We start from the raw sequence: 126,541 nt of genomic DNA on the forward strand, positions 1-126,541 counted from the left end.
AAAATGTAATTTATTTCTGGCCGGTTCATTCCACCTATTCAGTAATGACCCCTGATATATCAGGGATTAAGCCGAAGAAATGTGAGTGAATTTATTTCACTATTTGTAGTCAAAGCTGCATTTTCTGGATCTTAACTGCATTTCTCAGGGTCACTTTGTGTTGCAGAAATCATTAATATAGTCAAGAATCTAAAATCTTGGAAGGCATTTATTTAAAAGTTTAGTATTACATATCAAATACATTTACGTTTGGTTATTTTAATGCATGATTGCAAATAAATGTTTCTTTTTTATCTTACTCGAAGCTTTAGAATGGTAATGTGTTTGTTTTGTTCTATCACTATAGTTCAGACAGTGTGGTACACAAATAGATAATAATAGTTACTACTTTGTAAATCGTGTCATATTTTTGCTTAATTGCTTAGTGCAGTGTTTCTCAACCATGTTCCTGGAGGACCACCAAAACTACATGTTTTAGAGGTCTCATTTGTCTATCACACCTATTACAGGTCTTTCAGTCTCTGCTAATGAGCTGATGATCTGAATCAGGAGTGTAAGATTCTGACAGTATGATAACCTTGGGTAAAAATATCACTGTTTCATGGTATTTCATGGTATACTCTCTTTTTTTCTTTTTTTTATGTCTGGGTTGAAAAACACTTTTTCCCCGTTGAACACAATGAATTTAGTTTTGAGAAACATTTAAAATATTTTGGAATAGTAAACATCCCAGCAGACACAGTACATCAACATGACGTCAGATTGATCTTGTACCCCAATTTTACACCAATTTTGTTTTTGGAATTGAAAATCAGGTTCATGTCAGAACCCAACGTCAGGCTGACATCAGTGTCCAATGTCCAACCTAAAATCAACCAAATATCAATGTCTAATGATGTTACAGCTTTACATTGTGTGGATGTTACCACTATGACATCTGTCTATGTATAAAATACATTGGATTTTGGTTGCCATACCTGAATGTCAGTATTTAACGTTAATATGACGTTGGTTAAAGATGTTGTTTTGACGTTGGATTTTGGTCACTTTCCAAAGAAATCAACCAAATATTGTTATTTGATGTCAAATTAGCGTTGTTCTTAGATTCTGGCTAGACATTGAATTTTGGTCACCTGACGTCACAACCTACATCTAACTTAATATAAACGTCTTTTGTGCCTGCTGGCTAAATAATTCAAATAAATCAAATCATTGAATTGATCATTCTGCTTTCTTCATTTGTTTTACACTTCATTTGTCTTACTGTACAATTTAAAATAGAATCTTTGGCTATCTTTTCTGCTGGAGATACAAAAATATAAACAATAAATCTTACATATATCGTAGGAATGGTATAGCAGAAAATTTTGGCGGTTTTAAAACCTTGACTTTTCCAAACAACCCTATACCCTGAAAATAGTTATTGTCTCATGTCTAAAGGAGACATGTGCTGCATCTCAATTCGCATACTATCCAGCCTAAATAGTATTCGAAAATAGAATTTAGTATGTCCCAAACCATAGTGTTGAAAAGAGCATGCCAAAGGTTACTATTTCCGGTAGTGTAGAACCAACAATACTCTAACCACTAGTATTGCCCACAATACTTTGCGCCTTGAAAGTGAATTTGATTAGAACTACAAACTCATGTAAATAAACTACAAACATGGTTGACCCGCGATACCAAGTGTCAAGTAGAGAGGCTTTGGTAAAGTAGTTTTAATGACTATTAATTAATATCTAACCAGCTAGAAAATATAAGTGTTATATTTCATCATATCAAGATATGTTTGAACATTAACTTCTGAGTGCATAATTACCCAAAAGACCTGGACGATTTTTCTGCATGAAAGACTCTTGAATGGCAGATTATCCTGCTGCTGCTTCTCCAATAAGGTAGCTAATTAAACATGAAAGAAATGTGAATGATGTGTGAATGATTGACAGGGCTCATAACTAAGAAACATAACGACCTGTTAACGAGGAAGTTGTATGTACCAAAGCTTGCATACTCTTCTGTTACACTGTCAAATGTATATACTTTTCCTTCACAAAAAAGTACTTTTAGGGCGCATTATAAGGATGCGAATTGGGACGCAGCAAAGGAAATGTGCAGAGATGGTGGTCCTCCAGGAACGTGGTTGAGAAACACTGGCTTTAGTGCATGTACCAATTTTATTTCTGTGTTTTTCCAGTACATCTTGTCTGGATCCGATGATTTTAACCTTTACATGTGGAGAATTCCCACTGAGCCTGAAGCAGGTGAACACACTCACACACTTATGCAAATGTTTACCGTGGTTAATATGTTGTTATTATTTATGGTCGCATCTTGTCTGTGTGTCGGCAGGAGCCGCGGGTCGAGTGGTGAATGGGGCCTTTATGGTTTTAAAAGGTCATCGGTCCATTGTGAATCAGGTCCGCTTTAACCCTCACACGTACATGATCTGCTCCTCCGGGGTGGAGAAGGTCATCAAGGTCAGCTGATTCTTTCATTTAAGCATAACACAAAAACTGTGAAGAATGAACATAGACTTTTGCATACTGTAAAGTGAATGGATTTACAGTAAATGATCATAAAAGCTCTCCATATATGTTGTGTATTATATCTGAAGTGATATGATGGCTTTCTGTGGGGATCAGATCTCAACAGAAAGCCATCATATATATATATATATATATATATATATATATATATATATATATATATATATATATATATATATATATATATATATATATATATATATATATATATATATATATATATATATATATAAGCGTTATTTCAAATTGTAGTAAATGTTACTGTTTCTTGTTTTAAATTCAGCCAAGGTGAATTCTCTCAAATAGGGATGCAACGATGTAACTCACGATTCGATTCACGATACTAATCGCACTATTCACGGTTTTGTCACGATTTTTTAACAAAATTATTTGAGACAAATTTAAGGTGAACAGGAATCTTTTCATTTTTTTCTTAAATGCTGCACAATTGTTTACAAAATAATCTTTTCTGCAGTTACTTAATTGGAATTATAAAACAAATACAATTAAAGTTAATAATGCAAACTAAAGACTAAACTGACAAAAATGAACAATACAAATAACGAAGGTTCTTTAATACAAACAACCTAAAACTGTGATTATGCTGGGATTTTTCCTTTTTTTTTTTTAAAGAAATATCAGCATATCTATGTTTTCTGGCATAAACTGAGATCTTTGCACATTTACAATGTCCTCTGCTGATGAGCAAACTCTTTTACTGGGGACTGAGATAGCAGGTGTGGAGAGGAAAGCCTTTCCTAAACTAGAGAGCAGTATGTACAGAGGTGCTCAAAAGACCTTTGTTTCAGGCGACTGGCCACTGGCATAAAATACTGATTATTATAATATATGACAGAATAAGCAAATTATTAAAAAAAGATGCATAAACTAAATTGAAAAGAAGAGGGTAAAAAAAGGAACAATCTAATACCTGGTTCTCTAACAGCACAGCTTTCTCTTGTCTAAAAAACATCTTCACACTTTCGCTATGAAAACACTGATGCACCATGTGATCTCTGTAGCACTCGTCAGAGCAAGCACAGCTGCCAATCCTCCGATCAGTGTGGTTTGGCCTATTAATAGCTTTATGCATATAGACATCTGTGACGATAGTTTTTCACTGTGCTGCATCATATTCGTTGTTCTGTTAGTGTAATGCCGAGTTCAGACTGCATGATTTTCAAAGTAGCCATGTCATGACTGTTTTCACACTGCATGACTATCTGGGGTAGCATTTGGTTGGTGCTGTGTTTCCCTTGCAAGATGGATCGGTGACAAGGGGTTTCATACTGCATGACTTTAAAATAGGAAGAATCACCAACAACTTTGTCCAAACTACCTGTCACAACTAAACACAGGCGAGAAGTGACATGGAGACAATGCAAGGTCACGTAGTATATCTTTTGTTATTAACTACATAATGAGAAAGAACCCTCTAGTGGGGTAGAAAACCTGGGTTTGAAGGGCATTAGCAATATCTCTTCAACTTTTTTTTCAACCCAGTCGTGATATTACTCATATGAAACATGTCAAACAGTTACGGGTGCCCCTGCCAAATTTCCACCAGTTCTTTTTTTTTTTTTTTTCAATTTCTTGGGTCTAAATAAACCGAGCGCTTTTAACATCTCTCCCATCCTTCCGCTGGCCTGCAGATACCCATATTAGTGGATGCTGCTCTCTCATTGGCTGTAGGTGATCTCCGATGTTATTTTCAATCAGAACACATTTCATACAGCATGATTTGAATCTCCGACAGCTCCAGATATGTAGCACGCCAAATATCTCACGGGTATCAGCAACTCATTTGCAATTCTCTCAGATTGCGTCTTTAATAGTGCACACTCTGTGATTGTTACTTGCTTTAACAAGCACCAATTTGCTTGGGATTTCAGGCATTTGTCAGCGATTTCAAAAAAACCTGTCGACGAGTCAAAGTCGGGGGCTAAAATCTGAACTCGCCATAAGTAAATGTGTTTTTGCAGTATTTGCACTCACTGTTTTGTTTAGTGCACCTCATCACTGTCATTTTAGTCTGCCAACAACCCCCCCCCACATACACACACACACACCTCTTGCTTACCGCTGATGTGCAGGTAAAGCAAGTTTGCAGCTTTAAACACAGCGCCCCCTCTGTTCAAAACATGCACAGTGATTTGTTCAACATTTCTACCGATTTGAAAAATCGCATTTTTGTCAAATAAGTTTTATTGAAGGCACAGTTTCAAGAAGAAAAGAATGATGTTTACATATTTTGTCTACATATAGCATAGACAAAGCAAATAAGAAAAATTTAAAGCAAAAACAACACGAAAATTATAAAATAAAAATCAGAATCATCACATTTAAATTGAATTTCAACCGGCTCATGGTGAATCGTTACATCCCTTCTCTCAAAATGTTTGCTGTGACTAAAGTTTCAATATGCAAAATATACAAATTAGGATTGAAAGCTACCCTGAGGGCAACTCAAATTTCAATATTTATCTCTAACAAAACAGCATCAGCAGCATCCATCCTTATTTGGTTTCCTTGTCTGGAAGAGAGGCGTGTTTTAACATGCAACTCCTTTTATGTTTCAAGAAAAAAGTCCTATGGGTCTGAAACAACATGAGGGGGAATAAATGGATAAAATGGGTAAACCATTCCTGTCAGACACGAGCAGACCTGCCACACACACATAGCAAAACATTCAGCATGTGTTGGAAAAATCATCATGTCCGAACTTGTACGTGTCCTCCGTTTAGTCTTAAATGAATTTCTGCTGTCGCTTGTTCGGCCGCACCTAAAAGCCTGAAGGCACAGAATCTAGGCATGATTTTACCCGTTAGATTCACTGTCCTTTCTTGTCATCACTGTAAAGCAAGCAACCGTTACAGCTTCACAACACAGCTTCCTGACAAATATATAATGCACTAACAAGCGGTTTCTTTCTGGTTAGCGATGTGATGGGTGTCGCTGTGGTTTTTCCAGCTGTCATGTTTGTTTCTTCAGTGTTTGTCATGAGTGTAACAGTGAGGCTGTAGTTTATGCTTTGCTGGTGGTTCTTGTGAAATCGTTTTTTGGCAGGCTGTTGATGTTGAGTAACACTTGCGCACTGAGGGCCTGTTCTCACTCACTAAACTCGAATTTGTCAGAGACCATCATTGCATGTTTTTTTATGTACATCTGCTGTTTGCGCAGACATTGACGTGGCTGCAGTGATTTATATGGTCAATTCGGTAATAATTCTGTTATTGTCTGGGGTGTTGGGGCTCTTTTATGAACCCATAGTACTGAAAAAGATGGTTGACGTTGTGCTTTCACACTGACAGCATGTTCACTGTGTTTTTTTTATATAATTTTGAAAGAAGACTCTTAGGCTTACCAAAGCTGCCATTTAATTTTTTTCGCCTTAGTCCTTTTATTTATCAGGGGTTGCCACAGCGGAATGAACCGACAACTTATCCAGCATATGTTTTATGCAGTGCATGCCCTTCCAACCACAACCCAGTACTGGGAAACACCCATACACAATCATATTCACAGTAGGCATGCACTGGTATAAGATTCTGACAGTATGATAAACTTAGATAAAAATATCACGGTTTCACGGTATTACTGCTCTAAAATATATTCTTTTAAAATGTCTGGGGAAAAAACAACAACTTTTTTTCCCTTTGAACACAATATATTTTATTTTGAGGAACATTTATAATATGTTGGAACAGTAAACATGTCTGGCTAAATAAATCATGTCTTCATTAGGTTCAAAAACACAGATTTCTTTACAATTTAAAATGCCATCTTTGGATATCTTTTCTGCTGGAGATACTGCAGTCCTAAAAAACATAAAACAAAACCTGAATAAAAAAATATACTTTAGGAACAGTATAGCAGAAAGTTTTGGCGGTTTTAAAACCTTGACTTTTCCAAACCCCGGTATACCTTGAAAACGGTTATCATCCCATGCCTAATTCACACACACTCATACACTACAGCCAATTTAGCTTTTTAAAATTATTAAAATTACCTATATCACATATCTTTGAGCTTGTGGGGGAAACCCGAGCACCCGGAGGAAACCCACGTGAACACTGGGAGAACATGCAAACTCCACAGAGAAATGTCAGCTGGGACTCGAAACAGCGACCTTCTTACTTTGAGGCCACAGTGCTAACCACAATGCAGCCGACCAAGGCTGCATTTATTCGATCAAAAATATACTTCTATATATTACATGTATTTCTGTGATGTCAAAATTTCTTCACGGATCATGTCTAGATCCTTCACATCTTGCTGATTTGGTGCTCAATAAACTTTTCTGATTATTATAATTGTTTACTTTTTTTTAGGATTCTATGATGAGAAAAACATGTATTTAAAATGATATATTTTGTCATTTATTATAAAGGTTTTAACTTACTAATGATATAATAAAATAATACTAACAATGTTAATAAAAGTTTTTGCAGATATAACAAAATGTACTGATCCTAATCTTTAGAATGGTATTCTAAAATCTCATTTTACCAGCAATATTTTGTGGGAAACTGCTTTGGAACGTATATTTATTAACTTTTTTTATATATATATTTATTCCGGGTGCTCCGGTTTCCCCCACAGTGTGAATGCGAAAATGTATGGGGGTTTCCCAGTACTGAGTTGCAGCTGGAAAGGGCGTCCGCTGTGTAAAACATATGCCAGAATAGTTGGCGGTTCATTCCGCAGTGGCGACCCCTAATAAATAAGGGACTAAGGTGAAGGGAAATGATTGAATGAATATATAGTGAGACATTTGAATGGAATGTATACAGGATAATACTATAATGAAAGATTAATATATAGCAATAATGAAATGAAAATTTCAAATGAAGGTTTATAAAATATTTTTTTCAAAGTATCAAGTTGATAACGCAAATTTAATTTAATGGTTAATTTAATTTAAAGGGTTAATTTAATCCCCTATAAAATATGTATATGTTGTTTATAAATTCTACTATTAAAGGGCTATGAAAACCCCCTCTTTCGGTTCAAGTCTACCTCCGAATTTTTTTTTCAAAAAATGCTCCGAGATGGGCGTGGAGTGCTGCGAGCAGTGAAGAGACGCATAATTTTATAGTGTAAAAAGTTAAAATGCAAAGAAATAAACAGTAATTTAATGCCCTGCTACATTTGTTATTTCATATAAACATGACCACAATTTATATCATTATAAAAAGAATCATGTTTATATAAACACTATAAATGAGGAGGACTTCTCTCCTTCTGAATCCCGAGTCTGAATGCAGACACAGTGGATAGCAGTGCAGCAGGTCTCTTGCCCTGTCTATTCCAACCATTAACCCTGCCGCTAATCTGGAGGATTTTAAACAGGGGTGAACACTAAAGCACGGATAGGTGATTTATCTAAATGGAAACGAATTCAACTGATAAGAGACAAAGTCTACCATTCTCCAATTCTTGTACAGCTCTCCCGACAAAAATATTTGCTGCACACAAACAGCTTTGCTGTACCGACCCTGACAGGATCGCAGGGAAAAACATGCAACAAACACCGTGGATCATGGAAACAAACACATACGACCCTTTACGAACGGCTAAATACTGTGTGCTGTGCGCAGAGTCCGCAGACACGGTCTCACCTAGTTATTGGTCTCACAGCTTGGCAGGTATACCTTGCCTTTGGAGAGCACGTGCTCTCGTGAATAATTAAGAAGCAGGGTCTTCTCATTGGATAAGAAAACTCAGCTATGAATAAAAATGAGAAACCGTCGCGTCATCACTCCACTAGTAGATTCGCGCTACGTCCCTGATTTTGATCCTGCCTCAAAAATGATTTTAAACCCGGAAGATAAAATTAGCTGACAAAAGCTCAGAGTTATCCAGTTTTCTCCACAATTAAAGCTGACAAGTGCTAACGTTGTCTTAACTGATGCTCAACACACACAATTCTGTTAAAATCTCAAAAGTACTCAAGGGTTTCTTGTACCTTTAAGGTCCCTTGTAAACTTGCAACATAAACGGCATGTGAAAGGAGCCTAATTCGGCCTCTCTGCTTTTCTCTGTGTGCAGGTTTGGAGTCCGTATAAGCAGCCAGACAGTTTAGGAGATCTGGAAGGCCTTGTGGAAGACAAGTCTCGCTCTCTGTACACTCATGAGGAATACATAAGCCTTGTGCTCAACAGCGGGACCGGCCTGTCACATGATTACGTCAGCCAGTCAGTGCAGGAAGACCCTCGAATGATGGCTTTCTTTGACTCGCTGGTTCGACGTGAGATCGAGGGCTGGAGCTCTGACTCGGACAGCGATTTGAGCGAGGGTGCAATTTTGCAGCTGCACGCCAGAGCCCGGCGGTCGACCCGCTCCACACGATCCACACCACGATCTCCTGCTACCGTGTCTGCAGCTCATCACAGCGACTCCGAACACTCGTCTTCGTCTTCCCTAGCGGGACCGGATGTGTCTGGGAGTGAGCGGACGGATCAGGATAGAAGCGGGTCACAGAGGAGTCGGGCCAGACCACGTGCGTCTGCGTTTCTGCTTGACCTTGTGAACGAGGATTCCGATTCCAGTGGGTTTTGGTTGGACCCAATGCCCCGCCCCAGATCCCCTAGCCCGCGTGAAAACTCAAGTCTTTCTAGCCACGCCTCCTCAGCAGGCGTAGCCTCCAGTTCAAGCTCCTCCCCCAGCTCGTCTTCTAGCTCCTCCTCCAGCACTGATGGAGTTGACGAGGAGCTGCGCAGGAGCAGGATGCGACAGCGCAATGCAGCCAGATGGAGGCGCCATATTGGCTTTTCTACAAGAGACTCTGCCCAAACACTTCACAGCGCCACAGACTCCTCCAACTATCCCAACATTTCCATCCACGATCAGTCGTCCCACTCTTCGTCCTCAGGTGATGAAGATCGGCCTTTCAGAAATCGTGGAAAACAAAAGCCAAGTTCGTCAGACTTATCTGACAGACAATCGCAGTCCAGATGTAGGCGCCGCATCACTTCCTCCTTCTCAGGGGCTGGGGACGCCCCTTTGGAGAGGGCGAAATCACGAGCAGGCTTTCTGGCGGAGTCTGGGGAGGAACTGGAGCGAGGGAGAACCAGCGGAGAAGAGTTGAGTACTGTGGAGGATTTAAACCTGACACTCAGCAGTCGCACCACAGCTGCTGGTGTTAACGGACGTCCACATATTGATGAGAACTGTGGAGACTCTATACACCCAGAATGCTCTGGGGCAGAACTCGGTAAGAGCTCTGGTGACTCCAGGACCCAAGGGGAGCCCTCTGAGCGGGAGATCACCAGTGTTGCTGGGAAACGGACTTGTTCAGACTCGGGAGACGAGGAGGATTCTCCATCGGAGAAGAGGGCGAAGACGTGGTGATGTCACAGCACAACTCACTGGCTCAGAGTCAAACTTGTTTTGAGTTGTTCATCTTCAGACTCTTTTTGGTTTATCATTTCTGAACCAAGTTCTCTTTTTCTCTTTATATGATGTCATGCGTTCTGGGGTCACACCGCAGTGATGACACTAAAAAAAAAGAAGATATTAGTGATATTATGTTATTTGAGGAAAAAAAATAACTGCAGTGCTTTTGTTTTCATGGTATTTTAGTTCCATTGATCCTGTAACTTTTATGTTGGGGTGGTTCTGGATTGTTTTTGTTTTTGGAGAAGAAAAGGGATTTGAGAGCATTTCTGCAAGAATGCTGCTTGTGCGTTTATGTCAGTGGAACTGGGATGGAAAAGGGAGGGGCGGGATGAAAACAGTGTTTCCATGGTAGCCTCATTGAGCAGCAGCTGTTTGAGTTGTGCATTAAAGTTCTGTTCCAGTGTTTCCACAGAAAGCCTTATGTCATGATTCTTCTTCCTCATCGGATGCCATTGTGATCTTCAATGAACAGGAAGTTGCTGTAATTTCTAAACAAGCGTTCTCTAGGATTTTGCAATGTGAGGATCGTCACCATGGTGATACATCAGTATCTGCTCTCCATCTGTCTAATGGAGTGTATTGCAGGGCCAAATGCAAGATGTATTAGAGCATGCAGTCGCAGGCCCCTTTATTAAGAGCACTTTAGTTGAACGTCTTTTTGTAATGTAATGTGTATTTATATAGTGCATTTATTGTGTACGGCCATACAACTAAAGTGCTTCACAATCATGACGGGGTCTCTCCACACCACCACCAGTGTGCAGCATCCACTTGGATGATGTGACGGCAGCCACAGGACAACGGCGCCAGTGCGATCACCACACACCAGCTATTGGTGGAGTGGAGAGACTGTGATGCAGCCAATTCGGTGGATGGGGATGATTGGGAGGCCATGATGGGTAAGGACTGAGAGGGCATTTGGCCTTTTTACAAGGGAATTTTTATGAGTAGTGCCATGGGATTTTTTAATGACCACAGAGAGTCAGGATCTCGGTTTAACGTCTCATCCAAAAGATGGCGCCCACTGACAGTATAGTGTCCCCTTCCCTTTACTGGGGCATTAGCACTCACTCAGACTGTAGGTTGAGTGTCCCCTGCTGGCCTCTTTTACACCACTTCCATCAGCAACCTAGTTTTCCCATGTGGTCTCCCATCCAGGTACTGACCAGGCTCAAGCCCTGCTTAGCTTCAGTGAGTAACTGTAGCAGTCTTGGGCTGCAGGGTGATATGGCTGTGGCAACTGCCTTAAAGTCTTTACAACTGCCTTAATACTTTATTCCACATTGATCTGATTGCGTTGGCTGTCACTGCAGATTTCTCGGCTGCAAATCTCCCATTCTAGCACATCCCAAATGTGCTTTATTAAGCTGCTTTTCCACAGAACGGTATAGTCTGCTATGGCTCAGTTAAAATTGGTTGGGATTGTTTCAGTAGTTGCATCACCTCTACTACTGAAAACTTTTTCATTTCAGGTCATCCCTTCTGCTACTCGGCTACCAGTGAGAGAAACGCATAGACCTCTTCTGCTGACAATGATAGTACCATTTCAGGTGACTTTTTTTTTTTTTTTCTTGCAATGGTATAAAAAACTGTTTAGTCATGTGAACTTCTTGTTTATTTCAAGAACCAGTTTGCGACGATTTGGACATTTATCTCATCATTTACAGGGCATCGGGAAAGTATTCATAGCGTTTCACTTTATCCACTTTTTTATGTTACAGCCTTATTCCAAAATGGATTAAATTCATTTATTTCCCCAACATTCTACACACAATACCCCATAATGACAATGTGAAAAAAGATTTTATTAAATTGTTGCAAATTTATTAAAAGTGAAAAACCAGAAAATTCACATGTACATCAGTATTTACAGCCTTTGCCGTGAAGCTCTAAATTGAGCTCAGGTACATTCTGTTTCCACTGATCATTCTTGAGATGTTTCAGCAGCTTAATTAGAGTTCACCTGTGGTAAATTCAGTTGATTGGACATGAGTTGCAAAGGCATACATCATTCTATATAAGGTCCCATGGTTGACAGTGCATGTCAAAGCACAAACCAAGCATGAAGACAAAGGAATTGTCTGTAGAGCACCAAGACAGAATTGTCCCGAGACACAAGGCTGGGGAAGGTTACAGAAAAATATGCTGCTGCTCTGAAAGTTCCAATGAGCACAGTGGCCTCCATCATCCGTAAGTAGAAGATGTTTGGAACCACCAGGACTCTTCTTAGAGCCGGCCGGCCATCTAAGCTGAGTGATCAGGGGAGAAGGGCCTTAGTCAGGGAGGTGATCAATAACCCGTTGACCTTTTTGTCTGAGCTGCAGCTTTCTTCTATGGAGAGAGGATAACCTTACAGAAGGACAACCATCTGTGCAGCAATGAAGCCACTCCTTAGTAAAGGGCACATAGCAGCCTACCTGAAAAAGCTTGTGGCATCATATTCAAAAAGACTTGAGGCTGTATTTGCTGCCAAAGGTGCATCAACAAAGTGTTGAGCAAAGGATGTGAATACTTATGTACATGTGATTTTACAGGTTTTTCATTTTTAATAAATTTGCAACAATTTCAAAAAATATTTAGTTCACATTGTCATTATGATGTATTGTGTGTAGAATTTTGAGGAAATTAATAATTTAATCAATTTTGGAAATAGGCTGTAGCATTAAAAAATGTGGAAAAAGTGAAGCGCTATGATTACTTTCCAGATGCGCTGTATGTGCATTAATATCTCTGAAAGTAGCCATCACACGATGAGTAGACTGTAATGGGTTGGACATGGTCAGGAACAATACTCAGGTTGGCTGTAGCATTTGAATAATGCTTAGTTTGTACTAAAAGGCCCAAAGTGTGCCAAGAACATCCCCCTCCCTCACACCATTACACCACCAGCAGCTTACATTGTTGATACAAATCAGAACTGATCCATGCTTTTATATAGCTTGCGTTCAATTCTGATCCTACCATCTGCATGTTGCAGCAGAAATTCAGACTTATCAGACCAGGGGCCTGTTCCATGAACCAAGTTTGGAGAAAAAGCCAGGCTAATTTTGGTAAGTCAGGTTTATTAATGGTGGATTTCTGTTTCATAAATCAAATTTATAATGGTTCAAACTCAGTTACTTTGGCAAATTATGCTAAGAAACTAGCCTGGCTTGGGGCAGGTTAACTCTCAGGATAAGTCTTAAGTTTATGCTTAGTCAAAGTAATGTTAACATTCGCCTGCCGTAATTTGATGCCATTTTAATTCACTTAACCTCTTAATAATGATTTAAACTTTATAGTGACTTAATACTAAATAATACACCAAACTTCTTTAAGAATAGAACGATATATACATTTAAATTTGAAAAAGTTATTGCAAAGTAAACAAATACAAACTAAATTTTATATATTTTTTAATGTTTCTGTAGATGTTTTTACTGTTTATTTTATATTTCTTGGGATTTTTTTGTATTATTATTTTGTTTTTAGATTAGTTTTAAATTTTGTTTTGGTACTGAATAATTAAATGCATATGCACAACATATTCTTGTAAAGCATCCTGTGGAAATATTCATTTAAAAAAATCTGTGAGAGGTGTACTTAGCAATATATATCTATGAATTTCAAAAACTTAATAGAGAAAATAAAAGCTACAAACCCTGAGTGGAATAATTTTCAACTTTCTGTTATTGAACCAGTTTAAGCGTGGACGTTTAGTTCGACTCATTGAAGTCAGGTTTTGGCTTTAATCCCTGCTTTTCTAAACGACTTTTATGAAACAGCCGCCAGGAAATGTTCAGACAATATTATATTGTAATTGTGGTGAGTCTCTGTGACGTGTAGTTTCCTGTTTTCTTCTTCCGCTGCTGTAGCTCATCTGCTTCATGGTTTATGCTGTGTGTGTAACACTTTATTTAGAGCATTGTTCGTAAGATTGTCATGACACCATCATAACTATGACGTGACACATTTTATGTATATGAATGAGAGTTTATGCATGCTTATGACAACTGTCATTGTGTGTCATTGCTCAGTTATGTCGTTTTACATCATAACCTGACATAAACATGATTGTCATGAGGTCATTATAAGCGTCATGAATATTTTTTAGAATTACTTTTTCAATGGAACAAAATTAATTTGTAATTACTCAATTAAAGTGTAAATACTCTGTCAAAAAAGTTCATAGCAGTGTCATTAATATTTAATAACAAATCTATTTTTTACCACTGTAGAGGTCCAGAAAAATATTAATGATTCATTCATTCATTTTCTTTTCAGCTTAGTCCCTTTATTAATCATGCGTCGCCACAGTGGAATGAACCACCAACTTATCCAGATAAGTTTCACACAGCGGATGCCCTTCCAGCTGCAACCCAGTACTGGGAAACACCCATACACACTAATTCATACTCGTACACTACGGCCAATTTAGCTTATAATTCACCTATAGCACCCGGAGAAAACCCACGCGAACACAGGGAGAACATGCAAACCCCAAACAGAAGTGCCAACTGACCCAGCCGGGGCTCGAGCCAGCGACCCTCTTGCTATGAGGTGACAGTGCTACCCGCTGAGCCACCGTGTCACCCAAATATTAATAATGCTGTTATAAAATTTATAATGTCCACATGACAAACATGTTAATGACAGATTTATGACAACTTATGCTGTCTTGTTAATATCAAGTTGTCATGGCAAAGACGTCTTAATGTCACGTTTGCATTTAAAATGAGATAACTGAGCGAATGACGCTTAATGACAGGGGTCATAAGTGTTCATTAGTTTCAAGTGTCAGGTCATGATAATAAAGGTTTTATGACAGTCTTATGAACACCCCATTCAAGTGAAGTCTGATGGTTGTGTGTTGTCTGCTGTTCTTTCAGTCCTCTTGAACAGTCTTTTCTCATATCTCTTCCAGATATCCCCTGATTGTTTGGCAAAGATCACGCTTCGTTGGATTTCTTTGAATCAAAATCCGGTTACTGAGTCAGTCACAAAACCGTTTTCTGTACAGTCCTGTGGCTGAACTGAACAGGTTTGAATCACGACATTTCGAGAATTCACAGAATCACTGTAGCGTTTGTTTAATAAAAGCCTGTGGATGTAAAACAGGTCAGCCTTTAGGAAATGAACTAAAGCTTTTCCACACACACACTCGCAGACACAGAGGCGGATGTGAGAGCGAGCGATGAGCTGTTCCAGCAGCCATAAATGGCATGGTCTCTGTGTTGTTGAACATGATAAGGAAACTCCACCCAGCGGTGAGAGCTGTGCCGGAGCGGCTGATTGACAGTTATTTGCTGATGTCATCCATGAGTTGAGCTGCTCGAACACATCCACTGACTCCTGTAAAAGTCTCCATATTCTCTCATGACCCTTGTTTTACAGTAAATCATCTCTAGAGTTGTTCTGGTTCTGCAAATCCATAACAGCAGGTTCTGCTCACCTCTGGAATCAAGGGTTCGTTTATGTAAGGCTTTTGCTTGAGATTTCTCATGACCAGAGCTGGAAATCATATTTACATCTATAAAAGGTTGAGCCAAACATATAGAGTTGAAGTCAAAATGATTAACCCTGCTATAAAGTATAAATTCTTTTAAAAACATTTCTAGAGTGCTGTTTATTAGAGACAAGATTTTTTCCACACGTTTTTAAACATAATAGTTTTTTAATAGCTAGATTATTTTGTCTTTGTCATGATGACGGTACATAATATTTATTTATTTATTTTGCAAGATACTAGTATTGAGTTTAAGTGCAACTTAAAGACTTAATAGGTTAATTAGGCAAGGTGAGTGAGTTGGGAAAGTCATTGAACAGTGATTTGGTCTGTAGCCATCGTAAAAAAAAGGGGGGCTCTTAAGGGGGCTAATAATATTGATTTTAAATGTTTTTTGTTCAAAACTGCTTTTTTTCCAGCCAGACTAAAGTAAATTAAAACCTTAAATATTAAAGAAAAAATATTTTAGGCAATATTGTGGAAATTGTAGTGTGTTTCGCTAAACATGGCTTGGAAAATACAAATTTCACAGATTGGCTAATATTTTTTCCTTTAACTGTATATGAACCTTGTTATACTCTAGTTTCTGTTCTGTTTTTGTTAGATTTAGTACTTCTGCCCCAAATTCTTGTTGTTTGGATTGTTTAAAAAAATTATTAAAAGGGCACCTATGGTGAAAATCATCTATTGTAAGCTTTTTGATCAGAACTGTGTGTAGGTATAGTGTCCACCATAAGTCTCTCTTTTTTTGTTCCCTGATGTTAAAATGGGATCTAAATCCCTCCCATTTTGAGGCTAACCGCAACTTGACATAAAAACAATTGTGATCATTGATATTAATTAATTGTTAATAATTCTTATTCATATTAATAACAATTCTTATTTTTCAATAAAATTTGTATTATTTTTTCTACTTTTCCTTGTCTTTATCCTATTATTAGTATCATTAATATTCAGAATAATTTATGTATAATATAACACACATTTATATTATTGTAATTTAATTCATATATTTTTCTAAAGAGCTAAAGTTAAAAAAATCTCTTTTTTTCTGTGTGGGAGGGCTGACTTGACAATGAAGGAAAAAAAACCTGTAGTGTTGTTCATCTGTCTGAATCAGTTGTAACACATTCTCTTATCAACAGAAAATGAACAATATTTACAATTACTCCTCTTTAAAGTCCTTGTGGGTCATGAGGAGGTTGGTTATTCTTAAAGTTCAAAATCAAGCCTATTCAGAAAACCAAGATAATATTTAGCAGGGTTTGCCTTCTCTCGGGCAGCAGCAGCATCTTATCAGGAACATTGTGAAAAACAGCTCTAGAAACTGTTGAGTTTCACACTGGGGGTGAAAGTGCCGGCTTGATTGCAGCCGGAGAGCTTTCCAAAAACTGCTTCAGAATTCAGCCATATGAAAACAATCACCCTCCAATGTTACCAATGTCTGTACGTTCATAAATCAAGATGTATTCGATGAGGAAAAATCATTCAAATGCTAATTCTCATTTTAATACAATTGGATGTGAAAAACATAAATTAGGATTAGTTTTCTGGCACATATACAGTTAAAGTTAAAATTTATATTATTTAAATATTTTTCAAATGATTTTCACAGTATTTCTGATCATTTTTTTCTTCTGGAGAAAGTTTTATTTGTGTTATTTCGGCTAGAATCAAAGCGGTTTTTAATGTTTATAAAACCATTTTAAGGCCAAAAGTATTAGCCTCCTTAAGAAACATTCATTTATTATCTAAAGAACAAATCATCGCTATACAGTGATTAGCATGATTGCCCTTACTTGCCTAATTAAGTTAAGCCTTTAAATTGTACTTTAAGCTGAATACTAGTATCTCGAAAAATATTATTTACTGTCATCAGAATTTTATTTCAGTAAAGAACACTAAAGGCATTATTTTCAATAAATATATCTTAATTTTAAGAATGTTAGTAAACCAAGTCTTCTCTGACAAATTGGTCAAAACGAAATGAAAAATGGGCATGATAACATGGACAATAAAAATATCACTTTTTGATGCATCTCTCAGAAAACAAGACTTGTTATTAGAGACGCACCCATATACCCGCCCGTAATTGGTTTCAGCCAATAAAAGCCATTTTCCACATGGCATTGACCATTCATTGGCTAATTGATTAAATGAGCATGGTCAACTATGTCCTGTCAATCTAAAGAGGGTAAGGAACTCATCAAATATTTTGCTGTGAGTGAAAAAATATCATGTTTCTTACATGGAATAACACTGAATTTGATAACAATGCTCACTGATTTTCCTGCTAAAACTTACTATTGCTAATCTGATTATACTATTATAGTATTATCTTAGTGGCATGGTGGCTCAGTGGTTAGCACTGCCGCCTCACATCAAGAAGGTCGCTGGTTCGAGTCCCGACTGGGCCAGTTGGCACTTGTGTGTGATGTTTGCATGTTCTCCCTGTGTTGGTGTGGGTTTCCTCCGGGTGCTCCAGTTTCCGGACCTCATGACAGCCCAAAGACATGCTGTGCAGCTGAATTGGATGGACTAAATTGGCCGATGTGTGTGTGTGTGAACGCGAGAGTATATCTGTGTTTCCCAGTACTGGGTTGCAGCTGGAAGGGCATGTGCTGCGTGAAATATGCTGGAATAGTTGGCGGTTCATTCCGCTGTGCCGGCCTCTGATAAATGACAGACTAAGCCGAAGGAAAATGAATGCATATTACTTTAAAGGGAGGGTTTACCAATGAATCAGTATTTCCTCATGATTTATTCACACTCAAACTTTCATGAATTTATTTCCTCTTTGGAACACAAAACACGATATTCTGAAGAATGCTGGAAAAAGCAGCCATTTCTTCAAAGCCAGACTTCAATGACCAGTAATGGTCCAGTAATCTTCAGTATATCCTCCTGTTTAACAAAGGAAAGAAACTCAAACACATTTGTGGAAGGTGAGTAAAGGATAAAATTATTTTTCATTTTTGGGTAAACTATCCCTTTAAAGGCCAGCACGGCAGGAAAAAAGGTCTTGAAGTTAAAGGGAAGATTATCCTAAATTAATCTTTACACTTCGATCAAGAATGTTTATTTTAGTAATGTTATTTGTTTATGGCTGTGATTTACTCTTAAAACAACTTATTTGAAATTCTTTCAAAAGTGTAAAATGAATTGTAACTGATAAATTATTGCAGTTTAAATTATGAATTCAACAAAGTATAACATGCAGAACCACCAACCTATCAGTACTTGTATCAGCAATTTTAACATTGGAAAATAAGCTGTGGGCTGAGAAATGGGAAAGTTGTTCAAAAATGGTCAAGCAACTGTATCTTGATTTAGAAACATTGAGATATTTGCACTGGAAAACAAAATAAGTGTCTGTAATCTGTTCTTGTATGTTAGAAATTGTGTGTGTGGCTGAGTGAGAAAGCGAGAGAGACTTTTGACTTTTAAAAAGCTATTTTACCATGAAAAACATTCATATAAAATTAATAATTACATCGTATTTACAATTTACTTATACAATATAAAACCATTTGTTAATGCCCTAATTTCTTTTCATCAAAACTCAATTCATCACTGTTCATCTGAGGGTATTCGCGTTCTAGAAAAAGCCTTAAACAGCTTAACCTCATTCAGTTTCTTGACTTAAAATTCAGCTCTGTAGGCCTGGTGCCTAATTTTGCCTCCCCAATTAAAAAAAGAGAAATATATATATATAATACACGTGAGAATTCTTACACCCATAAATGATTTTTTTTCCCCTTAATTTCATACCATATTAAAGGTCCCATAAAATGGAAAAAAAGAGATGTTTTTAGATTTTTTTAATCAGTATTGTTAGTTTTTAAGATATCTATAAGCTCGTGTGCTCCAAAACATTGACACAATTTGTTTTTAAAAGATTTAAAACGGCTATAAACGTGTAAAAACACAACCACAGCCATATCACCCTGCAGCCCAAAACCAGTGAAGCTAAGCATGGCTGAGCTTGGTCAGTACCTGGATGGGTGACCACATGGGAAAACTAGGTTGCTGTCGGAAGTGATGTTAGTGAGGCCAGCAGGGGACACTCAATCTGCAGTCTGTGTGAGTCTTAATGCCCCAGTAGAGTAAAGGGAACACTATACTGTCAGTGTGCACTGTCTTTCCGCTGAGGCGTTAAACCGAGGTCCTGACTCTCTGTGGTCATTATAAATCCCATGGCACTTCATTTCATGGACTTAAGCTCAATGACTCTCACTGGCTGAGCTGTGATAAAAAACAACGGTATTGGCTGTTTTAAAAAAGGGGGAAGGGCTACACTATGTTCCACCTTCTCTTTGTGTTTCGGTTACGATTACGTCAAACATTGAATAAAAATGCATATTTTAAAGCACTTTACAGGACCTTTGAGTATACCACAATTATAAAGGTACATTTAACTCAAGCCATTTTGTAAATATTAGTCCTCTATTTTTTACAAGAGCACAAGATACTGTATCTTTATGAATCCACACATTTTTTAATTATCTAATATTCTTAGAAAAAACTAAATCAAAATAGATTCTCTTCACCCTCTCTCTTTAGAGCATAGGTCTCAAACTCAATTCCTGGAGGGCCGCAGCTCTGCACAGTTTTTCTCCAACCCTAATCAAACACAGCTGATCAAAATAATTGAGGTGTTCAAAAGAGTCATGAACACCTTCACTAGTTCAATCAGCTGTGTTTGATCAGGGTTGAGAAAAACTGTGCAGAGCTGCGGCCCTCCAGGAATTGAGCTTGAGACCTATGCTATAGAGAGAGAGAGAGATGGACCACCAGGAATGCTGATGATGAGGCTCATCCATTAAAATGTAGTCTCGAACCCTTTGATTTTAAGTGGTCTAAGAGTGTAGTGGATTAAACAAGGTTTGTTTTGGTAATTCCCCAGCTGTCTTTCCTTTCTCTGGTTGTGAGGAGTGTGACTGGTTTTAGTAAAAATGACTAAATAACTTGTGGTTCCTGTTTATCTTTGACTGCACTGCTGTTTTCTCGTAGCTGGTGCTGATAATGTCAGCGGTTATGTAGATGTTTAGATTACATATGAATCATTTGAATAATTTCTGAGCAGATAAATATGTGAATGTTGAGCTTGGCACAAATGCAAAAAGGTCCTGGTGTAAACATTGCTCTGACTAATCTTTATAGGAAGGCAGATTCACTAGATCTAATGCATGACTATATATATGTTGAATATGGCATTTAATGAGACTTCTTAAGTTATTTTAAAGTTGCAGGGTTGTTTTTAAATGCTCCCTTATTAAAATGAAGTATGGTTTAGCTACAGATTTACAAAAAAAATTTAAGTTAAACCACAAATTAACCAGATTTTTAACCATGAAGTTTGTTGTAAAACTGTGGCATGAATTAGAAGCAGACTTGAATTGTTGGCTAATGTAATAACTTGTGCTTTTGCAATGTAGATTGTGTCAAAGCAGCTTAACATAGGAGTTCTAGTAAATTGAAACTGTCAGTCCAGTTTTCAGAGATGAAGTTCAGTTCAGTGTGGTTTAATTTTCACTGCTGAAAGACCATACACTGAAAAGCAAATCAATGCGCAGCTCTACAAGGCCCAAACCAAGCAAGCCAGTGGTGAGGAACAAAACTTCACCAATTGACGAATGTGAAGGAAAAAAAAAACCTTGAGAGAAACCAGGCTCAGTTGGGCACAGTCATTTCTCCTCTGGCCAAACTTCTAAATAAAACAAAACCTAATAAAACATGGTCACTACACTTTTACTGTAATAAAACCATGTTTGTTTTTGTGTAGAAGTTTTAACCTATGCTACATTTATTAAAATTAACCATTATTTGATTATAAAGTACAGCAAACAATTAAGGGATTAAGCTGAATGAAAGTGAGTTAGAATTATTGTAACCATGTGTGTTTTTTTTAGTTTGAGATTGCTTACTATTTGTATACTTCTATTAATTTTATTGCTTTACAATATTGAGTTACTTTCCAAAAAAATAACTAGTTGCGTTACTTTTTTTTGTAAAGTAATGCGTTACTTTTGAGTTACTCTTTCCAACCTTTGCTGAGGCTTTGCATTTTGAATAATGTTATCAAAATTTTGAATAATGTTATCTTCTGAGAACTATACATGCCGTACATACAGTTAATGAAAATTGAAAGCAATGTGCCTGCTACTTTTGTATTTTTGTCTTTATTAGTTTAGTAAAATACCTGTCCATTGAAACTATCCCCTTTTCTTCCATGTGTTCAGAATAATGAGAAATCTTCCATCACAGAAATGTAGGCTTTGCCATCTTGGTTTCTGTCTGTTCCCGCAAGGAGCTCATTCTCTCATTGAGCATGATTCAATGTGATTACACACATTTTATTTCAGCAAACTATTTTAAAAAGCAATTAATTAATCTAAAAATAAATAAAAGAAGTAACTCAAATATTAGACATTTTATTAAAGTAATTACTCCTTACTTACGTTACTTGTAATGCGTTACCCTCATCATTACCAACTCTGCTATAGTTCGGGTAGTAAAAAACATGCTTGATTTGAACCGTTTTTATTTCTTTCTTTTCTTTTCTAATAAAAACCATTAATTTTGAAAAGTGAAGGGTAAGTAGCCTAAATTATGACACTGTACCGTTTTAGGTGAACTTTCTCTTTATTTTTGCTTATTGCAACTGCAACGTTATCGAAAAACATTTAAAATTACAGCTTTGGTGGACAAAAGCCCAAATGCAGACAGTAAATAACATAAAAACATGAGGTACAGCAAAACGCAACTTGAAAGAAACCAAATTAGCCCGTTTTCCCTCAATGACCTGCTCCTTTAAATTGCTTCAGGAGAAAGTGTTTCCTGTTTACATAATGCCAGGTCAAAAGTTCTCCAGTTTGGTGAATCAGCTGCTACACCGGTGCTTTTTAAAACCGTCTGGCGAAGTTTAACATCTAATTCAGACCTACAGAATAACTTTTCCTTATTCGAAAGTCAATTTTCATTGTACGGCAAACAACAAAACGTCACGTCTGAGCGAAAATGAGCTCCAACGGTGGGGGACTCATAAATAAATTTGTCACAAGCCGAACGAGTGTTATTAACACGGGCGAAAAGTATTTTACTGTGTTGATTAAGCAGCGTTGAGAATAAGATCTCACTGTCTGTGCTCTTATCCCGTGACGTCACTTTCCCAAACATTCGCCGCTTGGAAGTTTGTCCATATATGGAAGAGCGATACAGACTACAGAGAGTGCAGAGCGACTGTGCGCTTCTAACCTATACTCATACTTGCAGGGATAACACTGCTGAAGAATCCTGCTAAATCACATCAAACTTGCTTGTTCTAGGTCTTCAAATTGAGTAAAAGAATGACTGATGGACAGGCAGACTGGTAGATAGATAGCTCTGGTGGAAAAAAAGGAATATAGATACAATTTGTAAGGGTTTTAATGGCTGTAATTATTTTTTTTATAAAAAGAAACTATAATAGTACTTTTGGTCTTTCTCTCTATCTTTATATATATATATATATATATATATATATATATATATATATATATATATATATATATATATATATATATATATATATATATATATATATATATATATATAACTATACTTTGTATTGGTGGCATGTTAAAACGTATAAATCTTAATCTGTATGTTCCTAGACACACTAGAAACCATTAAAATGTACAAGTTATAATAGGATAATATTAGATGGTTTGTTATGTTTTAATGTATTTTTAGTTAAAACCCCTTCTTTTAACTTCTGTGGTGGTGGTTTCCATTGTATTTTATTCCTATAGATAGATAGATAGATAGATAGATAGATAGATAGATAGATAGATAGATAGATAGATAGATAGATAGATAGATAGATAGATAGATAGATAGATAGATAGATAGATAGATAGATAGATAGATAGATAGATAGATGAGATATGATATGATATGATATGATATAAATTAGTTTAGAAACAGTAAAAGTCTATTGGCATGTTGATTGTGTTTTGTGCCAGAGAAGGGCAGCCTCTGTCATTGTTCAGAGGGGAACTTCTGTCCAGCAGGAGGGGGTTTACCCTACATGGCAGAGGCATTTATTCCCTAAACTACAGCCTTCTTCGGAATGTTGGTCTGGAGGTTGGAGAAAGGAGGTGGACTTTTGAACTGATGCCATGCATTTGGGATGTTAAGTAACCGTGTTCAGTTTGACAGCTCTGACAAATGTAAAATGTGAAGAGTAGCTACTTTTTTGTAATACAGAGGTCATTCAATATGTATAATAGTGTTATATTATACTATATTTAGATGCCACCGAGCCCTCCCAAAATGGTCATTCGCCCTCCTATTCATCTGTTTTTATCTATTTTCAGTTTTATTGAATCAATTATTTTATTAAATAATCACATTTCTTTAAAAAAAGTACATTTTACTCAAACTCATATTTAATAAATCCAGAGAAACTGAGATTTTCAAGTGGTCTTTTATATCCATATTTTGTGTGGGATTCCTCCGGGTGTTCCAGTTTCCCCCACAGTCCAAAGATGTGGTATAGGTGAATTGGGTAAGCTAAATTGTCCGTAGTGTATGAATATGTGTGGATATTTCTCAGTGATGGGTTACAGCTGGAAGGGCATCCGCTGCATAAAACATGTGCTGGATAAGTTGACGGTTCATTCCGCTGTGGCGACCCCGCATTAATAAAGGGACTAAGCCAAAAATAAAATAAATGAATGGATAAGTTGGTGGTTCATTCCACTGTGGCAACCCTAGATTAATAAAGGGACTAAGCTGAAAAGAAAATGAATGTATTATACCTAAAATAAAAAATTCAAGCTGGTAATTCCAATCCAGATTAAGTAAATATTTTTCTATTGAGTGTTCCTTAGGCATTCATCAAATTCATATTTATTTTAGAACATGAATAATTATGCTAAGTAGTGACCTTGTAGATGTGCAAAAAGAAACAGTTAGATATCCACGGCAATGCATCACATGAACCGTTGACCCTTGTTCAGCCAATGCAGAGCATCAGATACTCACAAGGCAAACATATGTTTGCGTCAGCACACAATTGCGTGTCAGACATGCCATGAATAAACAGAACTAATCATTTCAACCCTGTTCCAGAAATAACCACAAGGAATTAAAGGAGGAAATCTCATCATCTTCAACTTCACAGCCTTCTTGCTGCAGTAAGATGTGATGAATATGAGGGATATCCTCTGCCTGTCTCGGCAGACTTCTTTATAAAGGCCTGACCACATATGGCCTTGATCTGGCACAGCAGGAGCTTCCACTTTCATCTATTCTCATAATTTATAATGGTGTGAAAGTTTCATAGGCTCATTACCCTGTTGGCAAATTCCAGCCCAAGATAGTAGCAGGCTTTTGGAACATGCTTTTTAGCTGGTGTAAGCTGTTATTATGCCTGACAAAGGGATAGTCCACCCCAAAATATCAATGTTCTGCTGATTTTCTCTGCCTCAGGCAATCCAAGATGTAGGTGACTTTTTTCTTTAGTAGAGCACAACATGTGAGTTAAATTTGTTCATATGTGTGTTTTCCCACTGAAGGAAAGAAAGTCACATATCTTGGCCTGAGGATGAGTGGATTAATAACAAATTATTTTGGAGGGGTCGGACTATCCATTTAACAACCATGTTCCAAAAACAAGCTTGACTGTCATAAACTGGATGAGGCCTGTTGTCAATCAAAGGTGACAAGTTAATGACCAGTCTGGCCAGAAACCAAACTTCCTACCACTAACAATTTGGTGGTAGGCTACAAATGTGAGTTTTCCTGGATCTTCGATGTAGTTTTGTATCCCCCCACCGACACCCTCCAACCAAAAACCGGAACATTGTGCTGTTACCTGAGACACGGTGAGATGAATTAAGCAAGGGTGTGGTCTCTTTGAGGGCAGTAAAATCATTAAAGAAGTTTAATAGCAAGATTAAAAAAATATATATTTTTTTTATTTTGAAAAAAAAAAATAACGCAAACACACTAGCATAATGTAATTAAATTTTATACAACAAATATAGCTTTCCTTTTAATTGCGTACATGCAGAAACCCCTACATGAAATCTGTAACAGACAGCGATGTTAGCCAATCACACAATAGATGTGTCTAGTAGGCGGGCTTTAAAGCTGTACGCACTAGCCAATCAGACGCGCTGCGGCGTCCTTTTTATTTTTTTTCCGTTACTGTGAAGTTTTTGCTGCCGATGCTCGTGCTGGAGGGTCTGCCTACTCGCCACTCTGGATAGCGGCGGTGAAAAAACGGACAGAGCTAGAAAGACGAGGAGATTCAGACTTTGGTGAGAGTGAACGGGGCAGGGAAACGAGTCAGTGACGTTAGTTTCGTGCTCATCGTTTTAAGTGCGCACGGGAGTGTTTACTGCAGCGCTCTGTGGGAGAGAGAGAGAGAGAGAGACCGGAGGACCGGAGAGAGACAGGGACAGCAGTTCAGAATGGATCACCACCACCATCAACAACATCACCATCACCATCAATATGATGGAGGAGAGAACGACTACATGCAGCAGGAAGATGACTGGGATCGGGATATGCTGCTTGACCCCGCCTGGGAAAAACAGCAGCGAAAGGTATGCGCTATAATCTCTCCACACCACCGGCTAAAGGTGCAGAGTCCTCCTGCAAACCAGCAGTAAAAATGCATTGTCGAAACGATTTAAGGGCCCCGTGGTGTGCGGTTTCGTGAGTTGTGTGGCTGCTGGTGAAATAGACTTTGCATTGCGACGCATGGATTAATCACTTTATTGTTTTGTGTTTCGTATTTGTTTATCTAATAGATCGTACGGCATCTATACATTTTCTCAAACTATCAGCTTTCATTAGAAGAAACTTGAGGAACATCTGTTGCGGGATTGCGCATGTTCCTATTCTCTCTTCTGCCTCTCCATTCATTTGAGCGTTATTACGGCCCGCCCCTAAGTCAACCGATCCGGACCCTGATCACCGGACACCGAGCGCCCACCGCTTCTACTCACCGCGCGCAACAGATGTCAGCGACAGCAGCCTCCGCTCCGTGGATGCGGCTCATATGTGACGCTGCGGGCGCGCGCCGAGAGCACGAGCTCGCTTTATTTACGCTCTTACGGTGTGACCCATAGATGAGCATCATTCTGGTTCCGATTCCCCTTAACTATCACAGTTTTACGAGGAAGTGTCTTTTGAAACAAGAACTGCAATTTTATTGCACTCACTGTCCTCAGCTTTCGGTTGCCAAATAATGAGGTAATTCGGATTACAACAGAATAGATGCAGCAAGGGCTTATAATAAAGGTTTTGGTTTTGCAATATAGGTATGTTTTTTTTTTTTTTTTAATACAGAACAGAACTTGTGTATTTTAACTACACGCTGTTGTTACATGAACAGCGAGTAAAAGTTGATCAAGTATTGTGTAAGTTAGCTTAGTAAGTTACTTTTATTATTTAGTATTTTAAAGTAATACTTTGCAGTTCAGTAACGAGTCAAAATAGTTTTGTAACGAGTCACAATTCATTTCGATTCAGTAACATGATTTGTTCAAATGAGTCGTTTGTTTGAGAGTCAGAATTTGCTAAGCTATGTGGTTTGGAATCACTTATGGTCTGGTTCGTTTTGGAATTGGATTGATTCCTAGACTCGGTAGCGGTGTTACAATGTACAGTACTTACCCAAAACAGTCAGTGTTTAGGTACGTCATTCAGTGTTTATCGGTAGAATAAGTCGCGGTTGACAGAACCGAGAGTAATTAGAAGAGAGTCATTCGTTTCCGGTATGTGTAACGGTCCTGGTCAAGAACCGGTTCTCGGATATGCCAGCTCAGTTAAATGCATTCCGGTAGACAATTAGTTGGGGGAGGGGGGTGATTTTACAAATATCTCGGATGTGATTTATTTTTATTTTTTTGCACAGAAGTTTAAAAACTATTTGAAATATGAGTGCAACATTTGTCGCTCCCACACTCTTTTCCTCCCCTTTGGAAACGGGAGGAAAAAGAAAACGAGTGCTGGAATCCGCTGCGGTTTGGGCTGGGCTTGTCAGGGAGCGAGTCTGCCCAAAAATGGTAATAACAGACCCCGCACACGGCTGCTGGAAAACTTTCCCGCGTTTCTTTTTTTTCTCCTTCGAATGCTTGTAGACTCCTGAATGATGTCATCAGCTACCGGCGGGAAAGACTCATGCTCAGGTATGCGGCCAAAGTCGTTCATTTCAGCTTGAATGACCATAAACCCATGACAAAACCATGTGTCAGGAGTTTTGCACCAGAGCAGACATGTTCAGACCTGTATTAGAGAGAAAGTTAACCCCCATCAGTGCAGGATCATCATAGTTTACATTTTTGCCACATTAACCATTATACATGCTGTAGTGTTTATGCATGGAGGATCAAATGGAAATGAGAGACATGCACAACTAGGAGAAGCCCTGAGGTGGTTTTTCCACAGGGATATAGGCTCTACATTGTTTTAGAGCATTATTTCCGACACTGTTCATTAACAACAAACACACACACACGTCTGTTACACACTGCCCATTAAGCACCCTCTGTGAACTTAATGGTGTGTGTATGTGTGTCAGACAGATTGGTTATTGTTCTGCATTCTGACAGGCCTAAAAGGTCAGTAGAGATTTAAAATGAGATCTGCAAACACACACTGCAGGTATAGAGAAGGCCCTGACCCCGTCTCATAAAAGACATATGGGCGAAGTCAAATCTGGAGGGAATTTGAGTTGAGAAAGTGAACGCATGTGAGAAGCCATCCGATCGGTCGCAGTTAACTGTATGTTTATGCATGAAAGTATGTCAGCAAGTTCAGACTGGACCAATAGAATCAGCAAGACACATTTTCCTGCTTAATAACATCTGTGTAGGTCTGTGAGAACTTTAGGGGAAACAAGCCCCTCAGGCTGGACAGGTGTGAGTTGATTCAGCTTAAAACAGCAGCAAGGCCTTGTGAACTCTCTCTTCTTTTCTCCTTTCCTTCTGTGAGGTCAGATTTTCATGTATGCGTGTCCTTTTCTGACACTTTCTCAGCCAATCAGCTGAGGCTCATAGGGTCTCCTCAGTTCACTCAGTAATGCCATAAGGCTTTCAGCGAGAACATTCAAAATGTCAATGAATGTTCTGGATAAATTTACACTGATGTTCAGTAGTTTGAGGTCATTTCACAACTGTGTATTTTCAGTAAATTACATTAAAAGTAATTGACAGTAAGCAGCAGAAGTAATCTGCAATGTTTTCCTTCAGTATATTTTATGATTTTTTTATTGGACCAATAACAATAAAATGTAAAGAAAAAGCATTTATGAACTGATGTCAATATGACAGCTAATATATGGTACATCATTAAATGACAACCCATTCATTCATTCATTTTCTTTTTAGCTTAGTCCCTTTATTAATCTGGGGTCGCCACAGCGGAATGAAACACCAACTTGTAGCATATGTTTTATGCAGCAGATGCCCTTCCAGCTGCAACCCATCACTGGGAAACATCCACACACATTCATTCACACACATACACTACCAATTCACCTATAGCGCATGTCTTGTGGGGGAAACCGGAGCACACAGAGGAAACCCATGCCAACACGAGGAGAACAAGCAAACTCTACACAGAAATGCCAACTGACGTTGCCGAGTCCCGAACCAGCGACCTTCTTGCTGTGAGGCAATCGTGCTATCCACTGCGCCACAATATGTTATTGAAACATACAAAACTAGTTTGCAAGTGGAAATATGATATTGCACTTGGTTAGGGTTAAGATGCTTATAATCAGGTGTTAACATATTTACACTCACTGGTCACTTTATTAGGTACACCTGTCCAACTGCTCATTAAAGCAAATTTCTAATCTGCCAATCATATGCCAGCAACTCAGTGCATTTAGGCATGTAGACATGCTCAGGACGATCTGCTGCAGTTTAAACTGAGCATCAGAATGGGGAAGAAAGGTGATTTAAGTGACTTTGAATGTGGCATGGTTGTTTGTGCCAGACGGGCTGGTCTGAGTATTTCAGAAACTGCTTATCTACTGGGATTTTTACGCAAAACCATCTCTGGGGTTTACGGAGAATGGTCCAAAAAGAAAAAAATACTTAGTGAGCGGCAGTTCTGTAGGTGCAGATGCCTTGTTGATGTCAGAGGAGAATGGCCAGACTGGTTTCAGCTGATAGAAAGGCAACAGTAACTCAAATAACCACTCATTACAACAGAGCTATGCAGAAGAGCATCTCTGAACACACAACAAGTCCAACCTTGAGGCAGATGAGCTTCATCAGCAGAAGACCACACCGGGTGCCACTCCTGTCAGCTAAGAACAGGAAACCAAGGCTACAATTCACACAGGCTCACCAAACCTGGACAATAGAAGATTGGAAAAACGTTGCCTGGTCTGATGAGTCTCGATTTCTGCTGCGACATTCAGATGGTCGGGTCAGAATTTGGTATCAACAACAAGAAATCATGGATCCATTCTGCCTTGTATCAACGGTTCAGGCAGGTGGTGTAATGGTGTGAGGGATATTTTCCTGGCACACTTTGGGCCCATTAGTAACAATTGAGTATGGTGTCAAGGCCACAGCCTACCTGACTATTGTTACTGACCATGTCCATCCCTTTATGACCACAGCGTACCCATCTTCTGATGGCCACTTCCAACAGGATAACGTACCATGTCATAAAGCTCAAATCATTGTGAACATGACAATGATGTCACTGATGTCACTTAAATGGCCTGCACAGTCATCAGATCTCAATCCAATAGAGCACCTTTGGGATGTGGTGGAACGAGATTCACATCATGGATGTGCAGCCGACTAACCTGCAGCAACTGTGTGATGCTATCATGTCAATATAGAACCAAAATCTCTGAGGAATATTTCCAGTACCTTGTTGAATCTATGCCATGAAGGATTAAGGCGATTCTTAAGGAAAAAGGGGGTCCAACCCGGTACTAGTAAGGTGTACCTAATAAAGTGGCCGTTGAGTGTATTTTCATACTTTTAAATTAAAGTATTTTGGATTTCTAAATTGCTAAGTAGTTAAAGACCCGTTTCTGAGATTTGAAAGCACCCAAAATGCATTAGTAACCAGCACCATATAGTGCATTTTCTTAAGAAAATGTGATTTTTGTACTGATATGTCAAAATTGGTCCTGCAGTGGTTGTGCAGTGTACAGCGGCCAGTGCTGTTGGGTTATTTTAAGTGTTTCCTTACTGCAGTAGTTCAGTCTGCCTTGGGCAGGTTTTAAATGTTCTGTTTGCAGGTCTGGTCTGATGACTCTTCTGATAAGAAAGATGGATATCTTCAGAAACAGGAAAATGATCAGCTTTAGTGAATGTGAATCAGTCACATAATATTGGGCTCTGAGATCTGTGTCTGATAATCTACATTGTGTATTTTCTTGGTGTGTGTCTTCAGGGTAGTAAAGGGTTAATGTAGTAGGGACAAAGCCTCCTCTAGCTTTTCATGTCTTAAAGACTAGTCGCAATCAATCCTCTGTGTTTCCCTGTGTCTCTCTCACTCCTTCACTTTAGGGTATATTAAGTGTCTCATGGGGAAACACTGGCTGTTTTAAAGCAGGCCTGAAGTCAAGAGTTTCCTAAAATCTGCCACAAATCTCAGATCTAAGCATAGTTTTTGAATTCATTGTGAAGATGATGCATCTCTGCATAAATAACTTTATTTAATTTTTATTTTTAATGCATATTGTTTTTGAAAAATTCTGTGTGCGGTCTCATTGGTAGCTGCAAGCATAATCAAGTCAGCTCATGTATCCAATAAAGCAACACGTAAGTGGCAGGATACGTGTAAAACTTTGTGAATGGCAGCTGCTTCAATTACGTGGAGTTCTGCGGGCACAGATGTCGTGTAGGCCTGCATATAAAACACGTGATGTCCCGAGGCGTCATTGCATGCCTGATTTTGCCCTTACCACTTGATGGAAGCTGGCATTTTAGTTCTTGAGCATAAGCTTTAATTTAGCCAGTGTGTGTTGTACTAAGCACGACCGAACCTAAAGATACAGCACAAATAAACAGCTTTTACCAATTATATTTTTGCTGTGGAACTTGCTGAACATCCATAGCAATGCTGTGTGCTGGGCTAAACACTCTAAACACGGTTTATGTGCGTATATAACATACATTTATGTGCACATGTAGCTGTGAGCTTAAAAGCTGAAGAGCTTATAAAATGTGTAAAATAATCAAAAAAGCACTGTAAATTCCTCTTATTCATATCTGTTGGAAAGAGATGTGCTTTCAACTTCTGTAAACTGTGACAGTCAACATTGCCACTATAACAAAACAAAACAGGTATGCTGGATCATTCTGACTGTTTTATGGTTGCATTTTGTGGAATCAGGTCCTGTTTTTGGCTTCTAGATGTCTTTGTTTAATTCCTGTTTCAGTCAAAAAGTAACAAGTTTTGTTTCAAGATTTGAGTGGCAGCATTCACACTATTAGCAACCTGAATGGGTTTGACAGATACACATTAAACCTCACGCTATGCTTTATGTAGTATGATGAAAACAGCTTTCTTTCATTCAAAACGTAATTCATTTTTCAAGGACACAGATTTTTTTAAACAATATTCGATTAACCTTACCTGTTGTGGGCTCTGAAGTTGTTAATTGGTTGCTCATGCTTTTCTTGAACCCATATGTTTGCATTAATTCACCTCAGTTTTTAAAACAATCATGTTCAGTAGAGTTCATGCAGAAAAATCTCAATTACTTATGAAGCTGTACAGAAACTTCCTCTAGTCACAGTGAGCAATTACTGATGACATTGACTCAGACTACCTCGCTCTCAGAATGCTTTTACATATATTTAGCAAGCATGTCATGATATATATATATATATATATATATATATATATATATATATATATATATATATATATATATATATATACATATATATATATATATATATATATATATATATACATACATACATACATACATACATACATACATACATACATACATACATACATACATACATACATACATACATACATACATACATACTAAACACAAATCCTGAAATACATTATGTTGTTTCTGTAGATACAACCAATTAAATGTTTCATATTTCTCAATGATTTTTAATTTGAATGTGCCATGCACAATTCTTCATGTAACTGTAGTTCTTAACTACATAAAATCTCGTAAATTATTGTACTCCCCTCAGTTTTCATATATTTCTTTAATTCGAAATGTTTATTCTTGTGATTGTAGCATAGACTGTAAAAGATATGGGTGTAGTATCGTGACGTCACCCATAGGTTTCTGTTGAGCTCAGATGAAGCTAGGTAGTTGAAGCTAAGTAGGTGTGGCCAATCGTCGTCATTTTGTTCGTGCGTCATCGCACCGACCAGGAGATACCAAACAAGGGCAAAGAAGCGGAGCATGAGTGATTCTACAGATGCCTGATAGCATTCTGCTTAGATAGGCTTTTCTTTGGGAGAAACGCTTAATACTTCATTACCTGCGACTCGTTTGTGTTCTGACCACATGTGCTTGGTTGTACGCTATATCAATAAAGTGTTTAGTCTTTTAAAAACACTGTTGTAACATATTGAGCCACTAAGCATTGTTATGACGTTTTTCTACAGGAGGAAAATTACTTCCAAACACTTAAAACTTGTAGTCTGTGTTAGTAAATGCAAGACTATTTATTAAATCCAAGCAAAACACTGTATGACAATGTTTCAGATGACTGTTTTATAGCCTACAGCTAATCAGTCTGTCAGATTCTGGAGTGCTTTACAGGTTTAAATTGTAATTGTAAACTATTTGTAAACCATAATTTTTCTTAAATAAAACAAATACATTTATTGATATGGTAAATAAGCATATAATTTTACTCACCTGGGAAATAGAGGCAAGGTATTTTCTGATAATTGTTGGAAATATTTCCAAAAGGCAATTGACTGTGTAAAGCTACATAAAACAAAATTAAATACGATGTATATTCCGAGTTCAGTGGCTAATCAGCCAGAATGACATGACGGCGACCAGCGAGACCTAGCTGTTACTCAAGTGACCACGCCCTTAATTATGCAGACCGAATTTAACTGAATTAAAACAAAACGGATGAGTTATAAAAAAAATTCACCCCCTCACAGTTGTCATGAAAGGTAATATTAGCTATATACACCAAAACCATCTGTCGTACCAGGGTGTAAACATGTTTTTATCAGCTGTAAAATTGGCCAATTTAGCATTGCAGTCAGCGAACATCTGGACTTTGTTGAGCCAGCCCCCAAAGGCGAGTTGATGAATCGCAGTTTCAGTTACTTCCGTATTGACTTCACAAGAGAGAGCGGGAGGTTGCCACTTGGATTCTAGTAGCTGGTTGGTTTGGTACATGTCTCATGATAAAGTTCTTCTCTTAGTCATTTTGACATTGAGTGTTGTTAGACCGCAGAGGCTGACCAGCCTAGAAATTACCTTTCAAAATTTTTGTCATCCTAATTTAGGTCCATATTGGTCTATTTTGGACAATCTGAGCGATTTAATGTATATCCACCATGATATTTACAGTACCTACAGTTTGTGACTGTGTGATCCAGGCAACAATGAATTGCATTTCTGCAGCTTGCTGTCCATAAAAAAAAACAAATTGGTCTCCACTTTTAATATTCATTCCCTCAAATGCAGATGCAAATAGGGTAGATTATACAACGTCCCAGTTCAGACATTGAAAGATGAATGTTAGGTTTGATGTACAATTTCAGTCTAAACAGTAATGCCCAATCCCAATTTTATTTTATACCCCTACGCCTTGGGTCTTTGAAACAGAGTGTGAAGGAGGATGAAAATATTTTCCTGAGAAATGAGACACCACTACTAGACCCACACGTCATCATATGTCATCTCTAGCTCTTACGTCATACGAGATGTGATGATGTCACCTGCGCTGCAGTAGTCATTCCAGAAGGCACAAGTACCTACACTGTGCAAATACGTTTAACAGACTACTCACTCCCAAAGTTATTTTGCACTATATTTGGTGCTTGAAATAACAAAACAACCTCCAGGTTTTCTCAAATGTCCTTGTTTCATACAGAACATATGACTGGTGGATCATTTTGCTAAAGCACAACACTGTGCACAACACCGTACTAGTTATGGGACAATAACCGTTTTTAAGGTTTTAAAACTGCTAATATTTTCTGTTACCATTCCTACTGTATATGTATATTGATAATATTCACCTTTATTTGTATAGCGCTTATACAATGTAGATTGTGTCAAAGCAGCTTCACATAAAAGGTCACAGTAAATAGGAACAGTGTAGTTCAGTTTGTAGTGTTTAAGTTCAGTTCAGTTTAGCTCAGTTCAGTGTGGTTTAATAATCACTACTGAGAGTCCACATACTGAAGAGCAAATCCAACGATGCGCAGCTCTACAGATCCCGAACCATGCAAGCCAGTGGCGACAGCGGAGAGGGAAAAAAAACTTCACTAAAGGCGGAAGTGAAGAAAAAAAAAAACCTTGAGAGAAACCAGGCTCAGTTGGGCATGACCATTTTAATTTCTCCGCTGGCCAAACGTCTTGTGCAGAGCTGCAGTCTCAGTGGCGGAGGCTGGAAGCTGGCCTTAGCGAAGACTCGTCTGTCTCTGGAGCGTCACAGGAATCAGTCTCATGTTCTCCACTCTTCCATGACCATCACAGTAGCTGCTCAGGATTCAGCCAGGTCCAGGATATGGAAACCTTGGGATCATCTCGTCGTTGGTCTTGGATCGAATCAGTGACTCTGCATAGTCTGAGGGCCTCGGGAAGAGTATCCCCAGGTGGAAATGGAGAGTAAAGAAAATAATTAGCGCAGCTGATGTTCACAGTGTATATCAACAAGATGCATAACCTGTGTGTGATATTAATATAAGTTTTTTAGGACAACAGAATCTCCAGCAGAAAAGATATCCTAAGATGCCGTTTTAAATTGTAAAGAAATTTGTGTTTTTGAAACCAATGAAGACAGCAGAAGTCAATGATACATTTGAATTATTCAGCCCGACATGTTTATTGTTTCAAACAATTTTAAATGTTTCTCAAAATAAAATATATTGGCTGTGTCCGAAAATCGCCTACTACTCAGTAAGCACTGCATTTGAGCTTGAATTTACTACAGTAGAAAAATATGTTCTATACAATATGAATGTGAATAGTATGAATGGAGCTCAGTCATACTACGGATGCCATTTTGTCATCATCACATGACATACCTGCTTCACTCCCATTCATGAATTCTCTCGGGATGCATCATGGGATAGCGTAACGTCCATCGGATGCACACTTCAGAATCTCACCAAAGTAGTAGGTCATCTGTGTACCTCTCGCATACTGTTTTTCGTATTCTATGAAACTGGACATGCTTCTTGACCCGTATAATGTTCTTAGCGCACTATCTGCTTGTAAAGTGTGTCGTCACATGAATCGCTATATCAAACTGTATGGGGAGACTCATCAAATGGTAATACTAAACATTTACAAAGCGATGTAACACTTTCAAAAATCACAATTGCAATGTATATATGCATGCCTAATATCAGATGGCCAGAAAGTGCTTAATTTTTTATAAATTGTTAAAATTTGGGTATTTGTGATGCAGCAAGTCCAGAGACTGTTGTGTACACTATGATTTTAAATAAAATTCATTTTAATGTGTGATAGGACTAAAAAGTGGGCATAAACGAATATTTTCTCAATTTAAATGAGTGGCAACTTGGACCCGGAAACAGAATTCCATACGTCACCGACACGTCACGACTTAACACCGGATACAGTATGGAATCTTGTGATTTCGGATGCAGCCATTGTCTTCAACATGGAAAAAAGTTCTTGTTTTTTATCCAGACATTTTAAAAGAATATATTTTAGAGCAGTAATCACAATACCGTGAAACAATTTTTTCCAAGGTTATCAGACTGTTAGAATCTTATATCGGCTCATCCCTAAACTGTACTGTGTATTTGCACAGTGCTCGCATTCATGGATTTAATTAATTATATAAATACCGACGTACTGTACAGAAGTACTGTAAAAAGCTAATTCTATGCCACTAGAATTTTCTGAGTTATTTTCACAAGTCATCAGGTATCAATTAAAAATATGTTGTGGGACTATTGAGTAGCAGTTATTATTGGGCCTATTGTTAGTGAAATTACGGTACGGTGGCTCAGTGGTTAGCACTGTCGCCTGACAGCAGGAAGGTTGCTGGTTCGAGTCCCAGCTGGGCAATTGGCATATCTGTGTGGATATTGCATGTTCTCCTCGTGTTGGCGTGGGTTTCCTCTGGATGCTCCGCTTTCCCTCACAGTCCAAAGACATGCGCTACAGGTGAATTGAATAAGCTAAATTGATCGTAGTGTATGTGTGTGAATGAGTGTGTATGGGTGTTTCCCAGTGATAGCGGATGCCCTTCCAGCCGCAACCTATGTAAAACATATACATAGGCGGTGACTGTGGCGAATAAAGGGACTAATAATAATAATTTCTTTCATTTACATAGCGCTTTTTCTGGACACTCAAAGTGCTTTACACATTGGGGGGAAATCTCCTCAACGGCAGCCATATTGTGCCAGACCACACCAGCTGATTGGTGGAGAGAAGTCAGTGATGAAGCCAATTATGCAATGGGGATGGTTAGGAGGCCATGATAGACAGAGGCCAGTGGGCAAATTTGACCAGGATGCTTGGGTTAAAGCCCTACTCTTTTTCGAAGGGCATCCTTTAACGACCACAGAGAGTTTATCGTCTTATTCGATATTAGTAGTTTAGAGTCCCCTTCGCTATACTAGGGCATTAGGACCCACACAGACCACAGGTTGAGCACCCCCTGCTGGTCTCACTAACACCACTTCCGGCAACAACCTGGCTTTCCCATGTGGTCTCCCATCCAGGTACTGACCATGCACAGCTCTGCTTCGCTTCAGTGGGCGACCATGTGAGAGTTGCAAAGAGTAGCTGCCAGCTAAACCGAAAGAAAATGAATGAATGAATGAATGAATGAATTTGATCATATTTTATCATTATTTTCTGACATCATATCTAACACACACACACACACAAACGCTCACCGGAATGACCTACAAGATGAAGTGCATGACGCCATTTCTCCTGTTTTCTATTCTAGAGTTTAATGTCAGGATGTGATGAGGTGCTTCATCCCTCACTGTGCTCTTTCAGCCAATGAAAGAACAGCTTGAATACATCTACAATAGTGCAGAAAATGCTGCCACCTCATTTACTCTGACTGTGTATGCGTGTCAAGCCAGGCCAAGATGCTACGGGATGCAGTTTTTTGATGTGTGTATATGTGTGTGTGCGTTCTTAAAAAGTTTCTTTTATTGACTGCGTTTGATCCTCCTGTGGCTTTGCAGTTTGCAAAGTCAAATATATCTAGTCCGACTTTTTTTCCTTTTCTTTTTTTTAATCTTAGCAGAAGCTCTTCATGCAAATCATCACATGCCGCTCCTAACCTGATGATGTGCTCAAAACGAGGACTTTGTTCCTTGTGACTGTCCGGCAGGGTTACTCAGAAACAGGCCTCATTCATTGTAAGCCTGTCTAGATAATGCAACACGGCCCCGGGAGCTAAAACATGCCGCAGTGAGGAAGTGTGTGCACAAACACTATGGGTTTTAACTTTAATTAACGTGAAAGCAGTGATCCGAGCAACTCAGCGTTTAGCTCGAAGTGAAGCCATTGGCTGTGTTGATACGATTATTAATGAGCCATTAAACTGTGTGTCTGGAAACGTGAAAGTAAGAGACGGGCTCACCTTAGGAGGGTGTATAAGTGTGTGTGTGTGGGGGGGGGGGGGGGGGGAGATAATGTGGAATGCGTGTGGAAGCGAGACAGTGGGCCGCGCGTCTCAAGGGCTGATCAGCACTTCCTGTCTGAAGGAGAAAGCCAGCAGACATCAACAAACAGCCCACTAATAGACAGACAGGGCGAGAGAGAGGAACAGATGGAGAGAAAACTGGAGTGTAACATTTGGAGGAGAGGAATTTAAGTTTCGAGGGTTTATGTAAAGCAATAATGATGTTGACCTTAGCCAACACAGAGATAAACAGACACAGAGGCATTTCATCCATCCAGACAGGATGATGTCATTGTGTGTGTGTGTGTGTGTGTGGTCAGTGGTTTGTTTAAACCGGTAACAGCTGTCACACCTGTCACACATGCACACCTGAGGAGGAGGAGCTAACATGAGCAGCACACACTTAAACACACAGAAAACACACTTTATGTGTTGTGAGAAGCTTCTGATGCTGCACTGAGAACGCATGTAATGTAGGACTATTAGGCTGGCAATATTAACATTTTGGCAGAGATACTGAAAAGCTGATCATATTTATAGGTTATCTTCCATAAAATGCAAATAATAATTATTAACAGCTATTTACAATGTCAAATATTTGAATATTATGTAGATAGTGTTACATTTCCGTATTATTTGGTCTGAATAAATAAAAAAAGTAAAAAATTAATTGTTTTTTTTAAGTGATACAGCTGAATATAAATGTCACAGTATTAACAGTCCCTCCAGGATTTTGCGATCGCTGAACTTATTGCAAAATCAAGCAAGCTCCACAAAATTTTGCGGATCTCACAATTTTTCTGAAAGGTGCGGATTTGCAAATTCAGGGTATTGAAGCTTTCTATGACATCATTAAGACACAGATTCATCCAAAAGAAAGGCCATGTGGACTTTTATCTTTGCCATGATGACAGTACATAATATTTTACTAGATATTATTCAAGTATTCAGCTTAAAGTGACATTTAAAGACTTAACTAGGTTAATTAGGCAAGTTACAGTATTTAAACAAGTCATTGTATAATGATGGTTTGTTCTGTAGTAGGGATGAGGTGTTCTCTCCTAAAGAGTTGATTCCTCGACTCTCAACGGACCCAGTACCGTAATCGACTCCAGGACGGGAATCGACTCCCATAGTGGGGTCTGTTTTTTCAAACCCATTCTACAATTTTAATGCTCATTATCGAGCATGATAAACACCGAAGGCGATTTCTCTGCATGAAAGGCTCATGAAGGGCAGATGAACTTGCTTCTGAATCTACAATATGGTAGATAATTAAATATGAAAGAAATGCAGATGATGTGTTGACATGATTGACAGGGGACGTAACTAAGTAACATAATGGTCCGTTAATAAGGAAGTAGCATGTCCCAAAACAGCGTGGGCCCTTAAGGCTGATTTATACTTCTGCGTCGAGTGATCGGCATGACTCACGGCGCCTGCCTTGCGTGTAGTTGTGTATTTATGGTTCTGCGCGCTGTTTGTGTTGCTCTGCAATAACAGTTCCGAAACAGCTCGCTGGCAGTAGGTTTTTACGTTTCTCTGTGTCAAGTTTCTTCGTGGGTGTTTTGTTTTTTCTGAACGCTACAAGTAGCTAAAACTCGCTCATTCAGAGGCAGGGAACCGGCAGACGTGAAACAACTTTAATCATAAGGTAAACACAAAACAAATGTTTCTATGTGAAGCTCTTTCACGGGACTCGACTAAAGCTACGGTCACACTCTGCTTTGTGTGTGCGAAATTCTGTCGTACGGCGCTGCGAAAAGGGGCGGGATTAAACAAGATGTTTAGACATTTAAAAAGCGAGCGATTTGCGTTATGTTTTAAATTTCTGTCCAGAGAGATCCTGTTTTGATCCTCGATTGGTCTCACGTAGTCAAGTGATGCGATTTCGCAGGTCAGAGTTCACCAAGCTTGAACTTTGCACTGCAGCGCAGTGCGAAATTTAACGCATGACCCTGCGTTTCCGGTCTGACGCATTCGCGTGCGCATGAATGAAAGTCTATGGAAGGAAAAGTCAAGTGTGACCCAGCTTCAAGCTCTTGTGGTCACTCTTGTGGTATGCATCTTTGATATAGAGTAGTCCTAACAGTCCCCCCCTAGTGGCACCCCTAATGAGACCAATACATCTTTGCTGTGCAATCTTTGATCATTATTATTTAGTAAACATATATATTTTGGACCCGTTTAAACCAGCAGCTTCAATAACATATGAATAGCACACTGTCCAGTCCTGATTGTTCTAACACAAACCCTCAGGGTAGTTTCATATGTTAATGTGAACAAAAGTGGTCAATACATGTGGAAACAGGTAATGTGTCTTGGCCGACCATTTGTGAATATATCACTAGAATTAATTTTAACACCAGATAAAAACAAGTACATTTAAAATGGTTTGTAGATGCCCTTTTAGTTTGCACTCTTATTTTAAAGATTTTTTGGCTTCGCTGTATGTAAGTGAGATATTGCAGGTGGATCTATAAAAACAGTTTTCACCAAGGCAGTAAATAAACGGGTCATTTACTTGGCTTATGGGGGAGTTTGTTCGTGTGTGTTTGTGTGTGTGTGTGTTGGACTGCCTGATTGTTTGTAGGTTTTCTGGCATTTGTAGTTGCTATGGCAACCAGCCGGCAACGAGCTGAGCTGTGCTGTATTTCACACCAGAGCGAGTAAGAAAAAGAGAGAGGGAGAAATAGCAGGAAGAGAAGGAGTGAAAGAGAGAGTTAAAAAAGAGCTGGAGTGAAGAAATATTTGTGGTGTAGGTGTGAGGAAATCTAGCAGCAATTCCTGCTGAGTGAGCAGAGAAGAGCCTGTCTATATTTACATGCATTTGTCTATGTGTGTATTTGCATGGCTATGCATATCTTTATATGTGCGTGTCTGAATGTCTCTTTTAGTTTTGTTGCTTTTGTGTTTAAGCTCAATTTCTTTGTGCAAGGGCTTGATGGGATTTGTGGGTCATTTTTATAGAAGCAGTGGAAGATATACAGATGAAGTCAAAATTATTAGCTCAAATATTTCCCAAATTATTTAATTTTAAGGCTTGCTTGGGTTTATAAGATGTAAAGCAATGGGTGCTCATGCTTCATTTGTAAAAAATCTGGTTATTTTTTCATATATCTTGCATGATTATATGCAGCTACTCCGCTAACATGAAAATTGACTGTTATATTTGACTGTTATATTTCCTGGTTCCTCCAAAATACCTGGCCTCAAGAGGCTCTGATTGGTCAGCTAAAAGCGTCATGCCTCCACAAGCACATGCTTTTGTGCTGTGTAAATACTGTCAGTCAGAGTAGCTGTTAGCCGTATCAGTTTGAGCCTGAATCACACAGAAAATGAAGAGGACACAGCTGAACCTCACGTCTGCTCTCCAAAATAAAATCTGACAAGTGTCTTTCAAATTTTTGAATTATAAGCATGTGTAAGTAATATGTAACGCATATCTTTTGCAAATTTGTTATTTGAGATGTATAATGCAGGGAAATCGGCTGCATAGAGAGAGACTGCAGCACTGCTGAAGATTGTGTGTGTTTACAGCGGTTTGACGGATAAATATGAATTTGTAGCTAAATTGTTAACGGGCCAAACTGCTTTTCCCGTTGTTTTCATCCTTGCTTCAACATACTGTTAACGATAGACACTATGCATGTCATAGATCAATTTTAACAAATCAAAATACTTACAGGTTGTGGCTCACAATCCACAGCTTTATCTATTGTGTTTGGAACCATTCCTTCATTGAGGAGTTTTTAACCGTATCCAGCACTGAACTGGAAGAGATTCTGGAAGTTCTCCTTTGTCAAATGCTATATATTTTTTATAATTCTCTGGAACATAATTCAAATTAAACTGTAAGCACTTCTCTCTTTGTGTCATGTTCTTTAGAAAGCCCAAATACAGAAACAAACAACTCTGTGGAAATAGCAGCGTTTAGACGTCATTTTAGCTTTGTCTGCTATACCATTACTTCGCCTCTGGCCACGCCCCTCCGCTGCACGTGGTGAATGCGTGTAACCTGAAGCGTTTGTGATCTTAGCCTGGATGTATTTTTTTGTAATCCCCAAACTTCGTTCACTGTAGGCTTTGCTAAGCTAACTCAAAAGCCAATGTCTCCCTTTGAATTGAACTTTGAGCGTATTACATTCAGAGATGTTGTTAATGTTCACACAAATACATTACACAACAACTAAACTTTAAAATGTAATATCGTAGTGGACCACCCCTTTAACAGACAAGGAATTTTTCGCAGTATTTCCTATAACGGGTGACCAACCCTGTTCCTGAATATCTACCTTGCTGTATATTTCAGTTGTAGCCCATATCAAACACACCTGCCTGTAATTGTCAAGTGCTGTTCAGGTCCTAATTAATTAGTTCAGGTGTGTTTGATCAGGGTTGGAGCTGAACTCTGCAGGAAGGTAATTCCAGGAGAAGATAATTTCTTCTGGAGAAAGTCTTACTTGTTTTATTTCAGTTAGAATAAAAGCAATTTTAAATTTTTAAAACCATTTTAAGGTCAAAATTATTATTGATAGTCTACAGGAAAAACCACTGTTATACAATAACTTGCCTATTTACCCTAACTTGCCTAGTTAACCTAATTAGCCTAATCAAGCTTTAAAATGTCACTTTAAGCTGTATACAAGTGTCTTGAAAAATATCTAGTAGAATATTATGTACTGTCATCATGACAAAGATAAAATAAATCAGTTATTAGAAATGAGTTATTAAAACTATTATGCTTAGAAATGTGTTGAAAAACAGCAAAAAATGCTGTTTGTGTCACTAGACAAAACTGCTTTTTTCTCTGGATTTCTTCTAAACATTTGGGATAGTCAATGCAAGTACCAAAATCAGCAAAATATATAACACTTATAGTGGTCTTTGTAAATTTCAATGAAATATCTTACATTTTGTGCTTCATCCTGTCTCTAAATGCAGTGTTCTGTTAAGCTGCTATTGAACATGAGCACAAGTCTCATGGAAACGTCCCTCCAAGAAAGCCAGTCATTCTAATTGCACAGGATTTCCTAAAAAAAACCCGATTAGCTGACAAGTCTCCAAGGCAGCCCACTGGCCAGCTGATTTTAAAAGCAGTTTTGAAAATCCCAGATACCAACTGAAGCACATGCTATCTTGGGTTATTTCTAGATGGGGTGCAGCTCCATCGGGAGTTTAAGAAGAATTATTTATATTCTTTATTAACCCCTACCCCTACTCCAACCTTAAACCTATTTCTTAAAGTTTATGTTACGTTATGTTATGTTACGTTATGTTACGTTGATGTGCACATATAGGGAAGCACAGTGGCTAGCATTGTTGCCTTAAGGCAAGAAGGTTGCTGGTTCAAGTCTCAGCTGGACCAGGAGGCTTTTTTTGTGCAGAGTGCATGTTCTCCCCATGTCTGCTTGGGTTTCCTCCGGGTGCTCCGGTTTTCCCCAAAGAACAAAGACATGCAGTACAGGTGAATAGGATGAACTAAATTGGCTGTAGCATTTGAGTGTGTGTGTGTAAATGGGAGAGTACATGGGTGTTTCACTGAAACACTAAAGTTTGTATTCTCGGGGCTGGGTTGCGGGTGGAATAGCATCTGTTGTGTAAAACAATTGCCAGAGTAGTTGGTGGTTCAATACACTGTGGCGACCCCTGATAGACAGGCAATAAGCTGAAGGAAAATGAGTGAGTGAATGATGTGCATGCCCAAGTATCTTCAGCTGTATCCCTTCTAGACTTACATTAACCCTATCTTAATGTCTTGTATTGCAGGGCTCCAGACTAACTTTTAAGAACAGTGGCAATAAGTTCCACATCCAAGAAGTTTGTTTCTTAGAAATGCACATTTGACAGTAGTTGATCTATTACTCTGAGTTGAGATTCAGATGTAAATTTATTTATATTGCACTAATTTTACTTATTAATAAATACAGTAATTAAATCACATTACTCATTTAAGGTATTTAATACAATAACATTTACAAAATTACATTTCTGCCACTGGTTCCCATGAGTGGAACCAATGGTAATAGTTGGTGATTTGTCTAGTGAAAATCCTGCTAAAATGATCACTGTTGCAAAGGGTTTTTCAGCTGTTGTTATCATTAGTTTTGTGTAGAATGACAATGCGGTTTAATTTGGCTTTGGACAAGTTTAAATTGCGGTTGGGTTGATATAGGAGCTTTGGAACGAAATTGAACTAGTGGTCGTGTAAACTGCATTTGAAGAGTTCAGATGAAAAACCCTCAAAATCCACCAGACCTCTTTTCTTGTAAATGAGCATTTTCTGTCAGGCTCCTCTGATTAGGATCAGACGTTTCATTTATATAGATAATGAAAAGGTTATTAGCTAGTAAATAAAAAACTTTTTAGCAAAAATGTCACTTTAGACAATTCTTTGGTTTTTAACAAGGTAGATTTTCTTTTGAGTCAAAACCAGCTAAATCCACTTCTGCTTTTTTTTGCAAAAATCTCTAAATCCTCCAAGACAAGACAGTGTGATTAGTTGAAAAATCACTAAAGATGCTAATAGAAATTATTTTACCAAACATAAAACGCATTACACAAACCACCTTAAATTAAAAATACATACATCTGTCAAGTAAGTGACGGTTCATTCCACTGTGGTAACCCCTGAATAACCAGGGACAAAGGAAAATGAATGAATGAATGAAATCTGTCAAGTGCATTAATCAGTAACATAAAATAAATTGACATTAATTAAATCTTAACAATCTGTTGTCATTTCTGATATTTGGGATTTAGATTTAATGTAGCAATGTAAACATTGCAAACACTGTAAACTAAGCTTGTTAGATTCAAATAATTTAGTGCAAAGCTATTGTGAAACATCAATATCTGTGCATTGTCCATTCATACATTCATTTTCTTTTCAGCTTACACGCCACAGCGTAATGAACCACCAACTTATCCAGCACATGTTTTACGCAGCAGATGCCTTTCCAGCTGCAACCCATCACTTGGAAACATCCATACACACTCATTCACACACATACACTACGGACAATTTAGCTTACCCAATTTACCTATAGCACATGTCTTTGGACTGTGGGACAAACCGGAGCACCCAGACTAAAACCCACGCAAACACGGGGAGAACATGCAAACTCCACACAGAAATGGCAACTGACCCAGCCGAGGCTCGAGCCAGTAACCTTCTTGCTGTGAGGCGATTGTGCTGCCCACTGTGCCACCGTGCTGCCCCTGTACTTTGTCCATTAATATAAAAAGCTTATCAGATGTATAGGTTATATGAAGTAATATCAATAACGTATAGTTTTATACATTATATTTATCTTTTATAAAATAGCTTAAATTAGCAAATAAAACATTAGGTAGGCCTACTGGGCAAAAAGGGGATGCCTCTCAGTCACTTTTAGAAGTGGTCATTTATTCATTCTCACGATACTCACAGTTTTGGTCTCCTTTTTCCTCATAGCATCCATGTGGGATAAAAGAACGGCATCTTAACTTCGTCTCTCATGAAACGGTGTTGCCATTTAATGTATAGTAAATCGGGCTCATTCAAAATAGCGTCACTGCGGAAAAAAACGTTATGAATGCATGCTACACTTCCAACTGTACAGTGTGTTTTCTTTTTCTTCTAATGCACAGAGTTTTGAGGTAAGGGACGTTTTCACTTTGCCGTCCACTGGCTCATCCAATTCATCGAACTCCATCTTTTAAAATCGAAAGCGGAATAAGACAGTCTCTTTATAAAAGCCGGCGTATCAGCGCGCAGCTACGTTGAAGACATATGATTCGATTCGTGCCTCCTGATTGGTTCTTGGGATATATCCGCTTTCGCTGTCAAAGGCAAGTGGCATTTAGAGGCTTTTGTAAGCAAACTGTTATTTCTGAATGTGCTGATGCTGGGATTTAGATGATTTGAAGCAAAAATATTTGTTGAACATGTAGCTCATGCCTAAAGCATTCGCTCAATGTCATCAGCTCATTTTTGGTGGAAGTGGCGTTTAGAGGCTTTTGCATCTGAACTCTTCATTGGCTCTTGCAGCAGTGGCTTTTATTTTAAACTGTGTTGAGAAATGGTATGTTTGGTTCACAGTTAAAGCAAGTAGCACTGTTTCATTCCACTGCGTTTGCCAAAGTTTCTGAAAGAGCTGTGGTGAAAAATTGTTTGAGAAATCGAAACTGAGCTTAGTTTTTAACAGCAGATAAAGCTTTACAAACAGCCATGCTTTGCTCGCATTCAATTTATTACAGCTACCATGTGAACCTAAAATAATCATTAATTAAAGTTAGGAAAGGCTTAAGTGATTTACAAGATTGTTGATGGTGAGCTGTTTAGATAAATTTTGTGACATAAAAGCCAACTCAGCTGAACACATAAGCGATCTTACATAAGTAAGGATGTAACGATTATAGATTTTGGTTGTACGATTATAGTCTGTTGAACAATCACGATTATTATGCATTTATTAATTTTAAAACACTAGAAGTTTAGTAAATCACATGAAAACTGAAAATAATATTAAAAAAACAAACAATAGTCCATTTCTCTTTGGACTTAAAAATATGTGAAAAAAAGTTTTTGCAATTTAAACATAAGTAATAATTTTTAACTAAAAATAATTGACAATACAGTAAATAAATAAATAAATAAATAAAGAATAAATTTAACTAGTATTTGTCGCCTCTATTGGAAATAACAAACTTGCGCACGCAAAAGACGTGATATGTTAATGGCCCATAGCTATTAGCCTCAGCCATTGTTAATCCAGTGTGTGTGGATGTTAGCCTCTGTGTACAATCTTGGAACTATAAACTAGCGCACAGTTGTCGTAACTTTGTTTAGTTGCAGCAATTTTGTTTCGTGCAGAAACACGGTGTTGAGAAAGCTTTACGATTTATTAACCATGGAGAATTAAAGCACGATTATTAGTGAAAGCCTACTCATGAGCATTTGAGTGTATGGTTAAAAGCTAGTCTAGAGCGCCATCCTCTGTTAAAAACTAAGCTCAGAATCTGTTCAAGAGAGAATATCAGTACAATTTGAAAATCTCAGAATCAATGCAGAATGTATTTTTCAGACGCTGTCTTCTAGTACTTCTAGTTTCACTGGTACGATAAAAGGTTGTGACCATTAACTCTCAGTCTGAAGCCCTGTATTTTTTCATTTGCATTGCTGTCGTTGTAATATTGTAATGGCAACTGTATCTTGTGTAAGTGTGCTGACCAACCAGCATCTAAACTTCCTCTTGAATTAATTCCTACTAGATTAGCAATTACTGCTATCTTTAGATACTCCCATATTAAGGTACTTCGTTTTAATTAGCTACCAGATTCCTGTTTTCTCACATAATCTGCTCTTCAATAATCATTAGCACTATAGCCCAACCCTTTTGGACTGACAGTAGTCATCCTGTAGCAGTCCTGTCTCTCCTCATGTCCAATTCCAGATTGTATTCCTCACCTTTTAAACTTGGAACAAACCCTTGCCTTTACGTGCATAACCGTAAGTGTCTCTGATTGCATTAAGTGGCTTATCAATCGTTTAGCTGGAGCTTGTTTAGCTTCTGTTCTGCTCCACAGCTGTTTCTCATCAGCTCGCTAACATACCGAAGAATCCTGAAGCCACAGATACTCAGCACTGCCATGACAACCGATGTCGAGACAACCGCTCGCCCTCTCTCTCTCTCTCTCTCTCTCTCTCTCTCTCTCTCTCTCTCTCTCTCTCTCTCTCTCTCTCTCTCTCTCTCTCTCTCTCTCTCTCTCTCTCTCTCTCTCTCTTCCTCTCTCTCTCTCTTTCTCTCAAGTTGCTTTATTGGCATGACATTCAATACTGTATTGCCAATGCACTTCAAATGTGTAATATATTAAAATCATCAAATAATAATAAAATAAAATAAAAATAAATAAATGACAAACAAACAAACAAACAAACAGATAATGCATTAGATAAATATAACAATAATAATAGTAATAATAATAAAGAGTCTGCATTATTTAAAAAAGATTCATGAATTTACATCATTTTCTCTCTCTCTCTCTCTCTCTCTCTCTCTCTCTCTCTCTCTCTTTCTTTCTCTCTCCCTCTCTCTCTCTCTCTTACTGTCACCATTCGGCATGGTTGTAAATGATTACACTACTACCAAAGAATTCAAGTGCATGCAGAATTCAGGTGTATGCAATAAATAAAACTGGCTGTTAAAAGTTCACATCATCAGGAAATCACATTTTTATTGATATTTTGAGAATTATTGCAATTTCTTGTGCAGTTTCATTCTTTGTGTTGCATGAAGAACGAAATCTTTGCAAATACCACACTGGAAATTTGAATGATTTCTCTTAATCTGCTTTTAAAAATTTGGATGGCACATTTCACTCTGGGTTTTTCATAGCTGTTGAAACAGGGCTCTAGACAAACTGGGCTCTAATTAATAATAATAATTCCTTACATTTATACAGCGCTTTTCTGGACACTTAAAGCTTGTTACCGTGAATAATGCAACGGCAGCCATATTGCGCTAGACCACATACCAGCTGATTGGTGGAGAGGAGACAGAGTGATGAAGCCAGTTATGAAATGGGGATTGTTAAAAGGCCATGATGGACAGAGGCCAGTGGGCAAATTTGGTCTGGATGCCGGAGTTAAACTCCTACTCTTTTTTTTTTTGAAGGACATCCTGGGATTTTTAACAACCACAGAGAGTCAGCACCTCAGTTTAACATCTCATCTGAAAGACAGCGCTCACTAAGCAGTATCCATCAATATACTGGGGTGTTAGGACCCACACAGACCACAGGTTTAGCGCCCCCTGCTGGCCTCACTAATACTACTTCTGGCAGCAACCTAGCTTTCCCTTGTGGTCTCCCATCCATGTACTGACCAGGCGCAGCCCTGCTTAGCTTCAGTGGACAACTGTGTGAAATTTGCAGAGAGATAGCTTGCGGCAAGCAAGGCTCTAGACTTTTTGCACTGGTGCGCCTACTGTTTTTTTTTTTGTGCACAAGCACAAAAGTTAGTTGCACCCACATTTTCAAACACATTGTATTTTTAACTGCAGTTTTACAAGTTCACTTAAAAAAATTGCTATCCATATGTAACGGAGGCCAGCTAGTAAGTGCTGTGCAGGTAAATCTCACTCCTCTGACCTCTAAAGGTGCTCTAGCGACAGACGCTAGAGGCCATGGTCTTTAGCCTCCTTGGTAGAGCACCCGACTCCCATGCGGAAAGTCGCCGGTTCGATACCAGCTCGAAGCGGGTTGGGTAGCGTAGGACCGGCGGGGTTACACATATACAGTAGGCAATGTTGACTTGATTAACTTACAAAACTAATAACTAACAATCTAGTTAAGTAATAACGTTTACCACGACATGGGCCTAATGCCACGGTCCCACTAGAGTTTAAGCTTGCGAAATTGTGTTGTACAGCGCTATAGGAAAAGGTCATTTTAGAAAGCAAGCGATTGGTCTATTTTTAAAATTTCTGTACAGAGAGGTCATGTTTTGATCTTCGATTGGTCTCATGCAGTCACATGATGTAATTTCGCAGGTCAGAGTTCAACTTTGCAACACAGCGAACTGCGAAACTTGTCGCACGAGCTTGGTTTCCAGTCTGATGCATTCACATGCGCATGAATCGTAGATTGTAAAAGATATGGACGTAGTATCCATGACATCACCCATAGGTTTCTGAAGGGCGCAAATGAAGCTACAAGTGGGCGTGGCCAACCGGCACCATTTTGTTCACGTGTCATCACTCCAACCGGGGGTAACTAAATAAGGGCAAAGAGGCGGAGCTAAAGACGCCTGATAGCATTTTGCTTAGATGGGCTTTTCTTTGGGTAAACGCTTAATACTTCATTTGTATACTATATCAATGCAGTCTTTAGTCTTTTAAAAACACAGTTGTAATACATTGAGCCACTAAACATTGTTCTTATGATGCTTTCTACGGGAGGAAAACGCAAATTACTTTCAAATACCCCAAATATAGTCTGTGTACCCCAAATACCGGCTGGTCACAGCGATGCAGACTCAGATTTTTTTTTAGTCGCACCTTTGAGAAATTAGGTTGCACATACAGTGGGAGTCTGAGAGGAAATACAAAAAGAGATGTACACTATATTCATTGCCATATTAGTTGATAGGTTGCACTTGCTATCGTGATTGGACTGATCTTAAGTATAATAAATATGCCATTAATTATTATGGATTATTTTGGCAGTCAAACCACTTTGGATGTGAGCTGCTGGCCGTGAGGGTTTTGATTGGTGCCTTGAACATCACATGACGCTTTGCATATTAACACACTTCAGAAAAGTCTTCATTAGAGAAAAGACATGACAAAGTCAGCTGTGTGGGAGATGCTCATCAGGAATGAACAACAATTCTAATTTGCAAAATAAACATTTAGGTGTTTACTGGCTGATTTCTTGCTGTGTTAAGTTGAGATTTTAAAGAAATCAATTGTCCACTGTATTTGTTTGAATGGCTTTTGTAATGAACCTTAGAAAAGTTGAGGTTTATATTTATTGGCTTATATTTTTAATTTATCTGATGCTTTTGGATAAAATTTCCATATCCCAAAAAATGGAAAAACTTTCACATTTGTCAATAAAAACACTGCAAATTAAAAATAGCATAATATACTGCACATTTCAAGAAAAATCAGTATTGTTTACCTTTGACAGTTGAAAAAGATAAAGTGCATGTTACCGCATGTTTTTGCCAAGTCTTATTTGCACATTACAGGCGTTTGTTGCATTGCATTTTCCTTTTATCTGTCTTCTCAACTTATAAATCCCTCTTTTTTTCAGACGTTTACTGCCTGGTGCAATTCTCATCTACGGAAGGCGGGTACACAAATTGAAAACATTGAGGAGGATTTTAGAGACGGGCTCAAACTCATGCTTCTCCTAGAGGTCATCTCAGGTCAGTGACCTCTCACCACACTCCCCCACCCCCCGATTCCACCTTGAAAACAGCCCCTTCTGTATTTTGAAGCCTAACTTGAATCTTCTTTGCTGTTGTGAAAATGACTGATGTAGGCCTCGTTTACACTAATGCGTTTTCATTTTAAAATGCATAAGTTTTGCTACAGTTACGCCATCCGTCCACACTACGGTGAAGTTTTTGAGCCTCGAAAATGGAGCGTTTTGAAAACGCTAGAGAGGCCATTTTCATTCTAAAACGCTGCTGCTCCGTCTCATTGTGGATGGGGGAAAACGGAGACATCTGAAAACGGAGTCAGGGCTGCAGATATTCGTCTATTTGATTGGGGCTTTTTCCTTAATATTAAGTAGCCAACACACAGTTCAGTCTTGCATCCTCTCCTTGTAAGTTCAGACTTCGCACAATTGATATGGAAAACAAACTCCCGAGTGTGTACTTTATAAAGTAATTCACATCACCCTGGCTATGTTGTTATCCTAACAATAAAATGAAAACATGATGTGAGGAACTGACTTTTCATTTTGATATTATCAACTTAACAGACATCGAAATGTTGAAGCGTCGGGTAGCTGCATAATATGATCGTCATCTTCATGCATATTTATAACAAAACGGAGCTGATAACATTACTGCCACCTTTCATTTTCATTGAAAATACGAAACATACCCTCTCTTTCATTGAATATCAGTTTTAATAACCAATAATGACCATTATAAAAGTTTAACGGACAGTAAGTTTATACAATAGAGAAAGGCAAGCAATCAATCAAATGTGCGTAATCAGTGTACGCGGTTACATTAATGAATATATTATCCTAACTTATCTTTGCGCTCAGTCAGAACACGTTACCTGAGAACAAGTAATAGATTCAAAAGACCAAAGTCGGGGAATATGTCGTTAGATAGAGACAACAAGATGAATTAAATATCACGTTTAACAAATATAGTGAGATTAGATCCATCGGTAGATCCTTGATGAACAGTCCGACGTGCACAGCTCTCATATGGGTATGTGCTCAAAGCACGCTGCAGTGCATGCTAGAGAGTGTGTGTGTGTGTATGGTCACGTGATGTGCATTTCCAGCGGTGTAATGTAGACGGAAAGTTGTTCAGAAACCCTGGGTGAAACGCCAGTGTGGACGAGGATCGTTTTCATTCTAATACGCCGTTTTAAAACTAAAACGTACAAGTGTAAAAGGGGTCATAGTTCCCTGCTTCATTTATAGGATTAGTTGAGACATTGCTTTTAGTGCATACAAATTTGCTAAATAAATTGATAAATAAAATACAGATTTTTCACAGGTGAGTTGACTACACTTCACACCTTCTTAAAATGATACAGTAAATTATAATTTCCTTCAGAAAAAAGGCTACAGAAGTATTAAATTATAAATTAATTTTTTTAGGTTCTTTAAATTTAGTGTCTAGAAAAAACAAATGCAGAAAATCAACTGGCATTCACTTACAATATATACGTTTATTATGAAGTCATGTGAAGTGATAAATATGACACGGATACTGATGTGCCTCTCTCATTGGCTGTGAATCCAAATGTGCATGCTTTGTGCATCTTTTAACTGCTTAATGATGTGAATTTCATTATACAAGTTCAAGTTCATCATACAACTTTAGAAGATAAATGGCTGCATGCTTCAGATGGTTGAAAAAACATATTCCAGATAAATGGTAAAATGAAATGTTTTTCTTTAAAACAGGATTTGCATAATTCAGACTAACTGATAACTGCATGGAATAAGTGCAAGGTATTTGGGTACATGTTTAGGGTGTGTTCGCACAGTTTTTGGTCTGATTAAAGTCAACTCTGGGGCTATTGTTCTGTTCGTGCAGTTCATTTGAATAAGTGTCAAGCCTGCCATCTGAACCTTGTGCACACCAAATACCAGGGCTGGCTGAAAAGCTGGTTCACCAGGACACCATAACAGAATGCATATTTACATTTATTTTTTCCTCCTTATACTTACAATGTTGGCCATTATAAGTTAATACAGCTTTCAGAAATGCCTCTCCTTGCAGCTGATCTGCATTTTGTTTGTAGTGAAGGCACTTCTTGGATCTGTATTGTTTTTTTTAGTTTGCACATTTTAAGCTTGTTATACTTTCTTAATTGATGCAATTAATATCACAATAACACACATTCAAAGAGCTTTTTTAAATCAGCACACAGAGTTGTTTAGGATGTTGGATAAGTTCAGTGACAAAATATCGCTGTTGGACACTTTAATGTCAAAAAAACATAAAAAAATTACAAAATACAAGTCAAATATTCAGATTGATTTGATTTTAGTTAACTACCTTGATGTCAAAACGACATCAAACATTGGCATCAACAAACAGATATAAAATCAATTACTGTAATTGATTTTTGACGTGGCGGTTCATTCCGCTGTGGCGACCCTGGATTAATAAAGGGACAGCCAAAAAAAGAGAATGAATGAATGATTTTTGATTTGTTTTTTGATGCCAATTTTAGATTTGAGAGCAATTTGTCATCAAGATAGATTACATGCATTGTAGGGGTACAAACTCCAATTTAAATTTGCAATCAAAGCTTTTAGATTAATGCAATATTTTTTATTTTATAATGTCTTTTTTGTGTCATTATTTTGGTGGTCAAAAGGGCATCAATGTGTGGATGTCAAACATCAAGGTTTTAACATCAAATCAATTAGCATTTTTGATATCATTTTGTCATCAAAGTGCCCACTGGAATAAGTTATAAAAGTTTTTTTGTTTGTTTGTCTGTTTTGTATCTTTAGATTCAGACATAAAAATGGCAGTATGAACTAGAGCTGTAAAGATATTTGATTGGGATGACGCTGTAAGGGAGTGAAATATACATACACAAATGTTATAGACAAATTACAAGCATAACTACAACAGAGAACAGACAAGGGCACCCGCCACATAAAACATAGGCCAAAATAATTGGTGGTTCATTCCACTGTGGTGACCCCTGATAAATCAGGGACTAAGCTGAAGGGTAGTGAGTGAGTGAGTTTTTACTATTTAAACAATTCAATAAAATTATTCTTTATTAATGTTGCAAATGGAAAAATTTCTTGTGCCTGGATATTTTAAAGGAATAAACTAATTTTTAATTTTCACACCATTATGGTTAAACTCTGCAGTAACTCCACAAATCTCATGTGTTTTCATGGTCAACTATTTCCTATCGCAACATTACATTTTCTGTGATGTGACTATTGTGAATGCGCACATTGCAATATCAATGCTGAAACACTATACAGCGGGGAAACTAAGTATTGAACACGTCACCATTTTTTTCAGAAAACGTATTTCCAAAGGTGCTGTTGACTAGAAATGTTGTTGGTAACAGCCAAAAATCCATATATGCAAAGAGAACAAATCTAATTAGTTTACAAATTACGTTAATAAAATAAAATGAAATGACGGAGGGAAGAAGTATTGAACACATGAAGGAAGGAAGGTGCAGAAAGGCAGTGAAAGCCCAGATAGCATTTAAAAAAATCTCTCAGTGGTTCTTCAGCAATCCTCTGCCCTTCCTCATTGTAAACTAATATTAGCTGCTTTAGTCCAACATCTACATTAGCAGGATGATGAAGATGAAACCAGAGAGGACATTACAGCAAGACAATGATCCAAAACACAGCCAAGGAAACTCCAAATGCTTTCAGAGAAAGAAAATTAAGCTGTAGAATGGCCCAGCCAAACACCTGACTTGAATCCAATAGAAAATACAAAATAAAGATCAGATTTGATAGTTGAGACCCACAGAACCATGTTGAACTTTTGTTGAAGTCTGCAAAAATCTCACAGCGGAGCAGTTCATGTGACTTCATTCTCCATATTTTTTTGTTTTATTTTTAGGTTTGTATTGTTGGGCTTTTTACTAAAATCTTGTTCAATTCCATGTCAACAGCTCCTTTATAAATATTATTCCTAGGAAAAAACATCACATATTCAATACTTATTTTCCCTGCTGTATTGTGCAGCCCACCTAGCAAACCAAAGAGAGACTACATGTATCATTTTCTTAGTGGACTCGATTAAAATAAATCCCCAAAACCAAACTACAAACGTGAACACCCAATTGCCCTCCTGAAGGCAAACTGTTTTGTACGCCCTGGACATTAAACCGATTCTCTCTGCAGGAGAACGCCTGGCCAAACCAGAGAGAGGAAAAATGAGAGTCCACAAGATCTCCAATGTGAATAAAGCTCTGGACTTCATCGCCAGCAAAGGAGTCAAACTGGTTTCTATTGGAGCAGAGGGTAAGTCACCCCCTTCCAGAAGTGACCTATATCCCGCAGGCGTCCCGGGTCATGAGTTCAGTGTTTCAGCATGCGGATCAATGAATATCTCTATCACATACGCTCCGCCTGTATGCGATACCTACTTCTATCCAATGTCACATGATGTCCCTCCAGCTTCCAGTGGAGTTAAATAGGTTAGACATGCTGTATATACATTCACATATATTATCAATCTGACAGTGCGTGTGTGTGTTTTTTCACTCTATTCTTCCTCTCTCTATATAATCCACTGCGGCATTCCAGACAGATTAGCCATCTAGCAAAGGCTTTGCTGTGGTCACATACTGTTACCAGTTTTGTGTGGGTGTGTGTGTGTTTGTCTAGGATACAAATACACACACGCTGGGTTGTGTGTGGAGTGTATTATGAGATTAGCTTAAGAAGTGGGAGAGGAAACCCATGCCTGTTTGCCTCGATATTTAAACTGGGATTTCCCAAAATAAAATAACAACAAACAACTAATACAAACCGTTAAGCATATTTAGAAGCAAATACAGACATTGTTTAGCTTTTTAATATTACAAACCACCTGTAGAAAAGCCTCATCTCTCTGAGTTTTGCACCAGGTTGCACATTTGCACTATAGACACGCTTAATCACTCTATGTCTCTTGGAAATATTGTGCATTTTAAATTGTGCTTCATTCAGGTGAGTGGGCTTGACAAACCACCAGTAGAAACACCATGGTTTGCGCTACATTCATTCTTCCATGGCGAGGCGCCACACCAAAATTGATCCCGCCACGGCTACATTACAGCTTTTCATTCAAAAAATTCAGTCGTGTTTTTTTTAATAGCGGGTGATAATCGCACCAAAATGTATTAAAAGGTAAGTGAATTATAACAGCGCGAACTTTTCTTTAATCGTAGTAGTGCTGTGTGTTATTTGTTTATCCCTTTAAGCTTACGTGCTGACTGACTGACTAGCTGACTGACAGGCCAGCAAACACGACGTATAGCCGTTTCACTTTACTTCAGGACGCATTAATGGCGCTCTGTAGGTCTATTGGAGACATTCATACATATTCCTAGCAAATCTAATAATTGTTGGAGACATACTTGTTACATAAACGCACTAAATCGCACTTTAGCAGCGTTTATTTGAGAGCACACAAGATCTGCGCTTGAGCAGCGTATATTTGAGGGGGCGTGCTAGAAGTTTTGTGCACGAGCAGGGGAAATCGGCACTAGCAAAGAGATTCACATGCTCGTAAGCTATTACATAAATGCGATCTCGACTTGTAATACTGCGCTCTCGACATTTGTCATTGAAATAACGCCACAAGGAGTTGGTAGATCTGTGAACACTGAACACTCTTCTCTCTTATGCACCTGACCCTTTATCTTAACTCCATTTTACAATAACTCAATTAGGAAAGCGATGTTTACTATAAACGTACCACAAATCATGTTGCATTGCTTGCTTCAACTTTAGGAAAACTCTTGCACATTATTCACCTTTAATACCTCTTTTGCACAATATCCTGCACAACATTGTTCAGTCTTATGTAAAAGTACTTGTTTAGCCTGTCTTATGTGTATAGTCAAGTATCTTATAGCATATGTTAGTTAGGTTTTGTTTTTAAATAGCTTTTATGTCCAGTGTTGTATTTGTATTTATGATTAATTTATGTAGCACCGTTGTCCTGCGAGACACTGCATTTCTTTCCTCTGCATGTCCACACATGTAGCGGAATAACAATAAAGCTCAACTTGACTTACTTTTAATATTGCTTTTAATATTAAGCAGATATGTAGCATAGCAGATACATTATAAAGATTCTTTGTCTTTTTTGAAAGGGTATTTTAATAGTTTTTATTATTTATTTATTACCATTATTTAACCAGGAAGTCTCATTGAGATTTAAAATCTCTTTTACAAGAGAGACCTGGCCAAGGTAACAGCCATACAGTAAAATAAACTTAAACACAACATTACAACAACATCATAACAACAACATTTCGGCCCAATCCCAATTCTCCCCATCAGCTCTTCCCTTTACCCCTTAGTATTTTTTTGTCATCTTTATGAATTTTTACAACAAACAATCCCATGTTTTAATACACTCATAATGACGTTCGAGTTTTACCATCATGCTTTTTAAAAAAACTATTTAAAAAAATGCTAAATTTTGCTGTCTATAATCCCTAATAATAACTTCTGTATAGCAGTCCCACAACATTCTGTCACTCGATGACCCTTGAATACCCTGTCAGAAAAGTGTAGTGGCTGAGAATGAGGTTTTTACAGTGTCTGCTATAATGTTAAGGCTATTTTCATGCGATTACGTAGATGAATATGGGCACTGTGTAAATGCATAGTACAGTTACGAGCTTATTGCCACATTAGATCGTTATGATAACATGATAACGTTGCCTTCAGTAATTTCCTGATAATAAATACCAAAAAATAACGCAACTGGAATAACTACAGAAGTCGTGATCGTCGATCTCATATGAAGTACGAGCTCGCAATGATATATGATGATGTGTGCAGGTGTGTAGTGCTGTCCCGTTTTTTAGTGGTAAATTTTGAACCCCTTTCCCTTCACACTCTGTTTCAAGGGCCAAGGGGCAGGGGTACAAAAATGGAATTGGGATTGGGCTTTCATCAGTCCTCTCAACAAAAACAATCACATGTTTCCAGTACCACTCTCTTTATAATGTCTTTAAATTTACCAAAAGACACATTTTTATTAAATTTTTCAATCTTTTTTCATGCTTTTTTCATGATTTCATGCTCAAGATGCACAATAAGAAAATGCAGTTTTTCCAGCTCTGTGCAAACTCAAGGTATATTAAAAAGCAAACACTTGGCAAAGCGTAACTGGCAATTGCCAGAACTAAGACAAAGTTTTTGATTCACAAGTTTGGTAAGTATTCATACAAAAAAATGCAATACACATTTAAGACATTAAAGTCCTACAAACTACTCGCATAATTAATAAACATGAGTTTATATTTAAATATATTGAAAAATCATAATAATAATAATTCCTTACATTTATATAGCACTTTTCTGGACACTCAAAGCGCTTTACACATTGGGGGAATCTCCTCATCCACCACCAGTGTGCAGCGTCCACGACGCGACGGCAGCCATATTGCGCCAGACCGCACACCAGCTGATTGGTGGAGAGTAGACAGAGTGATGAAGCCAGTTATGATATGGGGATGGTTAGGAGGCCATGATGGACAGAGGCCAGTGAGCAAATTTGACCAGGATGCCTGGGTTAAACCCCTACTCTTTTTCAAAGGACATCTTGGGACTTTTAACGACTACAGAGAGTCAGGACCTCAGTTTAACGTCTCATCCGAAAGACGGCGCTCACTGAGCAGTATAAAGTCCCATTCACTAAACTGGGGCGTTAGGACCCACACAGACTGCAGGTTGAGCGCCCCCTGCTGGCCTCACTAACACCACTTCCGACACAACCTAGATTTCCCAGGTGGTCTCCCATCCAAAATGTAAGATATACAATGTACGGGCATATGATTCCTGTAATGCAGAGTGGAATCACTGAATCAAGCAATTAAAATAAAATTAGCTGTATTGAATTACTGTGGGGAATTAATTAGACAGGATTTTCGGATTAAAACGCCACAATTAAAAGTCTAGAAAAAAGGTAATCCTCAGAAATTTCAGTGAGACAAAAAACAAACAAATACAAAAAACAAGTGGAATTTGAGGACCAATGAGATTTTGTCACATTCCAGTCTAATAAATAATTGAAATTGATAGAAAACATGTGGATTTGGGATGGATGAGGGATTTTTTTCAAGTGTTAAGCAAGTAGCCTTTCATGGTTTCATTTGCTAATTATTTTAAGTAAATTTAGCATTTATTGGACTTAGACATATATTAGACTCATATTAGACATACATTAGGATTATATTATGATATAAAACATCTATTGAATTGTAAACTGATCATTTAAATGTTGAATGTTTGCATGCTTATATTACAATACTAATAAACCTGCTGTCTGATTCTGATTTGGCTTCAGTTTGTAACATGATCTCATTGTCAAGCTGTTACAGTAAATGCGATGCTGGTGTGTGTGTGTTTGTTCTGCTTAGAGATTGTTGATGGAAATGCTAAGATGACTCTGGGGATGATCTGGACCATTATCCTCCGCTTCGCCATCCAGGACATCTCAGTGGAGGGTATATATAAAAATATCACACACATACACACATACACGCACATACACTTGCAAGAGGTGCATTAGATCTTGAAGAAAATCAAGTGCATTTGTGTGCATTGAATATCATGTGTGGACGAAAAAAAAACAATTAAAGGTCAATCAGTTATTTTAGAAGGCTTGATTGTGTTTATGGGATGCACTGTAACGTGTTCATGCTTTGATTTGAAAAAACAAACATAATTTTTTTCGTCATACAGTATGTGACCCTGAATCACCAAACCAGTCAGGATTTTATTTGGCGGAGATGCAACCGTTTGAAAATCTGAAATCTGAGGGTTCAAAAAAAATACTAATATTGAGAAAATAGCCTTTACTTGTCTAAATGAAATGCTTAGTAACTACACTGTAAAAATTTACAGTATTACTGGCAATTTTGGTAACCATTAATAATGTAAAATTAACAAGTGCGCTGTAAATTAACAATTAGATTTGTGCTGTAGTTTTATTCTTAATTTAAAGTGCATTTGTAAATTTTAAAGGCAATTTTTTACAGTGTAACCAAAAATGTTATGGTTGATATTTAGTAGGATTCTTGAAGCTTGATCTTTGCTTAATGTTCGAATGATTTATTGACATAAAAGAAAAGTTGATCATTCTGACTCATGCTTTGTTGACAATTGCCAAAGATATACTGGTGCAACATAAGTCCCGGGGCTATTGATTTTTCAGTCGGGTTGCCTAGCCCAATAGGCTATCTAGATCTATTATCTATGTAGATCTAGATAGATTTTGGTAGCTCGACTGAAAAAACAATAGCCCCAGGACTTTGGGCTACGAGATTTTACAAGCTCTGAGTTTTGTGGTCCAGGGTCACATATTTTAGCTACACCGTTGCAGCTACGCAGTGGCGCGGTAGGTAGTGCTGTCGCCTCACAACAAGAAGGTCGCTGGTTAGAGCCTCGGCTGGGTCAGTTGGCGTTTCTGTGTAGAGCTTGCATGTTCTCCCTGTGTGTGCGTGGGTTTCCACACAGTTGTGCATGAAAATAAATGTTTACAGTGTCAGTATAACTACTCTAGCCTATATAATGTTGATTTTACCAGTGAATTCAGTGGTCTAATAATGTTGTCAATGACAGATTGCAAGCATAGGCCTATATCTCAAACATAATTCCACATCAGAATTAATATAAGTAGAATAGAATTATTTATAGAAGTAGACCTACACATATAATTATTGTTGTTGTTTTACCATATGTTTAATAAAAACAATAATAATTGCTGACTCATATTAACCTTTATTTTACATCTACAGAATCGTGAGAAAATCGTGATCTTTATTTTAAGCAAAAAAATCACGATTCTCATTTTAGCCAAAATCGTGGAGCTTTAATGTCAACAGTACATCACGAAAAAAATGCAACCAAATCCAGTAACCAAATGCAAACATTGCATCTCTACACTAATGTTAAATGATACTGTATGTTAAAAACATCCACTGTATCCATATATCTGTATATATTGTGCCTGCACAACAGCTCAAAGATCAAAATCCACTAAATCATTGCACAAATAAAACAAATTAAAAGAAGTGTTGTTGTTTTGATATATATAGATAGGGGGAAATAGAAATACAAGGATCTGTGCAACAACTGGGAATCAGGTGCAGATGCCGCTGATGTGAAAGCCAGCTTGCTGCTTCTGCTCATGCGTTGTGCACACAAACTGCTCTCTGCTCTGCTAGCTTGTGCGGTGATAAGATGCGAAAAATTTTGCTGAGTTTTTGCAGATAAATTCAGTGATCACAAAATCTCAAAATCCTAGACGGACTGTTGTCCCTACCAGCCAATAAAAAAGTGAATTCTGGAAAATAAAACCATCCTTTTACACTGAACTTTGAGCAATGTCATTTTGCAGATTTAGCAGGACACACTCTGCTCTCCATATGCAACAAACACTTTCTTATCAACACTTCAGCTTTCTGGAAAACATCATGCAATTCTCAATGTGTTTCAAGCAGACTTGACAAACCACCTGTAGGACGCATTCTCCCCTCTCTGTATGCAATACATTTTTTATTTTAATAATAAAATTCTAAACGTAGACATAATATTTACAGTTAAAGTCAAAATTATCAGCCCTCCTGTCCATTTTTTTTCTTTTTCAAATATTTCCCAAATGATGTTTAACAGAGCAAGAATTTTTTCACAGTATTTCCTATAATATTTTTTCTTCTGGAGAACATATTATTTATTTTACTTTGACTAAAATAAAAGACTTTTTTAATTTTTAAAGAAATTTTAAGGCCAATATTTTTAGCCCTTTCAACAATATATTTTTTTTATTATCTACAAAGGACAAAACCAATGCCTAATTACCCTAACTTGCCTAATTAACCTAGTTAAGCCTTTAAATGTCACTTTAAGCTGAAAACTAGTATCTTGAAAAATATCTAGTAGAATATTATGTACTGTCATCACGGCAAAGATAAAAGAAATGAGTTATTAAAACTATTATGTTTAGAAATGTGTTGTAAAAATCTTCGTTTCGTTAAACAGAAATTTGGGAAAAAATATACAGGGGGCTAATAATTTACGGGGGCTAATAATTCTGACTTCAACTGTATATATTGCTGTTCTATGATGATTTAAAGTGCTTCTTTTATCCTCACCTGGAAGTCGCTTTAGATAAAAGCATCTGTTAAATGAATAAATGTAAATGTTGGTTATGCTCAAACAGCAACATTACACGCTAACATGAGTTAAAATGCTTTAACACATAACAGAAATTAGTCAAATTCAGTTCTGCTCTTTTGGATTTCTGAATATGCACCGTTAAAAACAAATGTCATTTCAGGAATGTGTGAGTCATTTAAATGACAGCTTCATCTTTCCACTACTGAGAATCCATTTGATACGAGTGTGTGTGTGTGTGTGTTGTGCAGAGACCTCAGCTAAAGAAGGCCTTCTGTTGTGGTGCCAGAGGAAAACGGCTCCCTACAAAAATGTCAACATTCAGAATTTCCACATCAGGTGAGCGGACAGGAAATGAGCGCATGAGGGAGAAGCAGAGTGAATGATGGGAAAAGAGAAAGACTGACAGAGTTACTGCAACTGAACGCTGAGCTACAGCATCATATATAACCTTTATCTGTCTGTCTCTCTCTCTCTGATAGCTGGAAGGATGGATTGGGCTTCTGTGCGCTCATTCACAGACATCGGCCAGAGCTCATCGATTACAATAAACTGCGCAAGGTGAGGGAAAACTAGGAAGTCTGCCCATATATGTGACCCTGGACCACAAAACCAGTATAGCCAAAAATACGTTGTATGGGTTAAAGTTAAAGAGTTTGATTTTATGCCAAAAATCATTAGGGTATTAAATAAGGGTCATGTTCTGTGATGATATTTAGCTGATTTCCTACCGTAAATATACCAAAACTCAATTTTTGATTATTAATGTGCTTTAAATCTGGTTTTCTCAGTATTTTTTAAACACTCCAGATATTATATCCAAATATATAGTTCCAGATACTCAAATTATTTATCTCGGCCAAATATTGTCCTATCCTATCAAAGTACACATCAACGGAAAGCTTATTTATTCAGCATTCAGATAATACATCAACATAAATTTGATAAAACATAAAGGTCTAGGGTCAAATATAGAGATTTAAAGGAGACCGACACGTGTGTTTGTTGTCTGGTTTCTCTCAGGACGACCCAATGACGAATCTGAACACGGCCTTCGACGTTGCTGAGAAGTACCTGGACATCCCGAAGATGCTGGACGCGGAAGGTGAGACATGTAGAGGACAGGCTACTTTCTGTTCCACCTTCACTGTGAAACTAGGTTAGGTGAAACTCGGTCTAAATATAGAGCTGTAGGAGGAACACATGTATGTGTGTGTATGCTGAATTACACCCAATTACTGAATGCTTCTTCAACATTTGGCATGTTTGGAGGGGTTTTATGATTTTAGGGTAGTAGGCGTCATGATGCGGTTGTTTCAGGTCTTGTACTGGGCTGATATCATTAAAGTATTCTGCTGGTTAAGGCTTATTTTAAAGTTTAAAGATATGAAATATATAGGATATACACTTGAAGTCAAAATTTTTAGCCTTCCTGTGAGTTCTAATTTCTTATTAAAATATTTCCTAAATGATGTTTAACAGAGCAAGGAATTTTTCACAGTATTTTCTATAATATTTTTTCTTATCAAAAGTCTTATTTGTTTTTTTTCCCGGCTAGAATAAAAGCAGGTTTTAATTTTTAAGGGCCATTTTAAGGTCAATAATATTAGCCCCTTTAAGCAATATATATTTTTTGATAGTCAACTGAACAAACCATCGTTATACAATGACTTTCCTAATTACCCTAACTTGCCTAGTTAACCTATTTAAGCCTTTAAATGTCATTTCAAGCTGAACACTAGTATCTTGAAAATATCTAGTAAAATATTATTTACTGTCATCATGGCAAAGATAAAATAAATCAGTTGTTAGAAATGAGTTATTAAAACTATTATGTTTAGAAAAAATCTTCTCTCCATTAAACAGAAATTCAGGAAAATAATATACAGGGGACTAATAATTCAGGAGGGCTAATAATTTTGACTTCAACTGAATATTTATATAATAAGAAATGTAAGATATAATGAGATCATTTCAGTTGTGGGGGGCAGTTGACTTTTGTAAATGTAATGTAATATTAACGTTAGAAAATATTTCTTAGAACAGTTATTATGCGAGATGATGAGTACTGAGTTGTGGGGTTTTTCTTTTTTTCTCATTTCAAATTTTTATTTCTCATTTTTATTTTATTTTATTTCTATTTAAATGTGGGTAGCTTGACTTGTTGATTTTTGTTCCCCCAATGGTTAGAAAATAATAGACTTTATTCCTGACAAAAAAGTTTTACAATTAGAATTATGTTCTGGAAAAAATCTATATGTATAGATTTTCGGATAACTTTTAAAAAAAGAATAAAAATTAAATATGGGTCACATTTTAGGGTTGTCAAAATGTATAGTCATTGTTTTTTGCCACGTTAAAGTCCCCAAGAAATCAAAACTCACCATATGATTTTGTTTGCTCACATTGCTAGTTTTGTGGTGAACAATTCATTTGTGCGTGCCAACAAAAATTGTTTGCTCTTCTGGTCTTTAATTGAAATCTGACATTGCACTTCCTGTTTTTTTGTCTGATCACGTATATCTTAGGAATTATGCGTATAGCATATTTAATCATGCTGCTCCAACTGTAAGTTTTGACAACAAACAGAAATGGTGAGGAGAAGTTGTCTATTAGGTCGTAATAACGCTCCCCAATCACTTTTCCCCATCGTTCTGAATGAAATGCCTACTTTAGTACATCCATTCAGCTTGCAGTAAAAAAACAAGGCACGCCCACTGTTTTCTCATTTAATATTTCGTTTCTCTAGGAACTGCGTCACAATATGAGAAAAAAAAACGGTGGCAGCTTCCGGTTCATGGGGACTTTAATGTATGAAAAAATTAAGCTGTGTTATCCTTTTATTGTTTCGATGGCTGACTTTTTAAAATATATCATATTTATTATGATATACATATGAATATTATATTTTCTTTGTTAAATATAATTACAATTTTTATTATAAAAACTGAAATTTAGGACTTTAATGCATCTCAGCGAGTTTTATCAAAATAAGAAATGTGTCAAGTGGCTAAAATGAAACATGGAAGGTCAAAAACTCAACTTGCCCATCATTTGACCGCTAATTTATGTTGCTCAAAAGCACTGGTATTTGTTTGACATTTTGATGATAGTTTCATTGCAGGTTGACATTAATGTGTCATATCTCCATACATGAACAACTCTTTCTTTACACAGGAAGTCATCTCAGATGGACCACTGAAGTGTGTGACTCTGATTATTAATTTATTCTCTCATTACGTTAATATGGCCCCCTTCTTTCTCTGCAGATATTGTTGGTACGGCCCGTCCCGATGAGAAGGCCATCATGACCTACGTTTCTAGCTTCTACCATGCCTTCTCCGGGGCGCAGAAGGTATCGCAGGGCACCCTGTCCCAATATCATATCAACGTCTACACTCTACCCTATACGTCCCTCCCTTCACTTGGTTTCTGCCCGCTGGTTTTTGGGTAGCTGTGATTACTGATTGTTCGTGGTTTATCCGTTTACTACTTTCCTAACAGTCCGCCTCTCTTTGACTCTTTGCAGTGCTAAGCTCCGCCCCTCAGGGCTCATGCTCCTCCCACGGTTGCATGAGTCTTTCCACCTGTTGCATGAAGGGAAATGAAGTCTTACAATGAAGGCATGAGTGTGTCTCCAATCCAGTCTTTCTAACAAATTATGCCAGCAGTGGCTATGTTTCCATCCCAAAATTGCATGAAATATTTGAAAAATTAAACACCATTTCCTTCCCATATTTTCAAGAGAATAAAAATAGGAAAATAGTGGAAAAAATATCGAGAATAAAAATAAAAAGTGGAAAATAGTGAAAATAAAATTCAGAAAATAGAGGAAAATAGCAGAAAATATCAATAAGAGGAAAATTGTAAAATATCGATAAAAGGAAAATCAGAAAATAACGATAAGAGGAACATTTTTTAAATAACTATTAGAGGAAAATAGAAAAATATTGATTAGAGGAAAATTGGAAAATATCGATAAGAGGAAAATCAAAAAATAATGATTGAGGAAAATAACGATAGGAGGAAAATCAGAAAATAGCGATAGGAGGAAAATTGGAAAATAGCGATAGGAGGAAAATTGGAAAATAGCGATAGGAGGAAAATCGGAAAATAATGATTAGAGAAAAATCAGAAAATAACAATAAGAAAAATCGCAAAATATCGATAAGTGGAAAATCTGAAAATATCGATGAGTGAAAAATTGGAAAATATCGATAAGAAGAAAATCTGAAAATATCGATAAGAGGAAAATAGGAAAATATCGATAAGAAGAAAATCTGAAAATATTGATAAGAATAAAATTGGAAAATATCGATTAGAGAAAAATAGGAAAATATCCATAAGAGGAAAATCGAAAAAAATATCGATAAGTGGAAAATCATAAATTTCAATAAGAGAAAAATCTGAAAATATCGATAAGAGAAAAAGCGGAAAATATCGATAAGAGAAAAATCTGAAAATATTGATAAGACGAAAATTGGAAAATATCAATAAGAGAAAAATCTGAAAATATTGATAAGACGAAAATAGGAAAATATCAATAAGAGAAAAATCTGAAAATATTGATAAGACGAAAATAGGAAAATAGTAATAAGAGGAAAATCAGAAAATATCGAAAAGAGGGAAAGCAGAAAATATCAATAAGATGTAAATATGAAAATATCGATAAGACGAAATATGGAAAATATCAATAAGACGAAAATTGGAAAATATCGATAAGAAGAAAATCGGAAAATAGCGAGTAATTGGTAAGTCCCAAGTTATGAATTTATTTTATGTGCAGAATTAAAATATTGCATTAAATATTTGCTAAATAAACACCGTTGGAAGAGAATAAAAATCAGAAACTATCGAAAATATTGATGAGGAAAATCAGAAAATAGCGAGTTATCAGTAAATGCAAAGATAAAATATTGTATAAAATATTTGTAAAATTAGACACCGTTTTATTCCCATGTGTTCAAGAGAATAAATATTGGAAAATAATAGAAAATAGCAAGAATAAAAAACGGAAAATCTGAAAATATTGGAAAATAGCAGAAAATATTGATTAGAGGAAAATTTGAAAATAGCGATAAATGGTAACTATAAAAATTCAGGTTATAATTCACTATACAGAATTATTGAAACAACATTTGAAACTGTGTTCGATGCTTTCCTCGCCAACCTGTTGAGGTAAAAATCACATTTTTATTTGATAAATATATTACCATTGTAGTTTATATGTTTTAGATTAAACATTTATCCAACTCACCTCTGCACATATGTTTATTATTATTATTATTTAAAATAGATGTATGGAAACATGGCTAATGAGGCTTGCTGGAGACCTCTTCATGCATTCATTTCTGTAGAGCTGTGCCCTCGTTTGCCTTTGTGTCTATGCAGTCTTTTACTCTGTGCTTTTTTTCTCCTCCTCCTTTTCTCTCCCTGTTCCTGCTCCCTCTTTCCCTGGGCAGATATCGTTAGTACGTTGCGTCCCGACGAAAAGGCCGTCATGACGTATGTGTCATGTTACTACCACGCCTTCTCAGGCAAACAGAAGGTGAGCGCAGCCCCACATCAGCCAATCAGGACACACATCATCACAAACCCAGACAGATCTAGAACGTCAATCAGAGCTCTGCTTTATTTCAGAACTACATAAAAATGAACTGAACTCCCTTGTGAAAAAGAACTACACTTTAGTAGTTAAAAATAATATAGGTAATATGGAAATAATAAAAGCAAACTGAAGGTTTCTAAACACTTAAAAGCACAGTTTGAAACCAAAAATGAAAATGAAATCACCATTTAATCACCCTAAAATAGTTCCAAACTTTTTTGTTTTTCTCTTGAACACAAAAGAAGATGTTTTAAAGAATGTCAGAAACTAATGACATATACAGTAGAAAAATAAATGCTATGGAAGTCAATGGCTGCCTACTGCCTTCCAACATACTTCAAAATATCTTCTTTTGTGTTCAACACAAGACAGAAACACATAACAGGTTTCAAATAAGTGCGGAGAAAGTAAATTATGAATTGTAATGTTTTGGGTGAGTTATCCCTTTAATATTATATTATTTACAGTTAAGCATATACAAGGGTTATTATGGTGAAGTCAGTTCCTCTTACGGGTCAAGAGCCTGTCTGCCCTTTTGAAGATGTCACTAACCGGTCAAATCCTGCTCTTTGACTTTATTGTGACTTCTCACTCATTTCTTTGTTTGGCTGTGATTTTCTTTCTTCCTGTCCTGGGTTTTGTGTCAGTTCTGGCTGTTTCCAAGACAACCCTGCTGTAGTATTATATAACACACCTTGCTCTGTTTCTGCACATCTGCACACACACACACCACAGAGCTCTTGAACTTCTTTACATTTTAAAATAGCTAAAATTCTGCAGCAGGCATCCCAGGCACAGTGGATCATTCTATTGCTAATAAAATGATATGTTCATATTTCATATTTACAATACCTGACAAAACTTGACCTGCAATCTAGTTGATCATTTGGTATCAGAAGTGGCTGAAAGGCAAAGGCCTCTAGATTACGCTTATTTTACCACAATAAAATATGATCATGCCTTGATTTTTAATTATTGAATTAGGACTGTAAGGTCTGTCTTTGTTTAGAGAAAAGTCTTGTCACTTAACAGTTATAATATACAGTATAGAATATGAAGTCATGATGCAGTGAAAAAAAATTAATATTGTGTATGACTCCCATGATCTTGGAGGACTGCATCCATACATCTCTGCAATGACTCAAATAACTTATTAATAAAGTCATCTGGAATGGCAAAGAACTCGAAGAGTTCATCAAGATTCTTTGTATTCATCTTTAATGCCTCCTCTTTCATCTTACCCCATACATGCTCGATAATGTTCATGTCTGGTGACTGGGCTGGCCAATACTGGAGCACCTTGAACTTCTTTGCTTTCAGGAACTTCAGGAAGTATGAGAAGTATGAAGTATGAGAAGTATGAAGTATGAGAAGGAGTGCTGTCCTGCTGAAGAATTTGCCCTCTCCTGTGGTTTGTAATGTAATGAGCAGCACAAATGTCTTGATACCTCAGGCTGTTGATGTTGCCATCCACTCTGCAGATCTCTTGCACACCCCCATACTGAATGCAACCTCAAACCATGATTTTTCCTTCACCTAACTTGACTGATTTCTGTGAGAATCTTGAGTCCATGTGGGTTCCAATAGGTCTACTGCAGTATTTGTGCTTATTGGGATGCAGTTGAACAGATGATTCATCAGAAAAATCTACCTTCTGACACTTTTCCAAATGATCAACTAGAAGTCAAGTTAATATTTGCTGCTCTCAACTGGGATCAATGACAAGTCTTTTGTCAGGTAGTGTAGTTTGCCCAGAGTGCTATTTAAAAGTCAGTAGTCATTTCTTTTTAGATTAAATAAAATTATGAATCTTTAATAAACACATGAACATCTAAAAACCTTGAGCCAGAAGCCTCATTTTAAAGGGGCATATACAACAAAATCATACACAGGCTTTTTAATGTGGCTTAAATGTATTTGCACACGTGTTCACAATGTTCTTGCATATTCTTCCTTTACCTGGCAAAAAATTTATTAAATATTCAGTTTGTGACTTGAATGAAAGCAATTAATTTACATGTTGCCACATTAAGCAAAACCTTTTTAGTGTTCAGTACATTCTTATCACTAATAACAGATTAATAAGACTTTGTATTTTCCCCATTTTCTCAAATTTATTAAGTACCTCACAATTTGAGTCAGTTCATAAAGACCAGGCATTCAGAATTATTTTAGTCAACTCATTGTATCTGCTTCTGTTCAAACTGACTGATTCAGTAATAATTCATTCAGAGGCAGCAAGTTTCTCTCTGACGGGGTGAAAGTTACTACTTGGTTGTGCTGATTCATCACATCCAGCTGGGTTTCCCCAACTGTGTGTAAGCGTTTCTGAGCTGATGACTAACATCCTTTCGTAAATACATGCTGGGTGTGTTTTCTCAGCTCAACCAGATCCTTTCTGCTCTTATAAGGCACGAGTCTGACTGTAAACCCAACAAAGTGCTCTGCTTTCAGAAACATTTCCTCTGACACACCCACAACCACACCCACTGTTGTTGTGTGCCACATTAGGATGTTTCTGAATAACTCATCGTGGTACAACAACTGTATCAGTGAACACCTGGTTTTGGAGTGACATAGGTTTAAGAATGATTTTAATGACCTGTTTAGTATTACTAGGGCAATACAATACCACTTATTTTTACATGATTAAATTTAAAAGGACAAAATGTACTTTTTTTTTTTTCATAAAAATTTTAAAAGATTTATATAACCGTTTTATGTTTTTTTATTTTATAATTTTATATTTTATAAATCTCTCTCTCTCTCTCTCTCTCTCTCTCTCTCTCTCTCTCTCTCTCTCTCTCTCTCTATATATATATATATATATATATATATATAGTTCTTTAAAAGTTGTTTAAAAGTTGTTGTTTTTTTTCTAGTCGGACGTTATTTACAACAAACAAAGGCATAAATTGCTAATTTCTCTGGATTTGAACATCCATATGTATAAGTATTATGTAAAATACATATGTATATGTATTTTGTTATGTACTTGCATTATCCCAAGGTTCCACAGAGTGTTCAAATCCAGAGAAATAAGCAATTTATGCCTTCGTTTGTTGTAAATACCGGCCCACTAGAAACAAAAAACTTCTAACCAACTTTTAAAAAATTACTGTAATTTGAACAGATAAAATGTTTAGTCTTTCTCAAACTGCCATTTACCTTTGCCTCCAACATTATATTTTATTTTTTTATGTATTTATTACTTTCAAAAAATGTATTAAATGTATTTGTTACAGTAATTTATACATTTATTTTATTATTTATACATTCATTTTATTATATATTTATACGTTTCCCTTGTTTTGACTTGGTCGAAAATGAAAAATGTAATACTTTTTCATTTTTGGTCACACTTTATTTTGATGGTTCGTTTGTTGAATTTAAGTTACATTGCATCCACATGCCAACTAATTCTCATTAGATTATACTTAGACTGTTAGTAAGTTATAAGTTGACATGTACTTGCAAAGTTTCTTACAGTCAGTTCAACAGGAGCAGTATCAACAAATATTAAGCAGACAGTCTACGAATACTCAAATGGACCATTAAAATAAACTGTTACCCTTTTTTAATGATTTTTTATTCTGGTTTAGAAAAAAAAATACATTGACTCAAAGGTAAACTATTATTTTTATAATCCATGAATTAATTGAATTACTTTGCTTCAACAAAGTAAAATTGTGGACTGTAATACTATAATACTATGGACTATAATACTATAATAAATACATATAACGTTAGGCTGTGCTATTGCTAGTTATTTTATTTTCAAGATAGAATAATTAAGGTAAATCTACTGGTGCTTTCAGTACGGCCATAAATGTCACACAAGACGGTAATCAATCTCACATTAGAAATACATAAAAACTAAAGAGCACATAGGCAGAAACCTTTTTTTCATGTGGTCATGTGATATGAAAGCAGCTGGTTTAAGTAAAAATTCTACTTTGAGAAAAACTAGTAGTTGTTTTAAGGCAAATTGAATAAAACTGGTTAAAATCAGAAACCATATTATTTCCTCTTAATCCAATGTAAAGATGTACTTTAAATGAAGGACACAGTAGTTTCAGTGAAGCAAAAATTACATACAACATTACTGTACATTTAGCGGCTAAATGTAAACTTCAGAATCCCTTGTTAGTTGTATTTTTTGGTCAGTCTTTAATTGCCTCTATGATGTGATTCAATGCTCTTATATATTCTTGGTGAAGTCTTTGCTTTAAAAAAAAAGAAAGTCTGAAAAAACTGCTTTGCCATGATCTACCATTAACAAACATCTCCATCCTTACTACTGAGAGTGATGTTTAGATGAATATGTATTTATATAAATATGTGCTCCATGCTTTCCTCTCAATAATTAAATAAGCACACAACAAAAATGGCACTGTTATGATTATAAAGTAAGTAGTGGTTTGGTTATTAAGTGCATTTGAGACTATGCTGACATTACAGAATGGTTCTATTGGATAGAGATGATCTTGTATAAATTTACAGAGTTAACAAATGTTTGATTGTCTCAGGGGAAAAATATCCTAAGACATTTTAAGAAGTAGGAGCTGCCCATTTTTAAAATTTCAATAAAAAAATTACATACTATGTTACTGTACATATAGCGGCTATATGTAAACTTCTGAAACCCTTGTTAGCAACACTGGTGCCTATTAAGTGAACTCCAGCAAGTTGTATTTTTTGGTCAATCTTTGGTCAAATACATTTGAGAATATACTGATCTTGCAGAATGGTTTTGGGCAGAGGTATAAATTTACAGAGTGATAAAATGTTGTATTGTGCCAGGAGAAAAACATCCTAAGACATCCTAGAAAGTTGGGGATGCCTGCTTCATTAAAAGTTTCATTAAAATCTGTTGGCTAAACATTGGCTATAATAAAGTTATTAATGGATAAAAACTCTTTTAGCCCCTTTAAAAGCACTTTATTAAAAGAGTTTATTAAATTAGTTCAGCCAAAAAAGAAAAAAGAGGTTATTTACTCACCCTTGACTGCTTTAAAACCTTTAATTATTTACTTCATCATTTATTCTCCCTCTTCATGAGTTTCCTTGCTAAATATTTTTTAAATATATTTAAAAAAATGCTCATCCATTGACTTCCATAGTAGTTGTATTACTACTATAGAAGTTGATGGGTGCCAGCAATCAGCATTCTTCAAAATATCTCCTTTTGTGTTCAACAGAAGCAAGAAACTCATAAAGAGAGAGAATAAATGATGAGGTAGTTTTCATTTTTGTTTTCACTATTCTTTAAAACGTTTCTTATAATATTCTTATTTTCAACATCAAAGTACACAAAATAAAATTGATATAAGCCTAGACACTAAAAGACAATTTGGTATGTGTGTACATTTTTTAATTGAACATTTAAAATTTGATACTTATGCATTTTATATTTTATTGAGCTCTTTAAGTAGAAATTGTGAAAGAAAATAAAAGTTAGAAAGTTTAGAAAATTAGAAAGTTTTTCCAATAAAAGAAAACAGCTAACTTTCTGTCTACTATTGATCAGCATTATGCACCAAAAGCAACATTCATAAGATGTTCACAAAACCAAAAGCTGCTTCCTGAGCTCTGGCTGTTTCTGACAACGCAACACTGAGCTTATCATTATTTTCTCCTCTTCCTTTCTGGCTTTTACACTTGCAATTTACTTCCTTACCCCTACACCCCCCTTCAAAAATACACACATGTATAATGAAACACACAGTGGGGTTATATGATATTGACAGAGCAGCTGATTGCTTTGGGTAATGGTAATAAATGGACTTCAACACACACACACACAAACAGAGCCTTAATAGTGTTGTCATGGCTCTGATATGGTTTCCACAGAAAGAGAAGCAGATTCACTATGTGCTTTACTCCCTTTAGGCCGAAACGGCAGCCAATCGGATCTGCAAAGTGCTGGCTGTCAATCAGGAGAACGAGCAGCTGATGGAGGACTATGAGAAACTAGCCAGTGATGTGAGCACAGTCATTCATTCCTGTTCACTCCTCTTCACTCCCATCCCTCTCTCCTGTCGTCTCCTCGTCTGTGCTCATTTAGGGACAGTTTCAGTCATCTAAACTGCTTTCCAAGTACAGGGAGCTTTGCAATGCTGATTTTTAGGTCAGACAGTTCAATGGAATAATAATAAGTAAACGATTATTAGATACGTATTCAGTCTGCTAATGGCACTTTGAATGTAAATGCTATTTAAATATTAAATAAAATGTGTCTGAGTAAATGTTCATTTTAGTTTTGTCGTCTAAACTGATAACATCTCTTCTAAAGTTAAAATTAATGTCATTTTTAGAGCCTTTGGTATAAAATAAATAAAAACAAAATGTTTATATTCATTTTTAGATGTCACAAATCATAATTTTGCTTTAGAAATTTTAGGACATTTTTTGGTGGAGTAACTCTGACAACAATCACAAAAATTTATCAAAACGACTGTTATTCTGACCAAATTTTTAAATTAAAATACCTCTAAATTACTTTATTACTTTATATTACTTAATTTTTTATATATATATATATATATATATATATATATATATATATATATATATATATATATATATATATATATATATATATAAATGTACATTTTTAATCACATTTTGAAATGTGGACGTGTTTTTATAGCAAAATTTTTTTACTCAGTCCCATATCTAATACATCCATTTAATTAGATCCATTTCATCCGTTTAGTTCCCCCATAAATGTATCTGTAATAATATAAATATATACTTTAATTCAATGTGGTCATGTCATCGGCCCATGAACATTTCCTGCTTGTTATCCAACTATTTCATATCTGTAACAAGAGGTAATTCAATCATATCACTTGATGTTATAACAGCTATCCTAACATTATTTATCAATATGTGGAACTTCTTGTACTCCTAGAAGCTTTGGAAATTTAAAATGCAAAACAGGAAATACGTCAGGACCATTTGTATTGTTTACATACCTCAAAATTGTCTATTATTCTTTATAATACCATCAAAAATCCTCATTCTCATTATCTTTTTTCTTTATCTCCTTCATATCATTCCGTCTGCTCCAAATTGATCCCTTTTTTCCCTCTGTTTGTTGTTACCTTCCCCTTTTCCTGTCTCTCTCTTGCCCTGGCTCTCTTCAGCTCCTGGAGTGGATTCGCAGAACCATCCCGTGGTTGGAGAACCGCGCCCCGGAGAACACCATGCAGGCCATGCAGCAGAAGCTGGAGGATTTCCGGGACTACAGACGACTTCACAAACCACCCAAAGTTCAGGAGAAATGCCAGCTGGAGATCAACTTCAACACACTGCAGACCAAACTGCGTCTCAGCAACCGGCCGGCGTTCATGCCTTCGGAGGGAAAGATGGTCTCGGTTAGCATCTTGCCTAATTTCAGAGCACCCAAGTGAAATCATTTGATTTGTAGTATTTGCAACCCAGGCTCATTATTGATACATACCCCTGTATACATTTATGGAGATTGCAAAATACGTCCCATGAGGTACTTTTTTGCAGTTTTTGAATTTTGCTGCTGTGTACGCTTTCTCAGATCTCAAATTTCTCTCACAAGTGCCATTCGCACATACTGTTCTCCCCAAAATCTACCAGAGGCCGCTGTCAACTGACTGACTGACCGACCGATAGTGTTTTCAAAAGCACAGACTGACCGATCACCCCCTTCCCTAAACCCAACCAATAGTATTTTTAAAAGCACCAACTGACCAATCACTCCCTTTCCTTAACCCAACCGATAGTGTTTTCAAAAGCACAGACTGACCGATCACCCCCTTCCCTAAACCCAACCAATAGTATTTTTAAAAGCACCAACTGACCAATCACTCCCTTTCCTTAACCCAACCGATAGTGTTTTCAAAAGCACAGACTGACCCGATCGCCCCCTTCCCTAAACCCAACCGACAGTGTTTTCAAAAGCAATCCAGACAAGGTAAAGCCCTTGCGGCCAGCTGATTTTTACCACGTTTTCAGATCTTACCATGTTAATTACTCGTTTATTTTATTATTTGCCTTTTGTTTTACCTGCTTTCTGGAACTGTTCTTCACTATACTCAAACCCCATCGTCACAGTCAACTCCTGTCTGCGTCTCAAGTCCACCGATGTACGTGGTTAGCTACTCAGCAAACTGGTAACAGCGGTAAAGTTGTCCACATGGAGGTAAGCGGTAAGATGGTAGCATGAAAAGAAACAGAAGCCATCAGCGGCATCATACCACCCTGTAGCGTTCATTTTAAAGACGAAATGCAGCCATACATACCTCTGGCTACATAATTCGTGCTCTCCAGATATGTATACAGGGGTACGTTTTCTTAATGAGCCTGTGTTAAATATTTGTCAGTAATGAATAATGTGGATTTATAGGACATTTCCAATTCATGGGGACGTCTGGAGGGGGCAGAGAAGGGTTATGAAGAGTGGCTGCTCAATGAGATCCGCAGACTGGAGAGACTCGATCATCTCGCTGAGAAATTCCGCCAAAAAGCTGCCATTCACGAGGCCTGGACTGACGGTAACTGAGACTAAGAAGCACATGGGTAGTTGACAAACAGGCAGTAATAAATGTTTGTGTGTGTAAAACATCATTTTTGAAAAAAGAGTTTTCATATTTATGTAGGTGACATGGTGGCTCAGTGGTTAGCACTGTCACCACAAAGCAAGAAGGTTGCTAGTTCGAGTTCCGGCTGGGCTAGTTGGCATTTCTGTGTGGAGTTTGCATGTTCTCCCCGTGTTTCCTCTAGGTGCTCTGGTTTCCCCCGCAGTCCAAAGACATGCACTATTGGTGAATTGAATAAACTAAATTGACTGTAGTGTATGAGTGTGAATAAGTGTGTTTCGGTGTTTCCCAGTACTGGGAAACACCCTTATCACCCCCTACCCTAACCCATCCGACAGTGTTTTCAAAAGCACCGACTGACCCGATCACCCCTGTCCCTAAACCCAACCGATAGTGTTTTCAAAAGCAATCCAGAAAAGAAAAAGCCCTTGCGGCCGCCTTTATTAATCTGGGGTCGCCACAGCGGAATGAACCGCCAACTTATCCATAATTTTTATTTTACGCAGCGGATGCCCTTCCAGCTTCAACCCATCACTAGGAAACATCCATTCACTCATTCACACACATACACTATTTAGGTTAATTTAGGTTACCCAATTCACCTAAACTGCATATTTTTGGACTGTGGGGGAATACGGAGCACCCGTTGGAAGCCCACGCGAACACAGGGAGAACATGCAAACTGACCCAACAGAGGCTCGAACAAGTGACCTGTTAAATGAAGCCTCTATCAATTATTTTCGTTTTTGTCGTTTGTGACAGTAAAAATGTGACATCACATCAGCAGCCCACATGTACAGTTAAAGTCAGAATTATTAGCGCCGCTGTAAATTTTTCCCTATATTCTGTTCACCAGGAAGATTTTTTCAACACATTTCTAAACATAATAGTTTTAATTTCTAATTTATAAAATAATTATTAGTAAACTAAATTTTCTAAACTAAAAAATTGTTATAAACTAATTTCTAATAACTGATTTCTTTTATCTTTGCCATGATGACAGTACAACATAATTTACTAGATATATTTCAAGATACTAGTATTCAGCTTAAATTGACATTTAAATGCTTAACTAGGTTAATTAGGCAGGGTAGGGTAATTAGGCAAGTTATTGTATAAAAATGATTTGTTCTGTTGACAATCAAAATAAAATCTTGCTTATGGGGGCTAATAATTTTGACCTTAAAATGGTTTAAAAACATTAAAAACTGCTTTTATTCTAGCCGAAATAAAACAAATAAGACTTTTTCCAGAAGAAAAAATATTATAGGAAATACTGTGAAAAATTCCTTGCTCTGTTAAACATAATTTGGAAAATATTTAAAAAAGAAAACTAAATTCACAGGGGGGCTTTAAATTCTGACTTCAGTTGTATGTAGAAAATAGTTGAGAGCCTTATTCATGGGATGATCTGGCTGATCTTTGCTGCTCCCTGTAGGTAAAGAGGAGATGTTGCAGCATAAAGACTTTGAGACTGCGTCACTGTCCGAGATCAAGGCTCTGCTGAAGAAACACGAGGCGTTTGAGAGCGACCTCGCAGCTCATCAGGACAGAGTGGAGCAGATCGCTGCCATCGCTCAGGAGCTCAAGTCAGTCAAACACACAGAAAAACTGATCCAGACACTGATTCATGCTGTAAAAGATGTACTCTTTGACTGAACACACAGAACATTTGACCTGTAGCTTACTGAACATCATCTGTGATCTTTTGCTGAAGTAGTTTAAACTGTCTCTCTCTCTCTCTCTGCAGTGAGCTGGAGTATTATGACTCTCCCAGTGTAAATGCTCGCTGTCAGCGGATCTGTGATCAGTGGGATTCGCTGGGAGTGTTAACTCAGAAACGCAGCGAGGCCTTGCAGGTGAAACAGCCCTTCGTATTCCAGCACTGATTTCATTTTTTTACACTGCAGTGCACTCGTGTGTCTCACCACGGTGTCTTTCCTCAGAGAACCGAGAAACTGTTGGAAACTATTGATCAGCTTTACCTGGAGTTCGCCAAAAGAGCAGCGCCCTTTAATAACTGGATGGAGGGAGCAATGGAGGACCTGCAGGACACTTTTATAGTCCACACCATTGAGGAAATACAGGTATTGTACACCTGTCTGTCTGTCTGTCTGTCTGTCTGTCTATCATCTGTCTGTCAATTTGTCTATTTTCTATTTGTCTTACTGTCTGTGTATCTATCATCTGTCTGTCTGTCTGTCTGTCTATCTATCTATCTATCTATCTGTCTGTCTGTCTGTCTGTCTGTCTGTCTGTCTGTCTGTCTGTCTGTCTGTCTGTCTATCTATCTATCTATCTATCTATCTATCTATCTATCTATCTATCTATCTGTCTGTCTGTCTGTCTGTCTGTCTGTCTGTCTGTCTCTCTCTCTCTGTCTGTCTGTCTGTCTGTCTGTCTGTCTGTCTCTCTGTCTGTCTGTCTCTCTGTCTGTCTGTCTCTCTGTCTGTCTGTCTGTCTGTCTGTCTGTCTATCTATCTATCTATCTATCTATCTATCTATCTATCTATCTATCTATCTATCTATCTATCTATCTATCTGTCTGTCTGTCTGTCTGTCTGTCTGTCTGTCTGTCTGTCTGTCTGTCTATCTATCTATCTATCTGTCTATCTGTCTGTCTGTCTGTCTGTTTGTCTGTCTGTAGCTACGTTTCCATCTACTTATCCAAAATGCACATAAAAATATGCCCATAAAAATTAGTTAATGGAAATGCCAACATGCGCATAAGTTTTGAAAATGCGCGTAAAAACATGCTAAAATGATGAAAATGTGTGTGAATGGACAAACCAGCAGGCTGAGCACATTGTAAAACATCTGAAATATTGTTTTGGTCATTCTATAACACCATAACTATTTCAGTATTAGTGTTAATATTAATTAACTGTATAACTGTCGAGAGCGTCTATGCTCCACGTCTCATGGCTTCAAACACCACCAGGTGTTCATTGCGTGTCGGCAACATCTTCTAAGGCGCAAGTCATTTATTAAATGAAGAAAAGATTCACGCAGCTTCTCCTACCGCAACAAATTCCGTTTTTACTGTTGATATTTGGCGCCAGAAAATCAGGAAGTGACGATTTTATTATCTTTGACTCATTCATCTACCCTCACATTTGCTCCATCATTATGGTCTGTCTGTCTAATCTGGAAAAGTAAATCATTTATTTTGGTTCAGTTATACATTTTGTCATGCATGTGAGATATATTTCAATTACACATTTCAGAATTCAGTTGATTAAACATGTTTTAATCATTACAATGTATGTAAAACATTAAAAGGTTTAACCCAAAATCATTAATAATTTAACATTTGAACAGAGTTATCTCTTTAGTCTTCCCATCCGTCCACCCTTCCATCCATCTGGTGGATTTCAAATGTGACTGTAAAGTGTTATGATGCATTTCACATAAAACTTGATGTCAGTGTGTGTGTCTGTGTGTATGTGTGTTGTAGGGTCTCAGCACAGCCCATGAGCAGTTTAAAGCCACGCTGCCTGAGGCAGATAAGGAACGACAGGCCATCCTGGGCATCCATAATGAAATTGCTAAAATTGTGCAGACATACCACGTCAACATGGCTGGCCAAAACCCCTACACCACCATCAACCCCCAGGAGATCAATGCCAAGTGGGATAAGGTTTGAGCACTGTTCTGCTTCACAAAATACAAAACACAAGGGAGTTTTCAGACAAATATGATATACAGTTGAAGTCAGAATTATCCGCTTCCCTTTATATTTTTCCCCCAGGTACTGTTTAGACATTTCGAAACATAATAGTTTTAATAACTCATTTCTAATAACTGATTTCTTTATCTTTGCCATGATGACAGTACAATATTTTACTAGATATTTTACAAGACACTTCTATACAGCTTAAAATAACATTTAAAGGCTTAATTAGGTAAATTAGGCAAATTATGGTAATTAAGCAAGTCATTGTATAACAGTGGTTTGTTCTAAAGACAATCAAAAACAAATATTGATTAAGAGGGCTAATTAAAATTGACCCTATAATGGTTTTTAAATGATTTAAAAAGGATTTGTTCTGTTGACTATCAAAATAAAATCTTGCTTATGGGGGCTAATAATATTGACCTTAAAAGGGTTTAAAAAAAATGAAAAACTCCTTTTATTCTAGCCAAAATAAAACAAATAAGACTTTTTCCAGAAGAAAAAATATTATAGGAAATACTGTGAAAAATTCCTTGCTCTGTTAAACGTCTTTTGTGAATTATATTTTTTTTAAAAAATTAATAATTTTGACTTCAACTGTATATTTACACTGTATTTAAGAGAACAGATGCAAGGAGAGATGCTCATTTCTCCTTCACAATGCTTTTCTCTCAGGTGAGGCAGTTGGTGCCCCAGAGAGATCAGGCCCTGATAGAGGAACACGCTCGTCAGCAGAATAATGAGAGGCTGCGCAGACAGTTTGCTAATCAGGCTAATGTCATCGGGCCCTGGATCCAGACCAAGATGGAGGTGAGACATGAGCTGAAGTGACAGAAAATGAAACGCACTGTCTTATGGTAATTTCAGAGAACTCTGAAAAGGATGTCAAAAACGGAATTGATGATTGGCTTATATGCATAGTCTCACATGCAGTTAGCAATCACTTGCACAAGACTGCACTGAATTGATCAGAAGTGAAAGTGCAGACATTTTCCAAAATATTTACATTTGAAATAAATGCTGTGACTTTGTCTTTATCAAAGTATCCTGAGGTAAAAAATGGCTTTTACTGAAATAATAAGCAGCATAACTGATTCCTGGGCACTAAATCTGCATATTGGAATTATACCTGAAAGGTTAAGTTACACTGCAGACTGTAACAATGGTTTTGGTATCACAGGGATAAATGGACATACACTACCAGTCAAAAGTTTGGGGTCAGTAGGATTTTTAAATATTTTAAAATTAGCTTCTCCTGCTCACCAAGGCTGCATTTATTTCATCAAAAATACAGAATAAATAGTAGAATTGTGAAATATTATTGCACTATAAAATAACTGTTCAAAAGTAGTTTATCATTTCATTTAATCATTTATTCCAGTGATTTTAATGATGAATTTTCAGCTTCATTACTCCAGTCTTCAGAGTCACATGATCCTTCAGAAATCACTCTAATAATAATTATGTTTTAATTCATTATTTAATTAATAATAATTCTGTATTGATATTATTATTAATGGTAATAGTAATAAAAGCAATAATGACTGGAGTAATAATTTCATTTGAAACTAAGAAAGCAGTTATTTAAACAATTAAGCAATTTAACAATTTCTTTTCATTTATTAAATGCCGCCTTGATGAACAGAATCATTTTCTTAAAAAAAAACATGAAAAAAAACTGACCTCGCTAAAGAAAAACTTTTGACCGGTAATATATATTACAATTAAAACTGTTAAGTTGTAGTAATATCTTACAGTATTGTTTTACTTTGTTTATAAAAATCATAAAATAAATTGTATATCTAGAAAAAAAACATTTATTTCTAAAAACATGAATATCTCTTCTTCATTTCAAATGTTCAATAGTTATTTCAGTTAACTTTTAATAAAATTCGATAATTGCATGATAGTTAATGATAATAATAATGATAAGATATTATTGGTCAACTGATTATTTAGAGCAAAGTACTGTATACACAAGTTGACGCAGACCATGTTATTAGTCCCTTGAATATTGAAGTCATACATTTTAGCTACTTTCTAGTTCACTATATGACAATTTGTCCATACATGTAAGTATCTGATTCTGTTAAATTAAGTAATTAATGAAATATCATTTGGGTGGCAGCTAAAAAGTTCTACAAACAGAAAAAACAGTGGATGTGCTCTAAGGCTGCACAATATTGGAAAAAATCTGACATTGCGGTATTTAGTTTTTCTGTGATATTTATTGAGAGATGAATATAATCATGTTTCCAGATGAGTTCAATAGCTCAATTTGGAATTTTATATATATTGTGGTGATTTCATTGGCATAATCATATGTAAGCAAATAATACTGCATAGTTTTCATTGTATAGAAGTTAAATTGTTATAATTTCTTCTAAACAAATTATTTAATTGCACTTACAGTCATAGGTCTTAATCAAACAAGTACTATTTCACTCTATTAAGGTTAAAATTCAGTCACTCAACAATATAAGCTTTTGTACTCAAGTAAAGGTAAGTACAGCCTTAAAAATGTACTCAAGTAAAACGTATCCATTACTACTTCCTGTTTTAGTTTCACGCTGGCAACTAGACCTCACATCCTATCGATACATTTATACAAAACAACATACAAGTCTGATTTTGAGGTAAAAATTGTTGCTAATTTTCTGCAGGAAAGTAGCCAAGCAACATCACACTCTGCAATAACAAGAATAATAATCATAATGAGGCCTATATCCTTACAAATAATAAATCATCAGTTCACACTTAATTTTGTCCAAAACATTTGGTTTTCTTTTGCTATAATAAATGCTGAATATATTTTACTGTTTTGTGCATTCGGCTTAAGCTGCTTTCAGTGTTTCTTTTGTTTCTTTCCTGGTCATTAATGTTGTTAATCAATTTGTTCTCTGCAAAATAAAATGCTATACAAAATAAATTCTATGCAAACTAAGAAACTAAGGTGTGCTGTATGAATGTAATTTTATTATTGTTTATATATATATATATATATATATATATATATATATATATATATATATATATATATATATATATATATATATATATATATATATTATTTGATTTACTTTTAGTATGGAGAGCTATGCTGTGACGTAAATTTCCCTTTGGGGATTAATAAAGTCAAACAACAATTCAAACAACAACAAACTATTTAAATTACAGCCGCAAATGCAGCCTCCAAAACTTTTTGCATAAACTTTTTTTTTCACGTGATAAATTCCTGATGCTTTTCATTATAATTTTATTCATACATCACCCAGTATGAATAATTTTGATGTTAAAATATTTGTTAAGCTCATTTAAATCAAGACAACGGTCTAATTTAAATGAAGACAACAGTAAACCAGTATTAATTCTGTACTAGGAAATAGGAATTCATTAAAAATAAAAGAAATAAACCTTAATGCATGCAACATTCATAAAGGATTTAACTGTTTTAGTACTAACTGTACTAATGTTGTCAAAAAAGCAGATGATTGTGGTATTAGATTAAAATATCAGAGAAGCCTGTATAGTAAAACATGGTCAGAAGTGGACGGCAATGTGTTTAATTTACCTGTGATACCTGTGATCTGATCGACTAAAACTCATTTTACATTAAAAAAATAGATCAATCAAAAAGGCGTTTGATTTGCGCAATGACAAAAAAAAAATAACATAGATGGAGCTTAGAACAACATGGTTTCAAAATGTAAAGAGTACAAAGCACAGTTTTTGTGTAAACTGTAAGGAGAAAAAGTAAAAAGTTGTCAGAAAAATAAATAGTGGAGTAAAGTACTGATACCAAAGATACCAAAAAAACTACTTCTGTACAGTAACTAAGTATTTGTACTTTGTTACTTCCCATCTCTGGTTCTTGGTCAGCTATAGTTCCACTCAAATGTCCTGGGGGATGAATAAACTGAAGCTGAACTTGCGAATGATGTGACTATTGCGAATGATCACATTGCGATATCGATGCTGAAACGATAGATTGTGCAGCCCTAATGTGCTCTTAATATTTTCTAATGTTCTTTGTACAGGAAATTGGCCGAATTTCTATTGAGATGCACGGGACCCTGGAGGATCAGCTGACCCACCTGCGTCAGTACGAAAAGAGCATTGTAAACTACAAACCAAAGATCGACCAGCTGGAGGGAGACCATCAGCTAATACAGGAAGCACTTATATTTGACAACAAACACACTAACTACACCATGGAGGTACAGTACACACACACACAATCTGACTTTCAATCCTCATAATGCATTAGTGTGTTCCTGACGTCTCTCTTCTTCCTCCAGCACATCCGTGTGGGTTGGGAGCAGCTCCTCACCACTATCGCTCGCACCATTAATGAGATTGAAAACCAGATTCTGACACGTGACGCCAAAGGCATCAGCCAGGAGCAAATGAATGAGTTCAGAGCCTCGTTCAACCACTTCGACCGAGTCAGTATCATGATAACACATAGTTCAACAACACAGTTTTGCATCATTATGAGCAGATGGACGTCTGAGCCCATAACTCCGTCACTTAATCTTAGTTGGAACCAACATGACATGATTTTAAAACAGTTGGTTGCTGTGACACTTTAGCGCTTTATGGTTACAGAAAAGTTTAAGCTCTCTTTCAGTTCATAAGTTTGCAGTTTAACTCTTTCCCCGCCAGCATTTTTGATCATTTTCACCTAAATCTGACGGCAATCAAAATATATTTTATACATTCAATAATTTTCCTTTGGCTTAGTCCATTATTTTTCAGGGGTAATTTACCAATTATTCCAGCATATGTTTTAAGCAGCGGATGCCCTTCCAACCACAACCCAGTACTGGAAAACACCCATACACACTCACATACACACTCATACACTACAGCCAATTTAGCTTACCCAATTCACCTATAGTTGCATGTCTTTGGATTGTGGGGGAAACTGGAGCACCCCGAGGAAACCCACGCCAACATGGGGAGAACATGCAAACTCCACGTAGAGATGGCAATTGACCCAGCTGGGACTTGAACCCATACATTTTATACAGATACATATTATATAACAAAAGAAAGAACCAGGTGTCTGCTTTTAAACCGAAAATTTGTTCATGTTTAATCACCACATGAGCGCAGATAGGTTTAATCAGAACAAGAATATTTCTGACAAAAAAAACAGACAAAATGTATATATTTTTTAGAGTTGTGCACTTTTAAGATATAATACGCATACAGAGACACACAGACACAAACATATAACTTCATCCAGATCAAAACAGGGTGTCCGCTGGGTCTTAAATTCTTCATTCTTGAAGTCTTCATTTTCCTCTGTCCAAGTAAAGCAACCCAATCGGGCCGACATCCATCCAATCACCAACAATCCATCTTAATAAAATCAGGGAAAGAAAACTAAAAACAATTACGGTTCCTCATGATAACAACAGTTTATCCCATTATGTTATTTTCCATTCATACAAAAACTATTTACAGAAGTCAGAGCGAGTAGACATAATATTTATAAACAGACATGAAACTTAAGGTTTTATAACAGTGATGCATTAGGTTGAATAGAAGTTATACTCAATCAATTTGGACCAAAAGCCAACAAATATACATTTTTGATTATGTAATTTTTCTCCACAATAAATATATGTTTAACAATGTTAAAGTTGTCATTTGAAAAAGAAAGACATATAATGTTGAGAATAGGGCAGCATGGTGGTGGAGTGGGTAGCCAATCGCCTCACAGCAAGCAGGTCGCTGGTTCGAGGCTCATCTGGGTAAGTTGGCATTTCTGTGTGGAGTTTGCATGTTCTCCCTGTGTTGGCGTGGGTTTCCTCCGGGTGCTCCGGTTTCCCCCACAAGTCCAAAAACATGCGCTATAGGTGAATTGGGTAAGCTAAATTGTCCATAGTAAATGAGAGTGTATGGATGTTTCCCAGTGATGGGTTGCAGCTGGAAAGGCATCCGCTGCATAAAACATATGCTGGATAAGTTGGTGGTTCATTCCGCTGTGGTAACTCCTTTTTAATAAAGGGACTAAGCTGAAAAGAAAATGAATGAATGTTTACAACTAGAGTTTTCGTGTTTTGACACACTAAAGTATGTCGCTAAGAAATAATTACATTAGATTTTTTTGTGGCATGCAAAAAAAAAATCCATTGGCCCAACCAGCCCATTAGAAATAATCATTAGTGTTTAGCCCTGTATAAGTCTAGAATTTCATTCATAATGGTCTTAAAAAGTCTTAAATTTGACTTTGCAAAAAGTCTTGATAAAGAAGAGAGTAAGCCAAAGGAAAGTTGTATAACTCTTTATTTTTACATGCGATCTGACCTTACATGAGAACTTCCCTTACCGTAATATACCTAAAACATGGTTTGCCAAAAAAAGTCATCAATGGAGGGGAAAGAGCTAATCCAGTAAAAGGAATGAGTAGAGCTGCATGATCAGATCATTAAAAGACCACCATCTTAATGCAATCACCTATGATATCTTATTCCTAAATGACGATTCTGCAATATCGGATATCAAAATGATATAAACACTGATAAGGTAAGGTCACAGTCAAAAAGATTAAATGACCTTTAGTAATTTACTTTGGCTTTTCGAATAAAGATTGTCTTTTTACAGAGAGGATGACATGACATGACTGTCATCTGTCACCAAGTCATATTAGTTAAAGCTATATTTGACAAATGCTGATTCCTCCAGTTATGAAACCAGAAGTCAATTTGAGTGAGTCATTGAATAACTCACTCTGACAATTAAAAAATATGAATTCACATTAAACAGATGATGACAGTTAACATTTTAACAGAACGTACAAACAGCTGTTGTTTAGTTTTCTCTTCAGAAATCATGTGTGAACCTTGACCTCAAATTTAAGCTAAAACAAAAAAACATGGTTATTCTCAATTATGCGCTTGTTAAGTTGTGACGCATGTGTATGAAATACTGTGTTCGGGTTCACGCCACTACTCATTTGAATAGAGAAAATATTTGTTTATGACCACGTTTTAGTCCTATCACACATTAAAGTGAATTTTCTATATTATCATAGTGTACACATCGGTCTCTGGACGTGCTGCTTCACAAACATCAATATTTTAACAATTTTTAAAAAATGAAGCACTTTCTGGCCATCTGATATTAGCCATGGATATGTACATTGCGATCGTGAATTTTCAAAAGTAATACAGCGCTTTGTAAACGGTTGTTATTACCATTTGTCAAGTCTCCCCATACAGTTTGATAGCTTGGAACCAGAAGCCGCTTCGCGTGACGTCACACTTAACAAGCGGATTCCAGAGTCATGCAGCTCTCTCAGGAAGTAGATTTTATTGAATTGTGATTAAAAGAAATTCACCAGGTAAATGATCAAAATATACAAGCAGGGCCTAAAAATAACACTTTACCACACCTGTATTGATGGCTTCAATAAATTTACTGGCCATATAAAGTAAAACTGTGCATTATTGGTGTAATAATCAGACATAAACAAATCCAGTTACATCCAGTTACTATAACTGATGAATTCTTTATAATCATTAGTCAAATATATCAAGTAAATAACACAAATTCTGTTCAAATGTAAAGTATTTCATGATATTATTTAGCAATATAATATTATTAATATTATTTAAAGATTATTATTAAAAGCTTCATGTTTGATTGATGTTTCTTTACTTTAAAAAGCTTTTATTGTGGCCTACTTACTATTAAGGTACAAGAAATCTTTTTTATTTTGTTTACAACAGATTTAAAAACCTTGGTGCATGTTAAATTTTTGATGCATTTTCCATTTGACAAGCGTTTCTTTTAGGCCCTGTAAAGTATATTTATACATGTGTATTTATATATATTTAAACATTTATTTTATATTCCATATCAGTGCATTTGTATAATTGACCTGATTTGCACACAGTTAAATTACACCAAGCATCACCCACACAAGCCCCAGATTAGATGCTGCCACGCTGAAAGCTAACACTGCTAAAAACCCACACAGACACCTTAACAGCATTAAAAACCCACAGTTAACTGAGCACAGATCATGTCAGATGTGTCCTCACGATCACTCGCCCTGCTCACGCCACAGTGTGTGCTAACAGTTGTGCACTTTTCTCTTGTCCTGTGTGTTTGTGTTGTGTTTGTTCACCTCTGCATGGACCCTGTTCACCCCTCCACACGTGTGCATGCCAAACCCTCACCCTTCACATGCGTGTCCCGCATGCCCACGGCTCTGCCACCCAGGACCACTCGGGCACTCTGGGCGCTGAGGAGTTCAAAGCCTGCCTTATCAGTCTGGGCTTCGATATCGGGAACGACGCTCAGGTACACACACACCCACAGCAGACACGGAGATCAGCCATTAACCACCATTTCTTTTGTTTTTGTTTCCTTTCTACTTTTGCTTTTCTTTCAAACTTTCCTCTGAAATGACTCTCCTCATCTGTACTCGCTCTGCTCTACTGGTTGTGTTTGTCCCTCGTGGGCTCCTGTAGAAGAGAACAGGCATGATGGATGCTGAGGACTTCAGAGCGTGCCTCATCTCCATGGGTTATAATATGGTAAAACAGAGTATTGGAAGTTTGTGATCAGGGTAAACGTTGGATAATGAACTCAGGGTTCATGGAATTTCTGGAATATCATAGAATTTTAAAAAGTTTATACCAGATATTAGGTGTGTCCCAAATTGCATACTTGTGCACTATTCTATGCCATTTTGTAATATAAATAGTAATGCAATCACACTGAAAATTCTAGAAAAGAATAAGTTAAAAAGAAGTGTGAAATGTTGAACATTTTACACACTTAACGCTCTTTTCATTTGGATTCTGCTAGCAAAAATCTCCCACATAAGTGATTATACCACCTCCCGATGGTGAATGCGGATGTACAGTACTCATGTCTGGTAGTATTTGATCGTTTGGTCATTTATTTAAACGTTGCCTGGGAAACGGTTTGAGTGTTCGTTTAGTAAAAAAACATTAGTGTTCCCTTTGGAACTACACGCTTAAGTGTAAAAGTCTAGAGCAGGTGTGTCCACTCGGTCCTGGAGGGCCGGTGTCCTGCAAAGTTTAGCTGCAACGTCCTTCAACACATGCTGCCTGAAAGTTTCTAGTATCTGAAAGAGCTTGATTAGCTGGTTCAGGTGTGTCTGATTAAGGTTGAAACTAAAGTTTGCAGGACACCGGCCCTCCAGGACCGAGTTCGGACTCTCCTGGTAGTGTACAAGTATGTAGTGTGTTTTTTGGGACACAACTATTGAAAGTCTTTTTTTTTTTTTTTGATCAAGTCATGTAATATTAGGGACTTTTCACTAATTTTATCTATTTTTTGCACGTCATGATTTTGCCAAGTACAATGTATTCCTGGATTAACATCTACATTGATCCTGGAACATCATTTTTGTTTGAAAATGTAATCATACCTATTCCCTACCCCTGAACCCAACAATAACTCAAAGTTATTCCCAAAATCAGAGCGCATAAAAGTGCATAAACCTAACCATAAGCCTAAACTGAAATATAAACGTTAAATGTATTCCTTAATTCTGATTGGCTGATTATAATGTTGTAACGTTATAATTATAATGTTGTTAGGATCGACATAGATGTTAATTCAGGAACATGTCTGTCTTGGTGAAATCAGGTTGGTGATTTTTTCCAGCTCTATAGTATTTTTTTATTCCCCTCAAAGGAGTGCTGAAGTCAAATGCAGTCACAAGACTGTAGGAACAATAATATCAATTTTAAGAGCTTTGGATTCAAAATGACAAGTGCTAAAAAATTTTACGACAGAAAAGCTAAATGTAAAGTTTGTGAAACTAATATTGAGCTATCACACAAACAGTAACAGTAACTTTTGAAATTCTGAGGTAAATTATCCATTGTTCTCATAATGGCTATTAAAGCCATGTAAAATTATATTCAAGCTAAAACCTTTTTAATAATATGTTATTATTCCAACATATTGTTTTAGTATTATTATTAATATATAAGCACAACAGCGGCCTGCTTTTCTATTTATTTGATGTCATGGAAGTTCAGTTATTTACTCAGGGAATTTGTTATTTGGCTTAAAGTGGGAACCCTGTGAACTGGTAAATCACATGATCCCAATGGACAGTTATAATCGATCTGGATTATTCTGGTAAAGCAGAGATTTGTGGTCTACAGTTATGACTGTGTAAAAATAATTAAGAGACCACTTCATTGTTTCTCTGGAGTTTTTTCCATTTTTAAGTTATGTGTTTGAGTGAAATGTAATATGAACATGTAATATTTTACTTAATATCGTAAACTACTGATGGCATATGTTCTGAATTGTAAATGATTTTGCTGTTGCACAAAATAACCAGAAATAGACATGTTTTCTGACATGTTCTTATTTTAGACAACAATGCTTTCACTTGAGTTGATTTTCAATTCCTTATCATGTAAGACTCAGCTTTCATCTGATTTAGGAGAGATTTCCTGAAAGCTAGGTTAGTTACATCCACTGTAGGATGATTATTTGATGACGAATAATAACGAACGATGATGAATAATGGTAAAAGAGGATTGCAGTTGAGTTAAAGATTTTTGTCTGAATTTCAGTAATTATGTTCTATTGTTTTGTTATTTTCATTAGCAATAATCTTTTAATAACTTTAATATTTTGTTTTACGTTTTTAGTCATTTTAGTTCTTTAACTTCTGCCAGGAAAACATTTCTTATTTTAGTTAAAGCTTTTTGTTTACCAAAAGCAGTTTCTAGTGCTAATCTGCTTTTAGATATTAATCAGTTAAGATAATTCTAATAAACAATTCTAATCTCTAATCTGGTAAAAAAAAACATTTTTGGAAAGTGATATCTAAGTATTCCTGGTTTTAAAACTGTATTATTTTTTTAGACCTTAGCCTTCCCTGTTTTCCCCTGTGAATTCCCAGATTCCAGTTTCAGCCCCGTGAATTAGACAATTATAATCTCTAATCTTGATACTAATCAAGTATCGTTATATAATGTTATATGTTATCTAATGTTAAGTATTCTTGGTTTTATCCCTTATGGATCACTATTTAAAATACTCAGTGGGAAAACTTGTGTTTTTAGGAGTTATTATGAGACTTTTTAACTTTCATAATTAAAAAAATTAATTAATTATACAGTCCTCAGCATATATAGGTACACCCCTCACAAATCTATCTTTTAAATTCATATTTTTAATAGGAAGCTTTACAATATTATATTTGTGCATATACATTAGATTAGTGAGTACTGAAGCCAAATCTGGACAAAATAACTTGACTAACAAAATAACTTACAATAGCGATTTAAAAACTAGTACACCCAAATTTATATGTTATTGGAAAATATTAAATACAAATTTAAAAAAGAGGAAAAATCAAGAGAAGCAAAAATGGAAAAATTTAGTTAAAACTTTGTAGGGTTTTTTTTTTTGCAATATTTTGCTTGAATTTAATTGTATTTTCTTTCAATTTCTAAATATGTTCGGTGACTAAAATATTATTTTAATAAATATATCAGTTTAATAAATCTGTTTTGTTTAAATGCACCAAAATACGCTGCCAATATTCACTGAGAAATGGAGAAAAATATTCATTTTCAAAATGGGGTGTACTCTATGCTGAGCACTGTATATATGCAGTTGAAGTCAGAATTATTAGCCCCCCTTTAAATTCTTTTTTAAATATTTCCCAAATTATGTTTAACAGAGCAAGGAAATTTTCACAGTATTTCTGATAATATTTTTTCTTCTAGAGAAAGTCTTATTTGTTTTATTTCGGCTAGAATAAAAGCAGTTTTTATTTTTTTAAAACTCATTTTAACGTTGAAATTATTAGCCCCTTTAAGCTATATATTTTTTCGACTGACCATCGTTATACAATAACTTGCCTAATTACCCTATGCTGGCTAGTTAAATTAATTAACCTAGTAACGCCTTTAAATGTCAGTTTAAGCTGTATAGGAGAGTCTTGAAAAATATCGGGTCAAATATTATTTACTGTCATCATGGCAAAGATAAAATAAATCAGTTATTAGAAATGAATTATTAAAACTATTATGCTTAGAAATGTGTTGAAAAAGTCTTCTCTGTTAAACAGAATTTGGGGAATTCAACTGTATATATTGACATTGTAATCAATGTCAGTGAAGTTACCATACATGGTTCTTCTCTCGATAAAGATTAAATATAAAGATCATTGATGAACAACCTATCACACTGTCTTGTTGGACCACTACTGAGAAGTGTTTTCCGTTGTGTAGGGAGAGGCGGAGTTTGCTCGCATCATGAGCATCGTGGATCCCAACAGACTGGGAGTCGTCACATTCCAGGCCTTCATTGACTTCATGTCCCGCGAGACGGCCGACACGGACACTGCAGATCAGGTCATGGCATCATTTAAAGTCCTCGCTGGAGACAAGGTACAAACCCAGCAGCCAAACATCACTCTCTTAGATTAAAGCATATCTATTAAGGCGAGACACTGCAGGTGAATAGGGCATGTAAATTAGCTAATGGTTTTGACCATACTGCCACAGATAATCAATTATATTAAGAATCTGAGGTATCTTAGATGAAATGTTTTATTAAATGTTAAATTTAAAGGAATAGTTCATCATAAATACAAATGACCTCATCATTTATTCTCCCTCATGTGGCTTTAAACCCTTATGAGTTTCTTTCTTCTGTTGAAAACAAAAGAAAATCTTTTGAATTATGCTGGTTGCTGAAAACAAATACTATGGAAGTCAACGAGTGCCGGCTACCAGCATTTTTCAAGATATCTTCTTATGTGTTCAGCAGAAGAAAGAGACATAAGTAGGATTTGAGAGACAAATGAAGGGTGAGTAAATGATGGTTTTTATTTTAGGGTGAACTATCCCTTTAAATATGTAATGAGGCAATTTTTAGGAAATTTCCATAGTTTTAGCACAAGAATCTGAAAACTGGATTAAGGAAGATTCAAATGTTTCTTTTTATTACTTCATAATTTAGAAAATATAAAAATATATATACACATTTAAATTTTTTTGTAGAATAAAATGTCATATAGTTAAGCAGATTATGAATAAGATATAGATATGAATACCAGAGATGAGAAGTAACTAATGTACTTAAGGAGATTTTTCTGGTATCAGTACTTTACTCCACTATTTCTTTTTACTTTTACTCCTTACATTTTTACACAATTATCTGTATTTCTACTCCTTACATTTTTAAATCAGGCTCGTTACTTTTGTTTTTGATGTGTTTGATGGTGTGATCTATATTATTTCTTGTCATTGCACAATTTCAGCACCTTTTTTGATGCAGTCAGTCTATTTTCGTCATTGCACACCTGCATGCTGCAGTACGAGGCTTTTTCAGCCAAGGCTATCACGCACCTCATGTAGGCTAGTTTATGAAGATTACTATGAGAAAGGCAAGGATGACTACGCAGATGAGATGGGGGAGACGGCGAATTTAACATGACTGATGCTGCCCCGTTTACATGATAATAAGACACATTTTGCTCGATCAGACCACAGGTAAACAAGAGAATCACATTCCAGTTCCAAAGTATGCCGTATATGTAAATGTATTAACAGAATTAATGTTTATCTATTAATATAAAATATTCACAGTACCCTGGAAAAAAACACACTAAACAACAGGTTATGTGTGAGAGCTGCTATATATATATATATATATATATATATATATATATATATATATATATATATATATATATATATATATATATATATATATATATATGTATATAATTTTTTTAAATTTATTTTATTTTTCAGTCAAATACGATAAGTATTTTTTTTAGCAAAAGAAAATACATTTTCAATTAAAAAAAAAATCATATATAAAACTTGAAAAAATTTAGTGTAAAATGCAAGACATTATTTATAAAGATATACAGGCCTACGTAATTATTTTTAGAGTGTATGAACATGAATGGCAGCTGTTTTTGATCTAACAGCCGCAAAACTACATGATGAACACTGAGTTTGCGTCAGGATGATGATACATGGGGGAAACCGGATATTTACCTATCTAGTGAAACTAAAACATGTAGTAGTAATGGGTACTTTTTACTTAAATACATTTTTGAGGCTGTACTTCTTTACTTTTACTTGAATACAAAAGTGTAGTCAGTACTTCAACTTTTACCAGTCATTTTAAACATGAGTATCTCTACTTCTACTTGAGTAAAGGATTTGTGTACTTTTGCCATCCCTATTGATTGCAACTGTAATGTTCGGTGAATATAAGTGGAGTTTTATGCCTCAGTGCAGGAGAAAAAACTCAATTTGATAAAACAGCCTTTAAAAATATGTAATGCAATATAAATCTACAGACACAAACTGATACATTCAGTTAATTAATTAATTAATCAATCAATTTTTTTTTATCATTTACCTTACTATTACCTCACCTGGTGGTCGATGAGGAGATTCCTCCCAAAATTTGTAAAGTGCTTTGAGTACCCAGAAAAGTACTACATAAATGTAAAGAAATATTATTATTATTATTATTATTATTATTATTATTACTACAACCAAAGTTTACAACAGACTAATTTACAACAGAACAAAACAAACCTTAATAAAAACAAATAAATATTTGATAAACTATATGAAGAATTTCAATAAAACACAATAAAACTTTAAATAAAACATTAAAAGGCAGAAAAGTGTCAAAGTGCTACTAGTGTATGTATCAAACGCCATTTTTAATCCCCGCCACCACTTTGAAGTGCGTTTCTCTTCATTAAGTAAACAAAGGAAGTTTACATGAACATACTTTCGATTCCTTGATTTTGGCTTCATATGTCCACTCCAGCACCTATATGTCCCAGAGCACAATGCGATTGTGATGTCACAACAGTGTAGTTCTCAAATGGCCAAGGGTTTAGTGCTCTCCATTTATTCAGATGCTCCGCCAATAGTGCACACTTGTGTAACGTAATTAATGATGACTAAATCAATGAAAGACTGAGGGAATTAGTGTGTAAAGGGCATAAATAATGCAGTCATAGATGTACTTGAAATTGAATATTGAGTAGGGGGCGGGGCTTTATTTGCTTATAGCCAACTAACAGTAAAAGGAGGCATGGTTAAAAATACTGCGGCTGAAGCTCTCAAACTGACATCAACAGAGAAGGACTCCCACTCCAAACGTGAAAGGAAATGGTCAGACTACGATTGAAGATTACCAACACAAAGGCTGCATTTGAAAGGGCATACTTCCGTAATATAAAGAATGTTAAAAACTGTATGCGACTCGACACTCGAGTATTCATTCATAGTATTCGAAAAACTGTATATGAGAAGTACCTGGATGACCTACTACTTCCGGTGAGATTTTGAAGTGCGCATCTGATGGGCTATACACTATACCATGATGCCATGCTAGAGAATTCTTGAATATGATTGAAGTGACTCAAATGACTCAGGCAGGTCATGTGACAATGACAAATGGAGGATGCAGTACCTTCGAGATAAATAAAGAGCCATTTCAGATTTTTTTTGGCAAAATGCATTTTTTAAAGAGCCAGTGGGGGTGGGTGTGTGTATATATATATATATATATATATATATATATATATATATATATATATATATATATATATATATATATATATATATATATATATATATATATATATTTGAAGAAACCTCTAAATGCCATCTGAAATGTGAGATTAGTATTTTTCTTAGCTTCCTATGTTTGTTCTAGCATTAGCAATGAAAAGAAGTTATTCAGCACTATAAAAGTTAAAATTTTGAGCCCACACACAAGAGTCTAAATATATATATAAATATATAACAACCACCATTTATGTCCATGCAAAAATAAACAAATAATGAAGCATCACATGTTGAGCAAATCCATGTATGAAGAAAGTACAATTTATAGTTTTTATTTTTTTCGCCATGAATATTGTTTGAATTTACGTGTGCGAAGTTACTATTGAAATGTAAGTTGCATGCCCTTTATTGGTGTCGTGATTCAAGTTAATCCACAGTGCCGCACACAAGCATTGTTTGATACATCCTTTTATTGTAAACAGAGTTCTTATTCATTTTGCTGTAAAAATTATACAATAAAAAGGTAACTGTAATTGTATTTTCAATAGGAAACTGATTTCTAGTGATGGTTATAATTTTTGAAACTTTAAAATATTATTGAAGAGAGACAGCTGGAGAGCCACATATTTTTAGTCAAAGAGCCAGATGTGGCTCCCGAGCCATAGATTCCCTACCCCTGATATAGAATGTAGTTTTTTAATGGTTGTGTAGTAAATTCCAATTGAAATGCAGCACTACTTACTGAGTAGTAGGCGATTTCAGATGCAGCCAAACACTTTTTTCAGTGAATTAACTTAAAGTATAACAATATGCACTACAAAATAAACACGGTAAATTTTGATTTCACACAAAGCTCAATGAACACATTTCCCTGTCTTGCTGCAGAACTATATCCTGGCGGATGAGCTGAGGCGTGAGCTGCCCCCCGACCAGGCCGAATACTGCATCGCCCGCATGACGCCTTACAGCGGGCCCGATGCCATCCCGGGAGCGCTCGACTACATGTCCTTCTCCACCGCCCTGTATGGGGAGAGTGACCTCTGAACCGTGACCTGCCTTCTCCTACAAACACACACAGAAACACATATTCATACACACACACAGCTCGCACACTATGAGATTAACAGTGGCTCTTAAACGCTGATCTGGAACCAACATGCAGAACTGGTCCCAGATCAGCCAATCAGAGCAGCTTCCATCAGCTCCACCCAATGACGTTGGCTCGTTTTTTTGTATCGTCCTTTCAGCCCTTACTGTGTGTCATATACGACTTCCTGCTCTTTCTCTCCAGTGTGTTCATGAAGTCTGTCTTGCCTGCTTTAGGGATCGTGTCAGAAATGCTGCCTTCACGCGCTCGTCTGGATATCACATTAGAGAAACCAGGTACATTATGCAACAAACGGTTTGAAATATGTGTAACGGCAGCATCATGTGACCTCTGACTGCATGTTGATGTGATGCGATTGGTTCACTTTTTTACCTTCAGTAAATGCTCGTTGATGAGACGGCGAGTCAGATTTCATGAACAGATCTTCTCCTTTTCTGCTTCCAAGTGCAACATTGAAAAACTTCCCCACGGGAGGAATGTTTTGTGTATTTTTACTTCTTGTTTTGTTTTTTCTCCTCTTCATAAAGGAATAAAGGTAACATATTTTATTATACAGAACAAAAAAAGGTATTTTTCTTCACCTTATTAAAAAAAAACGTTTAAAAAAGATGAAAATTTAAATAAAGAAACGATCACAGTTGTTGTGTGTTTGTGTTTTTAATTGCTTATCTAGAAGAAGAGTGTTTACTTAGCTAAGGTAATGGGGTATGTGCACACGGACAGCCAGCCCAACGTGACAGTGAACTTTTACAAAATCGGCACATTGAAGATCTGTTTTGTTTAAAAATCAGTGATCTTCACTGCCTAATAGATATTTGATATAAAGTGGGTCTCAGACTGGATAAGAAGCACTGCATTAAATTCCATTTTTCCATCTCTTTAAAATATGAAAATTTGTTTTACCCCAGTATTTTCAATGGACTTTCTGCGCTAGCCTGCTGCTACTGACGGCACTACCGATTACACAGACTTTCATATCATTTAAGCTTGAACAACTAAACGAATGCTTAAGTCTATTTAACTGATTGTATTTTAATCACATTACAACATCGATGCTGTAAAAGGAACCGTATATTCTTTAAAATAGTCACAAAACCTTTCACTGGAAGTTTAACGTTGGCTGAAAAACACTAGCTATGCAAATAGTCCATTTGGTTTAATTGAAAAAGACAATACATTATAATTTTTTTAAATGTATTATTCATTCAATATGACATGAACTACTAATGAAATATGCTAGAGTAAGCCCATGAAACTGGATTATCTTAAGATTGATATATGCCGTTGTTACTGTACAGTGGAACTATAATATTTGATTAAATCGTTTTTTAGGTTTTATATGAGTTTATATTTCAGTTAAATGTTTGTGTACACTGAGCCTCCCCTTACAAAAAATCCCTGCAGGTTTTTTAAAGTAATACTGCAGTTTTAGTTAACTTCTGAAAAGTTACGTTTTTTAAGTATATAGCAGTATTACTGTGACAACTGAAGTACTACAAAACAACTAACTGCAGTACATCTACTACAATACAACTGAAGTACTACTACAGTACAAATGCAGTACAACTACTGCAATTAAACTGAATTACTACTACATACAACTACTGTAATAGTACTGAAGTGATACTACTACTATAATGCCGTACAACTACTGCAATTCAACTGAAGTACTTCTACAATGCAACTGCAGTAAAACTACTTTTCCTTCTCGGTGGACAATGGTTTTCAAATGAGGTTTCAGTACTTCAGCTGTATTGTTGAAGTACTACCACAATATATTGTATTGCACTTTTCAGAAGTTAAACTAACTACAGAAATACATCTACTATACTGCAATATATAATAAAACTAAAGTGCACTTTTAATACTTCTGTACCTAAGTGCAATAAATTCTATAACATATCACTATATTGCCCCTCTAGGTTTAATTCAAGTTACTTCAGTTGTACTGCAGAATTTACTGCTGTTGAACTTTATTTTATTGTAGTTGAACTGTGTTTATAACTCATTATACTGTAATTTCGCAGTTGCATTGAATTGTGCCACAGTTATCTTTGTATATAGGCTACTGCTGTTGTACTGTTCAGTTTACTGCATTTATTTTCTTATTCGTTTTTGAAATTAAACTCTGAAACTTCTAATTTCAACATTACTTGAATCCAAAAAACATCCCTGAAAAAAAGTATAAAATCTTCTTGGAAGATGTTGAAGAATAAACCCCTTGGAACACAAGTGCAGTTCTTACCAGAGCATTGGCATATTAGACTACAGCAGCACAAGTGGAGTTTACTTGTTTTTACTTCAGTTTACTGCAACTTATACTGCTGTTGAACTTTATTGTACTGTGTTTGAACTGTGTTTATACTTCATTGTATTGCAATTTTGCAATTGTACTTAATTTGGTTGTAACGAGTAGTTATTTGAGTTACTGTTGCCTTTCTATCAGCTGGAACCAGTTTGGCCATTCTCCTCTGGCAATAAGCAAGGCAATTGCGCCCAAAGATCTGCCGCTCACTGGATATTTTCTCTTTTTCAGACCATTCTCTGTAAACCCTAGAGATGGTTGTGCGTGAAAATCCCAGCAGATCAGCAGTTTTTGAAATACTCAGAGCAGGCCGTCTGGCACCAGCCCCATTCTGATGCTTGGTTTGAACTGCAGCAGATCGTCTTGACCATGTCTACATCCCTAAATGCATATGTAATGAGTTGCTGCGTTAATTTGCGTTAACAAGCAGTTAGACAGGTGGACCTAATAAAGTGGTGTACCTAAGAGTGTATTTCAAAATATAAAAAAGAAATAGTCCGTTACATGTGCCAACTATTAAAAATCAAATACCATCATATATATCATTAGCAGGATATGTGGTGACTTACATTGTGATATAAGATTTTAGATGTTTGTCATATCACCCATATAAAGATAGATATATATATTAGGGGTGTAAAAGATCACTGTTGATCAAGAGAGATTCAGTTTTTAGACAATTTTTTTTATTTCTTTACAAACAATTAAATAACACGGAAGTACTGCGAGAACAGTTTATAGTTGAGATAGAAACACTGATGTTTATGGTACAGATTCAAATCTGTTGACGCCAGTGGTAAGTGCGTCGACACATGCACTCCTGTGCTTACTGCGACCCGAGTTCGATTCCCGCCTCGCGGTCCTATGCTGATCCTTCCCCTCTCTCTGCTCCCCATGCTTTCCTGTCAATACTCTCTACTGTCCTGTCCATTAAAGGTAAAAACCCGAATAAATAATTATAAAAAATAAAAAGATTAAAATCACTGTTTAATGGAACTTGACGCTGGTGAATGTTGTAGCAATTACATTGTGTAACCAACAGGTGGCGACAAACAACCATCAAAAGATGTCACTAAATAGGTTTTCAAAAATGATCCACCTGTAATGAAACATGACGTTTTATGTGTGAATTGTTGAATCATTCATTGAAAATAAATATGATCTGTTGTACAAGATGTTAGATTTCTATATGTAGCATTATCAGCAACAGCAGCAAAGATCATTTTTCCTATTGAATATTTTTCAGCTGGTTCTTTCTTGATTTTTATTAAAATTACAGGCTCTAAGTTCTAAGTTTAATGAATTGTGTTTTTATTTGTCCTGTAGTAACCTACAATGTCATAGGGTACCACTGAATGCATTTAATTGACAATAGTTAAAGTGGTCCAACAAATACGTAGTTACAAATATACCTTGATTTCTTTCCAGAGTATTAAAATGTCTTAATGAAATAAATAATTTTTTGAAAAATGTTGATTTCATGCTGAACATTCAAGTTCATCCAACAGCAGAGCTTTATTGAATTAACATTCATTCAACAGTGGAAAGGTTGTAGCTTCAACAGTGTATCTGAATCAGGTTTGCACCATCAAATAATGTTTTTTTTTTTAATAATAAAAACAGATTCAAGAACACAGAGTTACAGAGAACTGATGATCAACTGTTAACAGGAAGAATCACAGAAGAATCAAAACATTTTAGTACATCTTGATCTGTTTTTCATTACTGAAATAATATTACTTGATTAGGCAGTTTGAAGAATATCATGAAAAAGCCCTTCACCAGCATTACATCAGTGCATGAGAGAGAAATTATTGCACATGAAATCTGATGAATTATTATTTTGTTATAGTTTCATATACCCTCATAAGTATGAACGTATGTTGTGGTTGCTTTTTACTGAAACTAGAAGCTTTCACTTTGTGTTTCACACAATCCATGTTCATGTTTTGTTGAAATTTAATAAAAGGAATAATGCAACATTTTGCTCCATTTAAAAATTAATTCATGCTGCTTTTGACCAAGTAACGTATATCCACATCTTATAATGTTTTGAATAATAATAACAATTACATACTAATGCTTGCATCATAACAGTGATCCTAATTGAAATATTAATTATTATAAATCAAGCAATTTGACAATCTGCAATAAATTTCTGATTAACATGCATTTTACATTAATAAAATATAAAAGAATATAATAATGCTCATGACAGTCAATATTATTATACTGCAATTTGTGTAAACTTTGCATTTTACTTCAATAAAAGACATGTTATGAAAAAAAATAATGTGATGTTTGTTTTTTAATAAACTTCAATAAATGCAAAGTGGTTGGAACTACAATAATACTTGTAAATACATAGTTAAAATAACAAATTAAAAAGAGTTTAGTTAGAACTACAAGTTACACTTGACACTCACAGGCCACCACTCTATTAGGTACACCTTACTAGTACCGGATTGGACCCCCTTTTGCCTTCAGAACTGTCTTAATCCTTCGTGGCATAGATTCAACAAACTACTGGAATGATTCCTCAGAGATTTTGGTTGCTGCAGATTTGTCGGCTGTACATTCATGATGTGAATCTCCCGTTCCACCACATCTCAAAGGTGCTCTATTGGATTGAGATCTGGTGACTGTGGAGGCCATTTGCGTACATTGAACTCATTGTCATGCTCAAGAAACCAGTCTGAGATGATTTGCGCTTTGTGACTTGGCGCATTATCCTGCTGGAAGTAGCCATCAGAAAATGGGTACACTGTGGTCATAAAGGGATGGATATTACTGCAGTTATATCTCTATATACTGCTGTTGTACTGCAGTTTTACTTCAGTTTACTGCAGTTATTTTTTGTAAGGGTAGAAACTGCATAACATTACCTTTGTTGTATATAAATAGAAGTCATTATGCAAAGAAAAACAATGAACCAAGAAATAAGTCCAAGAAAGCCATAGTAAACCTTCAGATAATTCTGGTTTTGAGTCGTATTGTGATTTGTTTTCTCCAGTGTTTACATTGCTTATATGGAGAAATGTTTTGAGTTAATCATTGTTTATTCTTTATAACATTATTTACTAATTAATAATCACTTAAATATGCTGTAGAAAAAAGATTCAAGTCTTGGCAATCGGCTTACTCTCCTGTGACATGAATCAATGTTGATGTACATGAATAGGATGTGAATATTACGAATAGGATGTTGTGACAGCATAAAAGGAAACAATTTGATTATTGTTCTTCCTGTGACTGTTCCTATGACAGAAAAAATGTGACATTTTTAATTTGGTCAAAGGTACACAGACATATAGAGGGTCTCAAAACTAGCTTACTTAGTGTAAAACGAAAATTTCATTATTTTGTCTAGAACAAAGAGCTTTAATTGATACGTTAACTTAAATCTTTTGACTTTTATGTCACAGATTTAATAAAAATTCTAGTTGGTGGCCAGATTACCTGCTCTCTAGCTTCTTCTGTAAATAGATATACTAATCATTACTAGTCGATTTTTTTTATTTATTACTCAACTTTGAACAACCATTTTTAAAAGTGGAACCCATTAGCCTCTCTTCAGTCCCACACGGACGGATTATGCGGCTGTACGAGGGGTTGTCGGTTTACATGGCGGCGCCCTGTAGAGACATGTTTAGTTATGTCCTACTGACTTTATTATAAATCATGTGTAATTGTAGCACGACGTGGATGAACTAAACATGTGGAATCAAGTTCGTAAGCTGCAAAATAACCGGACAGTGAAATACGGGGTCCCGATGCTGGTGAGCGTCTTGACAGTGTGCTGAAATAGATTTAATTTACGCTCTCCCAGCAATGTAAAACGCCGTTATCTAGTTTCTGTTTTTGTGAAATCAACCAGCAATGTTCCTGCTCATATTTCTTGTTTGTATGATGTTTGTCTGAAGCTGCTGATCGTGGGAGGCTCGTTTGGTTTGAGAGAATTCACTCAGATTAGATATGATGCACAGAAGATCCAAAGAAAGGTAAGTGAAAGTATTGACTTAAAGTGGGTTTTATATTCGTTCATTTTTGATCATTTGTGACGTGCTACCTTGAATATTTGGTCTCAAAGGAACAATGTGGTACTTTGCTAGTCATTGGCTGCTAATAGGATTTCCCTATTTAGGATTTACAAAAATACTTTTCTGAATTTATAATAAGAAGGTGAAAGTCTGAGTGTGCGAATATAAAATCTACTTAACATCAATAGTGAAAGCTACACTAACTGACCACTTTATTAGGTACACCTTACTAGTACCATGTTGGACCTCCTTTTGCCTTTAGAACTGCCTTAATCCTTCGTGGCATAGATTCAACAAGGTACTGGAAATATTCCTCAGAGATTTTGGTTCATATTGACATGATGGCATCACACAGTTGCTGCAGATTTGATGGCTGTACATCCATGATGTGAATCTCCCATTCCACCACATCCCAAAGGTGCTCTATTGGATTGAGTTCTGGTGACTGTGGAGGCCACTTGAGTACAGTGAACTCATTGTCATGTTCAAGAAACCAGTCTAAAAGGATTCACGCTTTATGACAAGGCGCATTATCCTGCTGGAAGTAGCCATCAGAAGATGAGTACACTGTGGTCAAATAGGGATGGACATGGTCAGCAACAATACTCAGGTAGACAGTGGTGTTGACATGATGCTCATTTGGTACTTATGGGCCCAGAGTGTGCCAAGAAAATATCTCCCACACCATTACACTACCACCAGCAGCATGAACCATTGATACAGGCAGGATGGATTCATGCTTTCATGTTGTTGATGCCAAATTCTGACCCCACCATCTGAATGTCGCAGCAGAAATCGAGACTCATCAGACCAGGCAACGTTTTTCCAATCTTCTATTGTCCAGGTTTGGTGAGCTTGTGTGAACTGTAGCCTCAGTTTCCTGTTCTTAGCTGACAGGAGTGGCACCCGGTGTGGTCTTCTGCTGCTGTAGCTAATCCGCCTCAAGGTTGGACTGGCTGTGCATTCAGAGATGCTCTTCTGCATACCTCGGTTGTAATTATATGGTTATTTGAGTTACTGTTGCCTTTCTATCAGCTTGAACCAGTCTGGCCATTCTCCTCTGGCATCAACAAGGCATTTGCACCCACAGAACTGCCACTCACTGGGTATTTTCTCTTTTTCAGATCATTCTCTGTAAATCCTAGAGAAGGTTGTGCATGAAAATCCCAGTAGATTAGCAGTTTTTGAAATACTCAGACCAGCCCATCTGGCACCAACAACCATGCCACGTTCAAAGTCCCTTAAATCACCTTTCTTCCCCATTCTGATGCTCAGTTTGAACTTAAGCAGGTCGTCTTGACCATGTCTACATGCCTAAATGCATTGAGTTGCTGCCATGTGATTGTCTGATTAGAAATTTGCATTAATCAGCAGTTGGACAGGTGTGCATAATAAAGTGGCTGGTGAGTGTAGAAAAAAGCTATTAAAAGCTTTAATTTTATTGTTCTTAACATAACTATTTTTGGTGTTTGATTTAGTTGGACCCAGCACTGGAAGCCCGGGTGAAGAGTCAGAAACAGTCTGTCATCCTTCAGGAGGAATATGAGGTAATGAGAGAGAAAGAGACCCTATGAAATCTTTCTAAAACTCAAACTTTTAACTTTCTGTAAATGTACTGTGTCTTTATATGATAAAAAATACAGTTCCTAATGAAATACCAGTTTAGACTTTAGGCTGTTTGCACTCTATGTGAGTGTGGCCTTTCTAGCTGCAACCCAGTACTGGGAAACATCCATACACACTCATTCACACACATACACTACAGCCAATTTAGTATATTCAGTTCACCTATAGTGCAAGTCTTTGGACTGTGGGGGAAACCCACGCCAACACAGGGAGAACATGCAAACTCCACACAGAAACTGACCCAGCCAGGACTCCAACCAGTGACCTTGCTGTGAGGCGACAGCGCTAACCACTCAGCCACCATGTCGCCACGTGTATATATAACAGGAGTCCCCAATCTCGTTCCTGGAGGTCCAGTGCCCGGCAGGGTTTAGCTCCAACTTGCCCCAACACACCTGCTTGGGTGTTCCAAGTATACCTAGTAAGTCCTGGATTAGCTTGTTCAGGTGTGTTTGATTAGAGTTGGAGTTAAAATCAGCAGGACACCGGACCTCCAGGAACAAGTTTGGTGATCCCTAATAGATAATGTAAGTAAATAATGTAAGATTATACTAAAAGTACACAGAACTACACCAAACAACTCCTATAGAGCGGAATTGGACATTTTCTCATTTTCAGTGAATGGGAGACTACAACATATTTTTTACAATCCTATTATTTCCTCAAATAATAAAAGAAAAACTCAACAATAGTGTCATCAAGATTTTCAGAAAAAAAACATTGTGTGAGACTAAATAATAAGAATAACTGATAATATATAACATCAAAAAATAACATCAAATTTATTGTCCTGCTCATAGATGCTGCATTAGAAATACCCTGCATAATTCAAGTTAATTCAGCTTTATTTGTATAGCGCTTTTACAATGTAGATTGTGTCAAAGAAGCTTAACATAGAAGATTATAGTGAATTGAAACCGTGTCAGTTCAGTTTTCAGAGTTTAAGTTCAGTTCAGTGTGGTTTAATATTCACTGCTGAGAGCCCAAACACTGAAGAGCAAATCCATCAATGCGCATATATGATATATATATATATATATATATATATATATATATATATATATATATATATATATATATATATATATATATATATATATATATATATATATATATATATATATATATATATATATATAAATATATATATATATATATATATATATATATATATATTTTTTTTTTTTTTTTTTTTGCTGCAAACATGACATAATACGCACATAAATCAATATAAATGATGTATGTTTTTTTTAAATCAAAATATTAAAAACTTTCAAGGATTTAAGATAACCAGCTTCTGAAAAGGCTCCATACCTTTTACTGATCAAAAAAAAAAAAAAAGTTGGTATCAGGCTGAAGCGATGCTCTGTCAGTAACAGCAGATACACAAGAGCATACTGACACTCACATCTACCGCTGAAACTCAACCAGCACAACACAATCAGGCCCATCACCTTTTGGAAACAGCAGAGGACCTGATCTGTGTTAAAGAGGCTGAAATAAGATAGATCGTAAGCAAATACAGACAGAGTGCTCACCGTCTAGAGGTGGAGATAGATGAATGGATGGATGGATGGATAGATAGATCTATCGACTGATCAATGGAATCTGAGGAGCATTTCCTTTTGCGCTGTGAACATTACCACAACATTAGATCCACATTCTTCTCAAATTTCTAGATCATTACAGCAAATTTGACATCTCTGTCAAATATAGAAACACTGAGGCATATTCTGTGAGAGATCTTCAGTCTGAAATCAACAACTGAAAAATATGTATTGTCCTGTCATAAACAGTGGACAAAACTAGTCTGAAACATTAAAACTTCCTGCATGAATGTACAGCTGTATATTGTAATTAATATGAATTATTATTAATGAAGAATCTAACTAAGGATCAGAGAATCCTTGTAGCAAACTTATGTGTGTGTTGTTTGAAGACAGCCATTCATTTGTGTTGTTTTATTTTTATTTGGTTATATTTATTTGTTTTTTATTTAAATTTTTTTATTTAATCCTATGTTCATTAGTCATTTATATAATTATCATTATATCATTTTATTGATTATTACTTAATGATTTGATTTATTATTGTTTATTATTAGTCATTTTATTATGTTTTTATATTTTATTATTAATATTTTCGTATATTTATTGCTTTATTATTATTTCCTTTTGTCCATGTTGTTGGAATCTTATATCTGTGTGGATTCAAGCGACACTTGTTTTCATGATTAAGAGATAAGAGAATGAATCCATTTTAAGTTTATTGTCTCTGGACAATGTTGTGAAGCAGTCATCCATTACTGTTGCTTGTGGTATAATAACACTTGTTGGATTTATCGTGGTCAGACAAAGTCATCTTACGCAACTAACATTATTCAATTAACTCTGCTCTTTCCTTATCATCTTTACTTCGTCTCCTGCTCCTCTCTGGCTTTCTCAGTCAACTCCTGTATTGACAGGAGATTGTTAATTCAGTTGAACACTGGTTAACAGGTTTGGATATTGGGCGGCTCCGCTGGCTTGTTGTCTGGACACGATCTGGCGTCCGGGGCTAGATCTTATTTATCTTGCATGGAGAGAGTGATCTAACATTAATAATAATTTATATGTTTTCTCATTATCCTTTTGGTAGCCATATTATTTAATTTTTGTCTAATTTGCGTTTCTATTAATTCAATTTCTAATTGTGTTTGTGTGAATTGCTAATAATTAACTTCATCTGTTTGCATATTTATTAAGACCAAACCTAAGGCTGAAATTCCAAACCAAATTGATATGAATTTGGCATATTAGGCATTTGAGACACATAATTACAGGATTCAGGATTTTACTAAAATACTGGAGTATGTTGGATTATTATTAAGATTATTAATAAAGCACAGTAACTAATAAGCATCCTTCAATTAAACATGTCCATATTTGGCACAATATTATACTTGTGTGTGTGCGTGTGCGTGCGTGCGCGTGCGTGCGCATGCGTGCGTGTGTGCACTACTATTTTATTAATTGTTTATGTAATGTGCAATGTTTTGGCAATACTGGACAAGTCATGCCAATAAAGCTCTTTTGAATTGAAAATTAGAGAGAGAGAGAGAGAGAGAGAGAGAACGATGACATTTAAACTAGGTACAAAATATGTATGAATTAATTTGTCTTATTTAAGCAATCCACATGTATATTTATAATTAGAATTTCAGGTATTGTCTTTTTTCTGTCATTTGTATGTCTTGTTATTTTGATTATGTAAGTATATTCCATAATTATTGTATAAATTATTAAGATGCTTTGGCAATACTCCAACAAAAATGTCATGACATTTAAGCAACTTGAACATGAAAAAGAGGTTTAACTTGATTTTACAAAAACACCTAATATGCAAAACTATTTATGTACACAATAAAGTAAAATCAGATAAATCAATTCCTTTTCTTTTCTCCCTAAAAAACATAGAGCTTACTTATTATGCTGAATCTGTTCAAAGGTTCATAAATCACTCATTGACTTCATTGAAAACTCTTGCTTTAAGTTATTAAAAACAACCCTGGGAGACTTTGACGATGTTTTTATTGCACTCTGCTTTTCCGGCTTAAATATATAGCTATTTTTGCTTGTCCTGAAACAAAGCTAATCGGTTGACACGCCTGCTTGTAAAGCCCATTATAAATAATTCAGGAGAGAAAGAGTCATTAAAACAGCTGAAAAAATAAAGCAACAACAACAAAAATCTATTGAATTGAGTAAAATCATGAAATATTGACGAAATGAGAGATGATATTACTTTAAATTATTATTATTTTTTCTTTTTACAAAATTTACGATTTTTAAAAAGAATCATAATACAATTATAAACAAATCACAATATTTTAGTCTGTCATCCTTCAGGAGAAATATAAGGTAGAGAGAGCAAGATAGAGATGAATCTGTGCATGTGTACTAATGTTTTATGGTGTTATAATGTTTTATAGAGCCATCTGCTGTTTTTCTGCAGGATGGTGGTTATGTTTACTCAGTAGTGAGGTTATGTCGGCCTAATGCTTAAACATCTGGCTTGTTAAATGCAGTCGGTGCAGGTTTGGGCCTGGCGCAGGGAGACTGTAATCACAATTTTGTCATGCTGTCATGTAACGCTAGGTTTCTCCAGGGAGACTGACTGACCGAGCTGGTAATTAACGTGCTTTAAGTTATTCTGGAGAGAAAGTGTCTAGTTAGCTGTTTAGTCCCCATGTAAAGTGCACTGGATGGTTCATTAAGCTTTTGCGTTTCAGGCTGTGGGTGGTTGAGGCTGTCCAGAGCAGCGCAGAAAAAGCAGACTGCCATTATACTGAAGCGGTGATTCTCTCTGACTTTTAAAACTTTATTTTTAGCCTTCCAGCCATTTACAAGAAGATACAATACCATTAAATATGACCTTCTGCTAGCAGACGTGTAGTAGAAGAGCGCCCTCAAGTGGCAGAAGCAGGGAGGTTTCGTCATTGGAACCCACTTCATTTATGTTTGTGTATCAGCCTGTTACTTTTGAGCTCAATTACACATTCATTCATTCATTTTTCTTCGGCTTAGTCCCTGATTTATCAGGGGTTGCCACAGCAGAATGAACCGCCAACTACTCTGGCATATGTTTTACGCAATGGATGCCCTTCCAGCTGCAACCCAGTACTGGGAAATTACAAATACACATTTATGATTAATTAACAAACAAACAAATACATTAGTTTAGCTGTTTTGACTCCTCTTTAATAAGTAAGTACATTCATGTTTAAAAGTTTGAGGATTTTATTCAGCATAGATGCATTGAATCGATCTATTTATGCAAAAGATTTTAATGAATGTTTTTTATGATCTTTGTTTTGAATAAGTGGAATTATTTATTTTAGGTCAACTTTTATTATAGTGTATCGTGTAGTCTACTCTCAGAAAAACTCTCAGAAGAAAAGGTACATGGTGGTACAAATAATGTTTAATAAGGAACAGTTTCATACTTTTGTAAAAGTTGTACCTTATATGGTGCAGAAAAGACCTCTTATGATACTGTTCTGTAACTTCTATGGTACAATAGAAATGAAGGTACACAATTGTTCTCATAAAAAGGTACATAAGTGTTGGACAACACTATGCAATATCTAGGAAGTAAAAATATGACTGAAAAGGTAAAGTGATTTTATGAATAATTTCCATATTAAAACATGAATCACCATTTAAAAGCATATGTTTAAAGAAACTCATAAACATTAATTATTAACTTCTATAATACAAAACAACTGGTAAAACAAAACTGTAGGTATGGTAAACTAAACATTTCAGGCATTTTTAATAAATGTTTAGTAAGCATTTTCTGATAAATACATTTTCATTATTGATATCTGCACCTTTTGGTGTTTGCTTTCCACACGTAAGCTGGCAAAAGTCCTGCATATGCAAAGTGTTCATACAGAAATTTTAGTATTGTAAAACTAATCAAACATTGTGCATCTCCTTACAATACTTTTGCTTAATTCTATTTCTATTTTAACTTTTAAGTGATTACAAAAGTATTGTGTGAAAATTGAAGAAAAATATTTTTTTTTATTGTACACAGGAGAATGTGATTCTGTAACATTTTTGTAAAAAATATAGTAAAATGTTTAGCAAAAATAGACCTTTTGATTTGTTAAAGTATTTTTTTTATTTTTTGTTGTAAATGGAAAAGGGGCATTTACACAAAAAGAAACTTTTATTAATAACATTGTTTAAAAATGTATTTGATATTTTATGTTTACTGAAACTAAACTGACACATTTTGGATAAAGCAAAATGCCTTTAAATAGTTCTTGAAGGAACACATTTGACCCTGGTAAGGTACAAAGTGTCTTGTCACTGTAGTGGTACCTTCATGGATCAGATTTGTAGCTTTGATGAAGGTACAATATTGTATCTGCAGGTTTTAAAAACCAACGGTAGATTTTGGTTTCCCATGGTACAAATTATGTCCCATAAAAAGTTACTGCCGCAGTGACAAGGGTTTGTACCTTCATTGGTACAACATTGTACCATTTTTTTCTGAGAGTAGAAATGAGATGAAATAAGTGAATTAATTAACATGTTCTCTTAACTATGTTAAGCGCTGTAAACTAGTTTCAGTTTTTGTAGAATCAACAGTTTTGATAAGAAATAATGAATTGACAAGAAATGTTTATATATATAATATTTATCATAATAGGCCAATCTCTATATTTAGGGGCAGATTTAGTGATTTTGGTGCCCTAAGCAATTTCAGCCAATGGGGCCCAAAATCCTAAAATGCACCATTTGTACTTTAAGTGATTTTGCTGTTTTTCTTCTTCTTAAATTGCTCAATCTACTTTTCTGTTTTATCTTAATGCAAAATAATGACATGTAAAGCATCTTGTAAAAGTTTTTATATAATTAATAATGAATAATAAATGAGGGCGTCACGGTGGCGCAGTGGGTAGCATGTTCGCCTCAGCAAGAAGGTCGCTGGTTTGAGCCTCTGCTGGGTCAGTTGGCATTTCTGTGTGGAGTTTGCATGTTTGCGTGGGTTTCCTTCGGGTGCTTCGGTTTCCCCCACAAGTCCAAAGACATGGTGAATTGAGTGAGCTAAATTGTCCGTAGTGTATGTGTGTGAATGAGTGTGTATGGATGTTTCCCAGAGATGGGTTGCAGCTGAAAGGGCATCCGCTGCGTAAAACGTGCTGGATAAGTTGGCGGTTCATTCCGCTGTGGCGTCCCCAAATTAATTAAGGGACAAGGCCGAAAAGAAAATGAATGAAAAAATGAATGAATTAAAACTAAATATCTACAGATTTGACTGCTGGGCTGCTCCATGATTGAGGGTGGGGAACACATTTGCACAGTTGTAATAATTATGTTCAAGAAAAAAAAATTTAGACCCTCAAAGTACAAATTATGGTTATATTATTATAGAAAATGATGTTGTATAGAGGGTAATATATGTGAGGGGGCTAACTTTTCAAGATGGGTGGTGACCATGGTGGCCAAGTCGGCCATCTTGGATCCAGGCCATCTTGGATCCAACTTTTGATTTTTTTAATAGGAAGAGGGTCATGTGCCACATCATACTTATTGGGAATTTCACAAGAAAAATAATGGTGTGCTTTGTTTTAACGTAACTTTATTCTTTCATGAGCCCCCTCACGTATACTAATGTGCCACAAACAGGACGTTAATATCACCAACAATTCCCATTTTATTAAGGTGTATCCTTATAAATGGCCCACCCTGTATCATTTATAGGTATAATTTATACTTCTAAGTAGTTATTTAGGGACCCTCAGATTTGGGGGCCTAAGCAGGTGCTTACTTTGCTTATTGGTTAAATCCACCCCAGCCTATATTTCAGAAAGATCATGTGACACTGTTTGAATGATTCAGCTTTGCCTGCACATAAATTAGTTATACAATTAAATATATTCAAGCAGAAAATATGATTTTCAACAGCATAAAGAAATCTTTTAAGCTTTACTGTAGGTTCTTGTTCTGTGTGTGTAGCATTCAGGTCTTTTTCTAATTCAGCAGACTTTGTTACAAATTGAATGCCTTTACTATGAATTACTTTTAGAAATGTAATATACTGTATTTTGTTTATACAGAAATTAAAGGATCAGGACTTGGATGGATGGAAGAACATTCGCGGTCCGCGTCCGTGGGAGGATTCAAAGGAGCAGCAGAATGAGCAGCGCGCTCTGCTCAATAAAGGCACATAACACTGAATACTTTAATCTCCCTCTACTGGCCTGAAGATGTAAGCCACTTACCAAAACCAGTGCAGTGTACATTGCTCTTTCCTGTATAAAAATCAGCAATATCTATCTTGATGTTGTTATAGACTATCTAAACCAGATAGACTGCAAATTTGGATTTTACAGGCACATGAAATGTCAGTTTTTTTGTGGGGGGAAGGGGTATCGTTTCTAATACACTTTATTAAGTATGTATAGCTCTCTCCAGTGTTTTTTGTGAATAAATTACGTTACCAGTTTATAATAATGTATAATTCAAGACTCTGGGATGTGGGAAAATGCCCTCTTGTTCATTGTTGATGATTAATTCAATCTAGGCTACCAGATGCACAAAAATAGTATAATCAATGGTAACCAATCATCTCGTAGTGTATTTCGAAGAATGGAATTAATGTCCAGTCACATTTCTATATCGATTCATTTGCATTTAGTGTAGGCGGGAATTTCAGTATCCGGTGTTAGAGCCAGAGAGCAGGAGATGAAGTCTGACACGAAGACGATTCCGTTATTAGAGGTATGTTAAAAGTAACAGTTCAGCTTCCTAAAATATGTGAAATAATCAAAGAATCTGTGCTTTAACTGCAAAACAACGGTCAATAAAAACATTGTGTAAACTGTCACAAACCATGTTAAAGTGTTTACCTCAGAAAGCCATTTTAGTACATGAAACTTGTTAGCATGTGGGAATAACATCGAAAGCAGCGTTTTGCATATGAACTACATGAAACATTCAGCTAACTGTGCACCTTACTCCAAGAAGCATAATGGGTGTGGGGGATATAATGATGATCAGCAGTTTGGACATGATTTTGCTCTCTTCACGCCCTCCAGAAGGTCCTGGTCCTTCTTTCTTTCAATGCAGATTCAGGCTGTTGGCATCTCCAGCTGTAACAGCTGACCTAGACCTTCTGAAGAAGTTAATCCAGCTTGGGGCCTTGTTGTAAATTTCAGCACTGATTCAGTTTGTAGGTTTAAAGAGATTTTTGGTAAGTATTTTTTATTTTTAAAGAATGTTAGCCTAACAGCACTTCAGAAACTGCTGGATTTTCGTGAGTTGATAATATCAACAATGTAAAATTCAGCTACATCAGTAAAAAATATTATTATATTATTATTAGCAATTATTATTTTGTTATAGTAGTACTATCTAGTAGCTAAAATCTGCAGGACACCAGGCCTCCAACAAGTCTGGTGTCCTGCAGATTTTAGCTCCAATCCTAATCAAACACTAGGTATACTTGAAACACCCAGACAGGTGTGTTGAGGCAAGTTGTAGCTAAATTCTGCAGGGACACTAGCCCTCCTGGACTTAGATTGGTGACCCCTGGATTATAGTATTATAGTTCTCGAGTCTGATTGGCTGATAGCTGTGCGATATTCTGCAATAACAGTACTCTTACAGTCTCTTCACTCTTGTGTATTACTCCGCCCACATAAAGTGACAGCAGATCAAAAAACTCACTACAGTTTGACAGATATGGCTGCTGTTGGACAGCATAATGTACCTTTGTGGCTTTTTTAGTTGAGAATGTAGTTATTTAGATTGCAACTATGCTAAGTTTATTAGGATAGTGCCTATTTTAAATATTTATAATTTCGGAGATCAGCAGCCATCCATCATACTGAGCAGAGCAAAGATGGTTGCTCCACAAGATAGCGACAGACTAATCTAGGGTTAATTATTGTGATCTCCCAATTGCGACTGAGAAATACTGGGAAATCTCCATAGACTGATGACATTTCATGCCGCTCAGCCTTATGATCTTAAATGTGAGCAAAATCACCTATTTTGTCATCACTAGACATTACGCTAGAAAATCATTCAAACACTAGCTCTAAAGTGACATTATTTTAAGCAACAGTTTCTGCTGTTATGACGTCAGCTGCAGATGTGAATGAATGGCGGAAGAAAGTAGTTCCTCTTAAAGGATTTTTGAGAGACTCCGTGTTTGATTTTCTTTTTTTATATACATGATTATGGCCTCAAACTGTTGTATAAACCCAATATCACACTCGTAGTAGTGCGATATGACTATTTTGTCAAGGGACGGCTCCCACCAGTGCCATTATACAACCCTATCGAACTGCTACTCATGTGATATTGCTCATATATATATATGTGTATATATATGTGTATATGTATATATGTATATGTATAATATATAATTTTTTATATATGTTGTATATGTTGTTTTTACCTTAATGTTTTGATCATCAGAGAACTTTGAACATGCAAAAGAGTTATTGACACATTAATTAAAAATTTCAGGACTGAAGTAAATATTTTATTCTTTAAATAGGGGTTCGGCCTGGCAAATTGTTTTTGAATTCTTGTATTTCATGAACAAAACATAAGCATGAAAATATCATTACACGGGCAAAGCCTGTTATATTTTTTTGTCAAGAGTTTTGGAATCCATAATAGTCAATGATACTAGATATGATGAAGCCACAGTATTTCACAACTATAAATCATAATTATAACGCATTCTTAAATCACCTTTCTTTCTCATTCTGATGCTCAATTTGATCATCTTGACCACACATTGCCCTAAATGCATTGAATTGCTGCCATGTGATTGGATGGTCAGATATTTACATTAACAAGCATATTTATCAGATGCACATATCCTCCTGAGACCCCGCCCATTGACTTGTGTCCTCTGTAGTGGACATTGCGTTTTCATGAATTTTCTTTGAATTTTTTAGCTACTCTGTCAAGTCCAGTTGTACTGTTCAGAGGGCATCCTGGGCTTTCTAGTGATATGTCATTTGATTGGCTGGCATGCCAGGAACCACTTCTTGCACTGCATCCAAAATGGCTGACATACAAAAAAGCACATTTTATGGAAAGGAGAGAGGTATGTAAAATTTAGCTTTTTAAATGTTTTTTTTTACTATTATTATTACATATATATTTGTTTATTAAAGTGTTAGGAACAATACATTTATCCTTCAAAGCTGTTAACTTGTTTGTGTTTCAAAATATCATCCTTTTTTAAATGTCCACTGTAGTGGACACCAGGACCATCTTAATGTAATTAATGACTGCATGTTGTACGGGGCAGAACTGAAGCAGAGAGGATTCTTCATAAGATAGTTGAGGGAGACTCTGATTTAGAGTCTGACAGTCAGACAATTAGAGAATTAGAAACAATTAGGGAATGACAATCAGTTTTAAATCACTTTAATGTTAAATTTGTTTTGGATTAACAGCACTTCTTTTGTTTTTGTTTTGTTTTTTTGAGTTCGGCTCTCTTTCAGACTAAAATATCCCTTTACAGCCATATCCTGTACAGTTTTGTTGTCTGAGTGGCGGTCATTATGAGCTAAAATGGTCCTGTGGTCCATTACAGTGGACATGCTGTAAAAATAAAAACAAAATGTAAAAACTCTAAATTGTAGAATTTTTTTTTTTTTAACCCAAAGGATGTTTTTAACCCAAAAATTTCTTCGGATCTCAGGAGGATAAAATAACTCAGGACACCAAACATTTGTAACACACAAACATATGTGCACAAGATATGTTTTTCCATAGCTTTGCTCCGTTAGCTTGTCTTTCGGCCTAAAAATCTCTCATTCTGGCTCCAATCCAGCTGGCCCTCCTTTTCGTTGAGATTCACATCATAATTTATTGTGATAATCCAACCTTTTGCCTCCAAACTTGTTGGCTGAGAGTGACTGTGCTCACTCTGTGGTTGTAAATGCTGCTATGTATGTGCTACGCAGCCTCCTCCTCCTCCTCATCATCATCCATATGGCATGAACGCATCAGCGAGAAAGCCGTAGCGCTAATATCTCTGAAATATCACCTCCTGCTGCTTTAATCAATGCTCCACCTATGGCTGTGTGATTGAAAAGGTCTAATCATGGCATCCTGCTGTGCCTCGCTTCAGTCCTGGAGTGCACGTGTATTTCCGACAGGATCCGGGCACAGGCTGCCGCTCTCAGGCTAATGTTAACGCCAGCTCTGACTCATTCCTGTGATGTGAAGCTTTGTTCCCAGGCACATTTTAACAAGCCCCTGCTGACTTTCCCTGCTTCTCCTTGTCACTCTCCTGCTGGAAATTCCAGCACTGTCATATCATGTGCTTCGTCACTTTAATTGCTCAAGTGGGAATGATCCTCAGGGGCCGAAGGGAACACGTCAACAAATCTGACTTCAGGAGTCCTGAAATCCTCAGGGGGCTTTAAAGCCACTCGTGTGTCCAGTTAAAGTCAAAACAGAGCTGACAGGGAAAGGCTCCAGAATGTTTCAATAAACTTTTGAGATGTTTTGGCTGCTCAGGTGAGGAACACAAAAAGAGACTGACTAATTCGATTTGACAAGTGTCACCGTGCCAGAGAAGTGCCTCTGTAGGACTTTTATTTGATGCTGGATGAAACTGCTAAATTTATTATTCATTTGTTATTCATTTGTTATTAGCTTACCTTTTTAGTTAGTATATCGATTTTGGGTCTCTCTTTGCATTAAGGTTTCATTAGTTCATGTATTTATTAGCATGGATTTACAATAAACAATACTTCATAGTTCAACATTTACTGATGCGTTCATTGTTCAAGTTATGCATGTTAACATTAGTTGATGCACTGTCTGTGATTTAACATGAACTAACAGTGAACAACTTTACTTTTTATTAACTAATGATAACAAAAATAAATAGATACTGTAATGGATTGCTTATATCAGCAAACATTAGCGATTACTAACGTATTGTAAAGTGTTAGCATGTTGTTTAAATGTTATTTATGCTATAATGATTAATTAATAAAAAAGTAGCAATAATTTGCATTGTATTATGCACAGTATATAATTTATGAAGACATTTATTCATAGATCTTTTAATTATGTGTATATATATATATATATATATATATATATATATATATATATATATATATATATATATATATATATATATATATATATATATATATACACATATATATATATATATACACATATATATATATATATATATATATATATATATATATACACATATATATATATATATACACATATATATATATATATATATACACATATATATATATATATATATATATATATATATATATATACACATATATATATATATATATATATATATATATATATATATATATATATACATATATATATATATACATATATATATATATATATATATATATATATATATATATATATACATATATTTATATTTATATATATATATATATATACATATATATATATATATATATATATATATATATATATATATATATATATATATATATATATACATATATACATATATTTATATTTATTTATATTTATATTTATTTATATTTATTTAAATGAACAATATTACACAAGTAGCAGTGCGATTATGGTTGTATATCGGCACTGGTGGGAGGCGTGATTGCAGGCCAAGTGCCTTAGTGCCTTTCACCAGTGCCAATATACAGCCATGTCGCACTGCTACTCGTGTGATATTGCGTTTATACAACAGTTCAGTGGCATAATTGTGTGTATATAAAAGAAAATCAATCAGGGACCATCTCAAAAACCTTTGTTACAAGGAACTACTTTCTTTTGTCCCTCATTCACATCTGCAGCTGACATCAGAACAGCAGAAACTGTTGCAAGTTCACAAACGTCACTTTAGAGCTAGTGTTTCAATGATTCTCTAGTGTAATGTCTAAAGTGATGACAAAACTGGTAATTTTTGCTCACATTTTAAGATTGTAAGGCTGAACGGCATGAAATGCCATCAATCTACAGACGTTTCCCAGTATTTCTCAGCACAAATCCAGCACTACAAAATACAAAAGAGAGAGATCGACTTAGAATAACACAAATAATGATTTGTTCAGCTGTAATTTGAAACTTATGTTGTTTGTTAAGTTTATAACATTTCTTGTACACAAAAATCTACTCAAATAAATTTTCTGTGTCAACTCACTTTTATAACATTTATTCTACACAATAACCACATACAAAATTCTACTCAAATAATTTGCATTAGTTTTATTTAAAATAAACTGTGATATAAAAATTGATAGATTTTAGGTAAAGAGGAAGCAAATTGATATTTTTTGTTTAAAACAATTAAAATAAACTAGATTGCAATTACTTAAAGTGTGTAAAATCTACTTTGTGAGTGTAGCACTTTTTACAGTGAGCTTTTAATTTTTAAGGTCAAAATTATTAACCCATTTAAGCTATATATTTTTCCGATAATTCACATAACAAACCATCGTTATGCAATAAATTGTCTAATTACCCTAACCTGCCTAATTAACCTAATTAACCTAGTTAAGCCTTTAAATGTCACTTTAAGCTGTATAGAAGTGTCTTGAAAAATATCTAGTCAAATATTATTTACTGTCATCATGGCAAAAATAAAATAAATCAGTTATTAGAGATGAGTTATTAAAACTATTATGCTTAGAAATGTGTTGAAAAAATCTCTCTGTTAAACAGAAAATGGGGAAAATAAACAGGGGGGCTAATAATTCTGACTTCAACTGTATATATTTTATGCATTTTATATGATAAAGGTTTGAATAAGACTTATAGATTTTTGTAATAAAAAGGATTTATTAATTCTTACCAAGGAACTGTCTTCCAAAATATTAACTCAAAATGAATCCAAAATGCAGTAAAAACAATGGTTAGAAATATTATCATTTAATGATGATTTTAATGCACATTGCGATTTAATATATACACTGAAAAAATATTCATTGAATTTAGTGGTCGCAAACAATTATTATGGGCTGAATTTAAACTAATTAGTAAAGTTCAACTTAATTTGTTTGTTTAAATTCATCCTGTATAAATTCTTTGTAACCACTTACTTAAAAAATGTTGTAAATCCATATATATACATTTTACTGTCACTGTCATAATTATATGATTATATGACCAACCCTGTGGTCTCAACAGCTCTAAATTGACGTGTAGAACTGACTTGACCTGTAACCTCTTCTGCCCAGATCTTTAACCATTAGATTAACAATCCACTAACAGATTTATGTGGACAAGCCTCTTTTACTGCAGTGTGAGGAAGCCACGGTGCAATCTATCTGACTGAAGGGTAGCACTTGCATTTCAATTAGACCTCCTAAACTATAGTCAGACCTCCGCAACAGAGCTAAGTATAAATATAGCCAAAGACCAAAATAAACAAAGTAATCTACTGCGTTTGGAAGCACTTTTGCTTTGGAGTTCCACATGATTTTCACAAGTTTCATTAAAAATCCTGTGGCAAAATTATGTTAAATCATAAGGATTTTGCTATGCTAATGGTCCATATCCATCAGTTTGACTGAATGAGAATATTCTCTAATAATAATATTCTCTAAATAATATTTTCTAATATTCTATTTTCATAAGAACAGCATAACGCTTGGTATTTCAATGCGATGTGACGTAACAAGAATATTGCAAGCACTCTTTTTCAGTACACCGCTTTAATTTCCTCCTGATTATTCTCCCCTTTCTTTTGGATGAAAAAGACAGCATATATACGGTGCATTTGTTGTCTGCTCTCCTGATTTAATTTACGACATATCCCATGAATAATTCACTGGAATGCACCAAGAATCTCTCGTTTTCCTTCCCAAATCCTCACATCTCTTTCCAAGCTTGATTTCACACAGATGCTTTCAAGTGTAATCGTCTCCCTTTTCCACTTGTAATCCCTTTTAGCGCCCTTGACTTGATGTTTCTAAAGCAGGTAAATAAAATATTTGTTGTGTGTCAAAATGACAGAAGTCACTGTCAAATATTTTGGATGTTCCAGTTACTAAACCTTTTGTTATATAATGTAGAGGCATATTATTGCTAACACATCTGCGTATTGCTGCAGAAATAATTGAGCCTTTGGGGTTATTCGTGACATGCTGAAAGTCATTTGTTAATGTTTTTACACTTTTAGATTTTCTTGTAATGTGAGTAGTACACCCTATTTTCTTTCAAAGTGCTTATTGTGTTCTTTGAGTGAAGTGAAAATATGTGCAGAGTATCATGGGGTGTAATAAAATGGTTCATATTTAAGCTTTCACCTGTTTGGTAGGGTTTCTGCACTGAAGAAATCCTTTGAGGGCCTTTTCCCCCTCAGTAGTACATTACCTCTCAATTTGTAGGAAGTCCCATTTCCACAATGGTGGAATCATTGGTAGAAATTGTATTTTGAGAGGGGTGTCCTCTTCAGAAGAAATCACATTCCCCTCAGTGGAAACCATGTTCATGTTCACGAGAGTGTTCGGTCCGGTAGACATCACATTCCCCTTGGCTGAGATTGTGTTCCCCTTCGCCTTTTGGCTTGCTTGGTTGGGGTCGGTGGAGCTGCCCTTTAGTGTATCGTCCTTCAACTGTGATATTCAGATTGAACTGAACTGAATCCTTTTTAAATAACTAGAAAAACACCAGAATTCTACTACCTTCCCAACATATTGAATATATTCTACAATTATTATTGTATTGAGTTTTTGTGTTGAGTATTGTGTTTTGACACAATTTACATTGTACTGTATAAAGTGCTATAGAAATAATAGTGACTTGACTTGAATCTTGTTATGGGGAGTGCCCAATTAATAGAATACACATACTCATGATTTATAAAGAAAATTCTCTTTCTGTAAAAATTACATTCTCTTTAAGTAGAAACCATCTTTCCTTTTTGTTAAAATTACATTATTTTTTTGGGGTCAAAATCAAGTTCACTTCCATTAAAAATCACATTCACTTTTTGTAAAATAACAACCCCTTTTTTTCTGTAGAAATCAATTTCCTTTTTGTAAATCACATAATTTTTTTGGTCAAAATCACATTCTTTTTTGTAGAAGGACATTTATTTCTGTAGAAATCCCATTTCTTTTTGTCAAAATCGCATTCTTTTTGTAGAAATCATATTTCCTTTCTGTACAGAGTGGGCCAATTATATGGATACACCTTAATAAAATGGGAATGGTTGGTGATATTAATGTCCTGTTTGTGGCACATTAGTATATGTGAGGGGGCTCATGAAAGAATAAAGGTACGTTAAAACCAAGCACGCCATTGTTTTTCTTGTGAAATTCCCAATAAGTTTGATGTGTCACATGACCCTCTTCCTATTGAAAAAACAAAAGTTGGATTTAAGAGGGCCAACTTCAAAATGGCCACCATGGTCACCCCCCATCTTGAAAAGTTTGCCCCCTCACATATACTAATGTGCCACAAACAGGACGTTAATATCACCAATCATTCCCATTTTATTAAGGTGTATCCATATAAATGGCCCACCCTGTAAAATCACATGCCCTTTCTGCAGAAATTATATATATTTTTGTCAATTACATTCAGTTTTGCCAGTTATGTTCCCTTTTTGCAGGAATCAGTCACATTCCCTTTCTTTAATAAAGCTGTTCCCATTTTTGGGAATAACATTCCTTTTCTGTTAAGTGAAAATGGTGTTCTTTAGTGTGGTTTCCTGTTTAGTAAAAATTACATTCCTTTTATGTAGAAATCATGTTCCCTTTCTGTTGAAATCACATTCACTTTCCCTTTTTTTAGAAATAATTTTTTTTTCTGTAGAAATCACATTCCTTTTTGTAAAAATCACATAATCTTTTTGTTGAAATCACATTCCTTTTTGTAATGTGGAAGCCATATTTATTCTGTAGAATTACATGCCCTTTCTCTAGAAATGACATTCCCTATTTGTAGGAATAACATTCCCTTTCTGTTTAGTGAAAGTGGTGTTCTTCAGGGGGATATCCTGTTCAGTAGAAATGATATTCTCTTTATGTAAAATCACATTCCTTTTTGTAGAAATCACATTCTTTTTTGTTGAAATCACATTTCCTTTCTGTAAAAATTTTATTTCTTTGTCATAATCACATTTTTTTTGTAGAACTCATTGAGTTTCTGTAGAATCACATGCCCTTTCTATAGAAATCACATTACGTTTTGTTGAAATTATTGTTTTATTGTCAAAATAACATTCCCTTTTTGTGGGAATAACATTCCCTTTTTGTTAAATGAAAAAGGTGTTCTTCAGGGGAATTCCTGTTGAGTAGAAATTACACTTTCTTTATGTAGAAATCATATTTCCTTTCTGTTAAAATGACATTCCCTTTCAGTAAAAATCACATTCTCATTCTGTAAAATCACATTCCTTTTTGTCAAAGTCACATTCCCTTCCAGAAATCATGTTCCTTTTTGTAGAAATCATGTTCTCTATTGTCAAAATCACATTACATTTCTGTAGAAATCACATTCACTTTTTCTAGAAATTAATTGTTTTATGTTCAACCTACTTATATTTGCAAAAAAAAATATTAAATATTAATTTAATTTGCGTTGGGAGAACTTGAAGGAGTTGTGTGGAACCCTGCATTTGTATTTTACTGCGTATATTCAATATCTATTCAATAGATGTTTTCCATATTTTGAAATGATATAAGAATGCTAACATGTAGACATTGTTGGCTGTTACCAGTTGCTTTGTAATTGCTAAGGTGTTTTTACTAGTTTCAAAATATTATTTTCGGTCACCAGGGTAATTATCTGGCTGGTAATGCTTTAGTAGACAACACCAGTCAGATATTTACCTTATAGTGACTGCAATGCATTATTTAACCATTTTTTTCGTGGCTGTAATAATAATAAAAATAAACATACGCAACAAAATAATAGGATACTACACTCACCGGCCACTTTATTAGGTACACTTGTCAAACTGCTCACATGGCAGCAACTCAGTGCATGTAGACATGGTCAAGATGCTCTGCTGCAGTTCAAACTGAGCATCAGAATGGGGAAGAAAGGAGATTTAAGGGATTGAATGTGGCATGGTTGTTGGTGCCAGACAGGCTGGTCTGAGTATTTCAGAAACTGCTGATCTATTAGGATTTTCACGCACAACCATCTCTAGGGTTTACAGAGAATGGTCAGAAAGAGAGAAAATGTCCAGTGAGTGGCAGTTCTGTGGGCGCAAATGCCTTGTGGTTGCCAGAGGTCAGAGGTGAATGGCCAGACTGGTTTGAGCTGATAGAAAAGCAACAGTAATGTTGCCTGGTCTGATGAGTCTCAATTTCTGCTGCGACATTTAGATGGTGGGGTCAGAATTTGGCCTCAACAACGTGAAGGCAGGATGGGATCCATGCTTTGTATCAACTGTTCAGGCTGGTGGTGGTGGTGTAATGGTGTGGGGGATATATTTTCTTGGCACCCTTTGGGCCCATTAGTACCAATTGAGCATCGTGTCAACTCCACTGCCTACCTGAGTATTGTTTCTGACCATGTCCATCCCTTTATGACCACAGTGTACCCATCTTCTGATGGCTACTTCCTGTAGGATAACACACCATGTCATTCCAGGTTCCAGTACCTTGTTGAATCTATGCCATGAAGGATTAAGGCAGTTCTGAATGCAAAAGAGGGTCCAACCTGGTACTAGTAAGGTGTACCTAATAAAGTGGCCGGTGAGTGTATATTTTTCAAAAAATTGAATATTTTTAATGATATTTAACATGACATAACTATAGCATGAAAATCATGAAGTCTAAATACAAAAAAATGCATTTAATTGCATATTTATTAAAAGACCAAACCTAAGGCTGAAATTCTAAACCAAATTGATATGAATTTGGCATATTAGGCATTTGAGACACATAATTACTTAGGATTCAGGATTTTACCAGAAAACTGGAGTATGTTGGATTATTAATAAAGCACAGTAACTAATAAGCATCCTTCTTCAATTAAACATGCCTATATATGGCACAGTACTATACTGGCCTGTGTGTGTGTGTAAGCGTTTCATATTTGTAAGTGTGCAGTGGTGTTCTCCAACTGTGGTGGTTTGAGACTCCCTCACACGTGTGCTTCAATTTTTCATCACAAACTGCAAGAAAACGCCATCAATTATTAATCGCAGCACTAAGAAAAGAAAAAATCAAATTCAATATTTACCGCAGACTTCCTGAGCTAGCAAATCACATGGCAGAGAGGACGCAAAGGTGTGTGTGAAGGTTACACAAGGGGCCCTGCTGTGAAATCGGCAACGTTTAGAGGAAAAGCCCTTTCCCCCCTTGAAGAACAAACACACACATCAACTCTTAGTGTTGTAATTATCTTTAAAAGCTGGTAGTGGGTAATTAACCTCTCTCTCACACACACACACACACACACATTTTTAGTGTCACATGCGCACACACAAATGATTATATTCAACAAAATTCAACTTGCACTGCACCGTAACTGATAATGCTGTGTGTGATGCTGTTATATGCGTAGCTTATTGTTTTTCTTTGTCATAATTCTGCGTTCTATAAATATCCGGATGCTCTGCAGCAGAAGAACTGTTCAGGCAGAAAATACACACATACACACCCTCTGGCAAAACTGTGGCACACACACACATGAATGCATTATCTCATGAACACACAATCTCAGATTCATTCATAGTTCAGCACATGCACACACACACACACACACACACACACACACACACACACACACACACACACACACACGGTTCAACTCTGCCAATAATGTTTGCATACACAAACACACTGGCACTAACAAGCCAGATGGGCAACAACATACAGAACACAGACGCTACTACTTTACTATCTGACATCAAAGATGTACAATACTGTGGTGATGTCACGTCACAAAAACAGAGGAATGTACTGAAGGGATGTGTTTTAGTAAATGTGTGAGCTATTTTTCTTAATACTGTGCAAATACTGTACTTAAACTGCATTACAATTGATCCTTTATCCCTTGTGTTTTCTCCACCTATCTAATGTTTCACAACATATACTCTACCCTTTAAACCATAGGTCTCAAACTCAATTCCTGGAGTGCCGCAGCTCTGCACAGTTTTGCTCCAACCCTGATCAAACACAGCTGATTGAACTAATGAAGTTGTTCATGATTATTTGGATCAGCTGTGTTTGAACAGGGTTGGAGCAAAACTGTGCAGAGCTGCGGCCCTCCAGGAATTCAGTTTGAAACCTATGCTTTAAAATATTTGGACTCAGTAAGATTATGCTGGGGTGTCACTGTGGCACAGTGGGTAGCACAATCGCCTCACAACAAGAAGGTCGCTGGTTCGAGCCTGTGTATGGATGTTTCCCAGTGATGGGTTGCAGCTGGAAGGGCATCTGCTGCTTAAAACATATGCTGGATTAGTTGGCGGTTCATTCCGCTGTGGTGACCCCTAGATTAATAAAGGGACTAAGCCGAAAAGTAAATGAAGATTATGCAGACTAGGTTGCATTTTTGTATATTAAAAATCAGCAATAATTACAATATAATATAGCTGGGGTTTTTTTTGTATATTTTAAATGTGTTTATTTTTCCTGATGGCAAACCTCAATTTTTTTTGGCATAATTTATCCGGTCTTAAGAAATCAAATATGAATTTCAAATATGAAATGTGATGCTTGAAAAACTATTCTTTTTATTATACTTTTTTGAATGCTTAGTACAGGGGTGTCGAAACTCGGTCCTGGAGGGTCGGTGTCCTATATATTTTAGTTCCAACCCCAATTAAACAAACCTGAACCAGCTAATCAAGCTCTTTCTAGGTATACTAAAACGTCCAGGCAGGTGTTTTGAAGGATGTTGGAGCTAAACTATGCAGGACACTGGTCCTCGAGGAGTGAGTTTGGACATCCCTGGCTTAGTACTTTTGTTGTATTTATTTTCTTTCAGGGCTTTTTCAAAGTACATAAAGTATTTATTTGATATTGAATTTGTTTGTATTCGTTATAATAAGTTTTGATCAATTTAATGCATCTTTCCTGAAAATAAGTGGTACTTTGTTTAAAGAAAATAATGAATTTAAGTACACTGTAAAACCCAAAAAGTTAAGGTAACTCAAACCATTTGAGGAA

The 126,541-nt window shown here is 36.1% G+C and overlaps 3 protein-coding genes across 5 annotated transcripts in view; all 3 read left to right on the top strand.

The window, feature by feature from the left end:
- Positions 1-10,362, top strand: part of dcaf5 (ddb1 and cul4 associated factor 5) — a 25,047-nt gene extending 14,685 nt beyond the window's left edge. The window contains exons 6-8 of the mRNA XM_056471041.1: positions 2,195-2,261; positions 2,350-2,477; positions 8,598-10,362. Coding sequence (XP_056327016.1) covers positions 2,195-2,261; positions 2,350-2,477; positions 8,598-9,899 — 1,497 coding nt within the window. The 3' untranslated portion in view covers positions 9,900-10,362. The remainder of the gene's footprint in view (positions 1-2,194; positions 2,262-2,349; positions 2,478-8,597) is intronic.
- A 15,269-nt stretch (positions 10,363-25,631) lies between these two features.
- actn1 (actinin, alpha 1) lies at positions 25,632-97,558 on the top strand. 3 transcript variants are annotated; one of them, XM_056471036.1, is made up of 22 exons: positions 25,632-26,030; positions 51,078-51,192; positions 55,368-55,487; positions 59,609-59,695; positions 62,618-62,705; positions 62,849-62,927; positions 63,390-63,471; positions 65,636-65,721; positions 73,867-73,959; positions 75,126-75,356; positions 76,361-76,508; positions 77,992-78,142; positions 78,304-78,412; positions 78,500-78,640; positions 80,011-80,193; positions 80,905-81,039; positions 84,267-84,446; positions 84,528-84,674; positions 88,468-88,548; positions 88,719-88,784; positions 92,487-92,645; positions 96,696-97,558. In XM_056471036.1, the coding sequence occupies exons 1-22, from the start codon at positions 25,896-25,898 to the stop codon at positions 96,852-96,854; spliced, it is 2,775 nt and encodes a 924-aa protein (XP_056327011.1). In that variant the 5' UTR covers positions 25,632-25,895; the 3' UTR covers positions 96,855-97,558. The 3 variants fall into 3 exon arrangements, with proteins under 3 accessions (XP_056327011.1, XP_056327009.1, XP_056327010.1); XM_056471034.1 differs by lacking the exon at positions 88,719-88,784; XM_056471035.1 differs by lacking the exon at positions 88,468-88,548.
- Positions 97,559-102,820: 5,262 nt separating this feature from the next.
- On the top strand, positions 102,821-112,844 carry LOC130239734 (cytochrome c oxidase assembly protein COX16 homolog, mitochondrial). Its single transcript, XM_056471047.1, has 4 exons — positions 102,821-103,002; positions 103,147-103,224; positions 104,742-104,810; positions 112,502-112,844. Exons 1-4 carry the CDS (start codon positions 102,940-102,942, stop codon positions 112,613-112,615), a joined length of 324 nt encoding a protein of 107 aa, XP_056327022.1. The 5' UTR covers positions 102,821-102,939; the 3' UTR covers positions 112,616-112,844.
- Positions 112,845-126,541: the final 13,697 nt, after the last annotated feature.

Source organism: Danio aesculapii, chromosome 13 (assembly GCF_903798145.1).
Source record: "Danio aesculapii chromosome 13, fDanAes4.1, whole genome shotgun sequence".
Taxonomy (NCBI): domain Eukaryota; kingdom Metazoa; phylum Chordata; class Actinopteri; order Cypriniformes; family Danionidae; genus Danio; species Danio aesculapii.

Excerpts from the sequence above, each read along its gene's own strand:
- actn1 (XM_056471036.1), top strand. The coding sequence starts at position 25,896 with ATGGATCACCACCACCATCAACAACATCACCATCACCATCAATATGAT. Across the intron at positions 84,447-84,527 it reads ACACTAACTACACCATGGAG|CACATCCGTGTGGGTTGGGA; the intron begins GTACAGTACACA and ends TTCTTCCTCCAG. Across the intron at positions 92,646-96,695 it reads AAGTCCTCGCTGGAGACAAG|AACTATATCCTGGCGGATGA; the intron begins GTACAAACCCAG and ends GTCTTGCTGCAG.
- LOC130239734 (XM_056471047.1), top strand. The coding sequence starts at position 102,940 with ATGTGGAATCAAGTTCGTAAGCTGCAAAATAACCGGACAGTGAAATAC. Across the intron at positions 103,225-104,741 it reads CACAGAAGATCCAAAGAAAG|TTGGACCCAGCACTGGAAGC; the intron begins GTAAGTGAAAGT and ends TGTTTGATTTAG. Across the intron at positions 104,811-112,501 it reads TCCTTCAGGAGGAATATGAG|AAATTAAAGGATCAGGACTT; the intron begins GTAATGAGAGAG and ends TTGTTTATACAG.